This window comes from Miscanthus floridulus, chromosome 1 (assembly GCF_019320115.1).
Source record: "Miscanthus floridulus cultivar M001 chromosome 1, ASM1932011v1, whole genome shotgun sequence".
Lineage (NCBI taxonomy): Eukaryota > Viridiplantae > Streptophyta > Magnoliopsida > Poales > Poaceae > Miscanthus > Miscanthus floridulus.
The window spans coordinates 180,379,796-180,495,704 of record NC_089580.1 but is presented as its reverse complement, the minus strand read 5'-3'; the positions used below and the strand labels follow the sequence as shown (position 1 = coordinate 180,495,704).

The 115,909-nt window shown below is 47.6% G+C and overlaps 6 protein-coding genes and 1 long non-coding RNA gene across 8 annotated transcripts; 2 read left to right on the top strand and 5 right to left on the bottom strand.

Moving 5' to 3' along the window:
• Window positions 1-33,921: 33,921 nt before the first annotated feature.
• On the bottom strand, window positions 33,922-34,224 carry LOC136467769 (uncharacterized). Its single transcript, XM_066466557.1, has one exon. It carries the CDS (start codon window positions 34,222-34,224, stop codon window positions 33,922-33,924), a length of 303 nt encoding a protein of 100 aa, XP_066322654.1.
• A 5,852-nt stretch (window positions 34,225-40,076) lies between these two features.
• On the top strand, window positions 40,077-40,951 carry LOC136504055 (probable choline kinase 2). Its single transcript, XM_066498937.1, has 4 exons — window positions 40,077-40,220; window positions 40,331-40,378; window positions 40,501-40,598; window positions 40,680-40,951. The coding sequence occupies exons 1-4, from the start codon at window positions 40,091-40,093 to the stop codon at window positions 40,785-40,787; spliced, it is 384 nt and encodes a 127-aa protein (XP_066355034.1). The 5' UTR covers window positions 40,077-40,090; the 3' UTR covers window positions 40,788-40,951.
• A 373-nt stretch (window positions 40,952-41,324) lies between these two features.
• Window positions 41,325-76,367, bottom strand: LOC136467761 (naringenin 7-O-methyltransferase-like). The gene is given in 8 exon segments (XM_066466544.1): window positions 41,325-41,561; window positions 41,716-41,780; window positions 41,868-41,902; window positions 45,901-46,176; window positions 46,274-46,296; window positions 46,299-46,463; window positions 46,465-46,706; window positions 76,157-76,367. Coding segments are annotated over 8 exon segments (1,254 nt in total).
• A 1,445-nt stretch (window positions 76,368-77,812) lies between these two features.
• On the bottom strand, window positions 77,813-78,208 carry LOC136467751 (protein MAIN-LIKE 2-like). The gene has a single exon (XM_066466533.1). The coding sequence runs from the start codon at window positions 78,206-78,208 to the stop codon at window positions 77,813-77,815; it is 396 nt and encodes a 131-aa protein (XP_066322630.1).
• Window positions 78,209-78,301: 93 nt separating this feature from the next.
• On the bottom strand, window positions 78,302-78,844 carry LOC136504049 (uncharacterized). Its single transcript, XR_010770769.1, has 3 exons — window positions 78,745-78,844; window positions 78,533-78,605; window positions 78,302-78,418 (listed from the first exon to the last, which is right to left on the bottom strand). It is a non-coding gene; the product is annotated as an uncharacterized lncRNA (long non-coding RNA).
• Window positions 78,845-82,688: 3,844 nt separating this feature from the next.
• On the top strand, window positions 82,689-86,351 carry LOC136504041 (replication protein A 70 kDa DNA-binding subunit B-like). Its single transcript, XM_066498929.1, has 12 exons — window positions 82,689-82,964; window positions 83,132-83,278; window positions 83,387-83,596; window positions 83,695-83,872; window positions 83,969-84,236; window positions 84,316-84,418; window positions 84,749-84,873; window positions 84,967-85,045; window positions 85,135-85,279; window positions 85,357-85,517; window positions 85,593-85,713; window positions 85,821-86,351. The coding sequence occupies exons 1-12, from the start codon at window positions 82,825-82,827 to the stop codon at window positions 86,013-86,015; spliced, it is 1,872 nt and encodes a 623-aa protein (XP_066355026.1). The 5' UTR covers window positions 82,689-82,824; the 3' UTR covers window positions 86,016-86,351.
• Window positions 86,352-87,726: 1,375 nt separating this feature from the next.
• LOC136504029 (ninja-family protein 1-like) lies at window positions 87,727-90,847 on the bottom strand. Of its 2 annotated transcripts, none has more exons than XM_066498922.1 (4): window positions 90,722-90,847; window positions 90,161-90,618; window positions 88,792-89,148; window positions 87,727-88,266 (listed from the first exon to the last, which is right to left on the bottom strand). In XM_066498922.1, the coding sequence occupies exons 2-4, from the start codon at window positions 90,570-90,572 to the stop codon at window positions 87,854-87,856; spliced, it is 1,182 nt and encodes a 393-aa protein (XP_066355019.1). In that variant the 5' UTR covers window positions 90,573-90,618; window positions 90,722-90,847; the 3' UTR covers window positions 87,727-87,853. The 2 variants fall into 2 exon arrangements, with proteins under 2 accessions (XP_066355019.1, XP_066355021.1); XM_066498924.1 differs by having other exon boundaries at window positions 87,727-88,260.
• Window positions 90,848-115,909: the final 25,062 nt, after the last annotated feature.

Sequence of the window (115,909 nt, the reverse complement as noted above, 5' to 3'; positions counted from 1 at the left end):
AAATGGCTAGTTGGGGGTCTATTTATAAGTCCCGCCTGAGAAAGTAGCCATTGGGGACGAAATCCTGCTTTTCTGCTACTGACCGGACGCTCAGGCTAGTCCTGATCGGACGCGTCCGGTCGTCCCAACCGTTAGAGCCACGATCAACTAATTGGATGCTGCTGGCGTCTGGTCACATGCCACCAGAAGCGTCCGGTCACAATTTCGTTGCTCTGGAACCTCTCTTTACTCAATCGGACAATGCAGTCCTGCAGTCCGATCGATTTGCCGCCAGCAGTTCGGTCAATACTGAACGTGTTGTCGAGATGATAAACAGTGTCATCGGTGTGTCCGGTCACTTTACTATTCAATGTCTGGTCGCTGCTGCTGACGCCTACTGTAGCCGAGTCACTGATCGGAGTGTCTGGTCGATCACCTTCCAGCATCCTGGTCAGTTCACCTTCCAGCGTCTGGTCACCTCTATGAGCTCGTTTCTTCGCGATCTTGCGTCCGGCTTGGTTCCTATCTTCATGCTTGGACTTTGCTTGATATCTTGAGTCTTCTATTGTGCTTCTAGGGTCTTGCTTATGGTGTTCATTATGGGATCATCACGTCACCTTTGTCCAGGTCATGTTTTGCACCCTATTGAACTACAAAACAATCACTCACAAATTCATTAGTCCAATTTGGTTGCATTGGTCATCAAACACCAAAATCCAAAGTAATTGGGCCTAGGGTCCATTTTTCTTACAATCTCTCCCTTTTTGGTGATTGATGACAACACAACCAAATCAAGCAAATAATAAAAATTTGGAATTTAAAAATTTTCTACTTGCTAGGATGCAATGCAAAGGGCAAGGTTATATGATGCTAAAAGATACCACTTGTAAGACTAAAAGATACTAATTGAAGATACCAATTGTAAAGCTAAAAAGTACCACATGTAAACATCTTTTGAAAACTTATCTTGCCCTTGCAAATGTCCCCATGTGGCATTATGGATTTAAGCCTTACTTTTTGGTCCTACAAATTCTCCCTATTACTTAGACTAATCCATAATCCACTATCCTCCCTTTCTTGGACCATTATCACTAGTAGACCATTACCACTTGTAAATTATTATGATCTTGCTTTTGGTCCTACAAATTAATACTTGCTTTTGGTCCTCTAAATTCTCCCCCTTTGGAATCAAACACCAAAAAGGAAGACATTAGTAGCACAAAGAGGGTCAAACTTTGTGATCCTTTGTATGTGGAGTGGAATAGGTCACAAAATTTGACTCTCACATTACATAGACTAAGTTCCCCCTAAATATATGCATACATATGATGGAGAAGTAGTTTATGCATAATTAGCAAATTAATGCTCAAAAAGGAGTTTAGTCTATATAATATATGGAGAAAGCATATAAATATCAAAGTGAAATCAACATGATGATATCAGGTTAGAAATACCACATGTGAAAACTAATTTGATTTCTACCACTTGCAATGGTGGATATTTGAAGTATGATGTTTAACTCCGGGGACTCCATTTTCCTTGCAATGAGACTACTACACACATGATAAGCTTGAAAAGGTGTTAGTCTCAAAGCATCCAACTTGTAGAGTAACCTCCCCCTAAATTTGTGCACACAAGTATGGAATACTTATAGAAGACATGCACATTGATTTTAGAATAAAAAATACTACTTGAAAGATGATATCACATGAATGTGAGAATCATTTTCGAAGGTGATATTCGGGAGAAATTATCTACAATTTGGACTTTGGCACATATTAGATGAACAATTGTAAAACAAGCTATGTGCTGTGCTCCTAAATAATTTAAACCATGTAGGTTGGCTCCATGGGTCAAGAGTGAAACCGAGCAAGCCTACCATATGATTTACCTAGTGTATGCATGACAAAAGATATAAGCATGCAAATGCAAACCTAGGCATGAAAAGCAACTAGATGCTAAAAGATACCAATTTGTAAGAAATACCATTTGTAGAAAAATACAAATTTAACGAAATTATATCTAGTTACCTAATATGGGAAGGAGAAATTGGGTCCATAGTATTCACTAACCTACTTGGCAATGACTTTGTCCATAATGATGCACCCCATGAAATGCACCCATACTTTGCTAAGTCTTCAAATTCCCCAAAGTCCATTGGACTTTTCACTTCCCTTTTGGGATCCAAACCTTCTTAGTGCTCTTCATATTTGAAATGATCTCTTTTGGCACCTAAAAGCGTTTGACCCCATTATTGGCTTGCTTGTTCACCTTGGTGGCCACCACCTTGTCATTTTTCTTCTTCTTCAAGAGATAAGGTGTGGAGGCCTTCTTGTCCACCTTGTTGGTGTAGGTCTTGGAGAGCTTGCTTGTTTGCTTTTTCTCTTTCTTCTTTGCTCCTTCCTCATTCTTCACCTTGTACTCATAGGACTTGTGACCTTCCTTGTGGCATACATAGCTTCTTGACTCCCTTGATGGTGTTATCTTGATGAAGTTGGGCTTGCTTTGTCTTGCCTTTCACTTGAGTCAAGTCCTTGGTGAGGCGAGCCACTCTTGCTTGAGTTGCTCATTCTCCATTGCAACCTCTTGTGTGCATGTATCTACAACAACTTTCTCAACACAAACTTGGTTGTACAAAGGTGAGTCTAAACATAAATCATTGCAAAAAGTTGAGGCATCCTTTTTAGACATGTTAAAGATAAAACTTTTCTTTTTAGATGCCTTGGTGGGGGTTGTACCAATGGCTTCAAGATTAGCAACTTTATTAGTTAGCTCATCACAATGTTTGCACATGGTTTCTATTTTAGCAAGCAAACTTTTATAGGCATCTTGTGAGCTAGCTAACTTTTCTTTTAATTTTTCATTTTTCTTTACAAGTTGCTCATCATTGATTGCGCATGCATTTGTTGTTGCACTAGCCTGAAGTTGCTCAATTTTAGTAGATAGTTCAATATTGAGATTAGCAAATGTCTCATATTGTTCAAGCAAAGTTTTATATGCTTCTTGTGAACTATCTAACTTTTCTTTTAATTTTTCGAGCTTCTTTTGTTGACTAGTGCAAACTTTAGCATAATTAAGATTTTGTTGCATAATTTCATCATAAGAAGGCATTTCATCATCACTATCACTCTCACTAGAGGATGAGCTTTCGTTACCTCGTGCCATAAGGCATATACGAGAAGAGCTTGATGATGAGTGCTTGTGCCCGCGCCTCTTGTGGTGGTCTTCTTCTTCACTTGAAGAATCATCCCATGACCTTATTGATGTGAGGGCTTTATTCTTGCACACCTTCTTCTTTGTCTTAGGTGTGGGCTTATTTGGACAAACTTCCACAAAGTGCCCCAATTCATCGCATCCTCTCTTTTTTTGCTTATTTCTTTGATTGGCGAAGATGATATCTTGAATTTGGATGGGTGCACCCTTGACATTGAGCCTTTGGATCATCTTCTCCACCTTGTTGATAAGTTTTATTGATTCTTCATCAAGGTTGGAGGTGGAGGAGAAAGATTGATCATCATCACTTGAATCATCATCATCATCGTCATCATCTTCTTCTTCATCTTCACTTGAGGAGTTTGAACTTGAGCTTATCGCAACTTGCTTGCCCTTCATCTTCTTTTTCTTACTACATGCGAGAGCTTTGCCTTTGCTTGATGAAGAGGCTTCTTCTTAACTCATCTTATGTGACATTTCAAATGCCACTATCTTGCCAATGGCTATGGCTGGGGTCATGGTGCTCAAGTCCTCCATGTTATGAAGGATGGTGATGATGCTTGCATATTTGTGGCAGAACCGCCCGAAATAGCGTACTTGTAGAGGCGCTCGTCTTCCACTAGACACTAAGCACCCCGAAAGCAGCTACAACGAGCAGTGTCCTGTCGGGCACACCCAGAGGGAGAACCTGAAAGATCCACATTTTTCCCAAGGATCCAATAATGAGAACGAGTTACAACACAAGTCCATCTCATACATTAGAGTTTCTTAAAAAGTATATTATTACAATACCAAATACAGAGTGTGGAAAGATAAACAGCGGAATATTAAAGATAACATCTAACGATAAGATAACGAGGATTTCGTCTGAGCCCACCAGAAGAATCCTCCACACAAGGTACTCCTCAAGCATCACCTACAACAGGGGTAAATAAACCCTGAGTACACAATGTACTCGCAAAACTTATCCGACCAGTGGGGATACTTTCTCGACTCCAAGGAATATGATAGGCTTTATGGTTTGCTGGTTCTCTTTTAGCAAAAAGCAATACTAATAGTGAGTCCTTATTGATACATTATTATCATCAGCCGCATTAAGTTTTCATCTAGTCAATCTATATAAGCACCTATTCTACATTCAAGCAAGGGTTGAGCAATCGATACTGTTCCTTCTCCTTTTCCACTTCCAGTTCTTACTACGGTGCTAAACCGCAAACAAGCCATACCGGATAACCCAGACGATTCGTGAATCAATGTGCCTAGCTGGGTGCCCCGAAGACACACACCCACGCTTGTACCCTAGGCACAAGCAGGACTAACCCACCACTCTCCTGTCCCGGGTGTCTAGGTTCCCATCCAAACTTGGACTCCAAGCCCCCACCTCTGAGTCCCGGACTCAGTGCGGTGCAAGGACCTCCACCACCTCCTCTTCCCATCAGTCAGTCCGAAAAGAGCCGAATCCGTGATAAGAGAGCAGCAAGTCTTCCCTGCGCCCATACCCAAGTATGTGCTCGGGACAATAGTCTGTGACTTGCCTAGAGTCGTATGCAACGACTAGGTCCTTAATCGACACAGATAGGGAAAAAGTGTAACCGGGCTATGCCCTATTGGCCGCAGGACACAACCCCTCACACCCACTAGTACCAAATCTACATCCCTGTCCGGTCACCATTTTCCTTTCCATTATTTCATCATGATATCACAGTTTAATCACCTATTTGCGAGTAACGACAGGTTACTCATGCTACCGACATCCTGAGCATAGCAACTACTCGACCTGTACTAGTAGGACTCATGGTGGACATATTTATGCATATAGTTTCCATAAAATGCCTGTAACATAAATGCATATCATATAATATATTCAGTGACCATTTAAAAATAGGGATTATGTATCGGGGCTTGCCTTGGGCAGGTGCCGGGTCAGCAAAGTCAGTACCAACAGGCTCCTGGGCTCCCTCCTGTGCGAAGAGCTCCTCCTCGTACTCCTCGATCACCTCGTCGTACCCCGACTCCCCGACGGGTATGAAGTCTACCTATTCGTGATCTACATGAAATGACGATGCAATGATTAACACTACGGCAACAGAAATTCTCAATGCAAAAGTACCTCTATTAAACTACTAAGTGATATCTACCCACTAAGGTCTAAGCTACATACCAGCACTACTAACAAGTATGAACGTGTCATACATTCTTACGGTGACTACGGATACTCCTACTCCTAATGCCAGTTTACGATACACACACTAAAGCAAGGATAATAACTACGCCAATAAGCGACTCGCTCTATGGCTACCCATTTTACAGCAAGTATGTAAAGGTCTAAGGACCCTACTGTAACAATTTCGAAGCTAAAGCTATTGTCGGTTCGCCACAACAATTCTTGCAATCATTGATCGATATAACTCTAAGCTTTCTATTTAAATCTTATGAGCCTACCATCCTAATAGCTAATGGTGAACTAACTATACTAACAGGTAGATGACATTTTTTCGAACCTAACAAACTTAGTTTTGCTATTTTTGGACAACCATGCAATTTACTACGATTTATCCAAGTTGGATTCATAACATAAAATAAATAAGCATTTCTAATTCTAGGAAATAAGAAAAACCGAATCCTCTTACGTCGGCCCACAACGCGCGGCCCGGTCCAGCGCGTTGTCCCGCCCGCGTGCTGATAGAAGGCCAGCACGTGGCCCACGTGGAGGCCGTGGCCCAGATGGCCAACGACCCACGACGGGGAAAGGCCTGCGCGTAGTCGGCAAAATTGCACTGGGCACCCCCGACTGTACACGGTATTTGCTATGAGACCTACGGTACTATTTCGCTAGTCTACAGTTTTACACCTGCACCCTCCAACTTCTACGTCTTCACCGCGGCTAAGTCCCTGGCCCCCAGGGCGCGCACCGGCGCGACTGGCGTAGGCACTGGGTGACTACATTGGCCTCACCCAAACCTCTACTGGTCTACCTAAGGGGTCGATAGGTACCTTGACGACAAGTCGAAAGCTACTAGAGGCGACACGGCGAGCAGAGGCGCACGACGAACTCCCTCCTCGGCGGTGGCTCCTGACCTACAAAGGCGGCCGTATTCCCATGAGCAACAGCGAAGGTGAGGCTAGCACACGAGCGCATGAGCACCAGGGAGTACTCACGGGTACCTTCGAGTAGACGGTGCAGACGGGGATGGTTTGAGCAAGGATGGCCACATGCGCTCACGGCAGGTGCGGTGGCGCTCGACGGTGGCACTACCGTGGCGGTGAGGGCTGGCCTACTGCTGATGCTACTGGCTGAGGTGCATGTGGTGCTTAGGAAGGTACGGTGAAGCATGTGGGTGCACTGAATTGCTACCAAGTGCTCGGAGTGGTTGGCTTGCCGTCTGGGAGCGTCCGGCCGGTCTTAAGGACTCGGTGGCGCAGTAATTCGAAATTGGAGCACAGTGAGGTGAGAACGGCAGCTGCTGAATGACCAAAACGTTACAAAGCCTTGTGAAGACTCTCTATTGGTGTCAAAATTATGAAGATCATATTTCAATTGGTATTGATTAATAATCTTTAACTTGGTATATCAAGAAATATGTCTTCAGTTGATATCTCAATATGACAACAAGAGCTAGCAATGGACTTTCAATTGATATCAAGCACAAGTTTATGATATCTCCTTGAAGATGATGATGATGAGAGATGGGCACAAATGAAATTATCTTGCATAAAGAAGTTCTAGTCCCATCAAAGCACTAAATACAAGTATTGAAATCATCTTCATAGTGGAGATTATGAGGCTTAGAACAAAGGTATATCGCTCCATGAACTCATGTATTATCTTTGTGCATCTAGGCCTTTACATGCTAGTGTGTGCATGTGTATGTGATTTCTGAGTCACACCATAAGTTTGTTCTTGTGGTGGCGATTAGAGAATTCTTTAGATATTTGGTTGATACCTCTTGTGGTGATGGCATGAGTTTGTCTCATGTTATACTGTCATCTAAGTGAGGTATGAGCCAAATATGCTAACCTATCAAGAATCTTGACCTAAAAGTTGCATACTTTGTTTGATAGAAAATAGATGAGAAATTCCATATGCTAAACTTTTACCTACTCTTGCCCTCACTTATCGACCAACATTTCTTTTTTTTGGTGGAGAGATCCTTTTTGGAGATTAATGCCAAAGGGGGAGAAATATTGGGGGAGAATGTAAGGGGAGAGAGATTGATATGAGGATGGAAAGGGGTAAAGGAGAGGCATACATATAAGTTTTAAAAAATATATTATTGTGGTGTGTGCAAGGATAGTTTAAATTGATGCTCTTGATAAGGACCATTTATGCTAGTGTGTGGTATTCATGCCTTGAGTGATGCTTGTTTTCTCCTTGTGCTGGTTAGGCAAGTGTGGCAGTGCCGCTCTCTGGTCAGTAATCTTTGAGTGCATGAACTGTCATGAGCATCACGGTTATCATGTTACACCTTGCACCCCATGGATGCCAAGATATAGGAGAGTTCCCACACTTCATCTTAAATATGTGCATTTGGCATTTGAGGCCAAAATTTGAATTCCTTCAATGCACACATTTAAGGGGAGCTCACTATATAATAGGATTCAAAATCTTAATGTTTATTAATCTCTTGTAAGCTTTAGTTGTGTTGTCATCAATCACTAAAAAGGGGGAGATTGTAAGTGCATCTAGCCCTTTAGTGGGTTTTGGTAAATTGAATGACAACACAATTAAAGGTCTAATAAGTTTGCTAAGTGTTGAACTAGGAAATTGAGTCTATTGCATATACTTGTGGGTTGTGTATTAACAAGTGTATACAAGGTTCAACTAGTAGGCAAACTTGATGATATGTCACATTGTGTTAAAGTGAATGCCAAACTGTGTATTGTTGTATTGGAAGTTTTTGGAAGCAATCTAGTTCAAGCAAAAGACAATAATGCAAATGGAATCAATGAAATGGCTTTTATGTTGTGGGATATCATAGCATCATGTGAAAGCAAACATACTTGGTAAATGACAATGTATAGTGGATATAAGTCGGTCTCTACATTGGTTTGCTTACATGGATAAATATATGAAAGATCAATTGGAATGTCAAGCCAAAATGAGAAGGGAATAAGGAATTGTGAATTGGCTTGATCATATTGAGGTTGATCCATGTATGTCTCTATGTGAGACAAACTGAAGCTTGATTGATCTCAACATTCATATCTAGAAAATATTCAAGCAAGGATCAAAATATTGAAGAAATGATTTTCAATGGATGCTTAATATAATGTGACTTAAGTATGGCTTGATAGGGTGAAGATTAGCAAGGAAAGGGCTTCGAGGTACTAAGCGAAGGTGAAGGGCAAGCGATGGCTTGGCAACTGAGGTACCATGGCTAAGGTGAAGAAGAGAGTACTTGCATTGAGTCGAGGTACTAATCAAGCTATGAGGAGTCATATTGTGTTGAGGATCAAATCATTAGTGGAACTGACTTGAAGCCATGAAGGTGAACTCATATGTATGGAAATGGTTCAAGTCACATAATCAAGGTATAATGAGAATGAGGAAAACATATTCGATAATAGAAGTTCTCAATTGCCAAATGAAGTGGCAACCAACTCAAAGGCATTTACATTCTTTTATGCTTTGAATTTAAGTTTAGGGAAAGTCGTACTATAAAGAGGGATTCTAGTATAGTTGGTCAACTGTGCAACCAGATGCTCAAAACTTTAGATCTACATCCTCTTACCCTAGCCAAAGCAGCCAGCCAAAAATCTCCAGATTCTACCTGTTTTGGCTAGGGCGGCAGTGCCGCCCATAAACGACCATTGGGACCCAAGATGTATAAATACCATTTGGGCCTAGCCCACAACGCAGAGCCATCTTCTCCAATGGTTCAGTTCAAAACTGAACAGACCAAAGCTCACCTCTCTCTCCTCCATTGTTGCTCCTTCAAGCTCCCAAGTAACCCTTGATTTCCACCATCAAAACTTGAGAGAAAAGGCAGCAAAACTCGATTGAAGAGCAGATCCACTGATTCCCAAAGTCTAAGAGCATTTGATTCACGTTTGGCCGGCGGTTCTAGGGTTTGTTACTCTTGGAGCTTGCTCCTAGCTGGCTAGGCGTCGCCCTTGTGCTTGCCAACTCATGTGGCAGCCTTGGGAGGTTTGTAACCTCATCCTACAGCTAAGAAATTACCCCTCACTTCAAGAGTTCATTCTCTTGATTTGAGAACGAGGGCAAGGCAACCCTTGGTGGCGAGCCAATCCTTTTGTGGATGCCTCAACAATGTGGACTTAGGCAAGCCTTGGTGGCGAGCTGAACCATAGGGATAAATTTTGTCTCGCATGCTTCACTTTGTGTTCTTGCTGGTTCAACTCTTTGCTAGCTGTTGTTAGGGTTTCATAGCTTGATCCTCTCTTGTGTGAGATTTCTGTGGTATCCAGTCTTCGAACTAGGATTTTATCTTTCCTGTTGCAGGATTGAGCAGTTGAGAGGGTTAGGTTACTATCTGTGAAATCTCAACACTATCTGCTTTATTTTTGCAAGAGCTGGTAGTGCTACCCTATAAGGCTGGCAGTGCCGCCCTCTATTCTAATAGAGTTTTGAGTTGAATTTGTAGGATTGAGTAGTTGAGAGGGTTAGGCTACTATCTGTGAAATATCAACGCTGTCTGCTTTATTTTTGAAGAGCGGTAGTGCTGCCCTATAAGGCCGGCAGTGCCGCCCTCTGTTCTAACAGAGTTTCGAGTTGAATTTTTACAGGCCTATTCACCCCCCCCCCTCTAGGCCTCCTAAGCGACATCAAGGTCCTTTCAATTTCCACAGATTCTTCCACAACTCAGTAGGCATTTTTTCAATTGCGAGACGTGAAATACATTGTGAACTGCCGAGAGAATTTCAAGGGAGTTAGAGACGATAGCAACGGGACCACACTACTGCAACACCTTGTATAGACCCACATACCGAGGGGCTAACTTGCCATGGACACCAAACCGATGTACCCCTCTCATAGGAGATACCTTGAGATACACATAATCCCCAGCTACAAATTCCAAAGGCCTTCTTCGCTTGTCTGCGTAAGCCTTCTGTCGACTCTAAGCTACCTTCAAGTGTTCATGAATTATATTTACTTTCTCTCGAGCCTCCTTTATGAAGTCAGGCCTGAAGTACCCACGGTCTCCTACTTCAACCCAATTTAGTGGCGTCCTACACTTCTGTCCATATAAAGCTTCAAATGGTGCCATGCGGATACTCTCTTGGTAGCTGTTATTATATGAAAATTCTGCCAGCTTCAAACAATGATCCCACTTCTTAGGAAAAGAGATGGTGCAAGCCCACTAGCATATCCTCAAGCACCTTGGTTCACCCTTTTAGTTTGACCATCAGTCTATGGGTGGTATGCCGAGCTTCTGAGAAGACGAGTACCCAGACATTCTTGGAGTTTCTCCTAGAAATGAGAGACAAAAACTGACCCTCTATCAGAGATGATGGTGAGAGAAACTCCATGTAGGGTCACAATCCAATCAAAGTATAACTCCGCATACTTCTTGGCAGTATATCTAGTGTCCACTAGAAGAAAGTGGGTAGACTTGGTGAGACGGTCCACAATGACCCAAATAGAATCAAAACTCGTGGAGGTACGGGGTAAACCCACAATGAAATCTAGGGAAATATCCTCCCATTTCCAAACTGGAATGGGCAAAGGTTGTAGATATCCAGGAGCACGCATATGATCTGCCTTGACTCTACCGCAAGTGTCACACTCCGCAATGAACTAGGGTGATATCTTGCTTCATGTAGGACCACCAGTACAGTTGGCAGTAGATCATGGTACATCTTGTTGCTACCTAGGGTGGATAGACAGCTTGGAATGATGGGCTTCTTTTAAAATCTTTCTTTTCAGCTCCTCATTAGATGGAACCACCAGTCTATTCTTGTATCCCATGACTCCCTGCTCATTAATGCTAAAATGAGGTCCACGTCCTTCAGCTAGCAACTTCTTGATGTGAGGAATCTCTTCGGGGTCTTCCTTTTGTTCCTGAATAATTTGCTCCAGCAACTCTGAGGTCAATGCAATCTGAGCTAGCACCTCGGTGTGGTGAAGTGACAAGGGTATTTCCTCAACCTGATGCGACTTACGACTTAAGGCATCAGCTACCACATTGGCTTTTTCTGGATGATAGTGGACTTCCAAATTATAATCCTTGATCAACTCTAACCATCTCCTTTGCCTCATGTTCAACTCAGACTAAGTGAAAATATACTTAAGGCTCTTGTGGTTAGTGAAGATATGCACTTTGTTGCCCAACAAATAATGCCTCCAAATCTTCAGAGAGTGGACTACCGCGGCTAGCTCCAAATCATGAGTGGGGTAGTTCACCTCGTGCTTCTTCAGTTGGCACGAAGCATAAGCTATCACACGCCCATCCTACATAATCACACATCCCAATCCCATCTTTGAGGCATCACAGTAAACATCAAAGGGCCTCTCAATATCTGGTTGGGCCAATATAGGAGCAGTGGTCAGAAAAGTCTTCAGGGACTGAAAAGCTTTTTCATAAGCTGGACTCCAAACAAACTTAACTTCTTTCTAGAGCAGCTTGGTCATGGGCTAGGCTATCTTGGAGAAATTAGGGATGAAACGCTGATAGTATCCAGCTAGCCCAAGGAACTGACGGATCTGGTGCACAGACCTAGGAGACTTCCAATCTAAAACATCTTGCACCTTGCTGGGATCCACAGAAACGCCCTCAGGTGTCAACACATGCCCCAAAAACTGCACTCGATCTAACCAAAACTCACACTTGCTGAATTTAGCATATAGCTGGTGCTCCCTTAGTCGAGTCAGGACTATCCAGAGGTGACAGGCATGCTCTTCATCATTCTTGGAATAGATCAAGATCTCATCAATGAACACTACCACAAACTTATCCAACTCTGGCATGAAGACTGAGTTCATCAGGTACATGAAGAAGGCTAGGGCATTGGTGAGACCGAAAGACATCACTAGGTACTCATACAACCCATACCTAGTAGAGAAAGCTATCCTTAGTATATCCTATGGCCTGATCTTGATCTGATGGTAGCCCAATCAGAGATCTATCTTCGAGAACACCTTGGCGCCAGCTAACTGATCAAACAAAGTATCTATGCGGGGCAAAGGATACTTGTTCTTAATTGTTACCGCATTGAGGGGGCGGTAATCCACACACATCCACAGGGTACCATCCTTCTTCACAAAAATCGCTGGACAACCCCATGGTGAAGAACTTGGGCGGATGAAACCCTTGTCCATCAACTCCTCCAGTTGTTTCTTCATTTCTGCCAGTTCTCTCAGAGCCATGCAGTACGGACACCTAGAGATAGGAGCAGTACCCGGCTCAAGCTCAATAGAGAATTCTACCTCATGGTCCAGTGGCAATCGAGGAAGATCTTCAGGGAAAACATCTAGGGAACTCACATACTACTGGAATGGAGGTAAGATCAGGAATAGCTTCAGCATGGGCAACAACAAGGTAAGACCAGTTCTGAGGGTATGATGAGACACATCCTATCCTTAGAAGAAGGAAGCCATAACTCTACACTTCTTCTCTTCATATCCTAATACTACCCCATACACCCGTAACTAGTTCATTCCAAGAATAGCATCAATGCATTGCCTAGGCATTATCATGAACTATAGACAGGAAAGTATGGGTGGCTAATACCAAACTTACTATATCCGTGCGGGTGTTGATGAACATCTGAGAACCCATAGTACAGATCTTATAGGCATACAGTATAGCTAATAGTGATAAGTTGTGCCGCTCTACAAACCCCATGCTCATAAAGGAATGCGATGCACCAGAATCAAACAACACCAAAGCTGGATGGGATTCGATGGTGAATATACCAGCCATAACTGTCTCCTGCTGCATAACTTGCTGAGCATCCATGAAGTGCACCTAACCAGATCTGCTAGGCACCTTCCTCTTGATGAAAGTCCTCTTAATAAGCCTAGAATTTGTAGATGGCTGAGACGACTGAGTTGCCTGCTGCTGAGGACACTCCTTGGCATAGTGACCATCCTTGCCACACTTGAAACAAGCACCAGGCTTGTTCCTGAATCCCTGACGAGGTGGGACCTGTTGTCCCTAAGTCTGCTGGGGCTACACCTGCTGTGGAGGTGCCTTGTACTGAGCAGAGGAAGTATGTGACATCTGCTGGGGTGACCGGAACGGAGGCCCCGCTGGATGGTTGATAGGGCCCCCGCCTAACAATTTGCACCTTCTGAGTATGAGGATGGCTAGAGGATCTAGCTGCCACCCGCTTCCACTTCCAATCCGCCTGAGATGCCCGCTGAAAACCCTCAAGAGCAATGGTAGCGTTCATCAGAGCCCCAAAGGTCTGATAGTTCCCCAGGTACAGTTTCTCCTAAAGAGCAGGGAGTGAGACCAGTGAAAGAAGCGATCCCTCTTCTTGTCATCCTGTGTCCACCTGACTACCAGCATACTGAGCCAAGTGGTTAAACTGGGTCACATACTCCATTACCGTCCTGCTCCCCTGACGCAGCTCCATGAACTCGGTCACCATCTAGTGGATAACACTAGCAGGTATGAAGAACTCGCGAAAGGCAGTGGAGAACTCCTACCATGTTGCCGGGTGATCCTGGCAGCTCCGTGGCCTAGGAAAGTCTCCCACCAGGCACCTACGGACCCCAAAAGTTGCTAGGGATGCAAAGTGCATCTTCTGCTCATTGGCCACTCCGAGCAGCCGAAACTTTTGCTCTAGCGTGCGAAGCCAGTGCTCCACCTCCAATGGATCGTCCGACTAGTGTGAACATGGGTGGGTGGGTCTTGAGGAAGTCCTAGTAAGAGGGCTTGTCCCTCAGGACGGTGAGCACCGCCCCCATTCCCACCGTTGCCCCTAGGGCCTCCACGGGCGAGACCCGTGATGGCCTATGCCATAATCTCCATGGCACGAGCTGTCTCCTGATGAGCAGCGGCTGACTCCTAACGAGCAGCCAACAACTCCACCATGACCTCTGCGGCAGACAACGGCGGAGGCGGTGGCGGTGGTGGGAAAGGATGAGGAACCAAGGGTGGAACCTCACGAGCTCCCTCATTCCCACACTCAAAGGCCCAAGCACTGTCACCATGGCCCTCGTTGGCCACTCCCGAACTGGTGCTCCCACGTGTGGACCTCAGATTCATCTGTAAGAGAGATGAACCATCCATTAGGACACCCTTCCGATTAGAATCTAGGGATTAAAGAGATGACAGCACATTTATTAAAGTATTCATTTAGTTGGTCCTACCAATTTACTACTTTCATTATACATGAAGGGGGATTCCTAGTTAAGTAAGATGCTATTATATGATGCATGCTTCAACCTATACGTTCACTCAAGCCAGAATATAGCGGCATTCATAAAATTTTCGGCACATCGCACACTCACTTTCCGTATACTAAGCGATTTCTTACGTCACGTAAGTCAGTGTACCTGCAAAAACTAATTAGATAAAACCAGTGCCGCTATCCTAGATATACCATATAGCTAGGGCTTATACTTATATAACTTAACTTAATCGCATCCTACTTTTCGCAAAACTTTTGTTGGTCAAACTTTTAGTTTTGTAAAAGAGTGAGGAACTCGTGACCATTATTGGCTCTGGTACTAACTGTAGCAGAACCGTCTGAAATAGCACACTTGCAGAGGCACTCGTCTTCCACCAGACACTAAGCACCCCAAAAGCAACTACAGCGAGCGGTGTCCGTCGGGCACACCCCGAGGGAGAACCCGAAAGATCCACATTTTCCCCAAGGATCCAATAATGAGAACGAGTTACAACACAAGTCCATCTCATACATTAGAGTTTCTTAAAAAGTACATTATTACAATACCAAATATAGAGTGCGGAAAGATAAACAGCAGGAATATTAAAGATAACATCTAACGATAAGATAACGAGGATTTTGTCTGAGCCCACCAGAAGAATCCTCCACACAAGGTACTCCTCAAGCATCACCTGCAACAGGGGTAAATAAACCCTGAGTACATAATGTACTCGCAAGACTTATCCGACCAGTGGGGATACTTTCCCGACTCCAAGGAATATGATAGGCTTTATGGTTTGCTGGTTCTCTTTTAGCAAAAAGCAATACTAATAGTGAGTCCTTATTGATACATTATTATCATCAGCCGTATTAAGTTTTCATCTAGTCAATCTATATAAGCACCTGTTCTACTTTCAAGCAAGGGTTGAGCAATCGATACTGTTCCTTCTCCTTTTCCACTTCTAGTTCTTACTACGGTGCTAAACCGCAGACAAGCCATACCGGATAACCCGGCGATTCGCGAATCAATGTGCCCAGCTAGGTGCCCCGAAGACACATGCCCTGCTTGTACCCTAGGCATAAGCAGGACTAACCCACCACTCTCCTATCCTGGGTGTTCAGGTCCCTGCCCAAACTTGGACTCCAAGCCCCCGCCTCTAAGTCCTGGACTCAGTGCGACGCAAGGACCTCCACCACCTCCTCTTCCCATCAGTCGATCCAAAAAGAGCCAGATCCATGACAAGAGAGCAGCAAGCCTTCCCTACGCCCATACCCAAGTATGTGCTCGAGATAATAATCTGTGACTTGCCTAGAGTCATATGCAATGACCGGTCCTTAATCGACACAGACAGGGAAAAAGTGTAACTGGGTTATGCCCTATTGGCCGTAGGACACAACCCCTCACACCCACCAGTACCAAATCCACATCTCTACTCGGTCACCATTTTCCTTTCCATTATTTCATCATGATATCATAGTTTAATCACCTATCTACGAGTAACGGCAGGTTACTCACGCTACCGACATCCTGAGCATAGCAGCTACTTGACCTGTACTAGTAGGACTCATGGTGGATATATTTATGCATGTAGTTTCCATAAAATGCCTGTAACGTAAATGCATCTCATATAGATATATTTAGTGACCATTTAAAAATAGGGGTTATGCACCGGGGCTTGCCTTGGGCAGGTGCTGGGTCAGCAAAGTCAGTACCAACAGGCTCCTAGGCTCCCTCCTGTGCGAAGAGCTCCTCCTCGTACTCCTCGATCACCTTGTCGTACCCCAGCTCCCCGATGGGTACGAAGTCTACCTGTTCGTGATCTACATGAAATGACGATGCAATGATTAACACTACAGCAACATAAATTCTCAATGCAAAAGTACCTCTATTAAACTACTAAGTGATATCTACCCACTAAGGTCTAAGCTACATACCAGCACTACTAACAAGTATGAACGTGTCATACATTCTTACGGTGACTACGGATACTCCTACTCCTAATGCCAGTTTACGATACATACACTAAAGCAAGGATAATAACTATGCCATTAAGCGACTCGCTCTATGGCTACCCATTTTACAGCAAGTATGTAAAGGTCTAAGGACCCTACTGTAACAATTTCGAAGCTAAAGCTATTGTCGGTTCGCCACAACAATTCTTGCAATCATTGATCGATATAACTCTAAGCTTTCTATTTAAATCTTATGAGCCTACCATCCTAACAGCTAATGGTGAACTAACTGTACTAACAGGTAGATGACATTTTTTCGAACCTAACAAACTTAGTTTCGCTATTTTTGGACAACCATGCAATTTACTACGATTTATCGAAGTTGGATTCATAACATAAAATAAATAAGCATTTCTAATTCTAGGAAATAAGAAAAACTAAATCCTCTTACGTCGGCCCACAACGCGCGGCCCGGTCCAGCGCGTTGTCCCGCTCGCGCGCAATAGTAGGCCAGCGCACGGCCCACGTGGAGGCATGGCCCAGACGGCCAACGACCCACGACGGGGAAAGGCCTGCGCGCGTCGGCAAAATTGCACGGGCACCCCCGATGTACACGGTATTTGCTACGAGACCTACGGTACTATTTTGCTAGTCTACAGTTTTACACCTGCACCCTCCAACTTCTACGTCTTCACCGCGTCTAAGTCCCTGGCCCCCAGGGTGCACACCGGTGCGACGACGCGGGCACTGGGCGACTACGCCGGCCTCACCCGAACCTCTACGGTCTACCTAAGGGGTTGATAGGTACCTTGACGACAAGTCAAAGCTACTAGAGGCAACACGGCGAGTAGAGGCGCAGCGACGAACTCCCTCCCCGGCGGTGGCTCCTGACCTGCAAAGGTGGCCGCGTTCCTGTGACCAACAGCAAAGGCGAGGCTAGCACACGAGCGCACGAGCACTAGGGAGTACTCACAGGTACCTTCGAGTAGACGGTGCAGACAGAGATGGTCTGAGCAAGGCTGGCCACGTGCGCTCACGGCGGTGCGGTGGCGCCCGACGGTGGCACTACCGCGGCGGTGGGGCTGGCCTGCTGCGATGCTATGGCTGAGGTGTGTGGGGTGCTCAGGAAGGTACAGCGAAGTTGTGGGTGCACTGAATTGCTACCAAGTGCTCAGAGTGGTTGGCTTGCCGTCTAGGAGCGTCCGGCCGGTCTTAAGGACCCGGTGGCATGGTAATTCAAAATTGGAGCACAGTGAGGTGAGAACGGCAGCGTGGTAGGGTAGGTTGGACGATCGGCTACCTAACGGAGCTGCAAGCAAAGCCAATCGAAACGTTGTGCAGCCACTACGGCGAATTTGAATGGCGGCCCCACCGGTCATGGCTACAGCAAGGACAGGGCACTGGCGTGGCTTGGCTCGGCTGTGGATGTCAACGCAAGGTAACAGCATGCCCAACCATGGGGAGCATTAGGACAGGCCACAGGCAGCTGACTGCACGGCCAAAACTGCATGCTGACGAATCCAGGTACGGTGCGTCCACGGGTGGCGTCGGACAAGAAAACACGGTGGACGCGACGCTGAGGTGACGGTAAATCAGACTGTCGTCCTTCGCGCGAGCAGCCGAGGTGGTCAATGGGAATAGTATGACAGACGGCGTGTAGCGTGGACCCGAAGCACTCCTAGCCAAGACATGGTAGAGCAGGGCATGGTGCTGGCCGAGCTCGGCCGACACCCAGGGCGCAGCGTGTCAGCTGGCGAGGCAACCCATGCGGCAGTGCGGGCAGCGAGCAGTCAAGACCGTAGTGCAAGACATGCACGAGTCGTATCACAACGGCAAGGAGACGTGGCCTGCGCTGAGCCAGCCGTGGCGGCAGGCGAGCAACAGTGAGGCCATGGCCGGCATCAGCGGTGCCGTGGCCAGCAGCAATGGGGCCATGGCCCTAGCACTTAGGGCGCGCATGCACCGGCGCAGCCGTGCGCGAGCCGACGGTGTGGTAGTGGGTGCGGCCCATGTGGCAGGGTGCGCTGGCAAGCACGTAGGGTGGTGACCGCGCCCAGTGTTCAGTCAGGTGCCATGCACGATTTTTAAAGCAGCTAGAAAACATGTACACCGTGCTCCAAACGCTAAACTAAATTTCACAATGCGCAAGGGGTACGTCAAGCCATCAGCCACAGTCACGACATCGTGCTACTCCTTAGTCCGATCGTTCTACGAATACTGCCCAAAAGTGGCTTCGTCGACCTTTTATAAAACTTGTGCGAAAGGCACCTGATTTGAATGGTTTCGTGTCGAAAACCAAACCCAGCCTACTCGAGGTACTAGCCAGCTAACATTGTTCGACTACACATAGTTTTATCGCCGTTAGCTGCACGTTCTTTTAGCCCTTTTAGATTCCAGAACAATGCGACTACACAATATTGCATGAAATGTACCCACGGACTCATGTTTCGTATGAATGTTTCAAGTGCCGAACATCGAGTTACACCTCATGTCATACACATATGCACAAAAATCCAGATGCTTATGAAATGTTTCAGCAAAGCATTATAATGTAACACCAGGGTGTTACAATATTTCCTTTGTGGTAACGCGGAGATGATCTTCCTCACAATGTCCGCATCATCTAGCTTTGTTAATCCTATTGAATGAAACTCATTGATAATTAGATTCAAACGAGAATACATATCACAAACAAGCTCATCATCATTCATTTCAAAGGAATCATAATTTTGTTTAGCTAGACAATGTTTTTGCTCATGGACATTAGATGTGCCATCATGGAGCTCTTGGAGTTTTAACCAAATTTCATGTGCCGTATTTAAAGTGAACACTTGGTTAAACACATCCATGCTAAAAGATTTAAACAAGCAATTTTTAGCTCTAGCATTGAAATAAATTTTTTCTTCACTCTTTGTGGGTTTATCGGGATTTTTAATGGGTTTCATCCTGTCACGAGTGACTCTCCAAACACCCAAGTCTACCGCCTCAAGGTGACAAGCCATTCTAGCTTTATAGTAAGGGAAGTTAGTGCTGTCAAAGTGCGGAGGCCTAGAGGTATCCATCCCAACTACTCTAAATAGCGTCGGCTCAATGGCGATTAAGCCAAAGGTCCAAATTGAGCCAACTGGCTCTGATATCACTTGTAGGGGACCATGACGCCTAAGAGGGGGGTGAATTAGGCAACTTGAAATTTTGACTCTAAACTATGGCCGCTTGATCTAACCTTAGCAAAACGTATGCAAAAGATAAACTATCTAAATGTGCAACTACAGTTTTGCTAGTGATTTGCTATCTCTACCGCAAAAGGAGTAATGTAAACAATATAAATACGGAAGCTAAAGAGCAAGGTAGAGATATCCAAACTCCCATCGATGACTCTGGTATTTTTACCGATGTATCGAGAAGCGCGCAAGCTTCCCCCTAGTCCTCGTTGGAGCCCCTCACAAGGAATCCCTCGCAAGGGCCAAGCTCCTGATCGGATAACTTCGTGGATAGCTCTAGGCCTTCCCCACATGCAAGCGGGTCTCTAGTTAAGCCACTCGTGGCAAAGCCTCTTCCAGACCGCTCCCCGTCGTCTTCACTATCAAGCTTCCAGCCAAAACATCGCAGCCTTGTTCCTTCCGGTACACAGTGGCGTTCACACCACAAACATGGTTGGTGTGATCTTGCAAGACTACAAGCTCCTCCGATATACAACAATGGTGCACGCAAGCACCGGGTAGTAAGAGGTATCCAAACCTCACTAAACACTAGGCCTAAACCTAGAGCAAGCACATAAGCGGTGGTCTAATCAACCTAAGCACTTTGCAAAGCACCTACGCTAATCACCTAATGAATAACTAAGCACTATGCAAGTGAAGATCACTAAAATGGTGCATGAACACCCTAGATATGTTTCCTCAGCTCCACACATATCAAATGGCCGGTTAGGGGGTCTATTTATAAGCCCCACTAAGAAAGTAGTTGTTGGGGACGAAAGACACTTAGGTTGTCCTGATCGGACGTGTTCGGTCGTCCAGACCGTTAGAGCCATGATCAACTGATCGGACGTTGCTGTCGTCCAGTCACATGCCACCAGACATGTCCGGTCACAATTTCACCACTCTAGAACCTCTCTGTACTTGATCGGACGCTGCAGTCCTGCGTCCGGTCGATTTGCCACCAGCGTCCTGTCAATACTGAACGTGTTGATAGGATGATGAATAGTGCCATTGGTGCATCTAGTCACTTTACTGTTCAATGTTCAGTCGCTGCTGCTAATGCCTGCTGTAGCTGAGTCACTGATCAGAGCGTCCGGTCGATCACTGTCGGTGCAGAAAGTGACCAACATGTAAATATTTATTGTTTTGCTGTACGTTTTGATCGGAGGTGGCCTAGCACTCAATGATATAGGGTTTATACTGGTTTAGACAATGTGCCCTACGTCTAGTTTGAGTCGGTCGGTGACTTTATTTCTGAGCCTAGGTGCTCAAAGTTTGTTGTGGGGTTACAAACAGAAGGGAGAAAGATGGGGGGTACAAGAGGTCTGGTCGGACTCTGGTCTGAAGGGCCAAGAGCAATGGGAGCTCCACTATGTGCTAAGTGTTCGAGTGTGTGCTCGAGGTTCGAACCAGGTGGTTCTATTGTTGTGTGTTGAATCGGTATCCATGAACTGAGGGGTCTATCTGTTGGGAGAGAGCACATCCCCTTTTATAGATGAAGGGATGGCCTTACAAGAGAGAGAGAGAGAGAGAGAGATAGAGAGAGAGAAAGAGTACGTATGATAAGTCTTGCTGCCCACACCATCAGGTACAAGATGATTGTAGGCGCCTATAACACTGTTAATGTTAGATGCATGTGGGAGGTTGCATTATCTTCTTCTGGTATGGCAAACGTCGGTGCCTGTCATACTATTGATGTCTAGAGGTATGTAGGGGGGTTTACCATATTCGCCTAGTATGGTAAACACCGGCACCCACAACACTGTTGATGCCTAGAGGCATGTGGGGGAGCCTTACCGTGTTTGTCCGGTATGGAAGTTGATGGCGTCCACAACACTGTAGGGCAAATGTCGGCGCCCACAACACTACTTGGGTTCTATCATGATAGGAAGGTTGCATGTACCCTTCTGACATACCCTATTGGTACTATCCTGCAGGTGTATAGGGTATGGTCCTCGGTATTGCAGTTGACTTGAGTGCCCTGCCTTACTTTCTTTGTCCGTTTCTGGGTCCTCACCGAGCGGGCATCCCCGGTCAGTTGGTCCCAGTGGGCTCTGATTGCACCAATAGAAGAGGAGTTGTAAGCAAGGGTTCAGCGCATCCCCAGTCAGAGATGCTGGTTGGAGTCGGAAGTGGTGTTTGACCAGGCCTTTCAGTCGGAGAGGCCGTCCGGAGGTAGGCTGGGGTCGAAAGCGAGCGTTGTTCCTCCGTTGCGAGGCCTTCCGGTTGGAGAGGCAGGCCGAAGTCCAAAGTGGGCGTCGTTCCTCCTCGACCAGGCCTTTCGGTCGGAGATTGGATCGCCCTTCTAGCCTATCATTTAGGTTTTTGGGTCGGCCCATGAGTTGTGTGTCGTTTGCAACGTCGTCTGCTGGGGTGAGCCTTTGTTGGGAAGTCGGTCCATGAGGGACCCCAGGTTTATGAACCTGACAATCACCATCTAGCGTCCAGTCGATCACCTTCTAGCGTCCGGTCACCTCTGTGAGCTCCTTTCTTCACGATCTTGCGTCCGGCTTGGTTCCTATCTTTGTGCTTAGACTTTGCTTGATATCTTGGGTCTTCTCTTGTGCTTATAGGGTCTTGCTTATGGTGTTGATCGTGGGATCATCACGTCGCCTTCGTCCAAGTCATGTTTTGCACCCTATTGAACTACAAAACAATCACTCACAAATTTATTAGTCCAATTTGGTTGTATTGGTCACCAAACACCAAAATCCAAAGTAAATGGGCCTAGGGTCCATTTTCCTTACAACTATGACTGGCCTAGGCTCCAATAGCGGCAAAGGTGTCGCCTAGCACTGCCGTGGCAGCCCCCTGTTGATCGACCATGGCTCCTCTGTCGCCGGCGTCGGTGTTCGGCCTGGACTTCGGTAGCAGCATCACCTGGTGCTACCGAGGCAGCCCCTATCGACCAATCGTGGTGCCTCCATCATCGCTATTGTTGTGTGCCACTGGCCAGACCAGCGCTGTCCACTGGTGTGGCCCCACTAGTGTCTCATGAAGATCATTGTGTCCGGTCACCCGCGGCGCTTGCAACGCCTGAGCACATAGACCCCGTAAGCCATGGCAGCTTGTAGTTGCGCTCAAGGTGTCAAAATCCTTTGCAGCATAGACAACGCAGGGGCAGCCTGCAGGTTGCCACCTGATGAGCGAAGGAGAGGCCTCAACCAACTTGTCGGTGTTTTGGACCAGGGAGTCCTCAACCAACTAGTAAATTTGTACTGCATGTTCCCGATCTCGGATGGTGATGCAAAGAGACACAAGGCTTATACTGGTTCAGGCAATTGGTGCCCTACGTCTAGTCTAAAGATCGATCTTGTATTCCTTGCACCGAGGTGCTTATAGTAGGGGGTTACAAGCTGGGTGAGAGAGGGAGCTAGTCCCAGGTCTCAACACAGAGTGATGCGGGCTGCTTGAGACGTTGCTCTTAGACAGTGGGGGAGTATGCGTGTTACAGGGTGTTGTTTTTGTGTGTGCCTGTGTTCCTCTCTCAGAAATGGCCCAAGTCCTTTCCTTTTATAGTTGAAGGGAGGACCAGGGTAGTATGTGTGCTAACTATATAGCGTCATGCGAACGGAGGTGGCGTGTCCGAGCCCTATAGCCTGTTCCTGTGACGGCGTGGTCATCGGAGTGGTCCGTTCTTGAAGCGCTGGGGCGACGTGCTGGTCACATCCGATCCTGTGCGTCATGGGAGCTCTAGGGCTACCTCGAAGCGGACATGGCGGTCAGCGTGCGGGTAGCTGTGGGTTGACTACACGCGAGGCCGAGACTCAGTTGGTGCCGAGGCCGAACCATGGTGGGGGTCTCAACAGACGTGAATCTCGAGATGGTCGAGGCCTGATGTAGGGTGCCAAGGCTTGGAGGGAGCGATCGGTCTGGTACGCTGGTTCAGAGGCGATGATGACCCGGGCCAGACTTCCCATGCCACGTTGTCTTCGGGCCGGTGTTATGGGGTACAGCGTAGCGCCGGCGCTGATCGTGGGCACAGTGCCAGAACACAGTGGCCGGTAATCCCCGCCGTGCCTTGTCTTAGCCGACATGGTGTTGATGTGACTCCTTGTCTCGTCGGCCACTCCGTGGTGTCGAGCCATCGTCCGACTAAGATTGCGGGAGTGGTTGACGCATTAATAGGACGTGACATGCTGTCGGGAAGACTGGTCGAGGCGGGAGCGATGGGTTATTGACAAGCCAGCCTCGGGCGATACGGAGAATAGCTGTCTCATTCGAGGCTGTATGCATAGGGCCTCGGGTGAGACGAAGATTGGTATCCTTGCCGAGGCCTCTCGTGAGAGGCCTCGTGCGAGGCGGAGATTTCGTCAGGGTGTCGAGACCTCCCGTGCGAGGCCTCAGGCGAGGCGGAGAGCCACTGGGCTTGGACGAGGCTGGTGGTGAACCCATGGCTTACCTTCTAGCTTTGTTGTTGATGGGATTTAAGTGAATCTTTTGGTGGACACTCGGGGTATCCCATTTTATGGTACCCGATAGTAGCCTCCGAGCCTTAGGGGGAGTGCGTGGACTCTCCCTGAGGGTTTGTCGAGACGTGGCTTGCAGCCGCTCCTATAGGGATTGTGTTTCGCTTCTTGAGGTTTCGGTGGGTGCGCGTGAGCGCACCCGCCAGGTGTAGCCCCTAAGGCCCTGGAGGTTTGGATTTTACTCCTTCAGGGGGGGGTTTCGTGTTTGAGTGAGGAGTTTTTATCGTATTTGTCGAGCCCACAAGTGCGAGTTCGGGTCGCGGGGTTTTGGCGAGGTCGCAGGGAGAGTCCCCGAGCCTCTGCACAAAGCAAGAGGGCAATCAGGGGTACCCCTGACTTTTTGTGCGACCCTCATGCTTCCTTTTCACTCAGAAGGAGGGGTGGAATGTGCCAGGCTACCCTCGATGGGCACGAGCGATGGCACTTCTGGTGAGCTGTTATCGGGTAAGTCCAAGTGGAGGCCCGTGCCCCATTCGTTAGGGGACGGCTAGTGGTCTAGAGACGTGCTCTAAGAGCACCAGAGGGTTTCTCTAGTGGGTGCCGAGGCCGTTTGCTGGGCACCGAGCGATCATTTGCTTGGGCCTTGGCCATACGTGGGCACGCCCATAGTCGTCCCTGACTCTATTACCCTAGGGCGGCTTGTCGAAACCCTAGGAGGCCCAGCCTTTGAACCCCTGGACCGTAACGAGCTCGATGCCCTTTATCGTGTTTGTAACGAGACTTCTAGCGTGGGCTTAGGTCGTTTGTCTTTATCTTGGGTGCAGGAGGAGCCCCCGAGCCTTTGCCCGGAGCGAGAGGGCAGTCAGGGGTCCCCCTGGCTTTTTTGTTCGGCCCTCACATATCCTTTTCGTTCAGACGGAGGGGTTGTTTGCTGAGCCCATTCGGGTGCGAGCCTGGGCCACTGGGTCTCGGCAAGGTTGCAGGAAGAGACCCCTAGCCTCTGCATGGAGAGAGAGGGCCATCGGGAGTTCCCCTGGCTTTTTGTACGCCCCTCGCGCGTGAGGGTTTGTTTGCCGAGGCCCCCTTGGGTGCGAGCCTGGGTCGCGGGGTCTCGGCATATCTACAGGAAGGGCTCCCTAGCCTCTGCATAGAGCGAGAGGGCCATCAGGAGCTCCCCTGACTTTTTGTACGACCCTCATGCTTCCTTTTCGCTCAGAAGGAGGGGTTGTTTTGCCGAGCCCCCTCAAGTGCGAGCCGGGGTCGCTAGGTCTTGGCAAGGTTGCAGGAAGAGCCCCTTAGCCTCTGCACGGAGCAAGAGGTCCATCAGGGGTTCCCCTAGCTTTTCGTATGACCCTCACGCTTCCTTTTCGCTCGGAAGAAGGGGTGGAATGTGCCAGGCTACCCTCGGTGGGCACGAGCGGTGGCACTTCTGGTGAGCTATTATTGGGTTAGTCCGAGTGGAGGCCCGTGCCCCATTCGCTAGGGGACGGCTAGTGGTTCGGAGACGCACTTCAAGAGTACCGGAGGGTTTCTCTAGTGGGTGCCGAGGCCATTCGCTGGGCCTCAGTGGCTCGATGCCTCCCTACGGTGGGATCCCATTTGGAGACCTTCCTGCTGGTCTCGGACATGACTTAGGGTGTCCCAAGTGTTTCGCTTGCTTGGGCCTCGGCCCCGAGTGGGCTTGCCCACGGTCGTCCCTGACTCTGTTGCCCTGGGGCGGCTGTCGAAACCCCTAGGGGCCCAGCCTTTGAACCCCTGGACCATAATAGGCTTGGTGCCCGGTTCTTTCATCTGGAAGGGATAGGGCGGGGGGAATATCTTCCCCATTGGCTCAGCAATGGCTGGCGTGCCTTTTGAGGTGATTTTCTGGGAGACGGAACGATGCCTACTGCCACAGCAGTCGGGCATGACGTGGTGTCAGTAGATGGGATGTAACTGTTCCCGCAATTAATAAGGAAAAGCTGGGCACATGGGCGGTAAAATTGGATCAGGGTTAACAGCGCCGGATCTGGGGGAAACTTCCCTGATTTCATCACCCATTCATTTCGCCTTTGCCCTGCATAAATATGCAACAAGCCTCGTCCCTCCCCACCTTACCTTGCCTATGTTAGCTCTACCCCCATCGAGCCGTCGCTAGAGCAGTGGGCACCAGGAAGAGGAAGGGAGAAGGGTGAGCCAGAGAGAGAGAGAGAGACTCACCGCCGCATTCGAACCCTCCACCGCACTCATGGCCAGCGACATCGTTGTCATCAAGGCGGACCCTTGGGATCCATCTGACATCACCATGGAGATGCTTCAGTCGCTCGTTGATGGTGGACTCCTTCGTCCGGTGATGGACCCCAACAGGCCGGAGTGGATCGCTCCATCGGGTGAGGTGGAGCCAAGGCCTCACGACGGTTACGTCGTGAGCTTCGTCTCCTTTCACGAGCGTGGCCTCGGCGTTCTGGTGGACCGGTTCATGTGGGCGCTCCCGCACTATTATGGCATGGAGCTCCACAACTTCAGCCCCAACTCCATCGCACAGGCGACCATCTTCATCGCTGTCTGCGAGGGGTACTTGGGGATTGCTCCCCATTAAGAATTGTGGCTCCATCTCTTCTAGGCGAGGCATACCACTAAGCCGACAGGCACGTCAGGCACGAGGAAGGTGGTGAGGGCTAGTGGCTGCACTCTCCAAGTGCGTTAGGACCACCAGCACCTCTACATCCTGGCCCAGCTCGCGTCATCCAATCGTCGATGGTACACGAGCTGGTACTATCTCCACAACGACGATGGCGGACTTCCCCCTACACTGGGCGGATTGTGGGGAGCTGCCCAGAGAGGTGGAAGTATGGCATCCCAAGGGAGGATCAGCCCAAGCTGCAGCCGCTTCTGGAGGGGCTAGAGAGGCTACGGGGCCGTGGCCTTACTGCGGCCGTGGTCGTGGCTACCTTCCACCGCCGGAGGGTGCCACCGTTGATGGCTCGGCGGCGATGCCTGTTCGAGATGAGGCCGGGTGAGCCAAACGAGGGCATCCGGATGTCCTCCCCCGCCCTTTCCGACGAGGAAATTCTTCATCGGGTGCAGGAGACGGTGGAGGCAAAGCTGAGGGGCGGCAACCAGACCCCCATCGTGATGCGCCCGTCGCGAGGGTTCCTCTCAATGGTAAGTCGTGCGCCGCTGCAGCCCCCGAGCCTTCTCCGTTTCTCCTTACTTCTCGTTCCCTTATGCGCATTCGCCGTTCTTGCAGGGGATGAGGGACGTGCGCGCCTCTCCACCGCCCGTTCCCTAGGACGCGAGGCGGCGGGCGATCAACCGGGCGCACGCCGAGGCATAGAAAAAGTGGAAGGACGCCAAGGCGGCGAAGCGCACGAAGAAGATCCTCGTGCGCGAGGAACTAGATAAGCGCCGCCGCCAGCAAAGGAAGGATGGCCTCCCGTTGGAGGAGTCCCCGTCGCTGTCGATATCGATGGATGCCTTGGACGGGGATGACGAGGGCGAGATGGGGCGGGGTCCCTTGGACCATCTCCTTGATGTAGGGGAGACGATGCCCGGGGCGTCGGCAAGCAGCCCGACGCTCCCAGGAGGAAGAGGAGGAGCTGCTGCCCTGGGGTCAGCGGTTGCCTGCCTCAGGGTCAAGGCCGACACACCCGCAGAGCGGGCGTTGGGCAAGCGTGCTGTTAGCCTGGTGGGCTCGGTGGCAGTGGTGGAGCAGGTGGTGGCGGGGGCGATGCAACTGCCCCCGTAGAGGACCGAGGGGGCACCGGGGTCCGTCAAGGACCAACCGGCGCCGATGAACACGGAGGCCATGCCTCTGCCGCCGCCACCGCCTACGCAGACAAGGGTCGCCGTGCCAAAGCGGTTGTAGCCCCGCTCGAGGTAGGTGTATTTTTGGTGGAGCCATAGTGCTTTTTCGTCTTGTGCTGACGTTGTAAAAGTTTTGTCCTTAGCCAGAAGCGACCTGCGGAGGTGCCTACCTTGGCGCCCCTAAAAGCGCTCAAGGTTAACCCCGGCTCCTCCGCCCACTGGGTGGCGGAGGCGCAAGCCGCCCTACAACGTGGCGCGGCATCGGCAAGGGCTGACCCGAAGGAGCCAGCCACCCAAGGAGGGGCTGCCGGGGTGGCCCCGACATAGGCGGGGGAGGGAGTGCCTCCGCCCTATGATGGCGAGACCCGTGGGTCGGATGGGGCCGAGGTTCCCTTGCCTACGGAGGCCACCGGGATCGAGGTCCCCGTGGTTTCATAGGCTGGGGCGACGGAGGCCGCGGCGCCCAGGACCATCGAGGTCGCTGTGGCGGGCGCCAGAGCCCCCGCGACCACCGAGGCCACGGTGGTGGAGGCTGGAGCCCCCGGGACCTTTGAGGCCACGATGGCGGAGGCCGGAGCCCCCGGGACCATAGAGGCCACGATGGCGGAGGCCAGAGCCTGTGGGACCACTGAGGCTGACATGATTGCGGTGAGGCTGTCGGCCTAGGAAGTAGAGTCGAAGGCCATGGAGGCCTCGGCGGCACCCTTGGTTCAAGGCCCACCGTCGTTGTGGGAGAGCGCCCGAGAGGTGGAAGTTCTTCCGATCTCCTCCGATGATACTTCCCGGGTGTAGGAGATGGCTAGCGCCGTGGTGGCCGGTGTCGTGGAATAGCTGGTTCCAACCCCAGGCGAGGGAAGCTCGGCCCTCACGCGTGTATGAACCGAGCCCCGCGGGTGGGATCACCCGCGTGTCCTGTGGCAGAGCCGGGATGACCCTGGGGTGGAGCCTCTATTTGCCCTCGAGGACGTGGCCGAGGGCGGTCGCTAGGACACGTTCGAGCAGTACCACCAGCTGGCAAAGCGGTCACTATGGACGGCGCTGTCCATGGTGGCCAACGATCTGCCCGGAGTCACCCAGGTTTGTGCTTTCTTTTCTCATGCGGTGGTCTTTTTCTGGGTTTTCTTTGTAGGGATTGACCCCTGTTCTATTTCCCCCAGGAGCTTGAGACCCGGTCCTTTGGGAAGTCGGTCTTTCTCTGGCGGGAGAGGGACATCTGGGACCAGCTTTAGCGGCAGAAGGGCCTTCTTGCAGGCGCCAATGAGCTCCTGTCGGTGTGGAGCGTAGAGGTGGAGGACCTTCGCCTTCGTTGTGCTGACGCGAAGGTCGAGGCGGCCACGGCTCAAGAGCAGCTCGCCCCTCTGGCGGCACGGGTTAAGGAGTTGGAGGAGGAGCTCACCCGCGTGGCCAGTGATCGGGATGCCTTCAGGTCTCGAGCCGAAGAAGCCATGGCCTCAGTCAAGGCTCTTACAGGGCAGCTAGGAGCAGAACAGAGTGTGCACCAGCTAACAAATAGCGCTTTGGATGAGGCCCTTGCAGCGGTTGAGGCCTCATGAATCGAGGCTGTGGTTTGGAGGGGAAAGGCCGAGGGTGAGTCCTAGTCCCCTTGTTTTATTTTCTTTTCCTTATGTTTGCTCCCTAACTTCCTGGTGTGACACAGAGCTGGGGAGTGAAGCTTCCAGGGCGGCCGAGGCTTCTTGAGTCGAGGCTCAGCGCCTGAAGGAGAAAGCCAAGGCCTTTCGGGTTGAGGCCCGACACTGGGAGCTGAAGGCCAAGGGTGAGTTCTGTAGGCTTCCGTCCCTATTTAGCTTGTTTTCCTTTTGCGCTCAACCCCATTTCGTTTCTTGTGGTGCAGAGTCAGAGGCGGAGGTTACCCGGGCAGCCGAGGCTTCCATCGCGGTGTAGGCGGTGCTCGAGACCAAGATCAGGGAGCACGAGGCACTGAAGAGTGCCGCCCGCACCGCCTGCAAGGCCTTGGAGGTCGAGGGGGTTGAATCAGGCAGCTCCCTTGGGAGCCGTCTGATTGCATTGAGCAGTCAAGTGCGTGAGTAGCTTCGAGGAGCGCTGCACACGGGCATCAAGCGCACACTGGCCGTCATCGCCTCGCACTATATAGGCGTTGACCTCCAAGCCATCAGCGATGGCTACGTCCTGCCCGACGATGATGAGGAGGCTGACAAGGCGGTTGTGAAGCTGATGGAGGCGGCGGAGGGCCCCGGTACGGCGTTGGCCAAGCTGTTCAAAGAGGAGGTGGTCGCTCCTCCACCGTCTGCCGATGTTGGAGGCCCTGAGCCATGACCTAGGCCTAAGAGGCCATGTAAATAGGATAGGAATTAACTATGTATCATAACGTTTGTGGCTGTGGAGGCCTTTTTTTGAAGTACTCGTGTTTCTTTAATCGTTTGTCTTGTATTTCCGAGCCTCTGCCCTCTTGTTGTCTCTGATCTGATTTCTTTGCAAAAAACCTTCTTGGAGCCTAAGCCGTCCCCTAGGCGGAAGGTGGTGAGGGAGCGCCATAGCCCGGAGGCTTAGGCCGTCTCGTGACTCTACCGACCTTCTGGCCCTGAGACAGGCTTTTGGTCCTTGGGTTTTCCGCAACCGATTCGTCCGAGCGTGGTAGAGGGTTTGGCGTAGGAATTTTTTCGAAAAATGACTAAAAAATGGTGCGTGGGACTTAGAGGGAATCCCCCATCTAGCCCCTAAGGGAGATTTGGTTCTACGGAGGCAGAGCCGAGTCTCCCTTATAGTGTCATCGTTTTGTCGAGACCAACGATAGGCTCGGGGGGGGGGGGGTTCTCGAAAAATTAGAATAACTAAAGAACACTTTTCAATTGTATTCCGAGAAACAATATATACAATGCTTGGAATTTTAAAGGTAAAAGTGACGTAGCTGTTCTATATTCCAAGCGTTGGTGAAGATTTCGCCCTTCTCGTTGGCTAGCTTGTAGGTTCCAGGCTTCAGCACTTGGGCGATGATGTACGGTCCTTCCCATGGTGGGGTCAGCTTGTGGCGACCCTTGTTGCTCTGCGCCAGCCTCAACACCAGATCGCCTACCTTCAAGTCTCGTCTTCGGATGCGCCAGGCCTGATAGCGTCGTAGGGTTTGCTAGTATTTAGCCGAGTGTAGCAGCGCGACGTCTCGGGCTTCCTCCAGTTGGTCGAGGGCGTCCTCTCGGGTGGTGCGGTTGCTTTGTTCGTTATAGGCCTGTAGCCTTGGGGAACCATATTCCAAGTTAGTGGGGAGGATGGCCTCGGCCCCATAGACCAGGAAGAAAGGCGTGAACCCCATGGCTCGGCTTGGAGTGTTCCTCAGGCTCTAGATGATCGATGGGAGTTCAGCGAGCCATTTCTTGCTAAACTTGTTCAATCGGTTGTAAATTCTTGGCTTGAGGCCTTGTAGGATCATGCTGTTGGCACGTTCTACTTGGCCGTTGGTCCTTGGGTGTCCTACGACTGACCAAGCCACACGGATGTGGTGGTCGTCACAGAACATCAAGAATTTTTTGCCGGTGAACTGTGTCCCGTTGTCGGTGTTAGGGACCCCGAACCTATGGATAATGTCAGTGAAGAACAGCACTGCTTGCTCGGATTTGATTCGATTGATCGGACGAGCCTTGATCCATTTGGAGAACTTATCGATTACTACCAGTAGATGGGTGTAGCCCCCGTGGGCCTTTTGTAGAGGCCTGACCATGTCGAGCCCCCACACGGTGAACGGCCACGTAATGGGGATGGTTTGGAGGGCCAGGGCCAGGAGGTGCGTCTGCCGAGCATAGTACTGGCATCCTTCGTAGGAGCGTACTACCTTCGTGGCGTCGGCAACCGCCGTCGACCAGTAGAACCCTTGGTGGAAAGCGTTTCCGACGAGCGTCCGAGGCACCGCATGGTGCCTGTAGGCCCCTATGTGCAAGTCCCAAAGCAGGGCTTGGCCTGCCTCAGTGGTGATGCATCATTGGAGGACACCGAACGGACTTTGCCTGTACAATTCGCCATTGCAGAGGACATAAGTCTTGGCTCGCCACGCAAGCCATCGGGCTTCGGTCCTGTCACTAGGAGGCTCTCCCCGAGCAAGCCAATCAAGGAACAAGATTCACCAGTCCACGTCCTGGTCGGCCTGGGGAGGCTCGGTGTTGACTTCCATGACCTCAGGCCGGGCGTCGAGCCTCGTGGTGGTTTCGGATGGTGGGCCCTCTTCCGCTACTGAGGCGTAGTCGATGGAAGGCTTGTGGAGGTCTCTGGCAAAGACGTTCGGGGGATCAGAGCTCGTGCCGAGGCCATCTTTGCCAGTTCGTCTGCGGCCTCGTTGTATTTCTATGCGATGTGGTTGAGCTCAAGACCGTTGAACATGTCTTCCAGGCGGCTGTACCAGCTTGCAATACGCCTCCATTTTGGGGTCGAGGTAGTTTGACTCCTTCATGACTTGATCGACGACGAGCTGTGAGTCACCCCGGATGTCAAGACGCCGTACTCCAAGTTCGATGGCGATTTGCAGGCCGTTGACGAGGGCCTCATATTTAGCTACATTGTTGGAGGTGGCAAAATGGAGCCGTACCATGTAGCGCATGTGTACTCTAAGGGGGTGAGATGAAGAGCAGACCCACGCCTGCCCCAGTCTTTACTAGAGACCCATCAAAGTACATGGTCCAGCATTCTGTCTGGACTTGAGCAGGTGGCAATTGGGTGTCGGTCCACTCAGCGACAAAGTCGGCCAAGACCTGATACTTTATTGCTTTCCGAGGCGCAAAGGTCAGGGCTTCCCCCATGAGTTCGACGGCCCACTTGGCTATCCTACCCGAAGCCTCTCGGTTGTGGATTATCTCTCCCAAGGGAAAAGATGACACCACGGTCACTGGGTGGGACTCGAAGTAGTGGTGCAGCTTACACTAGGCCAAGACTACGGCGTAGATCAACTTGTGGATGTGGGGGTATCATGTTTTGGTCTTGGAAAGCACTTCGCTGATGAAGTAGATAGGTCGTTGGATGGGTAGAGCATGCCCCTCTTCCTGCCTCTCTACTACTACGGCAGCACTGGCCACTTGGGTCGTTGCGGCAACGTAGAGTAAGAGGGCCTCATCTCTGGCTAGCGGTACCAGGACGGGAGGATTGGTGAGCAATGCTTTGAGCTTGGCGAGGGCTTCTTCAGCCTCGGGGGTCCAGAAAAAGCGTTTGGATTTTCTCAAGAGGCGATACAGAGGCAAGCCTTTTTCGTCGAGGCGCGAGATGAAGCGGCTTAGGGCCGCAAGGCATCCCATGACCCTCTGCACTCCCTTGAGGTCTCTGATTGGTCCCATGCTGGTTATGGCCGAGACCTTCTCTAGGTTGGCTTCGATGCCGCGTTCTGAGACTATGAATCCCAAGAGCATACCTCGGGGGACCCTGAACACACACTTCTCGGGATTGAGCTTGATGCCCTTCTCTCTAAGGCATTTGAAGGCTATCTTTAAGTCGTTGACGAGATCCTCGGCCTTTCTAGACTTGACCATGATGTCGTCCACATAGGCCTCGACGGTTCGCCCAATGTGGTTGCCAAAGACCTGGGTCATGCACCACTGGTACGTGGCCCCCATGTTTCTGAGGCCGAAAGGCATAGTCACATAGCAGTACATGCCGAATGGGGTGATGAAAGAAGTCGCAAGCTGGTCAGACTCTTTCATCTTGATTTGATGGTAACCAGAATACGCATCAAGGAAAGATAGGGTCTCACACCCCGTAGTGGAGTCAACGATCTGATCGATTCGAGGTAATGGGAAGGGGACTTTTGGACAAGCTTTATTCAAACCGGTGTAGTCTACACACATCCTCCATTTCCCATTTTTCTTCTTAACTAACACGAGGTTAGCCAACCACTCTGGGTGGGACACTTCCTTGATGAACCCAGGCCGCCAAGAGTTTCTGCACCTCCTCACCTGATGGCTCTACTGCTTTTCTTTGTTGAATCGGCGTAGGCGTTGCTTCACTGGTCTAGAGCTGGCCCGGATGTCCAAGGCATGCTCGGCGACCTCCCTCGGTATGCCCGGCATGTCCGAGGGACTCCATGCGAAAATGTCAGCATTCACACGGAGGAAGTCGATGAGCATGGCCTCCTATTTGATGTCGAGGGTGGCGCTAATCCTCATGCCCGGATCGTTGGGGCAGGCGGGGTCGACTAGGACGAGCTTGATGGCCTCCGCGGCCTCGAACGCCCCTGCACGACGCTTGGAGTCAGGCACCTCACCACCGAGTTGGTCGAGGTTGGCGATGAGGGTCTCGGCCTCCGTGAGAGCCTCGGCATACTCAATGCACTCGACGTCGCAGTCGTATGCATGTTTGTACGTGGACTCAATTGTGATGACACTGTTGGGACCCGGCATCTTGAGCTTGAGGTAGGTGTAGTTGGGGACTGCCATGAACTTGGCGTAGCATGGCCACCTCAGGATGGCGTGGTAGGTTCCCCTGAACCTGACCACCTCGAAGGTGAGGACCTCCTTGCGGTAGTTGGAGGGGGTGCCGAAGCAAACGGGAAGGTCAATGCGCCCGAGTGGTCGCGTGCGTTTCCCTAGGCACGATGTCGTGGAAAGGCGCGGCGTCGCCTTAGAGCCTCGACCGATCGATCTCCAAGAGCTCCAGGGTGCCGACATAGAGGATGTTGAGGCCGCTGCCCCCATCCATCAACACCTTAGTGAGCCAGGTGTTGCCCACAATTGGGTCGACGATGAGCGGGCACTGCCCGGGATTCGGGACATGGTTGGGGTGGTCATCTCGATCAAAGGTGATTGCCTCCCGAGACCAGTCGAGGTACCGGGGAGTGGCCACCTTGACCGAGAAGACCTCTCAGCATTCCCTCTTTCGCTGCCGTGCTATAAGGCATGCCAAGGGTCCATCAAAGATCATGAAGGTGTTGTGCACCTCGGGGAACCCATCGTCCTTGTCATCGTCCCGGTCGCCGGCGCCTTTCTGCTTGGTGTCGTCGTCGGGGAGTCCGAGCCTGGCGTAGTAACACCGCAGCATGGAGCAATCCTTGAGGGTGTGCTTTACCAGGCCCTGGTGGTAAGGACAGGGTTTCTTAAGCATGTCATCGAAGGGGCTGGGGCCCCTGGGGCCTTGGGGATTCTTGTGTTCTGTAGCCATGACCAGATCGGCCTCGAGGACGGCCTGCTTCTCTTGGTGCCCCTTTTTCTTTCTTTTGGGGAGGTGGATAACCGAGGCCTCAGGGGCCTCATCCCTCCACTTCCCCTTGGCATCGCTCTCGGGGAAGATGGCCCTTACAGCTTCTTCGCCCGAGGCGAAGTTGGTGGCGATGTCGAGGAGCGCGGTAGCCGAGCGCGGCACGTTCCGGCCTAACTCTCAGACCAAGTCTCGGCAGGTGGTGCCAAAGAGAAAAGCCTAGACGATCTCTGAGTCGCCGACGCTGGGCAACTCGGTGCACTGTTTAGAGAAGCGCCAGATGAAGTCTCGGAGAGACTCTTCTAGTTTCTGGCGACAGCTCTTAAGGTCCCAGGAGTTTCCAGGGCGCACGTATGTGCCCTGGAAATTCCCGACGAAGATCCTAACCAAGTCGCGCCAGTCGTGGATCTGAGAGGGAGGAAGGTGCTCGAGCCAGGCTCACGCCGAGTCTGACAAGAGTAAGGGGAGGATTGCGGATGATGAGCAGGTCATCGTCCGCGCCACCTAGCTGACAAGCCAGACAGTAATCGGCAAGCCAGAGTTCAGGATTGGTCTCGCCGCTATACTTCGTGAGGTTGGCTGGTTGCCGAAATCGGGCTGGGAAATGTGCAGCACGGATGGCTCTGCTGAAGACCCGAGGACCAGGCGGTTCAGGAGAAGGACTATGGTCCTCCTCACTATCATAATGGCCACCCCGGTGTGGATGGTAGCCTCGGGCGGGCCCCTCGTTATCGTGGCGTCATCGCCTGCTGACCACCTCATGGTCTGCCTGCACCTCGCATTGGTTGCCGAGGCGGTCGAGCCGCAAGGGGACCCCGTGGGCTATTGGCGCCCGAGCGGGCTTGGGACGAACTGAGGCCTCCTTATCCTGCCGATGCGGTGCCGAGGGGAGGTCCGAGGTAGCTCTGCGCCGCCGGGAGGTGGAACTCTCGGCCTGCTGCACCATGGCGGTCTCAAGGAGATCCCGGAGCTCGCCGCGAACCCCCCTTCCGTGGTAGAGGGCTCGGGCATCGCGCGAACTAGCATCGCTGCTAGCTGCGACATTCTGGCTAGCGCGGTTGAATATTGGGGGACGATCGTCCCCTTCGTCGTCGTTGATGCGGTGGTGCACATCATGGGCCCGCCGCCGGGCCCCTTCGCCATCACCGCGGCCCTGCTGCTCCTGCTCGAGAGTGTTTCGGAGCTGTTGCAGAAGGAGTCGATCTTGCTCGACCTTGGCCTGAAGTTCACGGAGCTGCTCCAGGTCCAGGCGTCGAAATTGCCCGAGGACAAGGTTCTCATTCCGTGCTGCCAGTGGGACAACGCGTGAGGGCAGTGGCATCGCCCGTTCCCTGATGAAGCGGGGTACGGTTGCCTACCCCCTCGTCCTCCTCGCCCGTGCTTGGCATCCCAAGTCCAACGTGGAAGCACTCACGAGAGGGATCGTGAGCGCCTTCGTCGTTAGAATCAGAGTAGCCAAAGCAATAGTCACTCGCGGCCAAGAAGCAGCGCATGGTTTCATGGTCGCGGAGGTCGGAGAAATCCGCTTCGGCCCATGCTTCGTCCTCCTCTGAGGAGTCGGCGTGGGTGTGAGTCGATGTGGTTGTGTCGAAGTTGAGAGCGAAGCGTTGGTGGTGTCCTGAGGGCTCTGCGTGAATGGAAGCGTAAGCGTAAGCGTAGGAGGCGGCGGCATTTCTCAACCCGAAGGGGTATGGGGAGGGTGTCCGTCGCCGGGCTTTGCTCCGCCGGAGTTGGCTCCTCAGGGAGTGGTGGAGCGGAGCTTGATGTTGGGGCGTCGCCGGGCGCCACCGGCGTTTTCCCTTGTCTAGGCTTAGGCTAGACAGGTCCCTAACCAGGGACCTTGCGCCAACAGCTGGTCATAGGATATCGGCAGAGAGCGGCAAGTCGCCCTGGGTTCGCGTAGCATCGGGGTGATCCTGCTCGCGTCGTGCCTGGCGAGCGCGGTGAGAGCGGCCGCCCAGGCGCCGCCTGCGCCTGGGCTGCCGGTGCATGATGTCATCGTCGGTAGGCAGGGCTCGGGGTGTGAGGAGTACCATGTCATACTCGTGCCCTAGAGACATGAACTCTAGGCTCCCAAACCAGACCACTGTGCCGAGACGCAGTGGTCGTACGGGGTCTGCCATTCGGAACTTGTTGGGATGACGAAACTGACACGCAGATGCCCCTACCTAGCGCGCCAACTGTCGGTGTTTTGGACTGGGGAGTCCTCAACCAACTAGTAAATTTGTACTGCATGTTCCCGATACCGGATGGTGATACAAAGAGACACAAGGCTTATACTGGTTCAGGCAATCGGTGCCCTATGTCCAGTCTGAGAGATCGATCTTGTATTCCTTGCACCGAGGTGCTTGTAGTAGGGGGTTACAAGCTGGGTGAGAGAGGGAGCTAGTCCCAGGTCTCGGCACGGAGTGATGCGGGCTGCTTGAGACGTTGCTCTCAGACAGCGGGGGAGTATGTGTATTACAGGGTGTTGTTTTTGTGTGTGCCTGTGTTCCTCTCTCAGAAATGGCCCAAGTCCTTTCCTTTTACAGTTGAAGGGAGGACCAGGGTAGTACGTGTACTAACTATACGGCGTCGTGCGAACGGAGGCGGCGTGTCCGAGTCCTGTAGCCTGTTCCTGTGACGGCGTGGTCGTCGGAGTGGTCCGTCCTTGAAGCGCTGGGGCGACGTGCTGGTCACATCCGATCCTGTGCGTCATGGGAGCTCCAGGGCTACCTCGAAGCGGGCGCGGCGGTCAGCGTGCGGGTCGCTGTGGGTTGACTGCGCGCGAGGGCGAGGCTCGGTTGGTGCCGAGGCCGAACCATGGTGGGGGTCTCGGCAGACGTGAATCTTCGAGATGGCTGAGGCCCTGATGTAGGGTGCCGAGGCTCGGAGGGAGCGGCCGGTCTGGTACGCTGGTTCGGAGGCGATGATGACCCGGGCCAGACTTCCCATGCCGCGTTGTCTTCGGGGCGGGTGTTACGGGGCACAGCGTAGCGCCGGCGCTGATCGTGGGCACAACGCCAGAACACAGTGGCCGGTAATCCCCGCCGTGCCTTGTCTTAGCCGATATGGTGTTGATGCGACTCCTTGTCCCGTCGGCCACTCCGTGGTGTCGAGCCGTCGTCCGGCTGAGATTACGGGAGTGGTTGACGCATTAATAGGACGTGACATGCTGTCGGGAAGACTGGCCGAGGCGGGAGCGACTGGGTTATTGACAAGCCAGCTTCGGGCGATACGGAGAATAGCTGTCTCATTCGAGGCTGTACGCACGGGGCCTCGGGCGAGACGGAGATTGGGATCCTTGCGCGAGGCGGAGATTTCGTCAGGGTGTCGAGACCTCCCGTGCGAGGCCTCAGGCGAGGCGGAGAGCCGGTGGGCTTGGACGGGGCTGGTGGTGAACCCATGGCTTTACCTTCTGGCTTTGTTGTTGATGGGATTTAAGTGACTCTTTTGGTGGACGCTCGGGGTATCCCCGTTTTATGGTACCCGACAAAACTTGTTTGTCATCTTGATTTCTTACTATATTTTGCACTTGGCATTTTTTCTTCTACATCTTGTAACTTATATAGATGCTAAAAGAATTAAAAAAACACATCATATAGGTTGTTGGTTTATTAACTGAAAATCAGCACATTCAGATGTTTAATTACTGGGGATGCAACTTCGGTTGGATCTAGGTTTACTTGTTTTGTCACTTCTTTTCTGTATTCTTCTTCTTTGGGGCAATTCTCTGCAGTACCAGGTTGAAGAAAGCTTCAGAGATGTCATGAAGACAATCTTTAGATTTTCGAACGAGATTTGTTTTGCTGTGGTCATACTTAAACGTGAATTTTCTTTCTGACTAATGAGGAGCATCTTTATTATTAAAGATTTCCCCAATACAAAAACCCAGTGCAGAACCTTGGAAAAGGACCGGATACTATCCTTCTCAAAACCCACCTTTTTTATATCCCACTCCCAGTCCAACAAACCCATGGTGCATCCAAACGCCACCTTAGTGTTTGTTCCTCCCCCATCATTTTGTCCCTGATGTTCCTACTCCAGCTGCAATAATCAAACTCTGGCATCATTAAGAGAAAGATGAGCTTCTCAAATATAATTCTTATGTTACCGTATGCTTATCAACCATATGAGTGCAACAGTACTTACAGGATTACTGTAAAAAGTAATATTGAGTGCATCTCAAGTCTCAGAGAATGAAGTTTTCACATAAACATGCATGTTATATCCCGTCTTTAGCTTGTCTGCCACGCGATCTTTGTGACCTTAAACTGTTGTTATTTCAGGGTTATAGCTACAGCGGTCACTTACTTCAGGCGTGTGTATACAAGGTATGCTACTCTATGTAAGGAGGATACACTGCATGTGCATCTGTGTTCGTATGCATTGTAGAATTATCACTTCTAAATTCAACTGGTGACCTTAAACATAGTGTTATTACAAGATTTGTAGAATTGTTTCCTAATTTTTTTCAACTGTCCTCTAGTATGGTTGTACTCACCTCTAGTATTGTAGAATTAATCTTGTGCTAGTACAACAAGTAGCTGAAACATTAGTTGGAGCAGGTCCATCCATTCAGTGGTTGATGTATTGCATTGTGCCCATTCGAGTTACAGCCTTGCAGGTAAAAAAACTACAGTAGTATCTTAAACTCATGCATGTAAAATAAAACATGAAAGTGATGCAAGTTGTTCTTGACAGTATCTCAGTTTCTTTATAGAAAATTTTCCATGTTAGCTTTATTTGGTGAGTTTATAGTGCAGTTTTTATGACAGGAGCGGGGCGGGGACCATAGAGGCGCTGCTTTGGCCGGACGGGAAGGGCGGCGGCGGACGGGACCTGCTGGTGGAGCCCACGTCGGTGCTCGACTGCAGACAGAGCCCGAGCCCGCCGCACTCGACATCGACGCTGTCTTCGTCTCTGGGCGGCGCCGCGGGGGACTCGTCTTTCGGCGTGGCAGCAGACTCGGAGACGTTGACATGTTGCTTCTTTATTTCAATTTGTTCTCTCATGCACGTCGTTGCTGCATTTCTGTCATATGTTTCTGAATTTAAATGACTATCCCATCTGACTTATCCTCAATAGTTGGAAAATATATTGTTATTATCTTACTTTATTACTCGCCTAATGCCTTTGCAGGACTACGAGTATGCAAGTTTTAACCCTGTTGCCTATGACATCGCAAACCATTTCTGTGAGATGGCCGCAGACTACCATTCAGAAAAGCCGCACATATTGGACTACAATAAATATCCAGGTACTGAATATATTTGAAGCTATGGATTTGTGTATTGTTATTTCTCTTAGATGTCTTGATGGGGCCTATATTTGTTCACTCATCCTTGCTTACTGCTAATATTGCGACAGATACCGATGAGCGGAAGCAATTTGTGCAGACATACCTGAGCTCCTCAGGTAATCTAATGTTTACTGATTTATACCAACCTCTAGTTTATCTCCTTACCAGTTTTTAGGAATACGTATTTATCAGTTTTAGAAAATGAATTCTGTTTCTGATTCCCTGCAATCCCTACCAGATGAGGAATCTGAAGTGGAGGTAGAGAACCTGATCAAAAGCATTGAGAAGTACACCCTTGCCAGCCATCTAGTCTGGGGCCTTTGGGGAATAATTTCGGTGGGTTCGTCTTACCTCCAAACCAGAATAGCATGTATGTACGCCATTCATTCATCTAAATCTCACATCCTCTGGCTGCAGGACCATGTCAACGATATCGACTTCGACTATAAGGAATACGCGAGGCAGAGGTTCGAGCAGTACTGGCTGAAGAAGCCGACCATCCTAACTTCTCAGACTGCTGAATAGAACACGGGCATCAGGTTCTGCACTCCACCGATGGCCTCTGCTGCACATAGCTTGTCCATTCTTCTCTTCTCATTGAGGATTGAGGTCTGTCCCTGGGACACAAGGTTGTTAAGAAAGGTTGGACCCAGAGGCCAGGTCAGGCATTCAGGGAAATCAGGGCTTTATTCGTTGTCCTGGTATATCAGCATGTCTACTAATTGGAGATTTAAGATAGATTGTATATATTCTTGATGAATTGGACTTGTAATGGTAATTTATATAATGTTCTTGTGCTTGTGTTCAGATTTAAATTATATGTATGTGTGTGTGTATATATATATATTATGGTCGAATTTGAATTGTAAATTTGAATTTCTTTTAACGAAAAAATATACTGTAGGGGTGGTTGTTACTGTAGCCGTCCATACAAATTGATTTAGTAGGGGTAGATACAAGTACCAACCGTTCCCTACAAATTGATTTATAGAGACGGTATGATAGAAGTGGCTGGCTGAGCCGTCTCTACCAACGATCTGCAGCCAGCCCCTATAAATATGTTCATTGTAGTAGTGGCGGCCAGCTGGGCGAACTCCTGCTCCGCCGCTCCTTGGCCCCCCTGAGGCGGTTCAGCGTCACCACGTCCAGGAGAAACGCGGCCTGCGCAACCTGCGTCGGCTCCGGACTCGCCGGGAGCACGTACTCCACCACGATCACCTTCCCGTTCGCCGGGAGCGCCCGGTGGCAGTTCTTGAGGATCTTCACGCACTCCTCGTCGCGCCACAGGTGGAGAATCCACTGCACGTTTTTTTGTTGTTGACAAAAATAAATAAATAACCACCATGTGTTCTCTGTCTGAATATACTCAGACATGCATTTGTTTGGAATACATTTATCTGCTGCCACGCATGAGTTTGTAATAATAGGAATACGATAAGCCGACGAAACAGACCTTCAAAAGAATTGCATTTCCGCTCGGAATATACTCAAACATGCTGCCACCTACATGTTCCACACCTGCATATATACACAAGAATGTGCATGTGTGTTAGCAAAAGAAGTGAATTTTGTGTAGCCGCCGCCAATAATGCAATAATGACTGACCTTGGACCGGCGGCGCCTGCGCGATGACATGGGGTGATATTTTTGTATTTTGGTCTCTTTTGAAAACGTTTTTTTTACAAAAAGACCTCAGCCAAAACGTTTGCTGAAAATAGACCATTTTTAGGCGTCTTAGGACATGACGCCAAGGTATGAGGGTCGGCGTCGACTGACACGACGCCGAGGTCTTGCCACGTCACGGACGACCCCGGTCGACGGCGACACGGTGGCTTATGGGGCCCAGTACGTCGGTGTTGGGTCATTCAACGCCGCAGGGCCAACCTCGGCGTGTAGTCACACCACGCCGAGCTAGCTGTACAATGAGATTCAAAACGTAATTCTACCCCAAAAACGTGACTGAACATAAATCTTTGTCCTTTCGTACCTCCTGATCTGTTTAGTTCTGGCACAAAATGTAGTAACAAGAGTTGTAGATCTATATGAGTACTACAACTTTTCTTAAAGGTTCAAAGTTTTATTTGGTCTGGTTGGAGAGATACAAGGCTCCAAAGTGGGGTACATGAAAACTGAAATCCTGAATTCAGTCATCCAGACTTAGCCAAATTTTGAGCTCCCCAAAACAGTCAATGGATTCCAACTTTAGGGCTCGTTTTGACTTTCTTACAAGCTTATCTAGCTCTTGGTCCAAAAACAAAGTTTGTTCTACTCCACTCAAACTTCAACTTTTATTTAAGGTGCAACTCCATAAAAGCACTGTAAGCAATTGGTCAACACCGGTCAAAATAGCATCACGGTAAAGCTCAATTTAGAGTTTTTGACCGATTGAGACATTTTCTTGACCTTTGCTCAACATGAATCCTTCATGACTTTTGTTGTAGAGTTCATCTAGAGTCATTTGGACAAGGTTGCAAGGTTTGGTTGATGACACATGTTCTCAATCACTTAATAAGACCATTCCAACAAGGATATAACTTATCATTTCAGGTGACTTTTTGATTCCAAACTTCATGAAACTTTTCCAGTGACTTTTCATATGGTAATCATGATACTTGGCTCAGATTTTAGCAATCACCAAATAGCTATGTGAAGGTACTCTCATTAATGGTTTCTAACTTAGCTCAATATCCGCTAAAAGTTGTGAAAATGCACTACTAGTAGGAAAAAAAGAGACAAGGAGAAAATGATGGAGCATTAGACAAGGAGCGAGCTAAAAGATCCAAAGACTTCATATGCTTCTTTTGTGCATGGACTATGTATGCATTGGACCTTATGTAATGCACTATGTATGGACCTTGTACTATGTTTGGACTATGTTGGATGATTGATGAAGCATATGTATGGACTATGTAAGGATGTTGAATGTGTTGGACCTTATGTATGTATGGATGTTGAATGAATGTGTATGTCGGTGTGGTTCATTTGTTATGTGAAATTCTGTATGCTCATGTATTCTGTGTATTATAGGCTCAGTTCATTGTTTTGGTGAACCCAGGCTATCGGCGTCAATTGAACACACGCCGAGGGTGGGCACCTCGGCTGTTTAGTCAATTGACGCCGACCCCTGGTACATACTGGAATCCTTTGCCTCGAAGCGACGAGGTGCCCAAGCTCGGCGTTCCGTAATTTGACGTCGAGCCGTTAATCTCGGCGTGGGTCGACTCAGCGCCGAGGTTCGGCCCAAACCTGGCGTGGGCTGTGGGAATCCAAACCCTAGGGTTGGCGTGGGCCGAATCAACTGCCATGGTCTTCTATCTCGGCGTCGTTCCGACTTGACGCCGAGCCTATAAATCATAAAAAAGAAAGAATAAAGTATTAAACTAAACCTTTGGTATAGGTTAAAATCCTATTTGCATGATTCAAATGAAAAATCTTTCTCAACGATTCCTCTTCTACTAACACGAGTTATACTAATAAGAGTAGACATGCTATATTTATGTTTGTTCCTGCAGGGAAAACCTGAAGATTGGTTCGATTTCAATCCCCTATTTTTAGAGAGAGTCAAATCTTTTTTTCAGTTTGGAAATCAACCATAGTACATGAAACTTAGAGATAGGTAAACTGCAATTTATGAAATAGCGAATGCACAAGCGATTACACTCACATCAAAACTAACAATGGCATGTCGCAAACTAAACCTAGCATGCCTTAGGGGATTGAAAGAAACAAGTGATACAGACGTTACAAAGGTACTACGATTACACACTCATATGAAAACTAACAATGGCATGTTGCAAACTAAACCTAGCATGCCTTAGGAGATTGAAAAGAACAACTCATACAAGCATTCCACATTCGGATTGACTAACAAAGGTTGGTCCTAATAATGCTCCCACATATTGAACTGAGTTGCGCCTTCCCCATAGTATCCTCCAGTTGACGGCGGTGGTGGCGGTGGAGAAGGAGGCCCATGCTTCTTATGGTACGGGCACTGGTAGTTCGGATTATTGCATAGTACCTCCTCTGCATCATTGCTGTTGTCATCAGTCCGACGTGTCCCTGTTACCACTTCCAGGGCCATACTCTAGGTCAAAGATGCATCCCTGTAGATATGTGATGTACTGTTGATGGGGATAGATAGGAGCAGGGTCGACCCATCTAGTGAAGCCATAGTTATCTGGACAGCTTGAATCCTGAAAACCCATCTACCAATAAGTACTACTACAAACCAAATGCAAATCTAAAAAAGGAGAGAGTTCAAAGGAAATACAAATCCTCACGGGCATCTGAAGAAACGACGGCCTCCACCGTCACAGTCGTCGTACATCTGCACAACACAATCCAAACCGTGGCGGCATTTTGGCCAATCTTCAATGCGCTTGTCGTATGATCTAAAAGGTCTCTCACGGGTGAAGTCACTCTTCCTCTCCAAAGGAAATTCATCTATTGGTTCTTCAAAAGAATCAGGACCCAGAGAACCCTCCACACAATCAGAGGTCCCTTCCTCACCCCCTTTCCTCTCCCTCCGCCGAAACCCTTTCCACTCGAGCAACCTCCGCTCGACATTTGCTAAAACTAAACCCATGAGAGAACATGTGTCATATCCTTGTTGGAATGGTCTTATTAAGTCACCTGAAATTTAGAGTCACTGGAAAAGTTTCATGAAGTTTGGAATAAAAAAGTCACCTGAAATGATAAGTTATATCCTTGTTGGAATGGATCTTATTAAGTGAATGAGAACATGTGTCATCAACCAAACCTTGCAACCTTGCCCAAATGACTCTAGATGAACTCTACAACAAAAGTCATGAAGGATTCATGTTGAGCAAAGGTCAAGAAAATGCCTCAATCGGTCAAAAACTCTAAATTGAGCTTTACCAGTGATGCTATTTTGACCGGTGTTGACCAATTGCTTACAGTGCTTTTATGGAGTTTCACCTTAAATAAAAGTTGAAGTTTGAGTGGAGTAGAACAAACTTTGTTTTTGGACCAAGAGCTAGATAAGCTTGTAAGAAAGTCAAAACGAGCCCTAAAGTTGGAATCCATGACTGTTTTGGGGAGCTCAAAATTTAGCTAAGTCTGGATGACTGAATTCAGGATTTCAGTTTTCATGTACCCCACTTTGGAGCCTTGTATCTCTCCAACCAGACCAAATAAGACTTTGAGCCTTTAAGAAAAGTTGTAGTACTCATATAGATCTACAACTCTTGTTACTACATTTTATGCCAGAACTAAACAGATCAAGAGATACGAAAGGACAAAGATTTATGTTCAGTCACGTTTTTGGGGTAGAATTGCGTTTTGAATCTCATTGTACAGCTAGCTCGGCGTGGTGTGACTACACGCTGAGGTTGAGCTCGGCGTGGTGTGACTACACGCTGAGGTTGGCCCTGCGGCGTTGAATGACCCGATGCCGACGTACTGGGCCCCATGCGCCACCGTGTCGCCGTCGACCGGGGTCGTCCATGACGTGGCAAGACCTCGGCGTCGTGTCAGTCGACGCCGACCCTCATACCTTGGCGTCATGTCCTAAGACGCCTAAAAATTGTCTATTTTCAGCAAACGTTTTGGCTAGGGTCTTTTTGTAAAAAACTGTTTTCAAAAGGACCAAAATATAAAAATATCACTGACGTGGGGGAGGTCGTAGTTGACGCTTCTCAGGTGCTTATACTGGGCGGTGACCATGCGCAGCGTGCAGCCGGTGCCGCCGCCGACGTCAACGAGCACGTCGACGCCTTCGAAGCCGCGGTAGTCCTCGAGCAGCTTATTGATTATCATCTCCGAGTGGCCGGCCATTGCCTGGTTGAAGAGCGTGTTGGACGACTCGTCCGACGCCAGGTGCTCGAACAGCTGCATGCCGTAGGCTTTCTCGGCCGGTGTCGCTCCCTCCGCCACGGCGTCCTTCATGTAGTACCTGTGATTCATCATCATTCATTGTTCTTTTTACATACAGTTTACGTAGGAATAATTAATGCTGTACGTGCACGTATATATATATAATATATATATACCAGGCTTCCATGAACACCTTAGCTTGTTTAGGTTCTTCAGACCCATAGGAGCCCACGAGCCCTGTCCGGCGTTCCGAGTTGCGAGCCACTTGCACACCGGCGCCGCGGCATAGCTTCGGCGGGCCTTCCCATCCGGCCCCACCTCCGTCGTGCACCTGACGACGCTGTGCGACGCTAGGAGCCGCATCATGCTGGTCCACCGAGGCGGCCGTCTCGGCTGGCCGCGGCCACCGCGCCGCCAGCTCCTCCGGGGTCACAGAGCGCCCGTCGGCGGCGAGGAGGTCGTCGATGAGGCCGAGCTCGATGACCGCCTTGAGTGTCATGGGCACGACGAAGCCGCCCAGGAGCTCCTGGGCGTACAGGCACGCCTTGTCGTCGCTGGCCTTGTCATGCTGCAGGGATGCTAGTGCAGGCCATCGATCGATCGGAGAAGCTAATTAATTAATTAAGCTCGTAGGATGCAGAATACTAGATACTGTATGTGTGTATGTGTGTGTGTGTGTGTGTGGCGAATGGAAGTTGAATTATTTGCCTTGATCGTTGGTAGATACAGAATAGTAGAGCGTTGGTTGCTTTTGCTTGTATGCTCTCTTTGCTGTTTGCTCAGAGCATATATATATAAGTATAGAAGAGAGTGCGAAGACTTAGGGCCTGTACGATTGGCAGGGAACTAACCCCTAGATCCATTTCTATGGGGAATGCTTTACTAATTTATACTAGTTTTGATTAGCTGGAAGGATTCCTGGTTGAATTTCACCCAGCCGAACGAGCCCTTAAGAGGACCGGCCGGGAAGAGCTAGTCCATATATTACTACTCCATAATAATATTGTATGTCACTACGTCAAGCGCCTCCAAGTATCTCTTGTTGCTAGCTTTTGAGGCACAGCTGGCTTTGAATTCTATTTTAATGCTCCATAGCGTTCTCATTGTTCACAGCCGGCTTTGAATTATACTTTAATGCTCCAGGTGTAATCACGTCAAAACAAAATGTTAATACAATTGAGTTAGAAAAGTCCCGACTATGAAAGGATGTATAGAACATAGTTCCTATACTTATCATGTCATATAAACAGTACATGTGGAAATTATATTCCTAATAGATTATTTTTAGAAAATATATATTTTCAATCAATCCATTATCTTCTCTCTCTAGTTCTGTTATTATCTACATGGAGTACCACATATCTTTCTATCTAGGTTTCCGTATAGAAATATTTTTGTTGATTAATTTCATGGAAGCTATTCTAGTCATCTCAATGGGAGTGGGCTTTGGGAGGCACCTTTCTCCTTTCCTTCACTACCCAAACAACTGAAATTCAAAACCCGCCAAATAAAATATGAAAACAGCCAAGAAAATGTTTCTTGAGAGGCGGTCGCCAAGTATAGAGCGAGAGGAAATTTCATTTTGGTTGGTGATCCACCCTCAAGGATGAATTTCTTGGCGGTTCAGCAACCAAGATAAATTGTACGATGGCAAAAGTTACGAAGCATCAAGAAAATTAGAGAGCCAAGTATATCTAATTTCTTGAGGGCCTCAAACCACCAAGGAAATATTCCGTATGTTACAACCACCAAGCAAAAAAAGTTAATAAAAACTTCAAAGAAATCCCACACGCACTGGGAATGAAACTCACACCCTCAAGTCTTGCATGTTACTTCCTTACCACTACAACTTTGAATCCTCCTATAACTAACTGGCTGATACATTCCTTTTCAATTCACTTTAGTGAATGTTGTAATGCATATCTGTCGGTGCAGAAAGTGACCACGTAAATATTTGTAGTTTTGCCATACGTTGTGATCGGCTGGGGCCTAGCACTCAATGACATAGGGTTTATACTGGTTCAGGCAACGTGCCCTACGTCCAGTTTGAGTCGGTCGGTGACTTTATTCCTGAGCCCAGGTGCTCGAAGTTTGCAGTGGGGTTACAAACGAGAAGGAGAAAGATGGGGGTACAAGAGGTCCGATCGGACTCTGGTCTGAACGGCTGAGAGTGACGGGAGCTCCGCTATGTATGTGCTAAGTGTTCGAGCGTGTGCTCGAGGTTTGAACCTAGTGGTTCTGTTGTTGTGTACTGAATCGATCTAAGTGAACAGATGGATCCCCTTGTTGTGGGAGAGCGCATCCCCTTTTATAGACGAAGGGGATGGCCTTACAAGAGAGAGAGAGAGAGGGTGTTCGTATGCTAAGTCTTTGTTGTCTATGTCGTCGAGTACAAGATGATTGTAGGCGCCCATAACACTGTTAATGTCAGATGTATGTGGGAGGTTGCGTCGTCTTCTTCTGGTATGGCAGACGTCGGTGCCTGCTACACTATTGATGCCCAGAGGTATGCAAGTGGTTTTACCATGCTCGTCTGGTATGGTAAATGCCGGCGCTCACAACACTGTGGATGCCCAGATGCATGTGGGGTGAGCTTTATCGTGCTTGTCAGGTATGGGAGTTGATGGCGCCCACAACACTATAGGGCAAATGTCGGCGCCCACAACACTGTTTGGGTTCTGACATGCTAGGAAGGTTGTAGGGTACCCTTCTGACATGCCCTGTTGGTACTGTCCTGCATATGTACAAGGTACGGTCCTCGGTATCGCGGTTGACTTGAGTGCCCTGCCTTACTTTCTCCGTCCCCTTCCTAATCCTTACCGAGCGGGCGTCCCCGGTCGGTTGGTCCTAGTCGGCTCTGATTACGCCAGTCGGATAGGAGCTGTAAGCAGGGGTTCGGTGCATCCCCGGTTGGAGACGCGGGTCGGAGTTGGAAGTGGTGTTTGGCCAGGCCTTCCGGTCGGAGAGGCCGTCCAGAGGCGGGCTGGAGTTGGAAGCGAGCGTTGTTCCCCTTTAGTGAGGCCTTTCGGTCGGAGAGGTGGTCCGGAGTCGGAAGCGGGCGCCATTCCTCCTCGGCTAGATCTTCCGGTCAGAGATTGGATTGCCCCTCTGGTCTGTCATTAAGGTATTTTGGGCCGGCCTAGGAGTTGCGCGTCGTTCGCAACGTTGTCTGCTGGGCCGAGCCTTTGTTGGGAAGCCGGTCCATGAGGGACCCCGGGTTTATCAACCCGACAATATCGGTACCCTAAACGAATTCAAATGAAAAAAGTTTGTACTAGAAGGTTTTAGATCTCTTAGAGTACTATAACTTTGTTTTAGATCATTCCCCCATCTGATGTCATTTGAAAAAATCATTAAATATTAATTTTAAAATAGTGATGTTCCTTGGTGGTTTACAGTAGCACTCAAGGAAATTGGTTGGTTTCCTTGGCAATTAACAATAACATTCAAGGAAAATTGTATATTTTTTTGGAGACCGAATGGAACCGTCAGGGATTATTCCTTGGCGGCTAGGTTTCGTCACTCAAGGAAATTATGGGCCGCCAAAAAAATTATATTTTCTGGTAGTGAAATAAGAATTTGGTGTTCATTTATATCGCGTTCAAAAAAAGTCACAACAAATCATGTTGGGATCTAAGTCAAGTCGTTATTAAAGATTGGCAAATAATCATGATGCAGTAAACTTAGATCTAACAGGAAAATATTTTCCCTATTTATTCTGCGTATTTCAAAATTTAAAATGTTTTCCCTATTTATCCTGTGTATTTCAAAATTTAAAATATTTTCCCTATTTACCCTATGAAAATATTTTATCTATTACTTATAGAAGAAAATAGGTGATTATACACATCCCCATCTAATTAAATGGACGCTCCACAGTTATTCTATTTTAGAATGCCATAGTAATTGCCTTACTTAAGCCAATCATGAGCTTGTTTAGCTTTTATAACGAATTGCATAGTGGACTTTTCCTCTTGCAGCTTAATTTGCTCATAGAAGTATTTGTATTTTCGGACGAGGGAGTAGTCATTATTTTTATATTTCAATTCAAGTGACCATCCTTTACAAAATATAGATCGTTTTAGTTTTATCTTAAATCAAACTTCTCAAACTTTAATGAATTTATATAAACGCTACAGCATCAAAATAGTCTTTCCAGTTTTCTCCACTTTTATGTGTAAACATACAACCTTATTTTCTCCATTTCTCAAAGCATTTTATTCAAACATTGCCGTCTAGCCACCGTTCATATCTTACCGGGATCGTCACTATCCTAGCAACCTTGTGAGTCTTTAATTCGAATACGTACACGGACACGCAGCAAAATACGTTACCTTTTCAACGTTCTCGTCTGGCGAACCTCTGGGGGGAGCTATCGATAAAGAATGGCAGTGTTATGTCAGTCCTGCTTAATGGGAGTTTTATGTCTTGCGTAAAAAAGTTTCATTTTCATATAACTTTTATCATCTCTCCTCGTTTATACTATGTTATGTCATGTCAGATTATTTAATATCTATGAAACTGACATTAAGAATGGCCTTATCACAATAGATTCTCTCGTGTAGTTATGTCTTGTTGCTTTGTTTTGTTTGGACCACTGTAAGTAACAGTTAGCCGGCCAGCTGAGTATACGTGAGACAAAAAGAAACTGCCAATTTGATTGATCAGGCCAGCTCAATTTACAAAAGTTATTTGTTCAGGCAGACCTTTCAAATTGGCCGAACAAAGTATGTAGCTAGACAGCTAGTGCTCCGCCTCGTTTTATCACCGTGACCGTGAGAGATGCCATGTTGAACTGATCGTAGGGACGATAGATGATTATGTCGATACAGATACAGACGCTTATGACCATATGAGTATCTCTGATAGAATGAATAGGTAGATCTGAGATTAAAGGAGTCGTTAAAGATATCTTATAGTCAATGGACATATCGTTTATTACTAATAATATTGTTAAATTCTAAAATAAATTTAAAAAATATGAACACTGCTATCAAGTCAAGACTTTAATTGAATGGAAGAGACATTGCTGGTTCCGTCGTGGAGTGGCTCACAAGTCAGCCACAACAGCAATGTTTTGGTTTATGGACAAAAACACTGTTTTGGCTTGCTGAAATTGGCTGAAAAGTACTGTTCTTGCTGAAATGTTATGAGAAAAAAACACTGTTCCCGCTGAAAAAAGAAGCCGAACAAGCCGGATTTAAGGTAAGCCGAACGGGCCTTGTTCCGTCGTGGAGCTCATGCAATTTAACCAAATTTCATTAACACTTTTTAAGGTGAACACTTGGTTAAAAATTTCCATGCTTAAAGATTTAAATAAGTATTTTTTAGCTCTAGCATTAAGATGAATTTTTTTTCATCACTCGCGGTTGATTTCTTAGGATTCTTCAGGGGTTTCACCCCGTCACGAGTGACTCTTCTAACACTCAAATCTACCGCATCAAGGTAGCAAGCCATTCTAGCATTATAATAGAGGAAATTAGTGCCGTCAAAGTATGGAAGCCTAAATGTATCCATCATTCCTTCTCTAAACGGCGTTGGCTCACCGACGGTGAAGCCAAAGGTCCAAGAATGAGTCGACCGGATCTAATACCAATTGAAGGGACCGTGACGTCTAAGAGGGGTGTGAATTAGGCAACTTAAAACTCTATTTCTAAACTACGGCCTCTATTTTTCAACCTTAGCAAAACATATGTAATTAAGTAAACTATCTAAATGTGCAAGTACAGTTTTGCCAGGTGTGTTGTCATCTCTACCGCAAATGAGTCATGCAAACTAGGTTCCAATCCTATCAATTAAACCAGGAAAGATAAAGCACACAACTAAGGTAGCAATGTAAATACGAAAGCTTAAGTGAGGCAGAGATACAAACTTCCGTCGATGACTCCGTTATTTTTACTGAGATATTGAGAAGTGTGTAAGCTCCCCCAAGTCCTCGTTGGACCCCTCACAAGGAAGCCCTCGTTAGGGCCAAGCACCCAGTCGGGTAACTTCATGGATACTCTGGGCCTTCCCCGCATGCAAGTAGGTCTCTATGTGCCTTCCAACAATCCTTTCTTGAATGCTTCCTGCCGTCTTCACTATCAAGCTTTCGGTTGAAACGCCATGGACCTTGTTCTCTCCAGCACACTGTGACGATGCACCACAAACGCGGTTGGTGTGTGAAAGGTCTCTAGTTTGTTTTTGGTAATTGTGTGACAACCTAGGTGGACTAATGTATTTAAATATGAGATACACAAGTGATTAGTCCACATGTACACTTGTGTGAGCAACTCATGCCATGACGGTGAAGATGGCATGGATTTGTTGCAAGGCTCACATATGTGATGAAGGAGCTCATTGCATATGAGACATGACATTGAGTCATGTGACCAAGGTGGAGAAGATCAAGACAAGACTTGGCTTGATGGACCGGTTGCAAGTGTGAAGGGCAAGTTCGAGGCTTTGGAGCGATGGACCACATGGCGGTGAAGCTTGAGCAAGACTTGGCGCTGATGGATGAAGGCAACGGTGAAAAACAAGTGAGGTCAAGATCGATGAACCAACAAGGTCATGTGATGATATAAAGTGAGTCATATCATTTGTGATATGATTGGTGCATGTGTTGCATCAACATTGGATGAGATGGAATGGAATGCGCAAGGCAAAGGTATAACCTATAGGGCATTTCATTTCATCGGTCATAGGTGAGTAAAGAAGTTTATGACTGGGTTTAGGATAGATGGTCGTACTATCGAGAGGGGCAAACTTGTTTGCATATCGGTCATCTAATGCCACTTGAGCGATCTAACTTTGCATCGTGTTAGGATTGAGTGGTGTGGCAAGAAGAGCGACTAACCCTTTGGGAAATGTTTGTAAAAAGCTAACACACATGCACAAGTTGGTGAACACTTGGTGGTGTTGACATATTTGCAAAGGAGAAGTCGAAAGGTGAAGAAAGCAGGCGAAACCGGGCTTGGGGTGCTGCCTTGGGGGCACCGCCATGGTTAGGGCGGTGGCACCGCCATGGGTTGTCCGGTGCACCGTCGTGGCACCACCGCTTTTTGACAGAGAGTGGGGAACTCAGGACCGGTCACAGCCATGCCTAGGGCGGTGCACCGCCCTAAAATTCTAGAGGCTGGGGATCTTGGGGAGATGGCCCGGGTGGTCACCACCACCCCATGGCGGTGCACCACCCCTAGCTGTTCGGTGACTAGGACCTTAACGACTAAGTGAAGTAGCCGTTGGAATTTGATCGTTGGGAGGGGCACCGCCGTGACCGGTGCCCTCGCATAAACCAGCAGCTTTGCTCCAACGGTTCTATTTGGCTTGGAAGTTATAAATAGAGGTGGAGCTCAGCCTTGGGCTAGTTGCTGAGCACCCTTGAACCTTGGTGGTTTGTGTAGGTGTGCTTGGATGCCCTCTAACTCACTTGTGCTTGCAAGAGTGTGATCCGATTGCGAGTGAGTATGATTCTAGTGTGTTGCATCGTGTGGTTGCATCAAGTGGCACTAGGTGATCAAGTTGTAAGTCGATGGTGCTTGTTACTCTTAGAGGTTGCCACCTCCTAAACGGCTTGGTGGCTTGCGACTCTGTTGAAGCACGCGAGAAGATTGTGTGGTGCTCCGAAGGAGGATTTATGAGGGGGATTGTGCTCACCCTGTGGGGATCACGAAAAGCAACTCTAGTTGAGCGTGTCATTTAGCTACCCTCACTTCGGGGTAGGTTCTTGCGATGCCCGACGTGTGGGCTTGGCGGGTGATGCCAACTAGCCGTCGAGCCACCATATGAGCGGTCTACACAACGAGGACATAGCTTGGTGGCAACCAAGTGACCCTCGGGAGAAAATCACCATGTCAACATTGTCTTCATCATCTTCTCGGTGGTTTGCATTCCGCGCAACACAAGCATGTATTTTCATTTCATACATTGTGCTTGTGTAGTTGCTCTTGTGACTAGTTTAGCTTTAGGAGCTTGCTAGTTACCTTCTTGCTTGTGCAGCATAGAAGTAGCTCCCTTGCGTGGCTAATTTGGTTTTAGTAACATTATTAGTCACATTGCTTAGTTTATATAGCTAAGTATTTTGCGCTCTATAATTTGGCTTGTGTAGCCTTGTTATTGAGCATTGTTAGTGAGCTTAGGTGGCTTTGTGCTTTTGCATCACTAGTTGTGTAGGAGCTCTCCGGTTGTGTGAAGTACTAGTGCATAGGTTTGTGTGACCTTGCTCTAGAATTGATTAGGTGATCTCTAGCTAAGCCCGACACCTTAGTTACTTGATTATAATCTTTTTAAGGTGCTTGTAAACTTAGATAGAGGGGTGTAGTCTTGGCTAGACCGATAGTTTTAATTTCGTATTTATTTTGGTTAGTCGGTGCAATTATTTTTAGAAAGGACTATTCCTCCCTCTAGTCCGCCATCTCGACCCTACAGTGTGGTCTCACAAGACTACAAGCCCCACTGAGTACAACAATGGTGTGCGCAAGCACCTTCTTCTTCTAAGGTATGCAAACCTCGCTAAACACTAAGCCTAAGCCTAGAGCAAGCACATAAGCAGTAGTCTAATTAACCTAAGCACTTCGTAAAAGCACCTACGCTAATCATCGAGTGATTTTTTAAGCACTTTGGTGTCTAAAGCTCCTTGAGATGAACCTTGGCTCATACATATTATTCCTTGAACTCCCACACACCTCATTTGGCCAGCCATGGTGGTATTTATATGCCCCAAGTCCAAACTAGCCATTGGTCCCTTGGTTGTGCATTTCTACGCACCGTCAGACCAGACTAGCTGAACCGTCGGACCATTGTTGTACTCTAAAATCGACCGTTGAGCCGATTGTTGCCGCGCTGGTGCGGTTGACTTGTGGGCCACCCATCGGACGGTCCAACGACCACCCCTCGGACTGGGTCTGATGCACAAGAGCCTCTCGAGAACCTTTGTGTTGCCCATCCGACGCTTGGACTGTTCACTGGGTCTGACACTATTTGTGTTGGCTGTTATAAGTGAACAATGCGGGCATGTCGTCCGATGCTTGCACCTGGTTAAGTCAGACAGTCTGACGCTTAGGGTCCTATGCCCTGCTGAACCTCCTTCTCTCTTGTTCCTTCGCAATCTTTGTGTCCAGCTTGGTTCCATCTTGTGTCTTGGACTTGTGCTTGATTTTCTGTCTTCAACATGTTTTCTATCATACGGAACACCACATCGCCTAAGTCCAAGCCACTTTTGCACACTATTGAACTAAAAACTAAACACTTGCAAATACATTAGTCCAACTTGGTCATGTTGATCATCAAACACCGAAATCCAAACTAAATGGGTCAATGATCCATTTTCCTCACAACACTTTCAACCAAACTTTAAAACTAGACGCGTTACCCCTCAACTCTATAAACTATTTAAATTACCTTTCTGCATGGACTAGAAATTGTTTTTAAGGTGGTTCGTCATTTTTTATAGTTGAAAGAATCCATTAAATACCAAACACGAATTTAAACCACAAAAATATCTCTAAGACTATGAAAATTTTGAGAAACATCCTAGAGATATATTAAGACACAACAAATCCCGTTAAAGTATTTAGAGCTCAAGAAAATACCTCTATAAATTTCCAAAAGATAGATTTAGTTCTAGGAAAAAATGAAAAAATATCCATAAAATCTAGAAAATTCCCAAAACATTCTTACTAATGTCTAAATTCATTTTAAAAAAACTACACGTCAAAAATATAAGATGAACCATCAAGATTGCAGCACACATTTTATGCTGTCATGTAATGTTTATATTGTTCAAAGTTTTTCAAAATGTGTTTAGACATTGCTTAGAATGGTTTGAGAAAATTTTAAGTTGTTCTAGATATTTTTTCCATTGTCCTAGAGTTAAATATAATTCTTGGAAGCTTCTTGACATGCTTTCACAACCTCTAAATATTATATTTGGATTGTTCATGTACCAATATATCTTTAGGATTTTTATCAAAAGTTGTAGAAACTTAGTGTCGGGGCCAAGATACCCTAGATATCTTGAGACACCAATTAGTTAGCTGCTCAGACGGTCCAAACCAGCAGAAGCCCAGCACCCGTGGCCCATTTAAGCCACACAAGTCCTGGGCCACACACCGAGACAAGTGGTACACCACAACCTCTCCCTTCTCCTTCCATTGCACGCTATGCAGCCGCACTCGATCTCTCCCTCGTCTCGACCCCCGGGGAGGGACAAGGAGAGATCGGTCGCGGTAAGTATGCCTGCCTTGACAAAGATAGTGAAAGTGCATCTAGCCCTTTAGTGGGTTTTGGATGATTGAATGACAACGTGATTAAAGGACTAACCCGTTTGCTAAGTGTGGACAGGTAATAGGTTATCTCACAGGCACTTAATGAAAGCCAAAATGATGTGTTGTTGTATAAACAATCTAGTTCAAGCACAAGACAACAATGCAAATGGAATTCATGTGAAGGCTTATTTATTGTGGGATTTCCATGTACTATGTGAAAGCAAGCTTGTGATTATTAGTTAATGAGACATGAGGGATTGCATATGGAATGGTCTCATATTTGAAGCTTGCTAAATTAAAATGAAAAAGATAACAATACATATGAATTGATGATTCAACACAAGATGTGACTTGATGGCTTGAGATGGTGAAGATAGCAAGGAAAGGCTTCGAGGTACTAAGCAAGGGTGAAGGGCAAGCGACGGCTTGGCGGCCGAAGAACCTAGCTAGGGTGAAGAAGAAAGTACTTGCATTTAGTTGAGGTACTAATCAAGCTTAGATGGTCATATTGATGTGAATGATCAAATCTATAATGAAGTATTTTGATGGAAGTGACTTGATACCTTTGGGATTATTCAAACTTGATGAATGGAATCAAGTCACATGCTCAAGATGGCTATGCTCAAGTGAAAAGATCAACATCAACATGTTAGCACCCCTACTTGATGAAGATTGGAAAGGACGGCATCAATTCAAAAAGAACAACTCAAGTGGTACAAATTCATATTTCCGTTTATCTTGAGTTTAATAGGTATGCCGTACTATTAAGAGGGATGCATCATGTTGATAGATAATGTTTCATAAGTGCTCAAGCCAACCCATGTGAGTTTTGAGTATTTGAGCGACAAAAGTGCTGATTGATTTTCTTGCTGGTCTGGCAATACCGGACGTGTCCGGTATTCATACCAGACGTGTCCGGTATTTGTCCAGCAGCTGCAAACCTGTTGTTCTCGGGTTGGTTCATCGGGAGTTCCGACGTAGGTCGGGAGTTCCGACGGTCGGGAGTCCCGGCATGGGTCGGGAGTTCCGACGTGGCGCACTTCGACCGACTTGGAGGGTTCACTGTCCTGGTCATACCGGACATGTCCGGTATGCATACCGGACGTGTCCGGTATGGATGACCAGAAGCCAACGGCTAGTTTTCAAAAGCCGTGACGGTCGGGAGTTCCGACATATGTCGGGAGTTCCGACACCTCACTAACTTTAACTCAGTTACATGTTTTTCAAAATTACTGAGGGTCGGGGGTTCCGACTTGGGTCAGGAGTTCCGATGGTCGGAAGTCCCGGCGTTCTTCGGGAGTTCCGACGCCTCACAACTTCACTGTAACTTAGTTACCGTTGGCGCAGTATGAGTCATACCGGACGTGTCCGGTATGCATACCGGACGTGTCCGGTATTGCAACGGCTATAAAACGGCTAGTTTTTCAAAGGGGCTATAAATACCCCCAAGCCTCCACTTTTGGAGGCTGCTGATTCTGCTGAGATAGACACACATTTTTGAGCCTTGCCAACTCTCCTAAACCCTCTCTTAGTGAGTGTGTGATCCAAATTACAAAATCAATTTGTGGGTTAAGAGAGAATTTGAAAAAGAGAGCAAGCCACCACTTGAGCACTTGTGCATATTGTCAATCTCGTGATTCGCATTTGTTACTCTTGGACTCTTCGGTCCTAGACGGCTAGGCGTCGCCGGAGAGCAACCTAGAGATTGTGGTTGCTTCGGAAAGTTTGTAACGGTCGATTCCGCCGCCTCGGAATCAAATTAGTGGAAGGAGGAAAAGGAGTTGGAAAAGACTCCGGCTAGAGTGACCTTCGTGGTACCCTCTAGGGCTGACCTTCGCTGGGTCGCCCGCAGCCCCCTCAACGGAGAGTAGGACTCGAACGAGTCCGAACTTCGGTAAAACAAATATCGTGTCTCAATTCGCATTTCATTTGATATTTGTGTTGCTCTAGCTATTCTGCAGGTTCTCTGTGTATTTTGTCATCTCCATCAAGTGCATGCAGTTTGGTTTGAAGATAGAAATCGAAAGGAGCAAGTTTGGAGCCGATCTCAGAAATCGTGTATACCGGACACGTCCGGTATTCATACCGGACACGTCCGGTATTTCCTGCCTGCACTAAAAATATTTATTCTCTGCTCTAACTTGGTGTTGCAGGGTTGTAGCTTCTAGATATATTCTTTATACCTTGTTTACTTTGTGGCTAACTTGTGAGGGGTGGTAGTACTCTTAATTTGGAGTTTCCATTTTGGAAACTTCCCTTTCTAATTGTTTCCGCATATAAAGGTGTTAATTTTCAGAAACGCCTATTCACCCCCCTCTAGGCGGCATCCTAGGTCCTTTCAATTGGTATCAGAGCGAGGTTCTCACCTAAAGCTTCACCGCCGTGAGAAAAGGATGTCGACGCCTATCAAGTCGGAGCCGGTGCTTCTCCAAAATGATGGTTCAAACTTTCTACCTTGGTCTATTTATGTACTCAATGCTTTTAGACATATTAGTCCTATTGTTGAGCATATTGTGTTTGCAAGCATACCTCTTCCTATAGTTGATTGGAGCAACTATAAGAATTTATCAAAAGAGGAAGAGATATGTGTGCAACTCAATGCTCAAGCTATTAATATCATTTTGAGTACATTGAGTGCAGAGGTTCAAGATGAGGCAATATTCAATGGACAACCACCTCCGGAGAGTGCTCATCTCATTTGGACCAAACTCGTTGAGTTATATGGAGAATCCAAATGCGATGATGCACTTGAGGTCGAGTCAATGGAAAGTATGTCCATTGTGTCTTCATGCAGCAAAGAAGCCTCACAAGACCTCACGAGCACCGAGCCAGAGCAAGAAGTGCAAGCAGCACATGACGTGCTGTCTGCCTGCACATACCGGACGTGTCCGGTATTCCTACCGGACGTGTCCGGTATGGCCGAGGCAGCAGACCAGCAGGCAGCTGTTTGCAGCGATGCTCAAGCCCGATGGCGACCAAGTGATGAGTCAACCTCAGTATCTCATGATACTCATCAGTTGTGTCTCATGGCCAAGAAAAGCAAGAAGAAGAATAACAAAAAAGATCAAGAAAAGGAGAAAGCACAAGTAGATGATCAAGATAAGAGTGATGTTGAAATTGAAGACAACTACAACCTTGATCATCTCAACCATAAAGACAAGTTCATCATCATGAAGATAGTTGAAAAGAATGATGAGCTTGAAGAAGAGATTGAGAAGCAAGAGCAATCGCTTCAAAATCAAGAAAAGTTTCTCATCTCCAAATTGCAAGAGCTAAAGGCAATAAATGAGAGGTATGAAAAATTATCAATTGAGCATGCTTTAGTTACTAACTCCTCTTCTAGTGTTTCACAACTAGAGAAGGAAAACTTTGAGCTCAAGGCAAGGCTAGATGAACTATCAAGCAAGTATAATGAGCTACAAGCAAATTATGTTCATCTAAAGTGCTCTCATGAGGAAGTAGTAGAATCAAGCATCATGCTTGAGGTGGCTCATGAGGTTGTGATTACATCGGTAAAATTCTCTCAACCTCTCATACATCCGCTCACTAGTACACCATCTCAATTAAATATTTCTTGTACTAATGAATGTGCCCCTCAAGCAAGCCAATCTTCGATTGAGCTAAATCTTATAGAAAACATAGAGCTCAAAGAAGAAGTGCAAAGATTAAAGAAAAATGTGATTCGGTTGAAGGGCAAGGAGAAAGCACAACCTTCTCAAGATAACCGTGATAACATGGTGAAGAAGCTTGAGAAGGGTTCAAACCTTGCTTCCTCCAAAGCTCAACAAAAGAATCACATCTCAAGCAAGGCCAACACAACCAAGAGCAAGAAACATGGAAAAAGGATGTGCTATGGTTGTGGATTGTATGGACATGAGTGGGCTATGTGTCCACACAAGAGTTGGGCCGACAAAGTTGAAGCCGCCAATGAAAAGGCTTCTACCAAGAAATGCCCAATGTACAAAGAAGCAAGAAAGGAAGCCCAAGTTGCAACTAGAAGATGCTATGGGTGCAATGAGATGGGCCACAAGGTTGATAGATGTCCATACAAGCAAATCAAGCATAGAGCACACAAAGGCCGCATATGCTATGCTTGTAGAAGAAAGGGGCATCTAAGCTATGAATGCCCAAATGGTAAAACTCCTAAGCCAAACACATTTGTTTATAATGATATGCTTAGGAAGACCATAAATGGAGTTAGCACTAGTAAGGTGATGTGTTCACCACAAACTAATGCTAAAGCCATTTGGGTGCCTAAGCACTTATTGACTAACTCAAAAGGACCCAACAAGAGTTGGGTACCAAAGTGTGCTTAGGTTAATGATGTAGGTACTTGGTAATGGGATGAAGGTTTCGGGGTGGTTGAGCAAGCAAATTGACAATATTCACTCAATCTATCAACCAATTCTCATCATAATCTCTTATATGGTTGACCCGAAGATAATTCAATGAACATATCATAGATTTCATCCTCACCATTGGTAACAAGTACCTAAACCTTGTAGGATAGCCACTTTGTTTGTTTCGTGTTCTATAGTTCACAAATAGGTACATTTGTGAAATAATGAAAGTGGCTAATTAATTTCACTTGAGATTTATCATGTTTGCCATATGATGCTTTTGATCGTTCTCTAGTAGAGTAATTTATCTGTTGAGATGCTAGTATACAATAAATAATAAAGCTAAACAAAAAAATTACATGCAGTGATTTAATTGGTTCTGTCCTGAACCTATCGGACGTGTCCGGTATTACTTCCGGACGTGTCCGGTATGGCCAGGGACAGAAAGTCAATGTTTCTGTTCTGTGTATTCCGGACGTGTCCGGTATACTACCGGACATGTCCGGTATTGCATGGACCAGAACACTAATTGTGTTGCAACTGAGTATTCGATCCATACATTTTTCATATATCCCTAACATACTCAGAAGCTTGTGTTTTATCAAATCTAAGTGGATTGTGAGCATCTCTTAAGCTCACTTTTAAATATGGCAATCTTATTTGGTTCATGGTCAAAATGAAAATTGGCTCTCAATTTCTTATCAGAATAAAAGTGCTCGTTGAAAGTCATTCAAAATACTTGAAGCACTTATTTAGGGGGAGCTAAATTTCTATTTTGCACCATTGTGGACTAACAAATTTATCTAGCACTCTTTGTAGTCCTTTGGATGAAAAATTGAATTTGTATCAAGCATGATTACTTGGCAATCAAGGTCAACATAAAGATTATCATGCCATGTGTCTTCTTAGTGGTATTCTTGTGGGCTCAAGGCAAAGGTATGTTTTTACATACATGTATTGTAAGTGCATCTAAGGCCCTTTACATGTTAGAATGTGCATTTGTGTGACATAGGAGAGATGTTTTTCAAAACCCACAACTAGCATGTGTAGGTGGTGTGAATTTGAAAAACTATTTGAATCTTGGTCTTTGTGACCTAGCCTTGCCATGTGATGATTATAGCTCTCCTTGATTATTTGATTGGCTAATCACACATGACATGGCTTTCTTAAGTCCACAATCTACTTTGTCTCACTTTATCTCTCTCAAGCAAGCAAATTATTGATTATGCCATTTATTTGGAAAAGAGAAAATAAATTGATGGCATTCGATAAGAAAAGTGATAGTACTCGGTTTGGATAAGATCATACACCTTTTTGGACTGAGCAACAACAGAGAAAGGGTTTGGAAGAGTGAGAACACATTTTAGAATTATTTGGCCAGCCCGCGTATACCGGACGTGTCCGGTATGCTACCGGACGTGTCCGGTATGAGCGGGACTATAAAAACAGAGCGTACCGCTTCGGCCCAAACAGACTTGCCTCCTCCAAACCAACCAGCCAACGCCCTTCTTCTCCCCTAAGGCGACCAAGGATTTCACCAAGGAAAAGAGAGAGAGGGAGATTGCATTGGAGAAGGCTTGGATCAAGGATTGAAGGCCCGTGGATTTGGATTTCACATTGCTCTCTCTTCTCTCCTCTCAAGGTACCCTAAATCACGGACCTCGTCCGATCTACATGGTTAATGCATGATTTGGAAATTCCTTCGGTAAATATGCTGCATTAGTGATATAGAAGCAATGCCCAAAATTTGGAATTGATCCGTGGTGGTTTGAATCGAGAAACCCCGGTTAGGGTTGCTGGTCGCCCATACCGGACGTGTCCGGTATGCTACCGGACGTGTCCGGTATGGCCCAGCAGAGCAGACTGCCTGCTGATCTCTGACTCAATCCTATCTAGAATGGTTTGTTAGGCTTAGTTTCTTTTGTATCTACGTTTTGCAAACCTTGTGACAATGGTGTGTCGAGGTGATTGTAAAACCTTGGATGAAAGAATCTATGTCTAATTACAAGCTATGGGCATGTATCTAAAATTCTTTGGAAATCTTTGGATACAGGACAGCTGCCATGAGTGGACGACAGGAGCCGAGGTCCAAGCACAGGCATGATCCAGCACTTGAGAAGTACAAGAAGGCGAGACAGGATATGCATCTTGGATTTCAGCCGACCAGTAGGAGGTCCACCAAGGCTGCCACTAGTGCAGCAGCTCAGTATGCAGAGGGGTCCGGGAGCTCTTCTTCTGACATAGATACTGATGAGTTCAGAGTGGAGTCTAGAGATGAAAGAAAGAGGAAGAGCACTGATAGAGGATCAGATGGTGACAGCTCAGATGAGGAGCAGGAGATTGAGGAGGAGGAGTCAGTTCCTCCAGTTCAGCACCAGCCTGGTCAGGGGATGCATTATGGTCTTCTTGAGACACATCTGCCCAATGTGCCCTCCTATGTTCCTAGAGTTGATTACAGAGGAAAGGGTATGACCAGGAGAGCTAGAGATGAGCGAAGGGTTGATCCGAGGGGCTTACCTAAGGTTCAGTACGATCACCGCTTCTAGACAGCCTTTCACCTGAACTTCTACTCCAGTGTGATTCTCACCAGGAACCCTGTGATTGCCAGGTCTCAGTGGATTGACTGGCAGTACGTTACAGAGTTGCAGAAGGCCTCAGTTGATCATGCCATTGCCATTTGCCAGCGCACTGGGGTCTATGAGATCATGGAGTTCCAGCATGACTGGAACACAGAGGTAGTAGCTCAGTTCTATGCTACTCTATTTGTTGAGGAGGATGAGCGACGTATGCACTGGATGCTTGAGGGCCAGTGGTATAGTGTTGACTATGATGTATTTGCCGCCCAGCTTGGCTTCTCTGAGGATGATCTCCAGAGGGACAGGATCCACACCGAGCAAGTGTTACCTCCTGAGCAGCTCGCATATATGTATCCTCCTGGTGGTCAGAGAGGAGCTGTGGGGAAGGTTCTAGGTCTTCACCCTACCTACAGGTACCTGGACAGGATGTTCAGGAAGACTATTGACTGCAAGGGTGGAGACAAGGGCACCATTGCTGATTACTCCAGGAACCTACTCCACAGGATGGCACCTGATGCTCAGCCCTTCAGCGTGTTTGACTTTATTTGGTCCGAGATCAGGAGTGTTGGAGAGAGGCCCCTCAAGGGCTGTGGTTTTGCTCCTTATATCATGCATATGATTGAGCAGGTGACAGGGCACACATTTGAGTATGATAAGATTCACAAGGCCCTGAAGATTATTGCTTCTAATCTTGAGCTTGATCCTCCTAGGTCTCCTCTATCAGATGAGGCAGCTAGTGAGCCTGAGACTGAGGAGCAGCAGCAGGCTAGATATGATATAGAGTATGTTGAGTTCATACAGCGACAGCAGCAGCAGCAGGCACCTGAGCACCCTGACACTCTACCACTTTAGGCTCGTGTGCCTACTCACTCTCAGCCACGTCCCAGCACTGCAGACGACTATGCTACAGATTGGTGGAGTGACCTGACAGGTGGTGGTGGCTTCTATGGGTCTGGTGGCTATGACGCGTCTGGTGCGGGTGGTTCTCGTCCAGCCGGTGTTGCACGCTCAGATGATGAGGATGCTGGTCGAGATGATGATGATGATGATGAGTGATCCCAGCTTTCCGTGACAGCTTGTAGCCCCTTTGTCCTTAGTATGTCATTGTTGGACCTTTGTGGTGATAGATGACAAAGGGGGAGAGAGACTGATTAATGCTTCAGGATAGTTTCATTTGCTTATCTTTGTACCTGAAGATATGTACTGCAGGCTGTAGTTTGTTTTTGAGCTTCATTGATGTATCTTGGATTTGAGATAGATTGTATCATGTGAGAGATGAGACTTACTTATGCTTTATCTATGTATCTCTTGAGACATGATCTTTATCTATATATATCAGTGGTTTCTGGACTTGAGAAAATTCGTAATGAGTGCTATGTGTGAATTACATATGTCATATTTATTTTCATAAGGACTATGCATGCTAGAATGAAAATATTTGATGTGATGCTTTTATATTTATTCTTGTGTGATATATCTTGTCATATGCATCACGGTTTCACTTTGTCACACACACATGCACCCCACGAATGCAATGATTTAGGGGGAGTCTCCTATTTGTTTTAATATGTGCAATTGACATTTGAGGTCATTTTGTGAATTCTAATCATAAGCACATATTAAGGGGGAGCCTCTCATAAATCATTGAACCCAAAAGCTTAAATGTTTATATCATTTTGTAAGCTTTAATCAAGTTGTCATCAATCACCAAAAAGGGGGAGATTGAAAGTGCATCTAGCCCTTTAGTGGGTTTTGGATGATTGAATGACAACGTGATTAAAGGACTAACCCGTTTGCTAAGTGTGGCAGGTAATAGGTTATCTCACAGGCACTTAATGAAAGCCAAAATGATGTGTTGTTGTATAAACAATCTAGTTCAAGCACAAGACAACAATGCAAATGGAATTCATGTGAAGGCTTATTTATTGTGGGATTTCCATGTACTATGTGAAAGCAAGCTTGTGATTATTAGTTAATGAGACATGAGGGATTGCATATGGAATGGTCTCATATTTGAAGCTTGCTAAATTAAAATGAAAAAGATAACAATACATATGAATTGATGATTCAACACAAGATGTGACTTGATGGCTTGAGATGGTGAAGATAGCAAGGAAAGGCTTCGAGGTACTAAGCAAGGGTGAAGGGCAAGCGACGGCTTGGCGGCCGAAGAACCTAGCTAGGGTGAAGAAGAAAGTACTTGCATTTAGTTGAGGTACTAATCAAGCTTAGATGGTCATATTGATGTGAAGGATCAAATCTATAATGAAGTATTTTGATGGAAGTGACTTGATACCTTTGGGATTATTCAAACTTGATGAATGGAATCAAGTCACATGCTCAAGATGGCTATGCTCAAGTGAAAAGATCAACATCAACATGTTAGCACCCCTACTTGATGAAGATTGGAAAGGACGGCATCAATTCAAAAAGAACAACTCAAGTGGTACAAATTCATATTTCCGTTTATCTTGAGTTTAATAGGTATGCCGTACTATTAAGAGGGATGCATCATGTTGATAGATAATGTTTCATAAGTGCTCAAGCCAACCCATGTGAGTTTTGAGTATTTGAGCGACAAAAGTGCTGATTGATTTTCTTGCTGGTCTGGCAATACCGGACGTGTCCGGTATTCATACCGGACGTGTCCGGTATTTGTCCAGCAGCTGCAAACCTGTTGTTCTCAGGTTGGTTCGTCGGGAGTTCCGACGTAGGTCGGGAGTTCCGACGGTCGGGAGTCCCGGCATGGGTCGGGAGTTCCGACGTGGCGCACTTCGACCGACTTGGAGGGTTCACTGTCCTGGTCATACCGGACATGTCCGGTATGCATACCGGACGTGTCCGGTATGGATGACCAGAAGCCAACGGCTAGTTTTCAAAAGCCGTGACGGTCGGGAGTTCCGACATATGTCGGGAGTTCCGACACCTCACTAACTTTAACTCAGTTACATGTTTTTCAAAATTACTGAGGGTCGGGGGTTCCGACTTGGGTCAGGAGTTCCGATGGTCGGAAGTCCCGGCGTTCTTCGGGAGTTCCGACGCCTCACAACTTCACTGTAACTTAGTTACCGTTGGCGCAGTATGAGTCATACCGGACGTGTCCGGTATTGCAACGGCTATAAAACGGCTAGTTTTTCAAAGGGGCTATAAATACCCCCAAGCCTCCACCTTTGGAGGCTGCTGATTCTGCTGAGATAGACACACGTTTTTGAGCCTTGCCAACTCTCCTAAACCCTCTCTTAGTGAGTGTGTGATCCAAATTACAAAATCAATTTGTGGGTTAAGAGAGAATTTGAAAAAGAGAGCAAGCCACCACTTGAGCACTTGTGCATATTGTCAATCTCGTGATTCGCATTTGTTACTCTTGGACTCTTCGGTCCTAGACGGCTAGGCGTCGCCGGAGAGCAACCTAGAGATTGTGGTTGCTTCAGAAAGTTTGTAACGGTCGATTCCGCCGCCTCGGAATCAAATTAGTGGAAGGAGGAAAAGGAGTTGGAAAAGACTCCGGCTAGAGTGACCTTCGTGGTACCCTCTAGGGCTGACCTTCGCTGGGTCGCCCGCAGCCCCCTCAACGGAGAGTAGGACTCGAACGAGTCCGAACTTCGGTAAAACAAATATCGTGTCTCAATTCGCATTTCATTTGATATTTGTGTTGCTCTAGCTATTCTGCAGGTTCTCTGTGTATTTTGTCATCTCCATCAAGTGCCTGCAGTTTGGTTTGAAGATAGAAATCGAAAGGAGCAAGTTCGGAGCCGATCTCAGAAATCGTGTATACCGGACACGTCCGGTATTCATACCGGACACGTCCGGTATTTCCTGCCTGCACTGAAAATATTTATTCTCTGCTCTAACTTGGTGTTGCAGGGTTGTAGCTTCTAGATATATTCTTTATACCTTGTTTACTTTGTGGCTAACTTGTGAGGGGTGGTAGTACTCTTAATTTGGAGTTTCCATTTTGGAAACTTCCCTTTCTAATTGTTTCCGCATATAAAGGTGTTAATTTTCAGAAACGCCTATTCACCCCCCTCTAGGCGGCATCCTAGGTCCTTTCAGATAGGCATGCTCCACTCATTCCGCCAGGACTGAAAGGACAACCATCTCGGGGCAGACGCCATCTCTACACGCCCCTGTGCGGACAAGACAATACCACCAGGAGGTGACGACTGGTATGACACCGCACCGTCCAAATCCAGCCCGACAAGATGGGCATACGGTCCCACCCGCTATGTGATGGGCGCACGACCCTGCCCTTGACTTTTAAGACAGGCCAGGCTACCAGGGACCGCGACCTTGCAATCCAAGGTCAAGGTCACCGGCATCACGACCAGCAAAGGCGACCGACAACTCGAGAGCGGCTACGTGCTCCCGCCCTGTCGCCACGATGCTACCAGGAGAACAGGAGAAGACGACGAAGGCCACGGCAAGACCACGTCGCATAAGACAGTTGGTGAACCACCACCGTGCCAACAGTGCTAGCACGACCGGCACTGTAGCATCATGCCACGCCACGCCACGACATGGGAGCAAGACCACGGCGACCACGACGATGACCATACCTAAACAAGTGATGACGCCAGGACAAGACAGGCTTGCTTGCAGGCCAAGCTTACTTCTTTCTCCCTCCCTCAGGCTCACCACTACTCAGTCGGGAGAACCCCTCTCTATATATGTAACCTGCCCCTGAACTCTATATAAGGGCGGCCAGGCCTCCCTTCCAGGGGGACGAACTCTCAAAGACTTCATTCGAGCATTTGTTCACCTCACTCCTTCTACCTCTTTCCCTTAGTTTACACACCAATTGTAAGACTTCATAGCACTTGAATCGAGGAACACGAACTCGAACCATTTCTGAGACTGGACGTAGGGCTCCGGCTTGAACCAGTATAATTTCCTTGTGCCTTTGAGTGTTGTCTTTCTAGAGCAGCGCGACACACGTATAAATTCACTAGTCGGTTTACGAAACGCCGACACTTAGAGATATTTTCATGGTTTAGAAACCTTAATGGGTATTTATTGATTTTTTGAATTAAAAAAGCTGAAATTGCATTGCCCTGTTCGCTTGGAGGAATTTTGGAGGAATTTGGAGGAATCCGGATGAATCTGGAGGAATTTATAAGAGGAAAATACTGTTACGAATGAAAAAAGAAGCGGATCAAGCCGGATTTAAGAGCACGCAAACGGGGCCAAAACGACCTCTAATCGACACACAAGTAGGTAACTTAAACGATTTTGAGAGTTTTTTTGTTGACTAGAATCAAGCCTGTGCGTTGCACGGGAACAAAATAATATCATGATAATTTATGTTTTGAATGTTCACAACAATGACATACCATTTTTTTACTTCAGAAAATTAGGAAGATAAATATGGAGTCTCCAAAAGAATGCAATCTAGGAACTATCCACCTTAATTGACATCTTCAAGAAAAAATATATTTTAGACAATAAACTTCATAATCTAAATAACAAAAAAAGCACCCATACTGCTTTTAGTTCCTGTATCGTGGTGGCAGCATTACTGCATTAGCTGGCTGAACACGGACATGTACAGGGGACCGCCCTGCTTCGCATACAACGCCCCTTTTCATCTTGGCTGCTGATCCAGAGATTAACGGCTCATGTGCATTTCTTTTTTAGTATCTCTAGTGTATTTTTTATTTTATTTTCCAAGGAAGAAGGATGTATATGACGTCAGCATGATGTCACGATAAATTACGTTGCAGGAGCAGAGCGGAGAGCACAGGCCCGTTCGGTTGGCGTTCGGCGTGTCACCGCTGCGTTACCCCGTTCGGCTGGCGTTCGGCGTGTCGCCGTTGCACGCATGTGCACGCGCGGAGTCAGCGCAGGGGCCTGCGGAACGTGCCTGGCCGGGTTCAGGAGGTTGCTGGAGCTGCTAGCGGAGGCGCTTGGCCAGCCGTGGTGAAGATCTCGATTTAAAACCGACTAACCGAGAGAATCCTTACGTTTTAGAGTTGTCAAGCCGCACAACGCGATTGCTCTGTTTTGGGCGTGTATGTGATTGCTTTATTCTTGAATTAACTAACACCTAACCCGTACGTGATTCCTTTGTTTTGGGCCCGTACGTAATTGCTCTGGGCGAGTTGGCCGCATCCGTTTAAATAATTGGCGTGGTGGCTGCCTGTTGCGGACTCTATTCCGACGCGGACAAGTAGCGAGGCACACGACGATAACACTGCGTGCGGTGTGTCCGACACGGTGTCGAAGTCGGCCGAGTGAAACGATTGATTAGCACATGACGATGACATTAGTTATTTTTGGCGTGATGGCTGCCTGTTGCGGACTCTATTCCGACATGGACAGGTAGCGAGGCACACGATGATAATACTGCGCGCAGTGTGTCCGACACGGTGTCGTCGGCCGAGTGAAGTGATTAATTAGCACATGACGATGACATTAGTTATTTTTTAGGCGTAGGTAGATAGGAAACGGTTTTGAGAGATGATGAGCAAGATATCCGGTTTTGGAGTTTGACGAGGAAAATTAGACCATAATGATAATTAAAGAAGGTAAAATATATTTGTTTTTACAAAACACCATTATGCCAAACAGGCCTGCATGCAGCCCAGCCGGGCCCACCGGCCACCCGTTTACTCACCCGCGCGGCGGCGCCCGCGCGTGAAATTTTTGCATTTTGGTCCCTTTCTAAAACATTTTTTACAAAAAGACCCTTGCCAAAACTTTTACTACAAATAGACCATTTTTAAGCGTCTTAGGAAATCACGTCGAGGTATGAAGGTCGGCGTCGACTGACACGACGCCGAGTCCTTGCCACGTCACCGACGACTCCGGGGCTGGCGCATGAGGCCCAGTACGTCGGCGTCGTGTCAGCCAACGCCACAGGCCTAACTTCGGCGCGGTGGGGAGTCACGCCGAGCTCTTGGCAGGCGCGCGGCCCAGGCGGCCCAACAACGCTTCGTGGGCCAAGAGGTCGGCGTGCGATCAGCTGACGCCGAGACGCTAACCTCGGCGCGGCCCGACTCAACGCCGAGGTTCGGTCAGTTGAGGCCGCGCCGCGGCCCCCTTCTTCCTCCTCCCTCCATTCAGAACCAACAGGTGGCCATTTCCCACTCCCTCTCTCTCTTCCCACGAACCCTAAATCCTAAATCCAGCTCTTGGGAGGCCAGATCGAGGGTTTTGACGTTTTGCCAAGGTACTCCTCTTTTCCCTCTTTCATTTCATCCATTTAGATTCGGTTGTTTGTGTTTTTTTTTGAACTTGGCATTATAGGTTTGGTTTATGTTCATGTCATTCGTGCAATGTATGGTGGTTCAAATGATTGAATGACCCAAATGTATGGTTGTTGTTGTATATGTTCTGGTTTATAATCATTGAGTTAAATTTTGTGTTTGTTGGGATTCAAATTTGCTTAGGGTTTGTAATGAAAAGCTTATTTGGGAGGTATGGTGATTTAGTGTTAGTAGCTTTACATTCGTTGCAAGGTACTTTAGATTGATTTTTTTTCTACGTAATGTTAGGATGCCAAGGCGTGGTAAAGCTCGTATTCTAAGGTAATCCCAATGTTTATTCATTATTTGTGCAACAAATAGAAAACCCTAGGTTTATGTTTGGTTCTCCGTTAATATGACTAAATTCTTTCAATTGTAGCTATGGTCGCCAGAGGGCAAATCCCTACGACCTAAAGCCTCTCCCTGAAGGTGTTCCTCGACCCATGTGCTTTTGTGGTGATCCTTGCAAGGTAAACATCTCTAAAGATGAGGAAACATATAGACAGAGATACTGGATGTGTCCCAATTATGCATGGGAACCTACAAAGCAACAGCGCCGTGCATCAATTGTGAGGAATTTTTATTGTGTGTTAATTAATTTTCTTGTGATATTAAGTATTGCTTATTTATTTATTTTGTAACAATGTATTTTTCTTGCAGACCGTTCCACCACTGTGTGACTTTGAGCAGTGGATTGACACTGAAATCAAGGAGTCGGACAAGCAGCATCTAGAAGGCCTGAAGGAGTGGGATGCGGAGGTTAAGGAGAGGTTTGAGCAGAGACGCAGACAGGAGGCTATAGAAAAGGAGCATAAGGAAGAGGAGGAAAGGAGGCGTGTTGCTGCGTACAGGGCGGAGAGGGAGAAGAAGCTTGAGCGTGTGCGTCGAGCGAAGGCAGCGATGGAGGAGAATCCTGATGCCCAGAGGAAGGGAAAGTGGCCTCGTTGCACTCAGTAGGTATTTGGTTTATTCATGAGCGATGTCGTGTAGCCCTGGACTTTTTTTACTATGTTGTAATGCACTCTGCTTTTATTTCAGATGAACTTATTCCCTAGACTTTTTTTATTATGTTGTAATGCACTATGCTTTTATTTCAGATGGTCTTATGCCCTGTACTTCGTTAACTATCCTAGAACTGTAGTGCTACTGTTTGTATCACTGAAAAGGCTACTTGTGCTATTGCAGTCACTAAAAGGGCTACAAGTACTGTTGCAGTCAATGAAAAGTCTATTTGAAAACTCACTGAAAAGCCTAGATTCGTTTACTGTTGTATTCGTATACGCAATGAATTAATATCAGAGTGATGTACTGCATTTAGATGAAGTGACAAAACATAGGTGTAGCCTTTTCAGATGAAATGACCAGTCATGGTTGTAGGCTTTTCAGATGAAGCATCTAGCCTTTGTAGATTCAATAAATGAGTATGCACACAAGTTTTTGTCAAGTAGCATTCATGGTGAACCTACCTTCATCTCTATATATAGTGCTCCATGTCTTGCTCCACATCCACACAACTTGTTTTCTGGTTTAGTTTTAGCAAATGTCGAGTGGAGGTTCCTCGAGTGGAAAGGGTTTCGGCGGAGGGAGAGGAAAGGGGGTGAGGAAAGGACCTCCGATTGTGTGGGAGGGTTCTCTGGGTCCTGATTCTTTTGAAGAACCAATATAGGAATTTCCTTTGGAGAGGAAGAGTGACTTCACCCGTGAGAGACCTCTTAGATCATACGACAAGCGCATTGAAGATTGGCCAAAATGCCGCCACGGTTTGGATTGCGTTGTGCAGATGTACAATGACTGTGATGGTGGAGGCCGTCGTTTCTTCATATGCCCGTAAGGATTTGTATTTCCTTTGAACTCTCTCCTTTTTTAGATTTGCATTTGGTTTGTAGTAGTACTTATTGGTAGATGGGTTTTTAGGATTCAAGCTATCCAGATAACTATAGCTTCACTAGATGGGTCGACCCTCCTCCTATCTATCCCCATCAACAGTACATCACATATCTACAGGGACACATCTTTGACCTAGAGTATGGCCCTGGAAGTGGTAACAGGGACAAGTCGGACGACGACAACAGCAATGATGCAGAGGAGGCACTATGCAATAATCCGTACTTCCAGTGCCCATACCATAAGAAGCACGGGCCTCCTTCTCCACTGCCACCACCACCGCCGCCGTCAACTGGAGGATACTATGGGGAAGGCGCAACTCAGTTCAATATGTGGGAGCATTATTAGGACCAACCTTTGTTAGTCAATCCGAATGTGGAATGCTTGTATGAGTTGTTCTTTTCAATCTCCTAAGGCATGCTAGGTTTAGTTTACAACATGTCATTGTTAGTTTTCATGTGAGTGTGTAATTGTAGTACCTTTGCAACGTCTGTATCACTTGTTTCTTTCTATCCCCTAAGGCATGCTAGGTTTAGTTTGCGACATGCCATTGTTAGTTTTGATGTGAGTGTAATCGTTGTGCATTCGCTATTTCATAAATTGTAGTTTACCTATCTCTAAGTTTCATGTACTATGGTTGATTCCCAAACTGAAAAAAAGATTTGACTCTCTCTAAAAATAGGGGATTGAAATCGAACCAACCTTAGGTTTTTCCTGTAGGAACAAACATAAATATAGCATGTCTACTCTTATTAGTATAGCTCGTGTTAGTAGAAGAGGAATCGTTGAGAAAGATTTTTCATTTGAATCATGCAAATAGGATTTCAACCTATACCAAAGGTTTAGAAGACCTCTGTCTTTAATATTTTATTCTTTCTTTTTTATGATTTATAGGCTCGGCGTCAAGTCGGATGACGCCGAGGTAGATGACCATGGCGTTGATTTGGCCCACGCCAACACTAGGGTTTGGCTCGGCCGTTTATGTGAAGTGTTGGGCTGAGGCTCGGCGTCGAGTCGGCCCACGCCAACCCTAGGGTTTGGATCACCACGACCCACGCCAGGTTTGGGCCGAACCTCGGCGCTGAGTCAACCCACGCCAAGATCAGACAGCTAGGCGCCGAGTCGAGCCACACTGACGTTTGGGCCACGGGCGTCGTCGGGTCAGCCAACACGCCTACCGCGGCGTTTAATATTTTCATGCCGAGATTAACGGCTCGGCATCAATTTACGGAACGCCGAGCTTGGGCACCTCATCGCTTTGAGGCAAAGGATTCTAGTATGTACCAGGGGTCGGCGTCAATTGACTAAACGCCGAGGTGCCCACCCTCGACGTGTGTTCAATTGACGCCGAGCTCCTGGGTTCACCAAAAAACAATGAACTGAGCACACACATGACACATAATACACAGAATACATGACAGAATACACGAGCATACAGAATTTCACATAACAAATGACCACACCGACATACACATTCATTCAACATCCATACATATATAAGGTCCAACACATTCAACATCCAACATAGTCCAACACATTCAACATCCATACATAGTCCATACATATGCTTCATCAATCATCCAACATAGTCCAAACATAGTACAAGGTCCATACATAGTGCATTACTGAAAGCTCTAGTTTGGTTTTGGTTAATTGATGAAACCCTAAGTGCTAACCTAGTTTATCAAGATGATTATGAGATAGGTAGCACTACTCTAAGTGATGAAGCAATGGCGAAGATCATGACAATGGTGATGGCATGGTGATGGTCAAATGCTCAAACTTGGAAAAGAAGAAAGAGAAAAACAAAAGGCTCAAGGCAAAGGTATAAAATGTAGGAGCCATTTTGTTTTAGTGATCAAGACACTTAGTGAGTGTGATCATATTTAGGATTGATAGCCGTACTATTAAGAGGGGTGAAACTCGTATCGGAATGCGGTTATCAAAGTGCCACTAGATGCCCTAACTCATTGTATATGCATTTAGGATCTAGTGGAGTGCTAACACCCTTGATAATATTTGTGAAAATATGCTAACACATGTGCACAAGGTGTTTGCAGGGTTGAGATGGGTTTGGGTCCCTCTCGCGCCGGATGCAAAATTCTTGGTGGTTGGCACATTTGAGCAAGGGTGAAGAAGTTAGAGTTGAAATGGAGTTGGTCGAAATGCTGTGTCCGTCGAGCTGTCAGACGGCACAGTGGGTAGGGTTGAGCACCGGACGCTGGTCTGCATCCGGTCAAGGTGGACCGGACGCGTCCGGTCGAAAAAACATGCCTCGGGGAGCTTACTGGAAACGACCGGACGCTGGGGCTTCAGTGTCTGGTCAGTTTTGACCGGAGCGTCCGGTCAGCTTCGTAGCCGTTGAAATCTGACGAACAACGTTTGAAGCTGGTGACGCGTGGCGTCCATCGAGCGACCGGACGCTGAGGGCCAGCGTCCGGTCGGTATGACCGGAGCGTCCGGTCAGAGCGTGTTTTGCCCAGTGAAGGGGTACAACGGCTCTATTTGATGGGAGCTCTATTTATAGCCCCATGGCCGGCTCAAGGGATAACTCTTGCTCATTTTCATTGACATAACAACCTTGTGAGCTTAGCCAAAGCCCTCCCACTCATCTCCATTATTGATCCATCATCATTGTGAGATTGGGAGAGAATCCAAGTGCATTGCTTGAGTGATTGCATCTAGAGGCACTTGGTATTCGTGTTGCGCTGCAGATTTCGCTTGTTTCTCTTGGTGGTTGCCACCACCTAGACGGTTGGAGCAGCGGTGGAGGATCGGCACGAGTTGGTGATTGTTCGTGGCCGTCTTCGGTGATTGTGAGGGGAGTTGTACCTTCCCCGGCGGAGCGCCGAAAGGTAACTCTAGTAAATTGCTCGTGTCATTGAGTTACCTCACTTGTGGGTCGGTTCTTGCGGTGTCCAATCGTGTGGACGAGGTTTGTGAAACACCTCTTAGCCGCCGAACCACCAAGTGTTGGTCGACACAACGGGGACGTAGCGTGTTGGCAAACACGTGAACCTCGGGAGAAAATCGATTGTCTCTTGTTTTTGGCATTCTCCCGGTGATTGGCTATATATTCATCTTGTGATTGGTTCATCCCCTACACGTCGGTATAATCACCTTACTCACTTATTTACATTCTTGCAAACTAGTTGACACAAGCTCTTTAGTGTAATTAGAATTGAGAGCTTGCTTTATTATTTATATTCATCTAGTTGAGCTCTTTAGAGTAGCAAGGTTGAGAGCTCTTAGTGAGTAATTACATAGCAAGTTTGTGTGCCTAAGTAATCATTGCAACTAGAATTGTTGGATAGGTGGCTTGCAACCCTTGTAGAGCTAGAGCAAGTTTGCATTACGCTATTTGTCATACTAATCAAATTGCTCTAGTTGATTTGTAGATTTTTAAATAGGCTATTCACCCCCCCTCTAGCTATATTAGGACCTTTCAATTACATAAGGTCCAATGCATACATAGTCCATGCACAAAATATAGCATATGAAGTCTTTAGATCTTTTAGCTTGCTCCTTGTCTAATGCTCCATCATTTTCTCCTTGTCTCTCTTTTTTCCTACAGTAGTCCATTTTCACAACTTTTAGTGGATATTGAGCTAAGTTAGAAACCATTAATGAGACTACCTTCACATAGCTATTTGGTGTTTGCTAAAATCTGAGCCAAGTATCATGATTACCATATCAAAAGATGTACCTTAACATGGATGGCGAGCGTAACGCTTTCCCCTCCTAAACGGATAGGTACCTAGAGTGTACCTGTCCACTGGTCTGAGCGTCCTCTGTGGACGTCCAGAACCGGAGGGGCCTTGAGTTCCTTGGGATGCATCTTCAAGCTGGGACATGCCAATCTCATCATACTCATGCTCATAGTACTCTCCCTGTCCTTCATCATCTTCTCCCTGGTGTTCTCCTTCATCATCATAAGGACCATGTCCTTGACCACCCTCTGCACTAGTTGCTGCACCATGTGAAGAAGTCCCACCAACATGTGCACCATGTGAAGATAAAGTCCCTCCAACATGTGCAGTAGAAGGTCCAGCACCAAGCTGTTGTGGGACTGCCACATCCAGGGCACGTCTACATCCAAGGCGTGCAGCTACCTTTCGGAGGCGATGCATGGCACGCTGCATTTTGAAAGCACTATTAGTAAGTGGGGTTGGTCACAAAACTATATAAAGATGTAACATCAACTGAATGACAGGAGACTACCTGAATGTGCTATCGTAACATGGAGGCCTCATCAGGATCGCCCACAGGAATCATCAATGCCCTTCCTTGCTCAGCCACTATCCTCATTACCTTCGTGCTCTATGCAACAAAAATAAGAATTTAAATCTCCATCACAATAAAGACCTCAGAGATGGAAATAGTTGTATCACTTACAGCTCTGGCTAACGCAGGGGCGATCTCAACTTGTCTGCCTTCTCGGGTAGCTTGGTCATATGGGTTGTTGCCCTCATCCTCTCTCGCAATGTCAGCAATGTCTTGCTCCGTCCAAGCGGGCCTCAATTGAAGCCTTGTTCGTTGACCAAGCCAAACAAGGTAATCATCGAATGCCTTGTCACGATGGACGGCGTGGATGCCCATGTTGTTCTACTCCATCAACATCCACTCATCAATGTAGCGCTGGTGCTCCAGCTGCCAGTTGGTGATCTTCTTTTTTTTTGTCTACTGAACCTGCAAATTTTACACCATAGCGACAATATGAAGGCCTACTCAATGATTCATTCATGTGAAACGAACAAAATATTGTATGTTATGTACTTGTGGAGCTGCCAACCGGTGGAGAAATCCTCAGGTGGAGAAGGCTGCAGCCTACCAAACTGCCGTGCTACACGGTGAGGGAGATGGTACTCCACTGCATAGAAACAAATAAGGGGGGTCCTCATCATCCAAACGTCCTCGTCTGCCGTGCACAAGGAGCTCAAGTTGAGATCCATGACTTGCCTCCGCCGATATGGGCACCATTCAACCTGTACACAACGTCGTCATCAACTAGTCGACGCTCAATTTGTGCACATATTCTCGATTAGGCCAAAAGGGTGGGAAACTTACATGCTGTGGCAAAAGGGTGTCTAGCTCGTTGGTGAAGCTAATGTACACGTGGCGTGACACGTGGTAAGTTCCGTGGGCTCGCTCATAGAGGTGTGCCATGGTAGGGGCGACAACTGTGTCTCCTTGAGGAAACCAAGGTTGTGGGAGATCAAGCTGATGCGGTCTCCCAACTAGAAGCCTCTCCCACATCCAAATCTACAAAAAAGAGTGGAAACTTGCATGTTAATCACTTTTGTTAAGAAAAAACATTGAATTGTAGTGGAAACTTATACAACTTTGCTTTATTACCTACAACAGTGTGATGCACCCTGACATTGTAGCGTGCGCGCCTCTAGGACGGCGGCAAGCCTCACAAAGCTAACGGTACAGGAAGGCAAGTATAGCCGAGCCCCAACTCCTATTGCTGGCATCCTCCCAGTTCCAAAGGCACGGGATGTACATCCAGGACGCCGTGTCTCTAGTGCCGTTAGGGAAGAGAACCGTACCAAACATGTGCAGGACGTAGGCCCGACAGTAGTATGTCATGGTCTGGGCATCTACGTTGGGTGGGCACTCCCAAAACTGCTGATGAAGCCACCTCAGGTACACCCCACTGTTGCGCCGTTTCTTGCCAGCCTCAACTGCCGCTAGGGGACGTCCCAAGAAGTGCTCAACCCGCTGCTGCCATCCTTTAGACTCCGTGTCTGCTGTCACTGGGAATCCTCGGATTTTGACTCCAAGGATCATGGCAATGTCCTCGAGAGTGACCGTCATCTCCCCGCACGGTAGGTGAAAGCTATGTGTCTCCGGACGCCACCGATCTATCAACGCCATCAGCGCCGCTGGGTTGAAAGGTGGCGTGCCTCAACGACAAACACGAGCAACGGTAGCAAGGTTCACCAGCTTTAGGAGGGGCATGTACCTCTCATCGTAGACCATGGTCGTAGAGGCCTCATGTGTCATTGGCCTCAGCACATTCAAAACCTGCAAAAAAAAGACAAGCATGAAAAAGTATTAGTTCATGTCACTTTATAAAGAGCATGGACTATAGAGCAAAAGATGAACAATGCACTGTTTCATACGAATTATTGAATATACCTCTCCGTTCTCGATCCTCCGAGCCCGGTGGTGCTCATCGAACCTTGGATCAAGAAGGGGGAACCAATCCATCCTGCAACATAAGGAATGCCAAAGCATTAGTATAAGTTAAAGCATGTATATGTGGTATGAAGTAACATAACAATAAAAAAATAAAAGTAAACCAATGCACTATTACACAAAGCAATTCAAGTAGCTAGCTTGGTGGATACCTGTTGTCTAAGTAGTTCAGGATATTTTCTCTTATTGTGGCCCATCTTATGGCATCCAGAGCAACAGCTCTTTTTGGTGTCCTCTACAAAATGTGTCCCAACCTTACTCGTGGTTGATCTACCTTTCGTGGCTCGGTCCATGTCCATCCTGAACCGCTTCCGCCGCCTAGGTCCTCTACTCTTCTAGAGTAAACCAAGATCAGCCACATACTTGGGGCTATCATAAGTAGGCCATTGACTCTCGTCAAGAAATGGCTCGAACTGAGGATTCCAAGTGCTCATTAGGTTCCTCAAAGAGAACTCCGTGGCCATACGGGGAGGGACCTCAGCGTCAACACGTCTAAGGCGACAGGCTATAATCATGTGGGAGCAAGGCCTATGGTATATGGTTGGTTTTCCACACGTATACTTGTTCTCATTGATCACTACTTTATGTTTTTGAGCACCCCGGTCTTCACCACCAATGTTAGTTCCACCACCCTCTAGAATCTCATATCCATGGTTGATCGGATCGAAACATGAACCCTTCTGTCGTTTAGACTTTTTCTTTGAGAAAGCTAGTTCCTGAGATGCTAAAAGTGGCCAAGCTTTGTCTGCTGTCCATAGAGACCTCACATGCTTCTTTCTTGAAACGAACCAAGCATTCAACTTGTAGAAGGTGAATGAGGCAATAGCAGTCACAGGCAGACCACGACAACCTCTTAGAAGGCTATTGAACATCTCTGCCATGTTACTAGTCATGAAGCCCCATCTCCAACCTCTGGTATCATATGCAAGTGACCACTTATCCTTCGACGCCATCAACTCACTCAAGAATTGCCTGCCATCAACATTTGTGGCTAACTTTAGGGCATCTAGCCTGTCTTTGAATAATTGAACCCCTTGCTGCCTGCAAACCTCCTCAAATAATTTGAAGTTGTCCTTTGTGTGATCATGCCTTATAAGATTCTGAGCAAGGTGTCTGGTGCACCACCGGTGATGTATTTGGCCATAACCAGGAATCTCTTGTTCTACGACATTCAGAACGCCAGCATGCCTATCGGATATCACACAAACATCACGTCCCAGACCAATTATCACTTGTCTTACTAGCCTGAGAAACCAACACCAACTATCCGTGTCCTCCTTCCGAACAATCGCAAAGGCCAATGGCACAAGCTGGTCTTCTGCATCTATCCCAATACAAACAAGCATTGTGCCTTCAAATTTCCCTGTAAGAAAGGTCCTGTCAATTGAGACGACAGGCCTGCAATGCTTGAATGCTTCGATGCTCTGCCTGAACGCCCAAAAGGCCCTTCCAAATACCTGGCTACCATTCCTTGTTTCACCCTCCTTAGGTAAATACTCGAAGTGCATCCCATGATTTACAGCCCTCATTGTGTTCAACATTACAGGGAGGCGCTCATAAGCTTCTTCCCAATTTCCAAATATTATTTCCAGTGCACGCTGCTTTGCCCTCTATACTTGACATAGTAATTATACCGTTGGAAGATGATCTCAACCAACGCGGACACCGTAATGGTTGGCATATGCTTCACCATGGGGCATAACTACCTTGCAATGAACCTAGAATTGAGCTACAGATGGTTCTCTTCTGCCTCAGCAGTGGCACAAACATGTGGTTGCTTCATTGAGGTAATCTTCCATTTGCCTGCCTTCGTCTTCCTAGCACATATTCTCCAACCACACTGTTGTTCTTCACAAGCAACAATGTACCTCTTCTCCTTGAATGAATTGATGACCCTAAAAGGTCGGTTGTGTACAATGGAGTACTCTTGCAACCATGTTTTCAACTCATCCATGGTAGCAAACAATATGCCCTTCCGTATGATGAGGCAACCGCTAACATCAGGCACTATTGTATCACTTGGCCCACCATCAGCTACTGCCCTGTGACCATGGCTAAGGTCCTCGAAATCATCAACTAGTGGATCTCTCCAAGGCAAGACCCTAGACAATATCTCTATTTCCCTAAAATTGAGACGACCAACAGGGTGATCGTCATCAGAGTCTTCGGCTATCTCCTCTACGAAGGATTCATCATCTCCAGCTATCTCCATGTCAAAACGGTTCGTAGCCCTAGCATCACCAAAGTCTTCTTCACCACTAAGATCATCTTCGTCGCTAAGCTCATCCTCAATAGAAAAGTCTCCGCTAGCGTCGTCCAAACCTTCTTCTGCATCACCAATTACATAATCATCATCCTCTTCATCACTATCATGATTGCTCTCACCATCGGCAACCGCATTCTCCTCCTCATCTCCACCGCCCTCAAACCAACCTCCATCACGCTCGAGCGATCCAAACACTTCACCACCACCGTAGCCTAGTTGTGTGATAAGTATTTCTTCTTCAGACAAAGGACCATAACCTATATGAGCGGGGGAAGATGGGCATGCTTCGAAGTTATCATTTCCTAAGCCGGACTCCTTACTTACTACTAAATCCAAAGAACGCACTTCTGAGGCCAATACAACTACCTTGTAATCATTCTATTCAGACTCGCTTGTAATTTTGAGCAACCGCTTGATCCGAGGACCCTTCGACGACCCAACATCTATAACACCTTTAAACTAAACATGCACGTCTCTTTCATTCCAGCCTAACTTAACCTTCACTCGCTCCACTAACTGGGTCAAAGATGGTGTTTCAGAAAAAATCAACAACTCCTCACACATGTCCAGAAATTTCAAACTATCATCTCTTGTCCTAACAATACGGCCTCCATGATGCAACCTCACTAATTTATCCATCTACAGCCATCACACAACAAGTAGTGTCACATATCAATATATCATGCGAGTTTCAATCCAATAAGTAGAAACTAAAATATATCATTTCATCTTTTTCAACCCCAACAACATAATCATTTCTAGTCATAAAAAATTGAAATCTAATGACCAACAAATAACTAAAATACATACTAACCCTAATGACCAACAAATAACTAACCCTAATGACACCTACAATAAACAAAGAACCCCAATGACTAAAATAACTAGAAACCAAACTAACGTAACATGTTCAGCACATAAAATAGTTAAACAACAATGCACTCAATCAACCTAAGCCATACATTTTGCAAATGCAAATACACATATACCACAACACCATACACCAATGATTCCACATGATTAGAGACAATGCAAGCACATCTACGCGGATAGATTGGATGAGAGGAGGGACCATTACCTCGAGGAAGCTTTGGGAGACGAGATCCGGACACCTAGGGTCGCATTTGGGGTTAGGGTTTCGTGGGGGCTGTGGGGGGAGACCGACGCTTTCAGAATGGAGGGAGCCGGCGCTTTCAGAATAGAGGGAGGAAGAAGAAGGGGGCCGCGGCGTGGCTTCAAGAGTCCAGACCTCGGCGTTGAGTCGGGCCGCGCCGAGTTTGGTGGCTCGGCGTCAAGTGACCCCGCGCCGAGCTATTAGGCCACGAAGCGTTGTTGGACCGCTTGGGCCGCGCGCCGGATGGTGCCAATATCTCGGCGTGTAGTCCCACCGTGCCGAGGTTGGGTCTGTGGCGTTGGCTGACACAACGCCGACGTGTCGGACCCCATGCGCCACCGTGTCGCCGTCGACCGGGGTCGTCCATGACGTGGCAAGACCTCGGCGTCGTGTCAGTCGACGCCGACCCTCATACCTTGGCGTCATGTTCTAAAACGCCTAAAAAATAGTCTATTTTCAGCAAACGTTTTAGCATAGATCTTTTTATAAAAAATATTTTTAAAAGGGACCAAAATGTAAAAATTTCACCACCCGCGCCCGCCTCCTTCCCGGCTTCCCCGGCTCCAAAACTTCTCAAATTTCTCCCGCGCGAGCGCCAAACCGCAGCCAAAACGAAACTAGCAGCGAACCCCGCGGCGGCAAGGCTAAAAAAAAACGCGCAAAACCCCGAGCGCCGCTCGCCTCCCGCCATTTCCTTCCCAAATCTGCCTTATAAGCGCGCGCAGCCTTGGCAGCTCGACGCATCTTCGCCGCCGCTCAGGGCTCACCCACGCTCCGACCGATTCACGCGAAACCTACCTTCCTTCCTCCGGGAGACGATTCGACAGGGAGGGGAAAGAGGCAAGAGGAGCCATGGACGCTGCCAAGTCGGTAACGCCGGGCGCCGTGTCCCACATCCTGGCGCACCCGTCGACGGGCTCCGACGGCGCCGTGCCGGATCTCGTCGTCCAGGTCCTCGACCTCAAGTCCATCGGCACGGGCAGCCGATTCAGGTCAGTTCTCACCTCCTCCCTTCCCTGGCCGCCCTGGATCTATTATCTTTGCTAGTTTTCGTTCCGTGGGGCGGGGGATCTGTTCTGTTCTTAGCGCAGTTCTTATGGATCTTGTCAGCCGGTCTGACGAGCCTCCCCTTGTGTTCGGATCTGTTGTTGCCTTGCAGTTTCATAGCAACCGACGGGAAGGATAAGATCAAGGCGATGCTCCCCACCAACTTCGCGTCGGAGGTCCACTCCGGCAATCTGAAGAATCTCGGCCTGATCCGCATCCTCGACTACACTTGCAACCTCGTCAAAGGCAACAATGACAAGTAAGTGTTCTCCATCCCCTTTCATCACCATGAGCGGACTAATGTTGGCAACTGTTCCCGTATTCAGCGTTTCCCTCGGTTTCCTGAATCATGTGCTTTGTTTACCAGAGTCTTGATTGTCGTCAAATGCGAGTTTGTGTGCCAAGCGCTCGACGCCGAGATCAACGGCGAGGCCAAGAAAGAGGACCCTCCAATTGTGCTGAAGCCCAAGGACGAAGGCGTGGTCGTGGCTGAGCAAGCAAATGCTCCCCCACTCGTGATGAAGCCCAAGCAGGAGGTGAAGTCCGCGTCCCAGATCGTGAATGAGCAGCGTGGAAAGTAAGTGCTTGCAATTGCAGTCCCTGTCCTTTGATGTTCTGGTTGAGTCTGTCGGCGATTTAGATTTACAGTTCATTATTCTACTTCTGTGCGTCCAGTGCTGCTCCTGCTGCGCGCCTTTCCATGACAAGGAGGGTCCATCCTTTGATCACTCTGAACCCCTACCAGGGTAACTGGGTCATTAAGGTGCGGGTCACGAGCAAAGGCAACCTGAGAACCTACAGGAATGCTCGTGGAGAAGGCTGTGTCTTCAATGTAGAGCTCACTGATGAGGATGTAAGTTCTCTGATGTCACTGTTTTCATGTTTAAGTGCATTTTGTGAGTTGTCGTGGGTTCATGAGCTGATGTTCTCTGAATTTGTGTATGTACAGGGCACGCAGATCCAGGCCACCATGTTTAATGAGGCTGCAAAGAAGTTCTATCCAATTTTTGAGCTGGGAAAGGTCTATTATGTCTCAAAAGGATCTCTTAGAATTGCCAACAAGCAGTTCAAGACTGTCCAAAATGACTATGAGATGTCACTAAACGAGAATGCTATTATTGAAGAAGCAGAGGGGGAAACTTTCATTCCGCAAGTGCAATACAACTTTGTCAAGATTGATCAGCTAGGATCATATGTTGGTGGCAGGGAGCTTGTAGGTATGTCAGAATTATTGGAATTAAGTTGGTTTTACTTCAGGTTCAATGTAGTGTCTCACTGTTTTATGTATTACTTCAGATATTGTTGGTGTGGTTCAGAGTGTATCTCCAACACTCAGCGTTAGAAGAAAGATTGACAATGAGACAATACCAAAGCGTGACATTGTTTTAGCAGATGAATCGTACGTATCACTTGATCTTTTATACCTTGTTAATAGATCAGAATACAATCATTCAGTGATGTTGCTTATTTTCCCTAATCACAGATAAAGTCCATAAAAAATGTCTCAAATTAATTCTCTTCAATTTTGCCATATTTATCTAAACTTTATATTTTTGTGATCTGAATTTAACATAGATTAATGAAACATTATCGGCACTAGATTAATGATGAAAATAATAATAATAATTTCATAATCTATAATCCTTTCTATTTAAGATTTTTTTTTATAGATATCATTTCTAATAAAGAAATTATCTGTTCCTAATTGACTCATTTCATTTCTTTGCAGTGGCAAAACTGTTAATATTTCTCTCTGGAATGATCTCGCTACTATGACTGGCCAAGAGCTTTTGGACATGGTTGACAGTTCTCCTGTCGTTGCGATAAAGAGCCTAAAAATATCTGATTTCCAAGGTATGTCATCTAATCTCTGTTCAATCTTCCTGGAAATCAGTAAGCTACTGAAAGTGCGTCGTGATAACTGTGGTGCTGAAATTTGTCTTGTAGGTGTGTCTCTTTCAACTATAGGCAAAAGTACGCTCGTGATTAATCCAGACCTACCTGAGGCTCAGAATCTGAAATCATGGTATGTACTTCTCTCCTGAATGATGTGAGCTTGCTGTATGTTTTTTATCAGTATAGTATGCTTAGACCTGTACATAATTTGTCAAATAGGTATGACTCTGAAGGCAAAGATACTTCACTGGCACCAGTTGGTGCAGAAATGGGTGCTGCACGTGCTGGTGGCTTGAAGTCTATGTATTCTGATAGAGTTTTTCTGTCTCACATCACCAGTGATCCTGCTATGGGCCAGGAAAAGGTATGATCCTGAATATTCACTGAAATATGATACTATTCACTGCTATGGCCCCAGTTTGACTTGTTTTTGCTTTGCAGCCTGTTTTCTTCAGTTTGAATGCCATCATAAGCCACATCAAGCCTGACCAGAATATGTGGTACCGTGCTTGCAAGACCTGCAACAAGAAGGTGACTGAAGCTTTTGGATCTGGATACTGGTGTGAGCAATGCCAAAAGAACGACTCTGAATGCTCACTGAGGTAAAATTTGTTACCAGAAGCCTGCTACTGCTATCTATTTAGTGCCAAATCTGATTGGTTCCCTGCATCCTTCAGATACATCATGGTCCTCAAGGTCTCTGATCCCACTGGTGAGGCATGGGTGTCTGTGTTCAACGAGCATGCCGAGAAGATCATTGGCTGCAGTGCTGACGAGCTTGATCGGATCAGGAAAGAGGTAAATTCTGCAATCTGAGTAGGTCAAATACTCTGGCTTGACAGCATTGAATTTCTGCTGTTTCCTTGTTTGTCTTATCCCTGATAGTGGGTTCGCCATTGTTGCAGGAGGGGGAGGACAGTTACGTTCTCAAACTCAAGGAAGCCACCTGGGTTCCTCACCTGTTCCGCGTCAGCGTCACGCAGCATGAATACATGAACGAGAAAAGGCAGAGGATCACCGTGAGGAGTGAAGCACCGGTCGACTACGCAGCTGAATCCAAGTACCTGCTTGAAGAGATCGCGAAGCTCACTGCTTGCTAGAAGATGCAATCTTTCTGGTGGTTCGTGAAGGAGGACTGGCCCCCGAGATGTTTCCCTCGCAAGGGTTTTGAGCTGTAGTAACTTTATTACTATTCTGCGTTGCTCTCATTGGTCTTTAGCACTTCTGTAAGACTGTAAGATATATGTAGATGTTTGTTCACCTTGATGTCAAGCAAACAGATGCTATGACAGTTCAAGCAAGATGCATGAAGCCTTTGCAGAATTGCAGTTCCAAATTTCCGTGTCTCTGCAACTTTGAGCAAATAGCGAGGGCTATGAGGACTAATGGATGATGTCAGGTCGCTGAGGCTAAGTTTTAGTTGTGTATGTGTCAGCAATCAGATGTAGAAACCCTTCCCTGCTCCAAGTCGTATGTTGAAGTGCGCGTTCTACATCATTGTGCCATCTATTCAGTCTTTTGTCAGACGTGTTTCCGGGAATTGCTAGTGTCAGCTTATCGTGGATTCATACTTTCTTTAGCTAACGGAATAAGCTTAACATGCTCCAGCCTCTACAGCTGAAATACATATGGATGGCGCACCCTTTTTTAAGGGGGAATTGCTTGTGCTATTAAAAAAGATTGCAATTAGTGGTCTTCAACGTTATTGCTCCAATTTTTTTGTGTCCTCCATGCCACTGCCGTCAGTTTGGTCTTTAACGTCGTCAAACTGTAGGTGTGAAAAGACAAAAATACTCTTAAGTCTAAATATGTCATTAATTTTTTTAGCATTTTAACGACTTTAAATGAAAAAATTCAAAACTAGAAAGTTGTAGATCTCGTCAAAATCTATAATTTTCATATAAAAATTATCTTAATTTAATTTCACAAAAAAAAACAATATGATTTTTCTAAGATATATTAATAATATCAAATCATATTTTTTTGTGGAATTAAATGAAGATAATTTTTATGTGAAATTATAGATCTGGACGAGATCTACAACTTTCTAGTTTTGAGTTTTTTCATTTGAAGTCGTTAAGATGTTCAAAAAAATTAATGACATATTTAGACTTAAGGGTATTTTCGTCTTTTTACACCTATGGTTTGATGGCGTTAGAGCCTAAACTAACGGTAGTGGTATGGAGGGCACAAAAAAATTAAAGCAGTGACGCTGAAGACCGCTGACACATAGGACATTGTGATTTTTTTTAATAGCACATAAGGAATTCTCCTTTTTGGGGTTAACTACTGGTCTAAGTTATTCAGACAGTAAAGTGATTGGGAGCTAGGTGCCTGCGTGAAATCATGGCCGCTAACACTCGCTATCGCGAGCTCCGTTTTCTGGACCTATACAAGAAAAAAAAGAAGTTGCAGGATTAAATAACGTTTAGAAAGGAATAGAACATTATCAACAGGTTATATTACCATAATGCCCACCAATTCAGGCCCTGTTTAGTTTTCAAAATTTTTTGCCTCCTACAGTAAAAGAGCATGTTTGGACACATGCATGGAGTACTAAATGTAAAAAAAAACTAATTGCACAATTCTTGACAAAATCGCGAGATGAATCTTTTAAGCCTAATTAGTTCATGAAAAGCCTTAAGTGCTACAGTACCCACATATGCTAATGACCGATTAATTAGTATCATTAGATTCGTCTCGCAATTTTCTGATGGGTTTTGTAATTTGTTTTTTATTAGTATCAAAAACCCCTTCCGACATCCTTCTGACACATCCGATATGACACCAAAAAACTTTCACCTCTCCAACTAAACACACCCTGGCTCGGGCAGAAGTAAGCACTGTACCACAAACACAATCTGACGATGAGACTAGTCTGATGCTAGGCTGAAGGCTGACTCTACAGAACACGTGCACCGGTCTGCTGGCGAAAGGTTCACAGGTTCGGGGTAGGGCTGACGACAATGTGTCGCAGCGGGTTATCCACCTTGCCAGCTCCGGCGTGCTCCACGAACTCCGAAGGAGTAAGGAAGCTTCCATGGCAGATGCATACGATTCTCACATCTCCTTTCTTGTATTTATACAGGAAGCCTTCAACCCTGTTGCCGTTGGGCAGCCCCTTGGTGAACACGCCCGGCATCTCCTGCATTATCCTCCTTTCCACGTCCCCCATGCTGTTGGCCCTTGAAGCAGCCCTGCCTAAAATGCTTTGATCTCCCCTGGAACCAAGGGTTGCTGTTCTGGGAGGCAAAGACGAAGGCGGTGGACTTGCTGCCGTTACGTTACTTATAGCTTCATCAGAGGAAGGAACGGATGATGACGGGCTGTGCTCCTTAGTGATGGCTGTTCCTAAAAAAATCAGGAATGAGTATGATATAGAGCTTAATGATAACCAAAAAAAAATCCATTGAAGGGAAGAACCACTAGAATAGAAAGTGTTCAATCATGCACAAACAAACAGCTCACATCTATAATAACTGAACAATATAAGAATCCAGCCCCCATCTATAAGAGCTGAACATTATAGAATTTTGAATCTTCCAGATTCACTTCTGCCATGAAATGTCTTGTGACTATTGAAAGGACGCAACAGAGATTGTAACACAACATAGCCTTTGTTTAGCTAATAACCACTAATATCAAATGTAAAAACTCTCGATGTATCAGACATATATAAGTTCTTATAAGATCGTAGACGCAAATACTAAATAGCATTGATCTTTGGGCCCAAAGTCCTAATTTAAGGGCAAATATCAATCCAGTTCATTCATGTATTACACCTGTAGTGCATTGGCAAGATTCATGTTTTTGGAAGCATGGGAAATGGATACTGAGAATACCTAAACAGTGTACTTAACAAACAAAAGGGGATACCTTTGAAGGCTGAGTTTGACTTCTTTCCCACTGCTGACAAACTATCTTGCGATGCAATTGTAGCCTGGTACTTTGGGGGAAGCCCCTTCACCAGATGCTTGCCACTGCTATGATTTTCGTTATTCATCACAACAGCTTCATCAGAACTTACTAATTTGTCAGCGTGTGCATTCATCTCTTCTGGAATCTGCCCAGCCGCTTCTTTTGAAGTGTTGCAAGTGAGAGAGTTCCTCCTCTCAATCCTTTTCTTCTTAACCTCGAGTCTCTTCAGACTCTGTGCTTCCTTACATTTCTTCCATTCATCATTACCAGCAGCCTCAATGACAGCAGGGAGTGAACTAATCCTCATGAGTGTGCCTGCAATATTCAGTAAGTATTTACAGATATTGGGAATTTGCGGAAAGCTGTTGATGTTTATTTCAAGAAACACTGAGATATTCGATTTCTCAACATATGACTGTTACAAACATGTATTCTTTCATTTACATTGGCATTATGCTTTAACAAATCTATATATTAACTAAAAACCAATTACAAAAACTACAATGTTTTGAAAGTACTTTAGACACACATCTGTGTGTATTGCTTCTGTACATACACTCTTTAAATATTCATGGAAATATCAAATACTAAACTTCAAACTGTTACATCACGCAGGTTACCACTGATATTTTCTCAGAGATATCTGATGAAGAAATACACACCTATAACAGAATGACTGAATCGACAGAGTTTTATGCAATAAAATATTATGCCGGCTACTTAACACAGTTTTGCAAAATAATTCACAACTACCACCATTTAACAACATAAATGCTATATAACACACGTGTGTTTTATCACAAAAAAAAACACATAGATTTTAGTCCACCGGATTGTAGCCTCTGTTTATCTCCGTCGTCAAATCTACGAACAGACTGAAAGAAAAAAAACACATCACGCAGCAGCACACGTGACGCGACGCAGCAGTGCACCAGCACCACATGACGCAGCAGTGCACCAGCACACGACATGAGGTACAGATTCACCAAAAAACGCATGACATGACGCGTGACGCAGCAGTGCACCTCTCTGTATTTTGTCCTTCTATAGAAAAAAAATTGTTTTATGTGATATGTGGATCTGTGATGTCTTAAGGTAGAAGAAGGCTAGAGGTAGAAGAAGAATAGAGGCTGTTGGATCTTAATCTTAGGGTGTAAAAAAATTCATGTGTTGGAATTGTATAAAATATATGGTTGTGCAGTAGACAGACTTAACCAAAGCGATCACAATCGGCACTGCTAAGCACGGAATCTAAAAGCCAAATTAACTATCAAGGGTAGCAAATACTAAAGATAGTATAAACCCCACAAAGAGAAGCCGCATGCACCTTGCAATCTCTGCCCATCACCTCCCGAAGAGGCAGAGGAAGGGCTCCCGCTCGCCGGCAGCCTCGCCGCGTGTTCCACGCCGAGACCCCCGCCATTACGGCAAGAACCCCATCCAGCCTGCCCCTGCTGCCTCCCAACCTCCGACGCCTCGGCCAGGACCGGCAACGAGCTCGTCCGCGAGAGCGCGCGCGGCGCCGGCACCTCCACCGGCGGCGTCAGCATGGCCGCCACGGATGACGACCGGGGGAGCTTGTCCCCCTTTCTGTCTAGCCCGAACCGGCCGCCGAGCGATAGCCCGAGGCTGAGCTCGATCTCCTCAATCTGCTCGCGCAGCTGCCTCGGCCTCTGCTCCGGTGGCGGCTCGTCTCCCTTCCCAATCCCGCACAGCAAGTCCCGCGAAAAACCCTCCATCGCGCGCGCAAGCTTGTCTAAGGGAGCCTCAGCAAACGACAAGCGCCTGCAAGACGGGCAAGAGCTGAGCGACGCCGCAGGAGCAACCATTCCCGGCGAACAAGAGGCGAGGGGCCGGAGCAGAGAACACGGGATGAGAGGCGACTTACACAGGTTGCACGGAGGAGGGAGGATGCCACCATTGGAGAGGTGAGGCGCTGCCGCTTCTCTTGGCCACGGCCTTGAGCGACTCTCGCGGGGAACAGGAGAGAAGAGAGAGAGAGAGAGAGAGAGAGAGAGAGAGAGAGAGAGAGAGAGAGAGAGAGGAGGCAAAGCTTTCTGCTCCTTTTTGGGCTGGTTGGTTTCGCTTTTGGGGCATGCGGTTCCGCTAGGGATGGCGAAGACGGGCGGGCGGGCTTGCCTCCGGCGTGACGCGTGTTGATACGGCGGCCGACGCGTGGTGCGAGCTTGCGCGGCACCGCGCAGCCGCGGCGGGAGCCGAGCGGGATGCGGTGGGCTCGCCAGCCTTGGTTGGAGCTGAGCCGGTCGAGTCGTGGACGCGCGCCGTGACCGGTGGATGCCCAACACTCCAACAGGCTGGGCGGCAGGCCGATCCCTCGGTAGATTGTAGGAGATCGGAGGAAAGAGGAGAAAGTTGGAAATTTGCACTCTCGGTAGGTGGGTTTCGCCCAAATACCAAAGTTAGTGGACTCCGTTAAAATGTCTTTATGAAATGAGTCCAACACGTTATAGGCCCCGTTTGGCAGGGCTTCACTTCACTAGTGAAGCCATTTTTTTGACTTCAGCTCCACGAACAGTCCCACCGGTGGAGCTGAAGCGGTTTTGGTAAACCGTTTGGCAAAATGGCTTCCCTGTGAGAGCATGTTTTTAGGGGCCTGGAGGAGAAGCCGGGAGAAGCCACTTTTTTTGGCTCCATCCTACTCCAAATCACTGTGAGAGCATATTTTTAGGAGCTTCACAAGTGAAGCTATTTTACTTTACCCCGTTTGGTAGAAAACGGCTCCAAACGGCTCTTGAAGCCGGTGGAGAAGCCCTGCCAAATAGGGCCATAATGTCATTTTAAGATTTAAATCCACTTTTAATATTTTCACCCAAAATTTTAGCCTGAACTGACCATTTTGCCCCTGAGCTCATTCACCCATCATCTACACTACACCGGTAAAAATATCTCCTCCTCTCTCTCCCCCCTCGTCACTTCTCTTCCCCTCCCTCCCTCCCTCTTCCTCTCTCCCGTTCTCTCTCCGTCTCGACCGGTGTCCCCAGCTGGCAGCGCGCCCCAGCGGCCGTGCCTCCGGCGGGTTGCGCCCGGTGGGCACACGCTCCGGTGGCCGCACCCCATCTCTGCCCCGACGAACGCGTCCTATCTCGTGTCCCTGGCAGCCGCGCCCCCCGGCGAGCCGCGCTCCGACAGCCGCGCCCCCCGGCGGTCTGCACCCCGGCGAGCCGCGCTCCCATCGGCCATGACCCCGATGTCCGCGCCAGGATTCAAGAGATTTGTGATTTTATTTTCATAGCTCTGCGTTCTTGTGTTTTCTGTGTTTTTCTCCTCTCCTAATCGTCCTTCAATTGGTCGATTTAAGGGCGTTTTTGTTCGTTCTTTTTGAGTCGATTCGAGCAAGGATATGTGCTGATCAAATCCCCAAGTGATTCAACTAATTTGGTACGAGCTCGTAGATCGATCTAATTTTCGGTTTAGGGTGAAAACCCCCGTTCTTGCCCCAAATCTTGCATTTCCAAGAGTTTAAGCTGAAATTGGGCGATGATCTCTTAGAGTATGCTCACCAACTCTCTTGTGATGGTCTGTGCAATGTTTGGGAGCGATTGGTTTTGATTTCGACCGGTTTCGTCGATTTTTGTGCTCGCCTTTTCTCTGTTCGTGCGCTCGTGTTCGTTTTGTTCTTGCGTTCGAGCTCCAGATGGCCGCATCGGTGTGGGCTTCGTTGGTCACCGATGTAGTCAGGCTCAGCGCCTAGCAGTGCCCCGCCGAAGCCTCTAGAGCTGCTTTGAGCGCCCCTCCGCCGTGCCCCTGCAGCCGCGTCAGGCAGAGTGCCGACCGGTGGCTTCTTTGCGTTCGTCGGTCTCCTGTGTTCCGGCCTCGAGCAAACCAACACAGCAGCATGCTCGCCCTTGGTGAGTTGGTGCGCTGCCTGCTGAGCCGGAGCCCAGCACTGAGCGCATCACCACCGTGTGTGCTTGCACCGAGCTGTGCTCGCTTGCGTTCGTTCAACAGCAGGTTGGAGAGCAGCCCCTCCGTTGCTGTGCGTAAATTTATGACGGGCGGCGGCGGTCGGTGTCGGGCTCCCGGCCGAACATCGGTCGAGACGGAGAACTTGCCGTGACCGTGAGAAGCAGAGCGGATAACGTAGAAGGAGACAGGAATAAAATGGTCACGTCTGGTCAGAAAGATGGGGTTAGAAATTTACAAAGTTAGAAAAAGCATGAAATGACAAAATAGCGTGAAACACAGTTTTCATAAGGGCATTCTATCGAAGCCCACAAACTTAAGAGCATTTTAGCGAAACCCACTCCCCAGAAGGGCAAAATTCCCATTTTCTCAGGAAAGAGGTAAGCGACGCCCAGGAGTAACCATTACCGGCCAACAAGAGGCGAGGGGCCACATTAATTTGTTGTAGTGAGTTTACGTCTTGCAGACGCTTCTTGATGCTGAGGCTCCTGAGACAAGCTTGCGTGTGCGATGGAGGTTTTTTCGAGGGACTTGCTGTGCGAGATTAGCAAGGGAGACGAGCCGCCACCGGAGCAGAGGGCGGGGCAGCTGCGGGAGGAGATGGAGGAGGTGGAGCTCAGCCTCGCATTGTCGCTTGGCAGCCGGTTCGGGCTCGATAGGAAGGGGGATAATCTCCGCCTGTCGTAGTCCGTGGCGGCCAACAGAGTAACATGGCGGGGGGAGGTGATAGATCTATCGGGAGCTGCCTAAATAGGAGGACGAGGAGGAAGAAGAAAGGGAACAAGCATGCGTCACACTCAGAATGATGTATCGCATGAGAGATTTAACAAAAAAAATAAGACTAGTCGAACAAGATATAAGCGGCAGAAAAGTCAAGACGTGTCACGTGTGAGAGGAGATGCTTTCTTGTAAGTTATATATTTTATTTTTTCACCTAAGATTATTTCAGTGCAACATATTCACTGGCTATCGTATCTTTTGTTCATAAGCCATATTTACATTTCTTTTGTCCTATTAATTTATTGAAGACGTAAATATAACTTAAGGTTTTTTTCTACAAATTTGGAAACTTTTAACCAATTACATGTTATATGCTTGCTAGGAAATAAAATTACTTTAGTTAACTGTTCCGTATTTCCTCTAACTATAAATATGAGTTTCACTAAAAAGAAAACTCCGTTGTATTAAATTATTGACTGGCGACATCTAAAAAGTATATAATTAACTAAAATACTTAAATATTATGAAAGTGTTTTTTATTAAATTGTCTTAGAAATATATAATTAACTAAAATACTAAATATTATGTAGGGTTTTGAATGGGTGCAAAAAAGCTTCTAATGTTTTCCATAATAAAGAAAGCCATTGTGTGGCGGTCACGAAAACAAAATAACGAAGTTCAAATTTTATTATATACATCACTATAAGAAAGTTATTGTTGACATATTCAAGTTATTTTCTATTTCAATATTAGAGTAGCAAGTTATTCTCTAAAATCCTAATCTTCAAGGATCTTGTGTGGCTCAAAGTTTGCTGTGGGGTTACAAACAAGTATGGAATAAGAATGGGGTCTTAGAGGCCCGGTTGGACTCTAAACCAAGTGGCTAAGAGTGGTAGGTGCTCTGACGTGTGCTAAGTATTGGAGCGTACGCTCTGTGTAGTTGTTGAGTTCTAGAGCTGTGGGGCTATTCAAATGCTCAGGTTCTCTAGAGCCAGCCAGAGATAGTTTGAACGACCGTCTCTGTTGGGAGAGAGCGCACCCCCTTTTATAGGTGAAGGGGATGTCCTTACAAGTTAGAGAAAAGAGAGAGAGAGAGAGTATGTATGTGTGCTACATAGTCTTGTTGCTCACGCCATTAGGTATGAGACAATTATCGTTGCCCATAATACTGTTCATGCCCAGATGCGTTTGGCAGGTTTTACCGTGTTCGCCTGGTATGGTAAATGTCGGCGCCTACAATTCTGTAAGGCAAATGTCGGCGTCCACAACACTGTTTGGGTTCTCACACGCCTAATAGGTTGCATAGTACCCGTCTAGCATGGCCTGGTGGTACTATCTTGCAGGTGTGTAGGGTTTGGCTTGAGCGTCTTGCCTTATCTGCTCTGTCTAATCCTTGGGTCCTCACCGAGCGGACGTCTCCGGTCGGTCGTTCCCAGTTGGCTCCGACTGTGCTAGTCGGAGAAGGATCATGAGCGGAGGTCCGGTGTTTCTCCGCTGGAAAAGGAGGTCAAAGTTGGACTGTGTCCCCTCCTTGGCCAGGCCTTCCGGTCGGAGACCGGATCATTTGGCTAGTCGTTAGGTAACTGGGCCAGCCTGGGAGGCGCGCGTTGTCGCAACGCCGTCTGCTGGGCTAAGTTTTTGCTGGGAAGCGGTTTCATTGGGGACCCTGGGTTTATGACCCCGACAGGAGCCCCCGAGCCCTTTTGGGACTTCTGTGAAGTCGTGAAGGGGCTATTTATACTTTATTTTAACGAGAGCACCTAGTGGGTGTAAGATCATGGGTTGCCGTCAGGCGAGATGGAGCGCCAACCTAGGCATCGGGCGCGACCGAGGGGTCGGGCGCGATGGAGCGTGGACCTAGGTGTCGGGCACGGTCGAGGGGTCGGGCGTGATGGAGCGTGGACCCAGGTGTCAGGAGTGGCTGAGGGGTCAAGCGCGACGGAGTGTGGACCCAGGTGTCAGGCGCGGTCAAGGGGTCGTGCGCGACGGAGCATGGACCTAGGTGTTGGACGCGGCCAGGGGGTCGGGCGCGAAGGAGCGCGGACCCAGGTGTCAGGCATGGCCGGGAGGTCGAGGGCGACGGAGCGCGGACCTAGGTGTCGGACGCGGCCGAGGGGTCGGGTGAGGCGGAGTCGTGCTCCCACGTGTCGGGCGCGGCCGAGGCGTCGGGTGCAACAGAGCGTGGACCCAGGTGTCTGGCGTGGCCAAGGGGTCAGGCGCGATGGAGTGCGGACCCAGGTGTCGGGCATAGCCGAGTGGTCGGGCGAGGTGGAGTCACGAACCCAAGTGTCGGGTGATGCCGAGGGGTTGGGCAAGGCGGAGTCGTGGACCCAGGTGTTGGGCGCAACTGAGGGTTAGGCACGACAGAGCTTGGACCTAGGTGTCTGGCACAGTCGAGGGGTTGGGCAAGGCGATCGGTCTAGTTTCATGCGTTACCCCATCCGTGGTTTCAGCAACCGGTGGGGTTGAGCTAATGTCGCTTGCCTCGATGGCTCGAGTGACGCGCTCGGTGAGCTCACTAACAGATATGTCCGAGTGGAATCCAGGTCCATCATTCGTAACAGGGTCAACATAGCCCTCATGTGGTATTCCACTGCTCCTTAACCCGCCTCTCGGCAGATACCTGACCCATTCAAGAGACCGACTTAGGTGGCCCGCTGGTGTCCCCTCGACGGAGATTCAGTGGGCATGGCTCGAGGTTAGGATCGAACGAGAAGGTTGGGCGAGGGCCGCTGGGGTTCATTTGTGTTTTCTCCCCTAGCTTTGTTTGACACGAGGCGGCCTCGAGCCCTTTTTGGGCTGGCCTTTGAACCCTAGTCGGTTGTCGCTCATATCAAATGAGGCGACTACTACTTCATGACGTAACACGAAGCGTTGTGATGCAACAATTGCATATGCAATGCTTGGATGTATGAGAGAATGTATGGATGCATGCATGAGAATGGATGAATGAACGATCATGTACCTGTCTCTCGGCAGCCACCCGAGCCATCCGATCGACTCGGGTGACCCGTTGGTCCCTCCTCGATGTAGATCCCGTTGGTGGGCCCTTCTAAACCCTACCTGGGAAGGCGAGGGTCGTTTTGCATGTGGTTGCACCTTGTTTCCTGCGCCTAGGTTGCAGTAGTGGTGGGCCTACCCAGGTGATGTTTCGTTGGGCAGTGCGCATCCCATCAGCCAGGACATGTCCCACCACACGCCTCCTGCATTAAATTGGAGGAAGGGAGAGGGTTTTTCCTCCCATTCTTTCGTCTTTCTCCAACTGCTGCCTCTTCTCCTTCTTCCTTTTTCACCAAGCTCATTCGTGCGCCGCAGTGGTTTCTAGGAGAGAGGGTAAAGCGAGGGAGAGGAGAGCTTACAAATCCGTTAATGAATCCAAGGCGTGATGTCAAGCTAGAGGCCTTCCACCATGGACGAGGAGGTGCTGGTCGCCTTCGCCGAGAAGGGGCTGCTCTTGTCAAAGGAGGTGGTGCATTGGAGGGCTCCTGCGCCGGGAGAAGTGGTTCCACAACCCCAAGCCAACAAGGTCGTCTCCTTCCTCGCCTTCCACGAGCGCGGCCTTAGGTATCCCACACACTTGTTCTTACGCGAGCTCCTCAACGAGTGGGGCCTAGAGTTACAGCACCTCAACCCGACTAGTGTGCTGCACATCACTGGCTTCGTCACCGTCTATGAGGCCTTCCTCAGGATGGAGCCACACATGGACCTCTTCTGGCAGATCTTTAGCGGGCGAGCCCTGTCTGAGGGGAAGCCACCCAGGATCACCCTAGTTGGGGGCTTTGCTTTGCAGAAGAAGCCAAAGCCGTGGACCCCATACCCTGCTTATACCCCCTATGACTCCAATAAGGGGTGGTGCGGTGAGTGGTTCTATATCAGGAACCCAACGGAAACACCATTCCCAACATTCACCAGAAGAAGGCCAGTGAGGAGGGAAAGTTGGTCGTGGGGGCCTGCCGGTCTGAAGAACAAGCTAGAGGTCATTGAGGCGAAGCTTCAAAAGCTTATGCAGCATGGCCTCGATGGGTTGTGGGTCTTCCACACCTTTTTCCACTGACGGGTCATCCCATTGGCGGAAAGAACATGACTGATGTGGGAATACATTGGCCCGATGGATCCCGACCACGCGTTGCCGAAGGAGTTGCCAAAGGATGAAGTCTAGAGTCGACTTGATTGGGTGTTGTAGCTGAGGGATAAAGACTCCCTCAAAGGGAAGCCCAGACCTCTCCACACCGTGAAGCTGTCCAATCTAGTATGCTTCCCTCTTCTTTTCCCATGGCCTTTTCCTTCTTGCTCTTCTTGTTTTAACTGATTTCGAGTTGCCCATTTCATAGGGACTCGTGGGTTATAAATCTCAGCCGCACCTTCTGAGGGGACTAGAGGGCGTAGCTCAACAAGCTACCTAGAAGGAGGCGACACTTGCCAAGAAGAAGAGAGCTGAAAAGGCCGGAAGGAGGTTCGAAAAGGAGAAGGAAATCAGCCAGCGGGTCTAGGGGGGCGAGAGCTGGAGCGATGTGGAAGCAGCCCACAGAGGTGGGTGGTGACATGAGTGCCTCTGAGGATGAAGGAGATAGGGGCGCTATTGTGACCTTGGTGGAGCACCATGAGCCTACGACCGCATTCATCGGTGGTGGACGTGATACAGAGATGCACGGCGATGTTCCTGAGTTTAGGAAGCGCGCCACAAGCGAAGACACCACCATCGAATGAGAGGCAAAGCGGGCATGGGCGCCACGTCCTTTGGAGGTGTTGTTGGCTTCGCACCCCCCTTGCTCTGAGTGTGGCAGAGCACAGTGGACGGTCGGAGGAACATGTTCGTTCCCCAACCTCTTTGGGGTCGACACATGTGCGTGACCCCCAATGAGGGTGTGTTCTGCTAGTGGCTTCGGCGGTTTTGCCACAAGGTGGCGGCTGTGGCCATTCGTGGGCCGACCGGGGACCGGCCGGGTCGGCTCCTCCCTTGGTCGATACGAGGGGCATGGGTCGCGACGTGCGAGCGGTCCTTGTCTAGTTAGTGCGCCATCAGTGAGTCAGGGCTTTAGGGCTCTGCCGCTTACGTCTAGGTAGGCATTCCTGCTCCCTCCTGTTCTCATAGTAGAGTGTTTTGAGTATGAATAACCCACGCTTGTTTGACTGCAGCTAGGGGCAGATGGGACTAGGAATCTCCCTGCCTCCTGTGTGGGAGGAGTGGAGACCTAGCCTATAGCGAGTCGCAACGAGCGGTAGAGGAAGCAGGTTGGCGGCGGCGCGACCTTCGTTACTGGGGGTTGCATCTTCCCAGCCAGTTGCGAGCACGGCAACAGCGGCGATGGTGGTGATGGCAGCGATCCCCGTGGTGACGGCGAAGGTTGGGTTGGAGGTGACCCTCATAATCCCTCCCTCAACAACTATGGAGGAGGAGAGGAGGGAAACTAGGCTCCCAGCCTCGCTCGGTAGTGGAGCGCATAGTTTGCCCTCCTAGTCAGAGCTGGAGGGGTTGAGAGGAGATGTAGCCAGGCCAGAGGTATATCATCTACTGGTGAGCCGTGGAGTCTAGGTGGTGGAGATCCTCTGCTCTAGCGAGGCAGGCACTGGGGTGGAGCCACCAGCCATCCTATCGTCATAGGAGTTGGTGATGATTCGATCGTTGCATGACACTATGATGGTGAGATCTTCCAGCGGGTCAAGGGCGACCCACGAGCTGGTGTGGCCTTGCCCCGGTGAGCCAGGAAAGGCCCAGTTCGTCCTTCACGACGAGGAGGAAGTGAGGCTCTGGCATTTGCTCGGGGAGAGAGGACTATCGATGGAGTCTGATCTCGCCCATACCTAGGCAAGGCTCAAGGAGGCTCTGGAGAGGGTTGAGCTCATCCATCATGCCATGATAGTCAACCTACCACGCATCACAGAGCTAAGTTCTCTATGTTTTTGGTTTTGTCCTTGACTCCTTGGCCTTTCGATGGTTGTCTTAGCATGTCTGCTTTTTGCTTTCATAGGATTTAGAGGCAATGTTGATCCGTAAGTCCTGATTTCTTTAGGAGGAGCATGGTCGGATAGGGTAGGAAGCAACGGCATCATGGTGGGTCGACGAGCTTAGGCACCAGCTAGAATCTATCCATCGTGAGTCCCAAGACCGGGTGGCAGAGGCGATAGGAGCACGCCCGATGGAACAATGTGCGGTCGAGCGGGCGACTGCTGTAGAGCAGGAACTCGATGTGGCGAAGGTCCACTTGGTGGAGACTTATGCGGTGCTTCAGAAGTCCTTGGAGGCTCTGGAGGTAGAGCGAAAGGCTCGGTCGGATGCTAAACAAGAAGTGGTCTTGCTCCGAGGGCAGGTGCTTGGGGTAGAGGAGTCGAACGCTTGACTGCTCGAGAAAGTGACCCGGCAAGAGGAAGGACTCTCCATCCTTGAGAGCGCCCGCCTTGTTATGTATCTATTCCACCTTTGGTAAATGCCTTGATTTTCTCTCTCCTTTGCTTCTGAATTTGTTGCCTTTTTCTAGAACTGGGTGGAAAGATCGGCTCTCTAGAGCTAGAGCTAGAGACGGCCAAAATGGTGGTTGGTTGGGGCGTGGAGGCGCTAGCCCAGTCCCTTGAGGAGCGCTGCGCTCTTGAGGGAGAGCTTGACTAGATTTGCAATGTCACTTAGGTGGTCGTCTCTGAGGTGTTCGGGTTAGGACCGAGCACCAGTACGCCCGCCGTCCAGCTAGCGGAGGTCCTAAACAAAAATTGGGCGCTCATCTCCGATGGCATGTTCTACGGGATGTTAGGGGTATTGACCTCGGTCGCGACCCATCACCCTGAGCTGGACATCGCCGCTATTTGTAGAGGGTACACCGATGGGTGGAGCACAGATGAAATCCATGCACTGGGGGAGAGCTTGGTGCCATGCGCACAGATGGTTACCGAGCAGGTCAGCGCTCAGTGGGTGATGGTGGCTCATCGCTTGGCGTGGCTGAAGACGCATGCCGAGAAGTTGTTGTCCTACCTATGGAAGGAGTGGAGACCGGGTCGAAGGCGAGCATAGTCCCGCCCCCAACAGAGCCGAACGTCGTCCCGACCAGGAGCGAGCTACCTTTGTCCTCATTGACTGTGCCATCAGCCGATGCCGTTGGGCGGCCATAATATAGTTTTGAGTAGAAATAGTCAGTAGGTGTAAATGAACGAGTTCGTGGGGAAGCCCTCGTGTGAACAGTTTTACACTTGTGATTATTTTGAGTTCATTTTTGTGATGAAATCACTCGTGAGGGGAAGTTTGTCCCCTCCGTCCTTGTTTTTACCCTAGCGTAGCTTTAGTTTCTTGTCCTTTCTTTTTCGCACCTACCCATTGACCAGTAGCCTGCAACCTTAAGAACCTAAGCGTGGCCCATGAGGCTTAGCTGTTCATAACCGTAGGTCATGGTAGGGTGTGATCGGTCAGGAGTTTAAAACATAAGTTATGTAGGGTAATCAAAGGAATGGAATGCCCTTTTGTTTGAGCAATGCCCTTTCGTTTGGGCAAAAAGTATTACTATATGATAGTAAAAAATGAGGGTGGTATCGCACCCCTGTGGAGCCCCTGAGTGACCCAAGCCAAGAGAGCTCAGGCTGGGGTGCTGTAGGAGCAAACATTGAATGGAAAGAAAATGATAAGACCGAGCTTTAGGGGAATAAACGACGTAACTGTTTGATGTTTCATGTGTTGGTGAGAATGTTGCCTTTGCGTCCTTTAGCCGGTAGGCGCCCGGTTGGATCACCTTGGTCACCATGTAGGGTCTTTTCCTATGGTGGAGAGAGTTTATGTTTCTCCTTGGTCGACTGGGTTCTCCAAAGCACGAGATCATCGACCTCGAGGATCCTCCTGATTTTTCTTTCATGGTACCTACGGAGAGTTTGCTGGTAGCGAGCGGAGTGGATGACAGTTGTCTCATGAGCCTCGTTGAGCAGGTCGACCATGTCCTATTGAGCCTCCATGGCTCGGTCTGGGTCGAACGCCTTCACTATTAGGGCTCCATGATCGAGGTCAAAGGGCAACATTGCTTTAGCTCTGTAGGCCAAGAAGAAAGGCGTGAACCCCGTGGATCGGTTTGGGGTTGTTCTCAGGCTCTAGAGAATCGCTGGGACCTCTGCGTCCCATCGCCTAGCATACTTATTGAGTCGGTCAAAGATGCAAGGCTTGAGTCCTTGGAGGACCATGCCATTGGCCCGCTCAACCTGACCGTTAGTATGTGGATATTCGACCGAGGCCTAATCAATCCTGATGCCATATCCATCACAGAAGTCCAGGAACTTCTTCCCGGTGAAGTTAGTTCCGTGGTCGGTGATGATACAGTTTAGAACACCAAACCGATAGATGATGTCGAGGAAGAACTTGACCGCCTCCTTCGAGCAGATGTTGGTGATGGGCTTCTCCTCTATCCACTTGGTGAATTTGTCCACCACTACAAGTAGATGAGTGAAGCCGCCCGAGGCCTTTTTGAGGGGTCTAACCATATCAAGGCCCTAGACCATGAATGACCAGGTGATGGGGATGGTTTGAAGCTCCTGCACTGGCAAATGAGTTTGTCGAGCATAGAACAAGCATCCCACACACCTGTGGATGACCTCTTCTGCATCTTGTAGTGCAGTGGGCCTGTAAAAACCTTGGCGAAAGGCTTTTCTGACCAGCGACCTTAGGGCCGCATGATGTCCATAGATTGTAGCATGGACCTCAAGGAGGAGCTATTTTCCTTGGTTAGTTGGGATGCACTTCATGAGTACTCCTGATGGACTTCGCTTGTAAAGTTTGTCACCAAGGGCGACGAATGTCTTGATGCGTCGAGCGATTCATCGCGCCTCAGTCCTTTTCAGTGGGAGAACCTCTTCGAGGAGGTAGGCGAGCAAAGGTGCTCCCTAGCCGACTGGATTGAGTGTCATCACGGTGATGTCGGTAGGCGATGTTGGCACAAAGATGCCAAAGGGCGAAGCCCCTGAGCACTTGGTCAGGGTCAGGGCACATCGGGAGGTCGGAGGCCCCTAAGTGCCAGATTGGTGTTGGAGTGCATCTAGACCGGATCCTCCAAAATGCAGGCAGACAGCTCATGGACATCGTTGATGAAGACCCCTCTGGAGATGGAGCTTGCCTGGCCTCCAATTTTGTGAGGAAATCGGTGGCATTGTTGTCCTTTTGGGGGACATAATGCAGTTCGATCCCTTAGAATTTGTCCTCGAGCCTGCGCACCTCCTGGCAGTATGCCACCATGAGAGGGCTCTTGCAGGAGGACTCCTTCATGACTTGGTCGACAACCAACTTCGAGCTCGACGGTGATGCGCAATCCATTGATGAGGGTCTCGTACTCTGTGGCATTGTTTGAGGCTGGGAAATGGAGACGGATCATGTAGCAGAGCCTGCTCCCATCTAGGGAGATCAGAACCACTCTAGCCCCTGAGTTAGGCGCCATGACTAACCCATCGAAGTGCATCATCCAGTACTCATGGGTGATGTCTAGGGTCGAGAGCTAGACTTTCATTCATTCGGTGATGAAGTCGGTGAGAGCCTAAGATTTAATAGTAGTGTGGGGGATATACCTGATGTCGTGACCCATAAGCTCGAGAGCCCACTTAGAGATCCAACCCATGGCATCATGGTTGCGAATGATGTCTCCGAACAGGTATGAGGTGACGACCATGAATTCATGGTCGGTGAAGTAGTGCAGGAGCTTCCGGGTCACCATCAGCACGGCGTACAGAAGTTTCTGCACCTGGGGTACCGAACCTTGGAGTTAGTAAGTACCTCATCGACAACATACATTGATCATTGAACCTTCAGGGGGCATTCTGGCTCCTCCATCTCGACGATGAGGGCGGCGCTCACAACGTGGTTGTTTGCCATGATGTAGAGGAGGAGGGGTTCTCCCCATTCGGGATCGATGATGATTGGGGCCAATGTCAGTGATGCTTTGAGGCTCTCCCAAGCCTGCTGTGCCTCCTCAGTCTAGACAAATGCATCTGTCTTCTTGAGAAGTTTATAGAGAGGCATCCCTCGCTCGCCTAGTCGGGAGATGAACCAGCTCAGGGCGGCCAAACAGCCGATGAGCCTTTGTACGCCCTTGACATTACGTATAGGGCCCATGTTGGAGATGGTTGTGATTTTTTCAGGGTTGGCTTTGATGCCACGTTCAGACACTATGTATCCGAGCAGCTTCCCCTTTGGAACCCCAAAAACATATTTTTCGGGATTCAATTTGACGTTGAACCTTTGGAGGTCCACGAATGTTGCGGCCAAGTTTGCGATCAAGTCGCTAGCTTGAGCCGTTTTCACCACTATGTCATCTACATAGACAATGATTGTTGGTTTTGGCCGCCTGACTTGGTCAGGCTGGTCAGGCAGGTTGATTTAGTCGGTGAAGCATCGCTGCATGCACCGTTGATAGGTGGCGCCAGTGTTCTTCAGACTGAAAGGCATGGTTACATAGCAGTACGAACCATATGGGGTGATGAATGAAGTCACGACCTGGTCGGACTCTTTCATCATGATCTGCTGGTAGCCAGAGTAGGCATCCAAAAAGAAGAGGATTTTGCATCCTGAGGTGGAGTCGACTATCTGGTCTATGCGTGCTAAAGGAAATGGTCCTTTGGACATGCCTTGTTGAGGCCAGTATAGTCAACACATTCTCCATTTCCTAGTCTTCTTTTTAACAAGAATAGGATTAGCTAGCCAGTCGGAGTGGTATACCTCTTTGATGAATCCAGCTGCCAGAAGTCTAGTGATCTCCTCACCTATGGCCCTGCGCCTCTCATCGTCAAAGCGGCGCAGACATTGCTTGGTAGGCTTTGAGCCTAGGACAAGGCGTAGTGCATGCTCGGTGACCTCCTGTGGTATGCCCGGCATGTTAGAAGGTTTCCACGCGAAGACATTGTGATTGGCGCGTAGGAAGTCAGCGAGCTCACTCTCCTATTTGGCCAGGAGCTTAGTCCCGATCCACACCATCTTGGTCAGGTTGGCGAGGTCGATCCCCACTGCCTTGGTTTCCTCCGTCGGGTGGAAGGCACTCAAGGAGGTTGGCTCGTTGTAGTCTAGGACTACTGAAGTCGATGAATTCCCGAGCTCCGAGGGCTCGGTGGAGATGATGATGGTCATGGCAAGTTTGTAATGCTCGCGGTCGCACGTGTAGGCATGCGAAAAGGTGCTACCCATAGTGATGATGCCATTTGGTCCTAGCATCTTTAAGTTGAGGTAGGTGTAGTTAGGGATCACCATCAACTTGGCATAGCATGGCCGCCCCAAGATGGCATGGTAGGACCCTAGAAAGTCCACCACCTCAAAGATGAGGACCTCTGAGCGGAAGTTGGCTCGGTTACCAAACATGATGGGCAGGTCGATCTGCCCGAGCAGGTACGCCTAAGCCCTTGGGATCACGCTATGGAAGGGAGAGCTCATGGGGCAGAGCTCCGACCAGGGGATGCACATGGCATTGAGGGTGTCGACGTAGAGAATGTTGAGGCCACTGCCTCCATCCATCAGCACCTTGGTGAGGTGCTTCTTGTGAATCATGGGGTCAACAACGAGTGGGTAGTGACCTGGTCGAGCGATGTGGGAAGGATGGTCTCTTCGATCAAAAGTAATCAAAGAGTCCGATCAGCTAAGGAAAGAGGGGATGGTTGTCTCGATGGCACATGCCTCTCTATAGCGCACCTTGTGCTGACGCTTTGAGTGGATGGCATTGGATCCCCTAAAGATCATGAGGCATTCCTCGGGGCCGAGGAAGCCGTCATCATCCTTGCTCACCGTGCCTCCTTTCTTGGCCTCCTCCTCCTTGCCTTTCCCTTCCTTCAACTTGTCGGCATGTCATAGAAAGCGCTTAAGGAGCTCACAGTCCTTGTAGAGGTGCTTAACAGGGTAGGTATGGTTGGGGCATAGGCTTTCCATGAGCTTATCGAAGTGGTCAGACTAGCCCTACTAGGGCTGCTTGCCCGCATGATCGGCTACGGCGACCAAGTCTGGGTTGGCCGATCGGTACCGATCCTTCTTGTTCTTCTTGTCCCTTTGTGTGGAGGGGCCTTCGCCTTAGTCCTCAGGCTTGGCCTTGCCCTTGTTCCAGCCGCCGCTAAAGACCGCTCCGACCACCTCCTCGCTAGAGGCATGGTTCGTGGTGACATTGAGCAAGTCATGGGTGGTACGGGGTTTCAGACAGCTGAGCTTGTGGATCAAGGACTCACAAGTTGTCCTAGAGAAGAACGCACTGATGATGTTTGCGTCAACGACATCAGGAAGGGAGTTGCACTGCTTTGAGAACCTACAGATGTAATCCCATAGGGACTCATTGGGCTTCTGCTAGCAGCTCTTGAGGTCCTAGGAATTCCTAGGATGGACATATGTCCCCTAGAAATTCCCAACGAAGACCCTCTTGAGATCCGCCTAGTCGCGGATGCTGCCGGGTGGGAGGAATTCGAGCCATGCTCGAACATGCTCCCCCACGTAGATGGGTAGATACTAAATGATAAAGTGGTCATCATTCACTCCTCCGGCTCGGTAGGTGAGCCAAAAGTCTTCGAGCCATATACCGGGGTTGGTCTCCCCGGTGTATCTGGTGATGTTGGTGGGTGGTCGGAAGCACCGTGGAAACGGCGCTCTCTAGATGCGATGACCATAGGCCTACGGTCCTAGGCCATCTGGGCTAGGACTTCGGTCGTCTCATCGGTGACCATGCCTAGGGTGCATGTCCCCACACTCCTCGATGGTCAGGATGAGATCCGCGCCGCCTGCTCTCATCGCCACTCGATAAATGTCATCATCATGTCGAGCATGGCGTCGATTGTTGATGACGCTGTGAGCGTCATGGTTCAGCCTAATCATCATGCATAGGTGGTCAGTGTGGAGCGGGTGCTGGGTTGGGCTATGGTGCGGCCACGGCATCCTACCCCACTCTTGGTAACTATAGTGGCGAGTGGATGGAGCGAGTTGACTGGTGCAGCTCCTGTCTCCTGGTGGGGCAAGAGCCCGTGAGCCGATGTCACAACATGGAGCTCTCCGCCTATTGAATGGCGGTGGTCTCCACCAGCGCCTAGAGCTTCTAGTGGATTGCTTGCTCCTAGGGGTCGGCTGGCTCGGGGAGGCCGCGCAGAAGCATCACCGTAGCTACGATGTTCTGGCCAGCTCAGGCGAACTGAGAGGGGTCGTTCGCCCTATCTAGGATGTTGCGCTAGACCTAACGGGTGTGACCCTGGGCATGGCTTGTCGGGTTACGTGCATGGGGCGCAGCGTACTGCGCCGAGCGCGCTAGCGCGGGTAGCGGCTGGCTCTGTCGCCTTTGTCGTAACTCCTCGTCGTGCTCCTATGTACATACGAGGGCCTCTGTATGAGGGTCCAGAGGGGTGTGAGTCTGTACAGACTCTACTACCACCGGTGGCTATCTCAGAGCATCCGCCATAGCGCACTCCCGGGACAGAGGGTGGCTAGGTGCCATGACGTCGCCGATGCTGGAGCTGTCTCTTTCAATCTCGTCATCCACGAGGTCACGGAAAGAGGTGGGAGCGTAGCCCACCAGCCCCACAAATTCGAATGTGAGAGGGGACGGCGTCAGCGTCCTTCAGAGCCCCCGCTGAAGGGTCGAGATGGCGACTAGAGGGGGTGAATAGTTGTTTCTAAAACTTAATCGCGTCGGCTAACCAAAACAAGTGCGGAATTAAAACTATCGGTCTAGCCAAGACTACACCCCTCTATCTATGTTCTCTAGCACCTTGCAAAGATCCTAATTAAGCAACAAAGGTGTCGGGCTAACTAGAGCTCACCTAACCAATTCTAGGAGCAAGATCACATAAACCTATGCCACTAGTATTTCAAGCAATGAGGGAGCTCCTACACATGCTAGTAAGCAAAAGCACAAATCCAACTAAGCTCACTAGCAATGCTCAATAACAAGGCAACCAATGCCAAATTCGAGAGCGCAAATACTTAGATACACAAGCTAAGCAAAGTGACTAATAAGGTTACACAAACCAAATTAGCCACACAAGGGAGCTACTTCTATGCTACACAAGCAAGAAGGTAACTAGTGAGCTACACAAGCTAACTAATTACAAGAGCAACTACACAAGCACAATGTATATAAAAGTAATCACAAGCTTGTGTAAGAGGATTGCAAACCAACAGGAAGAACAAGGTTGACACGATGATTTTCTTCCGAGGTTCACGTGCTTGCCAACACGCTACGTCCCTGTTGTGTCGCCCGCTCACTTGGTGGTTCGGTGGCTAATTGGCATCACACGTCAAGCCCACACGTCGGGCACCACAAGAACCTACTCCAAAAGTGAGGGTAGCTCAATGGCACGCTCCACTAGAGTTGCTCTTCGCGGCTCCCGTGGGGCGAGCACAATGCCCCTCACAAAGCTCTTCTTCGGAGCACCACACAAGCTTCTTGCGGGCTTCGATGGAGACCACCACCAAGCCATCTAGGGGTGGCAACCTCCAAGAGTAACAAGCACCACCAGCTTGCAACTCGATCACCTAGTGCCACTCAATGCAATCTCACAATGCAACGCACTAGAATCACACTCACTCGCAATCGATTCACACTCTTGCAAGCACAAGTGAGTTAGAGGGCATCCAAGCACTCCTACACAAGCCACATAGGCATGAGGGTGCTAAGCAACCAGCCCAAGGCTGGCCACACACTCCTTTTATAGCCCCAAGGGCTATAATAACTGTTACCCCTTCACTGGGCAAAACGCGTACTGACCAGACGTATAGGTCATAACGACCGGACGCTGAAACCCAGCGTCCGGTCACTTACAGAGAGGTTTCAACGATGTTTTTCAGCGACCGAACATGTCCGGTCATCACTGACCAGACTTTCCCAGCATTCGGTTGCTTCTGGACACGCTAAAAACACTGATCGAATGCTGTGACCAGACTCGTAGGTGCTGACCGGACGCTCGACCCTAGCGTCCGATCGTTTTTCGCGCCAGTGTCTGATCATAGACCTTTCAGCTCTAAAACGGCTATAACTCTTAGCTCCGAACTCCAATTTCGATTATCTTGGATATTTTGGAAAGCTTACTTAGAGGCCTACACATCCCACATGCAAACTTAATCCAAATCACAATGGATCAAAATAGTATTCCAATCCAAGGACCATCCTATAGTTCGGAGTACACCGAAAAACCTTTTTCTCTTCTCTAAGTTGATTCACGACAACTCTAACTTCTTCTCCTTTGCAAATGTGCCAACACCACCAAGTGTGCACCACCATTTGTATGTGTGTTAGCTTTTCACAAATATTTTCCAAAGGATTAGCCACTCAACTTGCCATGCCACTCGATCCTAGCGATGATGCAAAGTTAGATCACTCGAGTGGCACTAGATGACCGATATACAAACAAATTTGCCCCTCTTGATAGTATGGCCATCTATCCTAAACCCGGTCATCAACTTCTCTACACACCTATGACCGGTGAAATGAAATGCCCTAGGTTATACCTTTGCCTTGAGTATTTCATTCCATCTCCTCTAGTGTCGATGCAACACATGCACCAACATGATCAACAATGATATGATCCACTTCATATCATCACATGATCATATTAGTTCATCGATCTTGACATCACTTGCTTTTCACCATTGCCTTCATCCATCAGCGCCAAGTCTTGCTCAAGCTTCACCACCACATGGTCCATCGCTCCAAAGCCTCCGACTTGCCCTTCACGCTTGCAACCGGTCCATCAAGCCAAGTCTTGTCTTGATCTTCTCCACTTTGATCACATGACTCAATGTCATGTCTCATGTGCAACAAGCTCCTTCATCATCACACGTGTGAGCTTTTCAACATCTCCAAACCATTTTCACCTTCACGGCATATGTTGCTCACACAAATGTACTTGTGGACTAATCACCTGTGTATCTCACATAAACACAATTAGTCCACCTAGGGTTGTCACTCAATTACCAAAACCACACAAGGACCTTTTAATCTCCCCCTTTTTGGTAATTGATGACAACTCTACAAAGATATGAAAATTAAGATCTTTTGGATTCATGTTGCTTGCCCAAGCAATTTTACCATGTGTAAATGATTTTGGACAAGTACCACAAACCCGAAATGGTAGTATTAGCTCCCCCTACATATATGCTAGAGTGTTTGTTTTGAAGCTCGCACAAATGCATAGATTGAAATTGTGGGAGAGTAATTACTACTAAATGATGCTAAGGTGTATAGAGTAAACCTTTGAAGCGTGATACCAATCGGAGTTGCACCTTTAAGTTCATCCTTAGCACCATGGTTAGCTAGATATCACTTGGAAATAAAATCACTAGATATCTCATGAGATCAACATTAAAACCAAGGTACTAGCATTACTTGAAAAGCATACCAAGTGTCTAGCTATCATCCTATGCATGCTAGTTTTTATTTCATCAATCAAATTCTACAACTAGCATACTTCACACAAGCATGCATATTGAATTTAAGAACTTATGCAATACAAGCAAGCACATGAATATGCACATATCAAATGCAATAAATCAAAGTTCATGAGCTTGCTCCCCGTATTTGTGTGCTTCTCTTGTCTAAGAATTTTGATCCATCTCTTTTCTTCAATGTTGCTCCCTCTTTGTCCATGTCTAAGTCCAACCTCTACTTCTTTGTTTCAATTTCTCCCAAAGCTTTCATATCTACAATCTCAATCTTAAAGCTTTCATATCTTTGTACAATCTCTCCCCCTTTGTCATTAATTTCCATAAAAGGTGTGCTTCTCATTGATGCAAATGTATGCATTTGGGGTAGATGGTTCAGGCTTGAATCTTGTATTTTTGATGGACATCACTTGATTGTTGGAATGACACCACTTAAAGATACCACTTTTAACTTGTACCACTTGTATCTTGTGTAGGGCTTCTTGAGATACCACACATAGGATCTTTTATTTTGATATCAATTTGTGTGACACCTCCCCCTATGTGATAGCATGGGTCATCCATTTGATACACTTGAGCTCTTGTGGTTCAGGGATGCATTCTTCATTTGATGATCACTTAAAGTTGAGGATCACTTGTGGAACCAGCGTCTTGCATGATTGATGCCATGTGTAGATGTGATACCACTTGAATGAATCTTCTAGTATGAAACCACTTGTTGGATTTATCAATAAAAACCATTTCTTGAATATTTGTTATCTTTATAAGTACCACTTATAGGATATCATTTGTGAGTTGATCTAGACATCACTTGTAGATTTTTTATGAAATACTTGAGTCTAGATACCACTTGTAACAAACAAACTAGATATCCATTTGTATTGTTGTCTTATGCTTGTGCTCTTATCACTATCATGACCTTCTATGGTTGACTTGAACTAAATTGATTTGCTTAAGCTTCCAAGTCTAGTTTGAACTAATGACAAGCTTCTTCACACCTCTTGCAAGGGTTATCTTTCCAATGTTGTACTTGTCACTTGTTAGCAATCCAAATTAAGTCAAGTAATTGGTTTTACTAGCTCATAAACAAATTCATATACTAACCACTAGATCAATTTATCATTCAAGCAATAGTGGTAGGCTATGAATTTAAACATTTCATTTGTTATGCATGATCCTATGAAGCATGTACTATATGCACTAACCGCATACTAGTAAGGGATGAAATGATCATGCACATTACAATGATACCTTTGCTATGTTGGAGTAGAGGATAGTCACATAGATTCTAATTTATTACTCTAATAGCAATGTGAAGTTCAATTATAAGCTTGGTGAAGACCAATAGACATCATTTTGAATTTCACTCTTCACCCATATGAAATGAATACCACTTATGATCAAGTGTATTTTATTGTTGTGGTTGGCTTGCTTCTTCTTTTCATCTTTACTTGCGTGAGAGCATCAATTTGAGAATACTACTTGAAATATCATGACTAGCTCTCTTTTGAGTGTTGCTTGTTTTTCTTCATCAACCCTTTTGATTGCTTCAACTAAGCATCTCAAATGTTCCTTGGATCACCACTTTCATGCTAGCCTTCCAAGTACATAGGCGGCAAGCCCCTACACTAGGGAGAAGTGACCTCTCTCTAAGAACCATTCTTGACACTCACTTAATAACTTGATTGATTGATCCAAGTGATGGAGTTAACTTGATGAGTAACCTTGATTCCTTCTTTAAGTCATTTTCTTTCTACTTGTTTAAGTCCTTTTCTTTCTACCAAATGATCTTCAATCATCACTTGAACTTAAACTTCATCTTCAACTCGAGTTTGATCTTGATTTTCATCTTGAGTACCAAAAGTGTGCAAAGTACACTCCACAATCAAATAGCCTTGTACTCATATCTTGTCATGCTTTTAGATCATCTCAAAACAAACTTAGGTACCTCAATTACTCTTAAACATGTTTTCAATTTGAGGATCTTTCAATCAAAGTGACTCTAGATCAATCCAACATTTATCACTTTTTTGGCAGATTATGTATCCTTCAAAGAAATAAGCATATCTCCCAAAGTACAAATCTAAATACCACAAAATTTGGTGTAGATGTGCTTCACTTAGTTATCTAGCAGTTGTAGAAATTTGAGCTTCATTTGACTTCTAGATTGCTACCAGATTTCAATTATTTCACCACTGCTACATGCTAAAAACTGCTACACTATAGCTGACAAGTTTCACTCCAAAACTGAGGCATCTCTTATTAAATTCTCATGAAATTTCTACAGCATCTCATAACATAAGTCTAGAGCATGTACACCAATTTTCATGCCAATCCAATAAGTTTTGATCACTCAAACATGGCTAAGATCATAGCTAGCTCAGATTTTTAATATAGGACAGATTTCAATCACTTGAGCTATACTTCATCAAGTATGAATCAAACTTGAAACCAACTTGTTTGAATACTTTCACAAGATATAAATCCATTCAATCCACTTACTAAATGTTATCTCATGAATTTATCCAACATAAATCAATCCAAACTTGATTACTAAACAATTATCCATTCAATCAACTTATAGCAAGCAACATTGCATATTTATCCAATTCAATCAACTCATATGCACTCAAATGAAATGATCAACAAGAGACATACCTTGGTTAGCTCACGATCATCTAATTAGAAAGTTTCAACTCAAATATTTTTGCAAGCCATCAAATATTCCAATAAATCACCCCAACTTGAATATGACACTTGTATGTTGATAGCATATGGACTTCACCCAATGGTACCTATAATAATCATCCACTTTTTGATAGTACTCAAACAATTTTAGGTCCTCTCAAGTTAGGAGCAACATACTTAGGCATAGCCTTAGTATGAGTAGCGGAATGTTTTGCAATAGCAACCATAGAGGTACCATTACCATCCTTCCTAAGCATAGAATCATCATCAATTAAAATAATCTTAGGAGTGTTATCTAGGGGACATGAATATGTCATGTGTCTCCTTTCCTGGCATGAGTAGCACTTTCTCTTTGCTTGAGCCTTTTCTTCTTTGCTCATGTTGTGCTTCTCATTGCCTTGCTTGTCCTTATTTGCTTGAGCCTTCTTCTCAAGCTTGTTTAGACAACCCGAAGCTAGGTGGCCCAATGTGTCACAACTATAGCATCTCATGTGAGCAATCTTCTCCATTTTCTCTTCTTTGTTCTTGCTCATTTGCTTTGCATCTTGATTCATCCTTGGATGCATTGCTCTTTCTCTTGCTTTTCCACCCCTTCTAGTTTTCTTCTTTATCATCAAATCACCACCATTTTCATGGTTTATCTTGATTTGCTCTTAGGGTGTCTTCTCTTGCTCAACTTGTGGCTTTAGTTGAGGCTCTTCTAGTTGCTTCACCAATTGCTTGGTTGGACATATTGAGGTAAGATGACTCCAAGTGCGGCACTTGAAGCACTTCACATGCTTGAGCCTCTCTTCTTCTTTTATCTTCTTGAGCTTCTCAATGTTAGGGCAACCATTTGCAAGGTGTCCCGCTTTATGACACCGGTAGCACATGGTATGAGAAAGCTTTCTTTGTTGTAGCTTCTTCATCTTTCTTTCTCTCTTTCTTTCATCCTTTGTCATCTTCTTGAAGCCAAGGCCACACTTGTCATCATAGTTTCTTTGAGTCTTCAACATGTGCTCAAAGGTGACTTTTGAGTTGTAGCACCTCTCTAACTTGTTGCTCAATTTCTTCACTTCACATTTGAGCTCAATGTTCTCCTTTAAAATGTTAGTCTCACAAGACATAGAAGTAGAACAAGCATCTATATGTGAAGAGCATGGCATATCTAATAAATCATCACAAGAGGTGGATACATGCTTCTTGCCTACATCACAAGGGTTAGCAATATTTTGCAATTTATCATTTGATCCATGTGATGAGCTCTCATTATTTTTAAGTTTCTTTGTAAACACTTTAATGAGAGAAGCATATTGTTCTAATAATTCATCATGAGATGCAAGTAGTGTCTCATAATTCAATTTTAGGTCATCATGTGAAGATTTAAAAGCATCAAGTAATTTCTTATGTTCTTCACAAGAGTTCTTTAGAAATGAGTTTTCATTTTCCAATTTTATTTTTTAGCTTTCTCATTTTCTAAAGACATGGTCATGCTAGCAAGTCTACTCACAAGCTCATTATATGAATTAACATGATCAACCACATTATCATTTGATACCTTGGTGTCACCTTGTGACATGAAACAATGTGGTGATATAGAAGAGCTTGTAGTAGCATCACAATCATGGCCCGAGCATGAACCATCATCATCAAGATCACCACCAAGTGTGCTTGAGGTAGAATCTTTATGTGCAATACTTGTGGCATCATCATCAACCTTGTCAAGTGAACTTGTAGTGGATCGATCATCATCATCATCACTTGACCATGAGGTGGAGCAATCTTCCACAATCACCAAATTATGATTATGCTCAACACACTCATGTGCCTCCACTTTGTGATCATCCTCCTTCTTGAATTTCCCATCATCACTTGTGGAGGAGTCACCGTAGAAGGCTTAGAGTGCCATCCACATATCATGAGCACTTTCCAAGTCCCACACACGTCTAAAAACATCATCATGTAAAGCACACATTAGATAATAAAGAGCACGATGATCAAGTTGTAAGCAATCCTCTTACGCTTGGGTTAGGTTGTCCTTATTCAAAGCATCATGAGAAAAACCAACAACAATGATCCACCATGCTTTGGGACCCAATTCATGGAAATGATCAAGCATATGACGTTTCCACTGTGCATAGTGTGTGCCATCAAAAATATGTGAGTCACAAACAACTTCTAGCCCAAAGTTCGCCATCCTCTCGGGTCGGTAAAGACCACAAATGAGAGACCTCGCTCTGATACCACTTGAAGGGTCGAGATGGTGACTAGAGGGGAGTGAATAGTCATTTCTAAAACTTAATCGCGTCGGCTAACCAAAACAAGTGCGGAATTAAAACTATCAGTCTAGCCAAGACTACACCCCTCTATCTATGTTCTCTAGCACCTTACAAAGATCCTAATTAAGCAACAAAGGTGCCGGGCTAACTAGAGCTCACCTAACCAATTCTAGGAGCAAGGTCACACAAACCTATGCCACTAGTATTTCAAGCAATGAGGAAGCTCCTACACATGCTAGTAAGCAAAAGCACAAATCCAACTAAGCTCACTAGCAATGCTCAATAACAAGGCAACCAATGTCAAATTAGAGAGCGCAAATACTTAGCTACACAAACTAAGTAAAGTGACTAACAAGGTTACACAAACCAAATTATCCACGCAAGGGAGTTACTTCTATGCTACACAAGCAAGAAGGTAACTAGTGAGCTACACAAGCTAACTAATTACAAGAGCAACTACACAAGCACAATGTATATAAAAGTAATCACAAGCTTGTGTAAGGGGATTACAAACCAATGGAAAGAACAAGGTTGACATGGTGATTTTCTTCCGAGGTTCACGTGCTTGCCAACACGCTACGTCCCCGTTATGTCGACCGCTCACTTGGTGGTTCGGCGGCTAATTGGCATCACCCACCAAGCCCGCATGTCGGGCACCGCAAGAACCTACCCCAAAAGTGAGGGTAGCTCAATGACACGCTCAACTAGAGTTGCTCTTCACGGCTCCCGTGGGGCGAGCACAATGCCCCTCACAAAGCTCTTCTCCTGAGCACCGCACAAGCTTCTTGTGGGCTTTGACGGAGACCACCACCAAGCCATCTAGGAGGTGGCAACCTCCAAGAGTAACAAACACCACCAGCTTGTAACTCGATCACCTAGTGCCACTCGATGCAATTTCATAGTGCAACGCACTAGAATCACACTCACTCGCAATCGATTCGCACTCTTGCAAGCACAAGTGAGTTAGAGGGTATCCAAGCACTCCTACATAAGCCACATAGGCGTGAGGGTGCTAAGCAATCAGCCCAAGGCCAGCCACACACTCCTTTTATAGCCCCAAGGGCTAAAATAGCCATTACCCCTTCACTAGGCAAAGCGCGTACTAACCAGACACGCAGGTCATAATGACCGGACGCTGAAACCC

Excerpts from the sequence above, each read along its gene's own strand:
- LOC136467769 (XM_066466557.1), bottom strand. The coding sequence starts at position 34,224 with ATGGCAGTCCCCAACTACACCTACCTCAAGCTCAAGATGCCGGGTCCC.
- LOC136504055 (XM_066498937.1), top strand. The coding sequence starts at position 40,091 with ATGCCTTTGCAGGACTACGAGTATGCAAGTTTTAACCCTGTTGCCTAT. Across the intron at positions 40,221-40,330 it reads GGACTACAATAAATATCCAG|ATACCGATGAGCGGAAGCAA; the intron begins GTACTGAATATA and ends ATATTGCGACAG. Across the intron at positions 40,599-40,679 it reads GCCTTTGGGGAATAATTTCG|GACCATGTCAACGATATCGA; the intron begins GTGGGTTCGTCT and ends CTCTGGCTGCAG.
- LOC136467751 (XM_066466533.1), bottom strand. The coding sequence starts at position 78,208 with ATGACGGTCACTCTCGAGGACATTGCCATGATCCTTGGAGTCAAAATC.
- LOC136504041 (XM_066498929.1), top strand. The coding sequence starts at position 82,825 with ATGGACGCTGCCAAGTCGGTAACGCCGGGCGCCGTGTCCCACATCCTG. Across the intron at positions 82,965-83,131 it reads GGCACGGGCAGCCGATTCAG|TTTCATAGCAACCGACGGGA; the intron begins GTCAGTTCTCAC and ends GTTGCCTTGCAG. Across the intron at positions 85,714-85,820 it reads TTGATCGGATCAGGAAAGAG|GAGGGGGAGGACAGTTACGT; the intron begins GTAAATTCTGCA and ends CCATTGTTGCAG.
- LOC136504029 (XM_066498922.1), bottom strand. The coding sequence starts at position 90,572 with ATGGAGGGTTTTTCGCGGGACTTGCTGTGCGGGATTGGGAAGGGAGAC. Across the intron at positions 89,149-90,160 it reads TGATGGGCAGAGATTGCAAG|GCACACTCATGAGGATTAGT; the intron begins GTGCATGCGGCT and ends TGAATATTGCAG. Across the intron at positions 88,267-88,791 it reads GTCAAACTCAGCCTTCAAAG|GAACAGCCATCACTAAGGAG; the intron begins GTATCCCCTTTT and ends TGATTTTTTTAG.